Source organism: Lepus europaeus, chromosome 3 (genome assembly GCF_033115175.1).
Source record: "Lepus europaeus isolate LE1 chromosome 3, mLepTim1.pri, whole genome shotgun sequence".
In the NCBI taxonomy this organism is placed as follows: Eukaryota; Metazoa; Chordata; class Mammalia; order Lagomorpha; family Leporidae; genus Lepus; species Lepus europaeus.
The window spans coordinates 185,147-327,611 of NC_084829.1; the positions used below are offsets into that span (position 1 = coordinate 185,147).

The following is a 142,465-nucleotide window of genomic DNA, read 5'->3' on the forward strand; positions in this document are numbered from 1 at the left end:
GGTTACTCAAATTCCTAATAGCCTAATTTGATTCATATTTCAGCCAAAGGCAACCCAGTTGACCAGCTGCACAAAAAGAAATGTGACAGCCCAGACCTAACTACTAGTTCTTCCCTCAGAAACTTCTACCTGTCTTGTTTTCAGGCTACTGAGACTTTCAGCTCTTTCCACAACCTTTCTGTTAAGAACTGGACAAAAATGGAATCACTAGGATATAGACAGAACATGAGTACACTTTGTTGAGGCTCTTTGTATATAACTGACAGCATTAAGACACACTTCCTGGCTCTATCTCTGGGTAAGATGCAATAAACATATGCCATGTTGGCTCCTCCACCAGAGGCACCTATGAGATCTGAAAAGAACTGTGGCCCAGCTATCTGAGGACAGTACACAGATCAGCAACACCCATAATTTAAATGCCACCCAAAGAGCAACCAGTTTACTCTTCTTGGGTCCCCTTCAGCATCTCCAGGCCTGAATTAACACAGCCCAAAATACAAAAGTGAGGGAAATAAAACCTAGCTGTCAACTAAGACTTTTCAGAAAACCTATGAGTTTCCACATCAGTTACTTAAAATTTACTTTCTGTGGAAATCAATGACAGAAAACTGACTTATAGGCCGGCGCCGTGGCTCACAAGGCTTATCCTCTGCCTGCAGCACTGGCACCCTGGGTTCTAGTCCCGGTTGGGGCGCCAGATTCTGTCCTGGTTGCTCCTCTTCCAGTCCAGCTCTCTGCTGTATCCTGGGAAGGCAGTGGAGGATGCCCCAAGTGCTTGGGCCTTGCACCCACATGGGAGACCAGGAGGAGGCACCTGGCTCCTGGCTTTGGATCGGGACCGGCCACAGCAGCCATCTGGGGAGTGAACCATAGGAAGGAAGACCTTTCTCTCTGTCTCTCCCTCTCTAACTCTGCCTGTCAAAAAATAAATAAATAAAACTGACTTACAAATATGGAAAAGAAAGAACAAAATATCTCTACAGGAAATATAAAAGACATGGTACAAAAACAAAGTCAGAGGGGATATGGGAGCTGCAGAAAGCCAAATCTTTCAACAGATACTTTGAAAGCAATAAGAATAAGAACAGATGTACCACACAAGATCCACACCATCACCAAACACCAGCTACATGGCTCTCATATTGAATGTTGAAACTAAACAGCAATCATATCAGTAAATATGAATGAGTTTAACTAAATACAAGACACTCAAAGCAAGGTGTTTAGAAATGGATGGGTCAGAGGCTGGCACTGTGGCACAGTGGGCTAGGCTTCTGCCTGCAGCGCTGGCATCCCACGTGGCCACTAGTTCATGTCCCAGCTGCTCCTCTTCCAATCCGACTCTCTGCTATGGCCTGGGAAAGCAGTGGAAGATGGCCCAAGTATTTGGGCCCCTGTACCCATGTGGGAGGCTCAGAGGAAGCTCCTGGCTCCCAGGTTTGGATAGGCCCAGCTCCAGCCATTGCAGCCATTAGGGGAGTGAACCATCAGATGGAGGACCTATCTCTATCTCTCTTCCTCTGTCTATGATAGCTCCTCCACTCAAATGAATAAATAAAATCTTGTTTGGAAAAAAAGAAATGGATGGGTAAAGGAAAACCAAGCAAACAATGGAAGTACAGCACAGCTATCAAGATACTAAAATTCAAGCCAAAAAGCATTACATCTGATAGAGAACATTTTCTAAATTATAATAGAATTACCAAGTTACACAGCAGCCCCACTTACAAAGTGAAAGCTATTATAGATACAGACTAGAAATAGGAAAACATCACAAAGCACTCAGTAAACACAAAGTAGACCACAAATAATAAGGCAGAAGTCCAAAATAACCTAATTAATAAGTAGCACTTATGGATATAAATTGAAGCTTACACCCTGACGATAAGGAACACACACAAATCATTAAAATAAAAAAAAAAAAAACCCGTCACACATTAAGTCATAAAGAAAGTACCAGTTAAGTTCCATAAAGTGACGCATTACAAGAAACAGTCTGTAGTAAAACAAGAACTTAATTAAAATATGAAATGGCAAAAGACCCTCTCACAGGTTGAAAAAAAAAACTATTAACTCTTTAGTGAAAGGAGAAATGAAAAATTAAAAACATATATATTGATCATTTAAAATACACGTTAGAATCCATGGAATAAAACTGAAGTAGTGGTCAAGAGTATTCATAAACTTTATCATGTTTTGATTAATAAATATAGAAGAATTAAAATGAACAAGCTAAATGTTTAGATAAACAGAAATAAAAAGGCTATAAAGAAAAAGGAGAAATCAATGAACTAGACAACAGTAAAATAAAAAACTTAATTAGAAATCAAAATTCTATTTATCTTGAAAAACTCAAACAGAAAATCACTAGCTAATTTAATAAAAACAAAATAACAAAGGACAAGTAAAAATACCACTGAACCAGAAGCACAAGACCACTATGCAGATCTCTACACTAACAAATGTGATCACCTATGAAATAGATGGCTCCCTTAAGAAACATAAATTATCAAACTTGACCCACTACAGCAAAAATTTTTAAAACATGGATTTGCATGGAAAAGGTCATCAAGGAACTAACCTCAAAAAAGTTCTAGGCCCAGACTGTTTCTCAAGGGAGTTCTAATATACCTGCAAAAATCAAATAAAATCAAAAAGCTTCATAAATGTTTTCCAGAGCACTTTAGAAAAATTTCCTAATTCTTTTTGTGAAACAGGGATAACATCGATAACCTGATAAAAGAGCTTAAAAATTTACAGCCTAGTATCACTAATCAATGTGAGAAGAATTAACAAAACTGCATATCACATTAACATAGTAACACATCACGATTAAGTGGGATTTGGTCAAGAAATGTGGCATTAGGAAGCCCTTCAATATTAGGAAATCCATTAGTACAATTCTGAATTTTAACAGATCTATGAAGGAAAAAATTATCTGCATGGATACTGTAAAGAATTCACAACAGAAATTAATACCCTTTCCTGTTGAAAACATTCAAGAAAGTACAAACTAATGGCTACCTACTTCCTCCTGCCATGATAAAAAACACAATCCTTAGTCCCAAAGCCAGCACCCTGAGAAAAAAAAATAAGAGTCATTTCTGGGGCCAGTGCTGTGGCTTAGCAGGTAAAGCTGCTACCTGCAGTGCCAGTATCCTATATGGGCTCCAGTTCGAATCCTAGCTGCTCCACTTCAATCCAGCCCTCTGCTATGGCCTGGAAAAGCAATGGAAGATGGCCCAACTCCTTGGGCCTCAGCACCCACGAGGGAGACCCAGAAGAAGCTCTGGGCTCCTGGCTTCAGACTGGCGAAGACCAGCCAGTACAGCCATTTGGGGAGTGAACCAGTAGATGGAAGACCTCTCTCTCTGCCTCTGCCTCTCTGTAACTCTGCCTTTTAAATAAATAAATAAATAAATAATAATTTAAAAAAAAGAGGGGCTGGTGCTGTGCCTTAGTGGGTAAAGCCACTGCCTGCAATGCAGGCACCCCATTTGGGTGCTGGTTCAAGTTCCGGCTGCTCCACTTCCAATCCAGCTCTCTGCTATGGCATGGGAAAGCAGTAGAAGATGGCCCAAATCCTTGGGCCCCTCACCCTCTTGGGAGACCTGGGAGAAGCTCCTGGCTCCTCGCTTCAGATCAATACAGCTCTGGCTGTTGCGGCCAATTGGAGAGTGAATCAGCGGATGGAAGACCTCTCTCTCTCTGCCTCTCCTTCTCTCTCTGTGTAACTCTGACTTTCGAGTAAATAAATAAATAATTCTTGGGGGGGGGGGGGGAGTCATTTCTACTAAGATCAGGAACAAGCCAAGGATGGTCACTGTATCTTCTCTTGTTAAACACTGACCTGGAAGTCAATGCAATTAGAAGAGAAATAAATTAGTAATATAATGCTTTAAAAAAAGAATAAAAGCAATCTCTATTTGGAGATGATAGTACAACTAGAAAACTTCAGAATTAGCCAGTGCTAAAAATGACCCAAGTAAACAAAAGAACACAAGTAATGCAGGAGATACAATTCAAACATAGAAATCACCAGTTTACATGTGTAAGAGCAAATTGGCTCATTCAATAACATAGAACATCTCTTGTATAACAGCAACAAAACAATGAAGAAGATAACTTTCACATTCTAAAAGTAAAAATACTTAAACAAATAGAAGGACATCATGAAAATGTCAGTTCTTTAAGATTTATGGGGGCTGGTGCTGTGGCATAGCACGTAAAGCCAAGCCACCACCTGCAGTGCCAGCATCCCATATGGACTCCAGTTCGAGTCCTGGCTGCTCCGCTTCCAAACCAGCTCTCTGCTACAGCCTAGGAAAGCAGTAGAAGACAGCCCAAGTCTTTGGGCCCCTGTACCCACAAAGGAGATCTGGAAGAAGCTCCTGGCTTTGGATCAGTGCAGCTTCAGCTGTTGTGGCCAACTGGGGAGTAAACCAGTGGATGGAAGACCTCTCTCTCTCTCTCTCTGCCTCTCCTTCTCTGTGTAACTCACTTTCAAATAAATAAATCTTTAAAAAAAAAAAAAATCTATCAATTTAATGAAATCTCAACAAAAAGTAAAAGTTTTTTTATGGAAATAGACTATGGATAATTCTGGCCTGTTTTTTTTTGTTTGTTTGCTTGTTTAATAAAGTTTTACAGATACAGGGTCAGTTATTCTTTAAAGCATTTTCCACAGCTGCTTTCATTCTGGAAATCAGTTCAACAGAGACCATGTCCTCCATGCCTAAAATTTATGTTCTGGTCATTTACAGAAAAACCATCAATGCCTGATCTACACAGTTGCTACTACTGGAAAAGCCAACACACAAGAATAGCTAGGAAGCAACAAAACCATGAGTGATAACTACCTCTACAAGACATTACAATAAATTATAGTTTCTAAAAATAACAAGGTTCTGACACAAATAAAAACTAGAGTAGAACAGAAAATCCAGGAACAGACACAAGCACATACAGAAATGTAGTATAAAGATGACATCCCAAATCATCAAAGCAAAGATGAACTTTTTTTTGAAAGATTTATTTATCTATTTGAAAGTCAGAGTTACACAGAGTAAGAAGGAGAAGCAGAGAGAGAGGTCTTTCATTCACTGGTTCACTCCCCAGACAGCCACAAGGGCCAGAGCTTCCAATCCGAAGCCAGGAGCCCGGAGCCTCTTCCAGGTCTCCCATGCAGGTGCAGGGGCCCAAGAACTTGGGCCATTTTCTACTGCTTTCCCAGGCCATAGCAGAGAGCTGGATCGAAGTGGAGCAGCCGGGACTCCAACCAGCACCCATATGGGATGCCGGCACTGCAGGCAGCAGCTTTACCTGCTAGGCCACAGTGCAGACCCTGCAAAGATAACCTTTTTAAAATAAATAATTGTAGAACATCAGGGTAGCCATATGAAACAGCACAATTGATCCACATTCCACATCATACACTAAAATCCAATCCAAATTGGTCAGAGATCTAAATGCACACACTAAAATTATACAGTACCAGAAGAAAACCTGGTTGAATTCTACTCAGTGTACAGAAAAATTTTCTACCTAAAACGTAATCAATCATCTGACTAAAAACATTTTGAATGTTAAAAAAAAAAATCAAACTCAAAAGTCAATGGAGGGCCAGCACTGTGGCATAGTGGGTTAAGCTGCCACCTGCAGTGCCACCATCCCATATGGGCGTCAGTTCAAGACCCGGCTGCTCCACTTCTGATCCAGCTTTCTGCTGTGGCCTGGGAAAGCAGGAGACGGCCCAAGTACCTGGGCCCCTGCACTCGTTGGGGAGACCCAGAAGAAGGTCCTGGCTCCTGGCTTTGGGTTGGCTCAGCTCTGGCTGTCGTGGCCAATTGGGGAGTGAACCAGAGGATGGAAGACCTCCCTCCCCACCTCTCCTTCTCTCTATGTGTAACTCTTTCAAATAAATAAATCAATCTTAAAAAAAAAAAGAAAAATAAGTCAATGGATAGGGCCGGCCAGCACTGTGGTGCTAGGTCTCCACCTGAGGTGCCAGCATCCATATGGGCAATGGTTCAAGTCCCGGCTGCTTCTCTTCTGATCCAGCTCTCTGCTATGGCCTGAGAAAACAACGAAGGATGGACCACGTACTTGGGCCCCTGCACCCATGTGGGAGACCAGAAAGAAACTCCTGGCTCCTGGCTTCCAACTGGCCTAGAGTGAACCAGCAGATGAGGGATCTTTCTGTCTCTTCCTCTATCTGTAACTCTGCCTCTCAAATATATAAATTCTAAAAAAAAAAAAAAAAATTGATGGATAAATTGAGAGAAAATTATTTCTAACAATATTTGAAATACAGGGATAATATACCTAATATATAAACGTTTCTTAAAATTGAGGAGCAGCAAAAATCTAATATAAAAAAAACAGGCAAAATGTAACTCACACAAAAAAGATAAAAAAGAGCTTTAAACTTAGGAAACTTAAGAGACAACTTCGCCGGCGCCGTGGCTTAACAGGCTAATCCTCCGCCTTGAGGCGCCGGCACACAGGGTTCTAGTCCCGGTTCGGGCGCCGGATTCTATCCTGGTTGCCCCTCTTCCAGGCCAGCTCTCTGCTGTGGCCTGGGAAGGCAGTGGAGGATGGCCCAAGTGCTTGGGCCCTGCACCCGCATGGGAGACCTGGCTCCTGCTTCGGATTGGCGTGGCACCAGCCTTGGTGGCCATTTGGGGGGTGAACCATAGGAAGGAAGACCTTGCTCTCTGTCACTCTCTCACTGTCTAACTCTGCCTGTCAAAATAAATAAATAAATAAAAAGATTGACGCTGTCTTTTTTTTTTTTTTTTTTTTTTTGACAGGCAGGGTGGATAGTGAGAGAGAGAGACAGAAGGGTCTTCCTTTTTGCCGTTGGTTCACCCTCCAGTGGCCACTGTGGCCGGCGCATCTCGCTGATCCGAAGCCAGGAGCCAGATGCTTCTCCTGGTCTCCCATGCAGGTGCAGGGCCCAAGGACTTGGGCCATCCTCCACTGCCTTCCCGGGCCACAGCAGAGGGCTGGACCGGAAGGGGAGCAACCGGGACAGAATCCGGCGCCCCAACTGGGACTAGAACCCGGGGTGCCGGCGCCACAGGCGGAGGATTAGCCTAGTGAGCTGCGGCGCCAGCCAAAACAGCTTCAATCTTATCATTAGAGGAATTCAAATTACAAGTACATGAAGGGGGCCGCCTACAATGCCAGCATCCTGTATGGGCACTGGTTTCAGTCCACTTCTGATCTGGCTCTCTGCTATGGCCTGGGAAAGCAGAAGAGGATGGCCCAAGTCCTTGGGCCCCTGCACCACTGTGGGAAGACCCAGAAGAAGCTCCTGGCTTCAGATCAGCGCAGTTCTGGCAGTTGCAGCCAACTGGGAAGTGAACCAGCAGATGGAAGACCTCTCTCTCTGCCTCTCCTTCTCTCTGTGTAACTCTGACTTTCAAATAAATAAGTAAATCTTAAAAAAAAAAAAAAAAAAAAAAAAAGCACATAATAGAGGAACTTCCTCAACTTGCTAAACAGTGTCTACAAGAAATAGCTGACAGTAAGAAAGTAGATTTTAAGCTAAAATCAGGAGTGAGGCAAAAATGTCCTCTCGCTACTCCCTTTCAACATCATACTGGAGTTTCTAGATAACGCAATAAGTAAATAAAAGGTAGACAGACTGGAAAAGAAAAAACAAAAGTGTGTTTATTCTAAGATCATATAGGAGCCAACGCTGTGGCATAGCGGGTAAAGCTGCCGCCTGCAGTGCTGGCATCCCATCTTGGTGCTGGTTCAAGACCCAGCTGCTCCACTTCCGATCCAGCTCTCTATTGTGGCCTAAGAAAGCAGCAGAAGATGGCCTAAGTGCTTGGGCCCCTACACCTATGTGGGAGACCCCAAAGAAGCTCCTGACTCCTGGCTTCAGATCGGCACAGCTCCACTGTGGCCAACTGGGAAATGAGCCAGCGGATGGAAGACCTCTCTCTCTCCCTGCCTCTCCTTCTCTCTCTGTGTAACTCTTTCAAGTAAATAAATCTTTAAAAAAACATAAGACATGTCTACACAAAAAATCTCAAAGAATCAACAAAAAAAACCTCTAGAAACAATTATAATAAAGTAGCAAGATACTAGCTTAATATACAAAATCAATCACTTTCTTCTATACCAACAATGAACAAGTAAAATTTCAAATTTAAAACACAATGCCAGGCCAGGTTTAAGTCTAAGAGTGTGTATGTCAGTGGAGACTCCCTGGTCCTTTATCAAGAGAACCTGGGTCTGAGTTTCATCTCCAGCTCCTGATTCCAGTTTTCTGCTAATGCAGATCCTGCGAGGCAGCAGTGACAGCCCAAGTAATTGGGTTCCTATTACCCATGTGGGAGACATGGATAGACTTCCTAGCTCCTCACTCCCTAGATCCCAGCTCCAGTCACTGCTCCAATTTGGGGAGTGAATCCACAGATGATTTTCTCTTTTCCTCTCTGACTTCCAAATAAATAAAATTTAAAATAAAATAAAGTGAGTGATGCTGGATTGGATTATGGATGACAATTTTTTTCCTTATTTTGCTATAAAGAACATTGGTGGGTAAATTCGCTAAATTTGAATAAGATCTGGAGATTACATAATAGAACTGTATGAAAGTTAAACTCCTGGGGCCAGCGCTGTTGCACAGTAGGTTAATCCTCTGCTTGCAGCGCCAGCATCCCATATGGGTGCTGGTTCTAGTCCCGTTGCTCCTCTTCCAATCCAGCTCTCTGCTATGGCCTAGAAGATGGCCCAAGTCCTTGGGCCCCTGCACCCGTGTGGGAGACCGGAGGAAGCTCCTGGTTCCTGGCTTTGGATCGGCGCAGCTCCGGCTGTTGCAGCTATTTGGGGAGTGAACAAAGGGAAGGAAGACCTTTCTCTCTGTCTCTCCTTCTCACTGTCTGTAACCGTAACTTTCAAATAATAAAGAAAATCTTAAAAAAAAAAAAAAAAGTTAAACTCCTAACTCTGTTAACTGCAATGGTAATTTAAGAGTATACTTGTCTTAGAGAAATAAAGAGATTTAGGACAAGCTTAGATTGAGGCATTAAGAAAAATGTACCGGAACTATTCTCCCAAGGACAGCATGCAGTTAGAAGCACAGTACATGCACAGGAGAGAAATTAATTCACTATGTTTCCGCTACAGAAGAGGTATTATATCTACAGTTTAACCTCACTTGAGTTCAAACAAATATATATGTATGTGTGTTCATAGAGATACACATAGAACCATAAATCATGGTAAAATACTAACATTTAGGAGCTGGCGCTGTGTAGTAGTAGGCTAAGCCTCCACCTGTGGCACCAGCATCCCTGTCCCAGCTGCTCCTCTTCCAATCCAGATCTCTGCTTATGGCCTGCAAAAGCAGTGAAGACTGACCCAAGTGCTTGGGCCCCTGCACCCACATGGGAGACCCAGAAGCAGCTTGTGGCTCCCAGCTTCAGGTCAGCCCACCCCGGCTTGGGGAGTGAACCAGTAGATGGAAGACCTTTCTCTGTCTCTTCCTCAATGTCTGTAACTCTACCTCTCAAATAAATAAAGTCTTTTTAAAAAAAAAAAAAAAAAAACTAATATTTAGCATTTGGGAGCATTCTTTGTACTACTCTGCAATTTTTTTCTAAGTCTGAAATTATTTCAAAATTAAAAGTATCTTATTTTGGTTTTTGAAAAACAGGATGACTAGGCCGGCGCCGTGGCTCAACAGGCTAATCCTCTGCCTTGCGGCGCCAGCACACTGCGTTCTAGTCCAGGTCGGGGCGCCGGATTCTGTCCTGGTTGCCCCTCTTCCAGACCAGCTCTCTGCTGTGGCCCAGGAGTGCAGTGGAGGATGGCCCAAGTGCTTGGGCCCTGCACCCCATGGGAGACCAGGAGAAGCACCTGGCTCCTGCCTTCAGATCAGCGCGGTGTGCGGCGGCCACTGGAGGGTGATCCAATGGCAAAGGAAGACCTTTCTCTCTCTCTCTCTCTCACTGTCCACTCTGCCTGTCAGAAAAAAAAAAAAAAAAACAGGATGACTAAAGGTTGGTATATTTTGGCAGCTGAAACTGAAAGTTTAAGCTCTGAAATAAAAATCTGGTTCAAATTCTCACTCAGCTGCTTTGTAACTATGAGAACTTGGGTAAATTATTTCCTTCAGTTTCAATTTCCCTTTTGATAAAATAGGCAAGATACTTACATAACTTATGTAGTTGCTACAAGAACTGAGACACTATCCACTAAGGACCAAGTTCAATTCCTGGGTCTGAATAGATGCTCAATAAATAACAAGCTCTATTATCATCTTAATTTCACCTTTACATGAACAAATCTACTGACATTTATTGAGCCCACCCTCTGTGCCTAACTCTTAACACAAAGCCTTGTTCAAAATCCATTTAGAATAATTAACTAATTCAGTTAATTAATGATCAAGATCATGTAAAAAGTTGAAAAACTGGAGAAATGTTACAAAGAATTCCAATTCAGAATAACAACTAGTAAAGACATGCAAACACACTCAGACATACTAACCAACAGCTTATGTAACAGTGAATTTACAGGAATTTTGTCTTCAAAAGAGGACTAGCATAAAAAGACATCAGAGCTTGGTTACAGCCCACCAACTCAATCATGTTGTTACCTAGTTATCAGCCCAAGTTATTATATTTGTACTAATAAAGTATGGGGCACCAGGAAGGAAAAAAACACCTGAGAAAATAAGGGCATCATTTTCCTGTTCATAGCTAAGTCTTTTAGACACCAGAACAAATAAAATATAGTCTGGTTGTCAAACCTCAAAGCAGACCAAGACACTTCCCTAGTTTAAAATATTATCATCATTTCCTCTCAGAAAGATTTATTTATTTATTTCGAAAGACTTACAAGAGAGGGAGAGACAGAGAAAGAGACCTCTTCCATCATCTGGTTCACTTCCCAGATGTCTGCAATAGCTGGGGCTAGGCCAGATGGCAGCCAGGAGCTTCACTGGGGTATCCCACACGGGTTATCACCGGAGCTTCAATGAGGTATCCCACAGGGGCCCAAACACTTGGACCATCTTTTGCTGCTTTCCACAGGCCACAAGCAGGGAGCTGGATAGGAACTGGAGCAGCCAAGACACGAACTGGTGCCCATATGGGATACCTGTGAAGCAGGCAGCTACACCACAATGCCGGCTCCAAAACCCAAAGTTTTTAATACCTGCCATAACATGGCACTTCTGCCCATCTTCAGCATCACAGGCACCTAGTCCTTCCAGAATGCACTTTCTCTACACAGCTTGTTCCTTTAATTCAATTCTCTAGCTAAAAATTACTTCCTCAAAAGGAAGCACATAAGACTCACATGAACACAGTCCATTCCTCCTTAACCTTAACTTAATTCCTCCTTAACTCCGTATTTCTATCACACTTAATCACCATCCAACTTTGTCCTATATATTTTGTGTTTATTCATTTGTTTCTCTCTCTACAAGAATACAGCTTCAGGCCGGCGTGTGGCTCAATAGGCTAATCCTCCGCCTAGTGGCGCTGGCACACCAGGTTCTAGTCCCGGTCGGGGAGCCGGATTCTGTCCCGGTTGCCCCTCTTCCAGGCCAGCTCTCTGCTGTGGCCAGGGAGTGCAGTGGAGGATGGCCCAAGTACTTGGGCCCTGCACCCCATGGGAGACCAGGATGAGCACCTGGCTCCTGCCATCGGAACAGCGCGGTGCGCCGGCCGCGGCGGCCATTGGAGGGTGAACCAACAGCAAAAGGAAGACCCTTCTCTCTGTCTCTCTCTCTCACTGCCCACTCTGCCTGTCAAAAATAAAAAAAATAAAATAAAATAAAAAATAAAAAAAGAATACAGCTTCTTTACAGTTAGAATTTAGTCTTTGGTTTACTGCAACATCCCTAGTACCTAGAATACATTTGCTGAATGAATGAAAAATACAAATACTAGAAGAAGAGAGGAAAAAAAAGTTATCATTATCCTTGCAGCCCAAGTAGCAAGACAACAGACTAGGCCAGCAGCCCTGACTGGTTCACCTGGCAAAACCAAATATATATTTCAAGTCTTAGCTCCAGCGAACCCCCATATAGGACTCTGCTCTTACTTCATTCTAGTAAGAGTCAGGGTCCCAGGTCAGAGAGCAGAAAACAAGCAGGCAGGCAACAAAAGTCCAAGGAAACAGGCTAAGTTACAATTTTAGAGCTCAAGGTCATCGTTACAATTCAAAGATATATGGGACCATCAAAGTCTGGAGATACTGTAAATAGATTATGCTTACTATATAGGCTCTAGGTTTGGGATTATCTTAGTTTTTCATTTGTCACATGAGATTAGCTCATTTAATTCTCCAAGAATCCTGTAAAATAGATACTACTACCAATGTTTGCACCTTACAAACAGAAAACCTCACACTCAGGGTAGTTATGCAATCACCCAAGAACTCACAGCTGGTAAATAGTAGAACTCGGCTTAAATGTCCATCCTCTGATTCCACAGCATGCCTACGTACTGCGTATTTTGCTTCCTTCCTGCTGCAGATCAATTAAGAAGTAATTAAATGCCTACAGTGAACACGCATGCATACACAATGGAAAGGATAAGAAAATACACTTAAATTAGTAGGTCAGGGATCGGTTTTATTCCACTGCTAGCTCAGGAGCGAGGAAACTGCCGTGTATCCTCTCCCATTCCTCTTCTTTCTTCTCTCCCCCAAAACCCACCTTTAGGTAGAGCCTAGTATGCCACTTACCACGCCCGGAGAGACTCGAGACTGTCTTCCTTTCGGCTCCAAAGGTCTCTAGTCCAGACCTATTCACAACAATCAATTCTTCCCTCTCCTAGAGGAAAAATCAACAACGTAGATGACAGCTTTGACAAACTTATAATACCTTCGGGGTGGCCTTCTAAATGTCGGTCATTTACTCTGCTGTCTGGTCAGCATTGTTCAACAGCACCTTGGCTCCCCTCACCTTTGGTTACACGGCTTCTCTCCCAGGAAGTACCTGTCGCTGGAAGCCATCAGTTCCACCCTGACCAGCTCCAGACGAAAAATCAGAAAACCCCTCCTCACAACTTCACAACAAAGCCTCGAACCGTGCTTCTGGAAGCTGTCTGCGGTCTGCTAACCATCTTTGTTTTACCTCAACTTCTCAAGGGCCCATTCTTACAGCACTGCAGCCCTCAAGGTGCAAAGTTCTATGTAATTCTGGTGTCCAAAAGAAAACGCCTGCGGAACGATTAAACAAGCCAAGCTCTTCCGCATGGAGAGTCCGCCACCACGAAGACGGCGGGGAGGCGCGGTCTCCCCAATACACAAGCGCCTATTACCGGGGGGAGTGCCCGGCCGCGTTCACCCCCAGCAGCTGCAGGGAAGCCCTCCTGCAACCTCTTCCGTCCTCCGTCCGCTGCCGGGAAGCGCCCCGGCTCGCTGAGGTGCACCAAGGTGGCTACCGGGGCTCCAGGGTCCCGTCCGGAGCCCCCGGCCCCCGCGCCCGGACTCCGGCTCCACGCTCACCTCACACGTCGGCACCGCCCCCTCGGCCTGGGACGCACTTCCGGCTACTCTCCGAACTCTCGGGTCCGGGTCTCACCGCCTCAGTGAGTGAGCCCAGGGCCCAGCTTCGGGAGGAAAGCGAGCTGAAAGGTCCACGAGAGCGCGGAACAAGCCGGCTGCGTCGTTCAGCTGCCGGGTGAGCTGCACCTCCCCGGCAACCCGAGGGCGAGCCAGGCCAGCGCGCACGCCCGTCAGCCCAGCTGGGGAGCGGCCGGCCTGGCCCCGCCCCGCAGCCACGTGACCGCTGGCTCGGGCCTCCAGGACGCTCCACCCCGGACTCCAAGCCAATAGGGGCTGAGCTTCCAGAAAGGGGCGGGACAGCGGCGCGTCTGGGCTGTACCACGCAGTGGAAGGCCGCGTGAGGTGAGCCTTCATCTGTCGGGGGGAAAGAACGCCTACAGCTCTGCAGTTTATGCTACAACTTTTGACATCTGTTCTCTTCCCCGGAGCTGTTGGAAGGGAACTCGAGTCTGGAGTGGTGCTAAAAGATAAAGTAGTGCCTGAAAGGCGCCGGCCCTGAAGAAAACCCCCCGCACGACCTGGAAGCGATGGGCGGTCCCGACGCGAGGCGGAAGCGCTGGGTTTCCGGAAGCCGCGGCGGTGATGACCTGTGGAGGGTGCCCTCGTGTGGACGGAGGGAAACGTTGGCTTTCCCCAGCTCGTTCTGCGGTGTTTGGGAAAGGCTCGGCTGTTCCAGGGACAAAACTTTTCTTTTAAGCTTGAAAATATCTAATGGGAAGGACGAACGCTAAGAATTCCTTAAACTCCACTAAAGAACACAGGACTCATAAAGGACTTGTTGCACCGTTCCTCTCCTCCCTTTCCTGCTCCTCCACTCCCCCCCCCCCAAACCCCCATTTCCTCCCTTGGTGCCTAACCAGACCCGTCTCAACTCCTTGTAATGCAAATGGCAAAGCAGATAAACTGCACAGGACAGCTATGAAACAGATAAGAGGAAAGTCGCCGCAGACTTCAAAGACCTCCGTACTCTTCTGCCGGCCCCCCCCCCCCCCCCCCGGCCTCCCCATCCCGTAGTGGCAAGTGCTCTTCTAACGGGATAAAAACCTGAGTTCCAAACGGGCCTGGTGCGCACTCCATTCGCAAGAACACAACCTCTTTGCTCCCAGTAAAGCAGCCTGCCTGTCTTTCCTTTCTGGGGGTAAAAGGCCAGAGCCCAAAGCTGCTGCAGACCTAACAACTCATACAGGGAGCAGGGTCTAGAGCTTCAAGGTGGAACAAAGTTGAGTATACTGTTAAAGGGAAAATGTTAACAGAAAAAGAGAGTGAGGTTTCAGGAAAGGGACATTTGATGTATAGAGGCCTCTCAGGGGACAGGAGAGACTGACGTCTGCAATTATGGAGAAGAATTAGCCTGCAGCAGAATAGATCTGTAATGCTTTGGTCTTATTCAGAAAATGTACTTGTAGAATTTGGAGGGAGAACCGTCAGGTAGTCGTTGGTGCAATCCACTTTAAGCTTCCAAACTCTTCTGTTAGTCATTCACCAGAACCTGATCCAGAGAAATTACATCCGCACAAAATGTCTTCTGATCCAAAGATAACAGCCAATAGTGTGTTTTTAAAAAGTAAAGCAGCATGTTAGTGGAGCCAGGAGCCAGGAGCCCCCTCTGGGTCTCCCACATGGGTGCAGGGGCCCAAGTGCATCAGCCATCCTCCACTGCTTTCCCAGGCCACAGCAGGGAGCTGGATCGGAAGTGGAGCCGCTCGGACTTGAACCGGTGCCCATATGGGATGTCAGTGCTGTAGGCCAGGGATTTAACCCGGTGTGCCACAGTGTCAGCCCCTGTAACATATTGGACACATAGCAACAAATGAAGACATTCTTATGTCATATGGTGTTTCTGTGGTGTAGTGGTTATCATGCTTGCCTAACATGCAAGAGGTCCCCAGTTTGAAACCCAGCAGGAACAGAGATTTTTTTCCCCCCTTTCCCCTTCCCAGGAACTGGTAGTTCTGCTCCTGCCAACACCGAGATTTATTCCAGTCCTTCTGATGGCCGCACCAAACCTGAACCTTCAGATTCCAGCAGCTCCACACTTTTCTAGTGTCTTTTCTCTCTTTTGCCGTTTCCCCCTCCCCTCTCTCTGGCCTTGGCTGTTTCAGAGTAGACATTCCTCGAGTGGAGTTCTGAATGTTCCTGAACACCCTTAACTTTCCCTGAGCTCCAGGGTGCTCCAAAGACCTACCAACAATGTGCAGACCTGGCTCACCCACTGCCAGGTGAAATCAGGTGGTAGAGCACTTGCTTAGCATGCGAGAGGTGGTGGGATTGATGCCCACATTCTCCAGACTTCACTGCTGGTGCCTTGAATTTTATGAAATGAAGAAAAATACACGTTTGAATCCTTCACTATTTAATAACATGGAGCCTCGTACACGTCCACTCTAAGGGGTGCACTATGAATAATTCTTTTCTCTTGGTTCAGAAGAACTGTGATTCCATAAGAGAGGGGCACACTCACTGTTCTATTGTCTGTTTCTTCCTGTACTGCAGCCCAAAATGCAGCAGTCCTGAAAAGTGCAGAGCACAGCAGTGGGATGAGAGCTCCAGCTCTCTGGTGAGCGAGCAGGAAAGTGGAGCACTAGGTGACCTAAGACCGCTGGAGCAAACCCAGAAGGCAGATGGCCTTGTGACCTCCTTGGACAGACCTCTGCCTGGGAATATGTGCCTCTAATCTGACACAACATACTATGGATTTTGAGAACTGAGCCAAGTGATAAACCACCTTGGCCACAGGCTTGCAAATGTTCCAGAAAACTCCCTGTGTGTATTATTTCACACACAAGGTGGCTCAGGCTCAATCTCTGACCAATCCTTCCTGGCATCAGTTATACACAAGGAAGGTGACCTTAAATGCACTGTGGAGAGTCAGCACCATCAGTACTAGCTGTGCTGGCCTTTTCATCTTGGAATTTGTGGTGCCTCCTGGGCAGTTGGTGGGCCAACCTCTGATTCCTTTTCTCTTTACAGAGGGATTCAGATTTTTTACGGTGATAACAAAACTTCTCTTCCACTTGGGATTGCATTTATACAGTACTTTAACCTGGAAAAGCAAGGAAAACTGAGAGCAGACAGGAGACAAAAGTTATACAAGAGAATTTGGGGGTTTTAGGTCTCTGAGTAGCACAGCTGTGCACTGGGGACCACAAAGAGCCAGAGAGTTAGATAAAGGAAGGTTGTGATAATCAGGAATGTTTATAGAGAAAGCCTGGACAGAAAAGTAGAATAAGAAAAGGAAACATTGGAAGGGCTTCCCAGGGAAGCGTTCATAGCCATCTTGCGCACCTGGGAAGGGGTCTGCACCCCATCACAGCACCTACAGTGACAGTACAGACTAACATCTTTAGAAACACCTACAAAATTATGAAACAAAAGTCAGGGTTTAATTTCCACACATGGAACCATACATAGTAATTTCCTCCTACAGAGTCAGTTGAAACCAGGTTAAAATGTGGAGGAAGAACTCCAGCTGATAGTCCTAGAAACTGACATATTCTATCTTCATCAAGGACCTGTACCAAAGCAGTGAGGGAAGACAAGGATGATGATTTGGCCATGATGAGTGGTGGGACTTTCTTGAATTTTGCCTTTGCCAACTGTCCTTTCTCTCCTTCCATTTGAAATAAAGTGTCTCAGATACCAAGAATCCCATGGATGAAGCTTTTGGAGGCCATGGGAATGGAGTGTTTTTTCATAAACCCAGTATGTGGTTAATCCAGGGGTGTGCAGACCTGAAATGTGTTGGGAGATTTCTCACTCCTTCTTTGCTGTGACAGAACTGAGCTGAGTTTCCAGCTATGTGGATACCCGTCCTCAGCCGCTGGTCTCCTGCCTCAGATTTTTCTATCTTTTCCCAGGTTTAACAGTGTGCCTACCTTTTGGCACCCAGTTCCAAATCACTGAAATACTGACAATGAAGACACTGCAGATAATTAAAAATGCCTTATTCTTTGTGGGAATAGTAAGTAGCATCCTCATCCTGAGAACTGTGCATTTTCCACCCAAGTTGCTAAGTAGGGAGTATCTATAAGAACAAGAGTCAAACAGAAGTGGCGATGAAGCTGGTGCCCATTAGGGGCCCCTCTTACTGTTAAGGGCTGTGAGGCAGCCCATAAACAAGTCATAGACAAGTCAAGGTCAGTCTTGGCTTGTGGAATTCCTGGGATGAAAAAAAAAGTCACCTATTCCCATGCTCTAGGAGAATGATCAAACAAGAACACTCTGCTAAAATTAACTATGTTGTAACTGTGTTGAGGAAAGCCTGATAAGTTGCTTGTGTATGTTGTTAACTTCTGAGTTGCCTTGAGCTGCAGCTGGTTATGCATAAATATCTCTGAGACACTGGAATAAATGAGCCTTGATCAGCCTTGTTGTCTTGGCTCCATTCTCTGCGCCCTTGTCCCTCTTTTCATTCCCACTCCCTCCTTCAGGTTTCATTCGACAGGTGCAGCTGGCCCGCACAGGTGGCACCCAAACAGGGACCTGAATAAGAGGGACAGAAGTGAGGAACCCTGCCAGAAAGGCTGCAGCAACAACAGAATAATGAGAGGAAGACGGTAAGTACCCAATACCGCTTGCCTCCGGGTAGGTGTGAAAGGGGCAATTCTGGGACAAGCACAAGGTAAGCAGGCCATAAAGGCTATAAACAAGGCTGGCGCCATGGCTTAACAGGCTAATCCTCTGCCTTGCGGCACCGGCACACCGCCTTCTAGTCCCGGTTGGGGCGCCGGATTCTATCCCGGTTGCCCCTCTTCCAGGTCAGCTCTCTGCTGTGGCCTAGGAAGGCAGTGGAGGATGGCCCAAGTGCTTGGGCCCTGCATCCGCATGGGAGACCAGGAGAAGCACTGGCTCCTGGCTTCGGATCAGCGAGATGCGCCGGCCACAGTGGCCATTGGAGGGTGAACCAGTGGCGAAAAGGAAGATCTTTCTCTCTGTCTCTCTCTCTCTCACTATCCACTCTGCCTGTCAAGAAAAAGAAAAAAAAAAAAGGGCTATAAACACTCCATTACAGACGCAGAGAATAGGGTTAAAAAAGGTGAGCCATAGAACAGTTCATTGATGCCATAGGAATAGTCAGTCCTTGGTTCACAGAAGGAGTCATGGATGAGCAACATTGGGATTTGCTTGGACAAGAGTTAAATGCACATTTAAAGAAACAAAGCAAGCTGTGACAAAGGCTGGAAAAACTTTATTGCAGATGTAGAGGATAGGGTTAAAGAAACAAACCCATAGAGCAATTTATCAGTGCTGTTGAAAAAATTAGTCCTTGGTTTGTTGAAGAGGGTGTTGTGGATAAGAAACACTGGGAGTAAAAAATATAAATCAGTTTACACTGCCCCACCCGCCTTTGAATATTTCATTTGAAGTAAATGTTATCTGTTATAAAGTTAATGTTACTATGTGAAATGAGGAATTGTGGTGACAAAGTGTTCGGACTATCCATTCTATTTTTGTATTATGTGCTAACTCTACCCTATTATTGATAGGAATGCTTGGACAGATTATGCTTGGTTTGCTTTACAAAAAAATGTAAATCAAAATATGCCGCAAATAGTTAAGATTCCACAAACCTGCAAAAATGTAATAATCACAGACAATAAGAGGCTAATTCCCTCAGATATGTTTCAATTTATCCTTAAAACACATTGAATATTATTGTGTTTGATTGCTGGATGTATATTTGCATGAAAAATTTGTATTGTATTTTTATGATGTGTTAATTATGTCTACCTCTCAATGCAACCCCAGGGCCAAATGTAAGGACAAATTTTTGGGATAGAGAGGCTTGTACCTAGGTTCAGCTCTGGTAACCAAGAAACTTGTCTGCCGAATGACCTTCTCCTGCTCCTTGGGAGCCTGGCCAGTTCTGGGGAGGGGGATAAAGGAATGTTTCTGATAAACAGGTGGGCATGCTCTCTGGCCAAGATCCAGGACGGGACGCACTGCTTGCCTAAAATCTTAGCAATGAGCCACCCTTGTCCTTGGGGGCTTTAAGGGGGAGCCGGAGCAAGCCTCTGCTGCTGCTGTTTCATCCCGGGGGAACACACAGTCAAGATGAACGTTAAATGTGCCCGTGATGATTACTAATGATGTTTGATTCTCAGTATGGATCCTTTTCTGGTGCTGTGTGAAGATTGCCTAGTGATGCCCACAGTACTATAAATTCTACCAAACATAAGTATAACGTGGACATGGATCAATTGGTTACTGTGACTGAGGTGTTCTGTGACAGTCCCTTTGATGAGGGATTAACAAAATGGATTCACTTAAAAACAAGACATTCAGGACCTGCCGCTCTACATGGTATGTCATTACAAAAATCAACAAGGAGGGTTATGCCCAATAAACGAGGGTGCTATAAATGTGGGCAGCAGGAACATGTACAAAAATTGTCCGAAAGTCAAAAATCAAAATAAGGCTCCTCCTGAGATTTGCCCCCGGTGCTAAAGGGGAAGGCATTGGGCCAATGAATGTCACTCCAAAACTGATAAAAAAAAAAAAAAAAGGTACAGAATTTGGGGAAACTAAAAGTAGGGCCAGCCTCAGGCTCTCCCTACAGGGATCAGTGGACCCTCTTCCTATATATCATTAAAGCAATGGAGCCATGTTTATTGCAACATTGTGTTAATCTATGCTCCTTTACCATCTTTCCTCTCAATAATTTTAGTGTGCACTACAATGCTTGCAGCGTATTTCTTGCGGATTAAACTAAAAGTAACTAAGTCTGTGCACAGCAGACAGCTGAAAAATAATTCGCTGTCACAAATTGGTGTAGTCGGCAGGATCCGCAAGTATACAAAGCAATGCCTTTCTTTAAAAAGAAAACTAAAGTTGCATGTGTAACCTATGATGTTCCTGGCTGGAAAGACCTTCAGTTTGCCTCTTTGACGAAGGAATGGGCTCTCTGCTCAGGATTGAGTGAGAATTGGGATGGCAAGTTACGGAGTCCACAGCCTCCACAAGTTATTGAGGTTTGCAATCAGTGCCGGTAGAAAAGGGGATGAACTATAGGCTTTGGGGAGCTGAGGATGGATTTTGTTATCTGCATACTGAAGCATGTGTAAGCAATTAGGAAAAGCAGTACAGGATAAATGTAAATTGGGAAAAAAAAATGCTGCCCTTTGGAGTCAAACTGCTAGGTAGTGGTAAAAAAATTATATCAAGCTCCTGTACTGCTGCCAGGGCCAACTAAGGTTATTCAGTGTTAACAATATAGAATTCCAGGTGGACATGAGGAAATATCTAAAACAGTAAAAAATTATGTTAATGCTGGAGTGATGATTCCCATAATCACTAAAAGGAATTATCTAATTTGGCATGTTAAGAAACCAGATGAAACCTGGAAAATGACTGTGGATTACAGGAAATTGAACAAAATTACTTTCCCATTGACTGCTGCAGTCCCAGATACCATCATTTTGATGTAAAAGGTCACAAGTATAAAAGTGTGTTCTTGATAAGGAAAGTTAAAAGGAAAAGAGATTTTTAAATAAAGGAAGGACATGGTTTGTAAAAATTGCTTATCTTAATGGCTAGTTTACTCTATACTGGAATGGAAAAAAAAGAGAAAAGAAAGGTTTGAGTAAGTTACAGAAGGTGTGAGAAAGTTACAAAATGTCATGGGAAGAAGACATTTTTGCTTACAATACTATTAGTCTATTTTCTTTGACATAAAATAAAAATCTGATCCTCTGTTAAAGCAATGAGTTAAAGTAATCTATTATGTTCTCTTGATGTCTCTGTTAAATTTACTGTTTAAAAGCTGTTTAAAAACAGCTGTGAAAAGAACAATGGTGAAATGGAGGGATCCTATCACCAATCAATGGAATGGACCTGATCTGGTACTGGAATGGGAATTGGGCTCCTAAAGGATTTTTTTTTTTATGCAGCCAATATACCTTTACATAATTAGCCTCTGATAACTTCTGCAATTGCTCCCTGGGCCGTGTGGCCCTGATGCTAACATCTGTATTTACAGCGGCGGACAGAGCACGTCAGTGGCATGCTTTACCTGAAGACTGTAATGGCAACGTCATCCTGATAGGAGAGGACACTGCCCTGGCCATGGCTGTATCAGTAGTAAGTGTTCCTGGACTGGCTTTTGGAAATAACCATAGACTGCGAAGGCTTGCATGTTTAGTGACCAAAACAATTCATCTTACTGCTACTGGACTGTCCAATATAGCCAAAGAATTGGATCAAGTTCACTCAGGAGTGCTTTTAAACCATGCAGCTAACAATTACTTGCTGTTAAAAGATCATATAAGCTGTAAATCTGTACCAGGGGGATGTTGTTTTAACATTACTAACAATGTATCATATATAGAGTCTGTTATTGATAAACTTAAGAGTGAAATGCAACATATGTTTATTACTAACCCACTATTCACTTGAAGGGTTTCAATGGATTCATTGGTTATTAATGTTGGCTGGACGGCTACTGCTTTTCCTACTTAGTATGGGATATTTAGCGTGTGTTCTGCAATTTGTGCTAATTTCACTACAGTCTGTATGGACTGAGATTCATCATTTAAAGCTTTGTACCAAACCTCTTTCATAATGAAAATAATTGATATTTGGCTGTATATTTCATCTCTCGCCTAATGTCAAGTTGGAATGGTACTCAATGATGGGTAAGACGCTCAGCATCCTGTAGCAACCTAAGACAGGGCTCTAGGCCAAACTGCCAGAGTTACCGATGATGACTGAGGGCAACCTAAGACAGAGGCCATTCTCAATAAAATAAAAAAGGGGGAGATGTAGGCAGCCCATAAACAAGTCATAGACAAGTCAAGGTCAGTCTTGGCTTGTGGAATTCCTGGGATGAAAAAAAAGTCACCTATTCCCATGCTCTAGGAGAATGATCAAACAAGAACACTCTGCTAAAATTAACTATGTTGTAACTGTGTTGAGGAAAGCCTGATAAGTTGCTTGTGTATGTTGTTAACTTCTGAGTTGCCTTGAGCTGCAGCTGGTTATGCATAAATATCTCTGAGACACTGGAATAAATGAGCCTTGATCAGCCTTGTTGTCTTGGCTCCATTCTCTGCGCCCTTGTCCCTCTTTTCATTCCCACTCCCTCCTTCGGGTTCTGTTTGACTAGTGCAGCAGGCCCGCACAGGGCTGCAACACCAACAAATCAAAGCTTCTGTCCTGCTGCAATGCAGTGTCACACTGAGATAACAGATATGCCGAGAGAATTGCGTGCTAGGTTTGTAAGGAGACAGGTCGCTAACGACTGGGGGCTAAGGTAGACCATTGGGAACAACACAGAACTGAGTCAAGACTGGTTAGTTTTTCCCTAGAAGAAAACATGGGTAAATTTTCATAAAATTGTGACAGAAAATATGATTAGAAGAATGATAAGGAAACCAAACAAGAAATGTTACAAATATGGATAAATATTCTCATAAAATCATGTAATACCTTAAACAACATGCGACATATAATATAAATGAGTGCATAGATCCAGATGCTTTGGCCCCACCCAGCCAAGCATAGGATCTTGAGTCCCTGTCCTCCCCAGGCAGGCTCAGAAGAGCAGCAGTGAGAATAGCTACAGCCAGATTCTCTCCATTCTAAGGCTGTGTTTATGAGATCTTAGAAACTTAAAATCACTCAAGAAAAAGAGAAAATATAGAACTAGCCAAAAATGTATCATAGAATAAAGAAATCAAGGTTCAGTGGAGATGTACATTTAAAAAATATATTACAAATCTGTCTCTTGCTTTGTGGATGGTTTTTCATACACTTATAATTGATGTGATAACTGGGTACCATGAATTCTTCATACTCCATTAAACTTCTATTTCTTTTTTTAATCTATTTTTTATTTATTTGAAAGGCAGAGTTACAGAGAGGCAGAGGCAAAGAGAGAGAGGTCTTCCATCTGCTGGCTCACTCCCCAGATGGCTGCAATGGCCAGAGCTGTGCTGGTCTGAAGCCAGGAGCCAGGAACTTCTTCTGGGTCTCCTACATGGGTGCAGGGGCCCAAGGACTTGAGCATCTTCTACTGCTTTCCTAGGCCACAACAGAGAGCTGGATCGGAAGTGGAGCAGCCAGGACTCAAACTGGCACCCATATGGGGATGCCGGCAGTGCAGACAGTGGCATTACCAGCTACACCACAGCACCAGCCCCTCTGTCTTCTATTTCTAAATACCTGAAATCCAGGCTGCCCCCAAATACCATCTGTATCTTTAAATAATGATCAATCTCAATATATGGGGCTCTTACAAGCTTCTGGACACCAGGCTGGGCTTGGAGTCAGGAGGTCTAGGGCAATGTCTTCTTTACACATCCTTGTGAGCTCCTGTAGCAAACAACTGATTTATATTTGGTATCTGTAAAGATCCAATGAAATACATGGAATGCTCACATAGATGTTATTATGAAAATCATTCATGTCTGTGATTGTCTTCCTTCCCACACTTTGTAGTTTTAGAAATTGGATGTCTTGTGTGTGGAAGGTATTCTCATCTGTATCTTCACTATCCCCGTATAAGGCTACAATCATGGGAGGCTCTTTAGCTATGATAATAATCACATATATTGTAATTCATTAATCTATTTATTATTTGTTTGAAAGAAAAGAGACAAATAGAGAGCTCCTACTTGCTGGCTCACTCTCTAAGTACCTGCATTAGAAAGTACCTGCTGATAGGGGACTGGCAGATTCAGCCGATACCTGGGCACCTACATCCCATATGATCCCCAAGTCAGGTCCCTGCTGCTCCACTTCCCATCCAGCTCCCTGCTAATGTGCCAGGGAAAACAACGGAAGATGGCATATTACTTGGGCCTCTGCCATCCACATGGGAGACCTGGATGGAGTTCCTGGCTCCTGGATTTGGTCTGGCCCAAACACAGTTGTTGCAGCCATTTGGGGAGTGAACTGGTGTGTGGAAGCACTCTCTCTCTCTCTCTCTCTCTCTCTCTCTCTCTCCCCCCTCTCTCTGTCACTCTGTCTTCCAAATAAATACATGAATCTTTTTAAAAAGGAGCTGATAGAACTTAGTAAAACTGGCTCCTCGGTAGTGTTTAATCCATTACTCAATGTGTGTTCATCTTCTCACACCCACTAAGCAGACACTTGAGAAATCCGTTGTGTTTGTTAGGGAATTCCTGACACCTACATTTCCTCTGTGCCTGTACAGGAGCTCCGCAAACAGACGCTGTGTGGTTGTGACCCAGTCGCACACTGGAGTTCGCAGGGAGCCCACACAGCACACACAGGGGCTCTGAGAACTGAGCAGGAGCCAAGTGAGTGAGGGACTGTGTCCCCAGCCCCAGGCAGGCCTGGCTGAGCCCAGTGGTCAGGGAGGTCCAGGCGGCAGCAGAGGCTGCTGGGCTGTGCAGCTCAGGAGTGGGTAAGGAAACCCTGGGTCTGCCATCAGATCAGCTCCACTGGGCCCTCCTCCCACCTCCACTAACCTGGCACAGCTGCTCCTGCGGCTGGGACAGTGTCACCTGAATGTGAGGTCACTGTGTGTCCATGCAGGGCAGCACATTCCTTTGCAGCAAGGCCTGGGCTGGGCTCTAAGGAAGGGGGTGGGTGGGGATGAGAGCAGTGCCCCCGGGCAAGTCTGGCTGCAGGGGGTGCCCGGTGTGGGCCTGGCTGCTGCCTTCTCCCTGCTGTCTGCTGGACAGATGAGAAAGAGGCCATCTCTGAAAGGCTGCAGGGCCCCAGAGCTGATGGGCGATCCTGAGAGCAAGGCCACACAGCACTCAGTGAGCTCTGGACCATAACTGCAGAACTCGAGCATCCAGCACAGTGGCATTATGACGCTTTGGCAGTGAACATTTAAAAGAGCTAGACACACAGAGAAGGGCAGGCAGCTATGGTCTGTAATCCTGATTCTCTGCATGCAGCCAGCACTGGGCAAAGAAACAGCGGCAGCACCCAGGAGCCCCTTTTCTTCTACACAGGATGGCCCCTGATTCTAGCACTCAGTGGCCTTTTCCACAATGTAGAGTACTTTTAAATGTTCAGAAAGTATATTTGTAAAATATACTTTTATAGAAATATACTTTATATTAGAAATATACTTTATATTAGAAAAAAGCTATTCTAAGGAGTAGCGACCTGTAAACACAGCTGCAGAATCTGTGGACCTTTCTTCCACATTACTTTCCAGGTTGGTGCAGATAAAAGAGACAATGCCAGTCCCAAAACAACTTGTCAGCACAACACTACTTGAACTTTGCCTTCCCAGAGCACAGATTGGCAGATATAAGTGCTTGTGGTAGATGGTTAAAAATTATAATCAAATTATGAAAAACCTCTTTTTCCTAATTCACACACTGATGGATATTAACTGACTTTATATCAGTGCAGCTCAAAAATACACAAAAAACAAAGTCGAATGAGAAAAACAGAAATGCAAGTTTATCTTCATATACATCTTTAAGACCTTTCTACTCATGATTGACATTGGATAACACTAAAATGTGTTAGCAGATTGGGAACTTTGGTGAAAGTTGTACAATTAATCAACTTGAATTCTGTTCTTGACACTTTTTTTTTTCAGAAATAAAAACAAATGGCAAGCTTAAAAAAAGTTGAGAGAGTCACCATTTCTAACTCTGATACTGCTTCCCAGTTGGTCCTGAGCTTCAGTGGTGAGTGGAGGGGGTGGGATGAGAACATAATCACATCCAAGGAACCTTGATGCCACTGTGATCTCCTCACTGGGATGCCTTTTGCTCCCATAATTAGGATCACATTGGGCTCAACAAATGAGGGCCCAGCAGGGAGAGGGCAGAGTCGGCCCCAGGGCTCCACAGCATGCACAAGGAGCCTTTTCCCTTGGCAGAGCCAAACTCCTGACACTGACATGTTGACAGCAGTGAGAGTGTCCCTGAGCACTGGGACTCAGGGAAGGATAAAGAGGCCTGGCTGTGCTGCTCTCCACAGCTCCCGCCAGAGCCCCTGCACACTGCTCAGGTGAGTGATGCTGAGTGCCGGGGGGCTGCCCCAGGCAGGGCTGGTCAGGGGCAGGTGGGGAGAGGGAGGGTCTCAGCTTCCCTGTCCCCTGTGGAAGAGGAAGGTGTGAGGACCCAGGGAGAGGATGGGGATCCCTTCCCAATGCACCCAGCAGCCTCTGCTTGTCTGGCCCTGGATGAGCCACTGTGCAGCAGCACCACTGATGCTCTGAGCCCAGGGCTGCTGGGTTTCCAGGTGTGAGGGAGGCTCGGGGGCATCAGGCAGCAGTGGGCTTTCAGCCTGCAGTGGGGAGCTCTTCCCTGCAGGTTCCCTGCTTTGTGCACTTTCCCTCAAGCACTGGGATTTTTTTCCCTTAAGTATGTATCTTCCTTATGGTATCCTTAAGTCTTTTTAGGATGGGACATTTTTGGCTTATTTATTATGGTTTTTTTTTTCTGAATTTTTCCCTTCCTTGGGCTTTCAACATTGCAGAGTATGTAATTATAGAGACTTCAGAAATGCCACAACCAATGTGAAGACACACAATGACACTGAAAATTGCATCTAGAAAATCAGTCTCTTCTTCTTGCAGGGCACTGACATAAGCTTTACATACATGTACTCATTTAGTCCTCATAGTGGATCCAGTTGGTACAAAGCATCATCCCATTTAGAGATGAGAACATTGGTTCTTAATAAGGCCAGGTAGTATTTCCAAGGTCTTACATATGATTGTTCTTGGGAGAAATGAAGAGTAAGGACAGAGTAAGCAGGGAAAAAAGGAAGGAAGGAAGAAAGAAAACAGAAAGAAAAACTTGCATGTTATCCCACCCGGAGGAAGAGCGGGTTATGTGCCTTAGCCCAGCCAGTCCTGCCTCAGCTATCCTCTCCCTCTGTGTTACATACCTGCAGTGAGTTTGGGGAGATGGTAAGCTACTCCTTATGGTGAAATACAATTCTTTTTTTTTTTTTTTTTGGAAATTCGCCATTTACATATATGTGATTTGTTCGTACACTTTGTGTTTTTATTAACACATATCAATTGTACAGATTTGTGGGGTCCAGCATGACATTTCAATACCTGAATACAATGTGTAATGATCAGAGCATGCTAATTATGATGTCCAAATACTTCATGCATTTATCATATCTTTGTGTTAGGAGCATTCAAAATGCTCTCTACTGCCTATTCTGAAAAAGAAGATCAACTGCTGTCATAGATATCTTGCTGTGCTGTAGAACATTAGAAGTTACTCCTCTTCTTCCCCATTAACCTTTCTCTCTCCATCCTTGCAACCCTCGACAGCCTTCCCAGCTTCTGGTAACATCTCTTCTATTGTCTATTTGTTTGAGATGAACTTTTTGACTTCCACATATAAGTGAGAACATGTGGTGTTTGTCTTTCTCAATAATCATTTGAGGGCTGGTAATGAGGATGTGAGAGGCACCAGCACTGCCCAGTTGGGTTGGTTTTTGAGTGAAAGCGATGAACGGGGAAGGTCCTTAGGATCATGCCTAAGGATCATGATGGAGTGACATTATTCATAGTCAGTGGTTTTCTAGGGGACAAGTCCTCGTGTACATAAATGAAATATAGAAAGTTCTTGTGGAAAGGCAGATAGATACAATAACACAGAATTTACGTTTAAAGTGATATTATCACTATCTCTGTGTTAACAGAAGCAAGACGAATGCAAAAAAGAGACCAAGGAAGAGATGAGAGGCCTGCTAGGAAAGAAGAGAGAACTATGGGCTTTTACTTATTTTAGACACTGTTGACTTCACTAAACCCACAGACCTGAAATTGATAACCTCTCTTTCTTCATATACCTCAAAAGGTTTTCCTTAGCTCCATCCACGAAGGCAGAAGATGACTTGGAATGACCTTATCAAGAGAATAATCTTCCTTTCTCTCATTTGGCCTGGAATTGTGGGGAACTTCCTTGTGCTTGCGAGATATGTACATATGTTTGTCATGGGTCCTGAGAAAAAACTCACAGATGTTATCCTCATCCATGTGGCTTTTTCAAATTTAGCCATTATTTGCACCACAGGGGTCAGAGTCATAACCATAGTCATTTATTTCAGTAACTTCCTAAGTGACATTGGTTGCAAAGCTGTGATTTACCTGAACAGGGTGGCTCGAAGCCTCTCCATCTGTACCACCTGCCTCCTCAGTGTAGTCCAGGCCATCACCGTTGGTCCCAGGACCACCTGCTGGAGAAAGCTCAAACCACACACTGCCTGGCAGCTTCTTCCCTACCTCCTCCTCTTCTGGGTCCTTAGTCTTCTCATAAGCTCTAACCTGCTCCGCTACATCACAGCAGTCAACAGCGTGAATGGGTCTGGAGTTAGAATGTATGCTGAATATTGCTACATGCTGCCAGCTGGGCGAATAGTCAGGTGGCTTTTCCTCTCCCTCATGGCCCTTCGGGACCTCACCTTTCAGAGTGTCATGGGCTGGAGCAGTGGGCACATGGCTCTCCGTCTGTACAAACATCACAAGCGTGTCCTCTACCTCCAGAGCTCCAGGACTACAAAACATCCCAGCCCAGAGATCAGAGCTACTCAGAGCACTCTCGTTCTCATGACGTATTTCCTCCTCTCATATTGGACAGATTTTATTTTCTCCTTCTACACAGGGTCCACCCTGACCAGGGATTCCACAATATTAAATATTAAAATACTTCTAGAACTCAGTTATGCCTGTCTCAGTCCTTTTGTTCTGATTAGCAGAGATGTTCACTTTGTTGAATGCTGGAGAGCTCACTGAGGAATGCAGGTAACTTCTGTACTGATTCCTCCAGGTACAAAGATATATTTCTAGGGATTGCCTTTCCTGACATACATCAAAACATTAAATTCATCAGGGCTTATGCAAATAGACTTTATTTTAAGAAGAAATCTGGTAGCAGGCAATCTAAGCTGGTTCAGTGCTTCCAGGAGCCTAGAAAGAGAGATCTTGCCAACTTCCCATTCTGCCATACCTGCCAGGTGACTTTTCTTTTATGGCTTGCACAGTTATTGTTGTACTTTAATCAGCATCCTGATCATAAAGGAAAAAATAAAGTAACAGAGAAAAAGCGTGTATTCACACACACACACACACTTTAGGGAAACAAAACCTTTTTTAGAAATCCTCAGCAAATATTTGAATATAATGGTAAAACTATACTACTTGACAACCTCTAAATGTAAGCTTGATTGAAGAACATTGTTTTCTACTGGCACGTGTTCTTTTACTAGTCAGGCTGCCGCCTCTCTGCATGGAGAAGTACGTGACTCATGACCCTGGCTCTCACGAGATCAGTCATTTTGGAAGGAGAGGAACTCAGAAAAACATGTGAAAACTGTGATCCAGGGATACATGAATCTGTCTTCAGAAGCTCCTATTTATCTAAGACATATCTTCAATCAATTTAAGGTGTTGTAATAGTGATTGACCCAAAGTGACAATGGATTATTTGTCATTAATAACTAATGAAGATTATTAGGCATGAATTATCAGAAAATGAAATTTCAATAAAAGCCAGGATGGAAATATGCATAGATAGGAAGATATGAAATGGAGAGGGGAATGTTGTGTGTGGTGAGAAATTACAGAAAAGGACTGGCAGACTTGAAATTCCAGGACTGAGCAGGACATTGTGATGGTCACAGTGAGACTTCTTGTGTGAAAACTGGAGCACAAAGAGTGGAGCTTGGGTATCTGGTGCTGTGCTCTCTGGATACTGAAAGAATCTTGGTGTCAAATGGAAAGCATGGTTTAGGCCAGCAACTCAGGTTCCAGCTTTCCTTTGTCAATGTACTGTAAGAGTAATAAACCTCATTACACTTTACTTTAAAAAAACTTTTTATATTAACAACAATACTAATGCATATTTATGGGCTTCAGTGAGACATTTGAATGCATATGTACAATATGTTATCATCAAATCTAGGTCCTCTTCTTTGACATTACTCGATGATTATAGCCCTCGAGCTCCTTTCTTCTGTTTGCCAGAAAATATGTCATAAGTTATTATGAACTGTACTCACTCCACTATGCTGTGTAACACTAGAAATTTATTCCTTCAAGGTAACTCTGATTTGGCCTCAGTTACTCATATTCCCTCTATGTCCATATAGATCTTCAGTCTCTAGTAATTACTATTCCGTGTTCAGACTGAGTTTTTTTACCTTCTACATCTGATGTAAAATGCTGTAGTTGTCTTCCTGTGTCTGATTTATTTCACTTAACTTAATGTCCTCCAGTTCCATTGATTTTGCTACCAATGACAGAATTTCATTTTTATGGCAGGATAATATTCCATTGTGTATACATACTACATTTTATTCACCTATCTATCAGATAATAGACACCTTGGTTGATTCTGTATCTTGGCCATTTTGAAAAGTGCTGCCATTAACATGGTGGAGCAGGCATCTCTGTGATACAATGATTTCATGTCTTTTGGATGTACAGCCAGTAGAGGGATTGCTGGATCAAATGGCAGTTCTATTTCTAGTTTTTATAAGAATCTCCATGCCATTTTACATAGGGGCTGCACTAATTTACATTCTCACCCACAGTGAATGAGTTCCCCACTGTATAACTTTTGATCTCAAGGACAATCATTTCCTTGAGGTATGGGTAGTTTATTCTATGCTGATATGATGCCACTTCTAATGACACTACCTTCAACTGCCATAGATTTGAGCAGAGACAAATAATCCTTGATCGTAAGCATATCTTGAACTTGAACTTGTGGCTGAAATCAACCACAAGAGAAGATTTCATCTTTGTGAATCAAAATAATGATGCAGGAAATGTTTGTAACTCTACATATCCTTTTGGGTGGCTAAGACAACTCAGAGTTCAACCTCGGAAAATTCCAAGATAATTTATACCTGTGCCCTATTAATTTCACAATAGTAAAATATTTCTTAAGTTTCTTTATTGCTAAGCTTTCCATAGTATTGCTTTTATTCTATATAAAATTAGATATCTAACAGTTGAAGAAGAAAGGCTAAAAACATATGTATTCCTCCTTTTCCCATATAATCTACATTAATATTATTTCAATGAAATTAAAAAGTGATCAACAGAGAAATACAAAAATAATTAGCAATATATTGGGTATAATGGTTTCAAAAAATTCTTGGAAGACAGAAAGCAAATGCCTCCAACAGAATGTAACAGAGAAGACAGCATAGGCTCACATGTGAGAACAGGAGGGGATTGAAAGGAAGAAAGCAACAGTCACAGCTACAAACATAGGGGCTCAGGAGTTGCAGTGGGAATAATGGTAGAGGCCCAGATGTGCAACTGTGAGTCAGTAAGTAGGGAGTTCCCCACTTATTCTTCAGATTGGTAGGAATTCTGTGTTAGCTGCTTATCTCAGGAACCTATGGAAAAAAATAACAAGCTTTTAGAACTAGTCATTCCTTGCAATCTTGTGAAACAAATATTCTAACACCCCCTATATTGAAGCAACCTAATTCTCAATAAATATTTAAGTTTCTTTTAAATTAGTTTTTTATTTGGGCTGACATGGTGGCATAGCAGGTAAAGCTTCCACCTGCAACGCCTGCATCCCATAGGGGCCGGTTTGAGCCCCGGCTGCTCCACTTCAGATCCAGCTCCCAGTTAATGCACCTGGGAAAGCAGCACAGGATGGTCCAAGTGCTTGGGCCCCTGCACCCATGTGGGAGACCCCAATGAATTTCCTGGCTCTTGGTTTCAGAGCAGCACAGTTTCGGCCATTGTGGCCACTTGGGGAGTGAATCAGCAAACAGAAGATCTCTGTGTGTGTTTGTGTGTGTGGGTGTGCATGTGTCTGTCTGTCTGTCTCTCCCTCTCTGTAACTCTGCTTTCAAATAAATAAATAAATATTTTAAAAATATCTTTGGCTTAGTATCAAGGTAATAATCCTTAAGATCCATAAAGGAGGTAAAATCAGAAAGTCTGGAAGAAAATAAGGGCAAAATACAAGTGTTACCTTTCTCTACCAAAAACTATGATCCTAGAGTTTTTGCTTTAACAACTATATCATATTCAGTTGAGTGAAGATCAACACAGGGAACAGTAAAAACTAGGAAATGTTATAGGGGATTCCCACAGAAATCTGAAACCTCAAAGCGATATAATTGTAGAATAAGTATGAGTGAGAAAAATAACCCTTTATTACAAAATAGGGTCTAAGAAAAATGGCTGGAGTTGTAAGATGAGTGCAAAGTCTAAAAAGAGGTAATTAAGAAAACAGGATTGAGCCAAGGTACCTGAGCGAATACATTTCAAAAGAATTTACACATACTATATATTGTTCTAACACTAAGGTCAATGATAATCTCATGAAATTTACACAAGAGAAATGAAGAAAAGATCCTAAAATGAGACATATCATGCATATTAGATCACACCAGAAATTGGAAAATAGCTATATCTGTGTGTCATCCTTGTGGTGCAGTGGGTTAAGCCATTGCTTGTGATGACTGTACCCCTTACCCAAGTACCAATTCAAATCATGACTGCTCCACTTCCAATCCAGCTTCCTGCCCATGTGCATGGAAAAGCAGCGGAATTTGGGTCAGGTCCTTGGGCCACTGCCACCCATGTGATACTAGGATGGAGTTCCTGGCTCCTGGCTTCATACTTGTCCAGCCCCAGCCATTTGGGGAGTGAACTGGTGGATAGAAGATCTCTCTCTCTCTCTCTCTCTCTCTCTCTCTCTCCTCTTCTTGCCCTCTGTCATTCTGCCTTTCAAATAAATAAATGAATGTTTTTAAAAAAGAAAATGGTTGCACTTGAATATTAATTAAAATGATATTGATAGGTATTTTCACTTCTGGATGGTTTCAGGATGTTTAAGAAATTTATGCTAGAAACCATAAAACACTAATAATGGCAGCAGGTGTATGGTTTAGTGATTAAGATGCTATATTATAAATAGGTGAAATGTATTTTCTCTCCATCTAAGGAATGCCATGGAAGACCCTAGCACCCTCCCACCCACCCACCCCCAACCAGGGAAAGAAGAGATGACATGGATGAGGTAAGGCACTGGGACTGAAGTGGGGTTTCCCAGTGACAGCAGAGAGAAGGGTAGAGATTCAGCAGAGGGAAAGTGTCTGCACAGTTTTGGTCCTCGGTGCTGCCCAAGCTGTCTGAGTAAACAGCACGAGGCCATCACACCCGAGAACCATCACTGATGCCGCTTCTGGTGCACTGGGGCTGCCACAGGCACTATGTGAATTAGAGCCCCCGCCATTAGGTTGCTGAACAGATTTCACGTCTCTTTGTCTTCCTTCCCTATCACTTTCTAGCCAAAGATCCTGTGACCTACTTGTGCACATCTCTGAAGGCCTCTTTGGGAAACTGGATCTGAAAACTAAACTTGGAAGCTCTGCCTGGTCCAACCAGAAATTCAAGAGAGAAAGACTCTTGTCTGTCATCCTAATGAAGGCTGTGCTCAGGCTGGAGACCAGCGAGCGTTTGTTTCCCTCTTCTCCCAGCTCTGCTCCCAGTTCTCTGCCCAGCTCCACTGGAATTTCTGCACACAAGCTCAATGAAAGAATGAGAAGGATCCAGGGGCCACACCTATTAGTATCGCAGGCGTCGGGGGAAAGCTTGTAAAAATGAACAAATGCGGTCCGAGGGGGAGATAACCAGAGACAAGTGGGCAGAGAGACCGCAGGTGATGAAAATGCAAGGAGCTGAGGCTGAAATACTGAGCAGCATTTCTCGGGAAACAGTTTGCTAGGGATGCTGGAACTCTCTCAAGAAAAAGCTGGCAGAATACAAGCCCGACCGAATTTGCATTACAGAAAGACAGCTGGCAGATTTCTACTGTCTAGCTACTCCCTGCTGCCACCACGGTGGCAAAGAATTAAAAGCTCCCAAATGCGTCTGGGACAGTCGAGGACGGTAACGAAACCGGGGGCTGGAAAACGATGCTCCAGGTGAGGCTCGAACTCACGGCCTCGGCATCCCCCGCAATAAGTACCGCACGCTACCGATTGCACCACTGGAGCGCCCAGGTCCCCTCATGCCACTCTTCACTCGGTCTACACCGCAGCTCAGGGCGCCGTGCCTCGCATTCTGCTGTCCCAGAGCCCTGGCACCACCCGAGTCCCAGGCCGAGTCTCCCAGGTGCGCTCAGTGTCCCGGGCCGGGTGTCCCCAGGCGCGCGGGAAGCCGGCCTAGCTGGGGCTTCGGTCCCCACAGGAGCCACCGGCTGGAGGGGCCAAGCGCGCTCCCAGGACCGGAACGAAATCGGACGCGTCCTGGTTGGGGACCGGGCAGAGCGCGGAAGCAGCCTCGGGGGAGCCCCTTCAGTGGGAGTTACCAAAGCCGCTCTTCCGTCCCACCCGGCAACGCGCTGAAATCTCTCAAGCGATAACAGTTTTTAAAAAAGAAATTAGAATACAGAATGCAATAACACCTGTAGCCCTCCTGCTGTGGTTCCATCCCTGAATTTCCTGGCCCTCCTAGGTGCAAGCTTATTCCCTTTGACCAGGTCCTCACCTTTGCCCTGGGTCTCAGGCCCCTCTTAACCAGCTTCCTACTCTTGGCTTCCACATGTGCAACTGGTTTTAGAATCCACACGGTGAAACGAAACACTATTTTCCTTTCTGTAGCTGGTGTGTTTCACTATGCATATGTACATGCAGATTCATCTATGAGGGCAGCCGCTTCTCCCGCGAAGCTGTCAAGGAGATCCGGACCTGCTCCCTCCCTGGGACCTGAGGGAGGGACTCACCTGGGGAAAACACCATAAACCGGCCAGATTGCGTCTTCGTGGTTCTGCGCGTCTTTTAGATGAAAGTGGGCTTATTAGCATTTGTTTTCCAGAAACGTGACGTTATAAGGGGCTGTGTAGAAGTAAGCGCGCGTTTTCACCCGAGTGGGTGTTGTTCTTGCAGGTGGGAGATGTGGATGACAGTGAGAGATTATGCAGAATCAGCAGGATTTTCTATCCCAGTCTCCTTTTGTGTTTTCAAAGTAAAAACTGTATATAAAAGAGTGCTGAAAAAGTACACGGAAAGTAAAATTAAAACATCAGTTAATTTTGGTGCAAAAATTTTTAAAACAATACATAGTCTTCATATCTACACAATGAAGTGGTTCCCTTAGTCAAACTAATAAAGTGCCCATCTCATATGGTTAGCATTTTGCACATGGGGTGCAGCTCTGGGATCTCAGGAAGTTACTGCACAGGACGCTGTACTAACCGCAGTCGCCCTGCTCTGTGTGGTTCCATCTCTGGGTTCTCCTCCCAGGAACTGCAACTTGGTGCTCCTAGGCCAGCTCCTCACCATTTCCCTGTGTCTCTGCCCCTCACCCACCTTTCCACTCTCAGCTCCTGAACATGCAGCTGGCTTTAGAATCCACAGACCTGTGAAATCATGCACTGTTTTTTTCTCTGTGTCTGGTGGGTTTCACTTTGCATAAAAGCAGCCACGTAATTTGTGTTGTTGTAAATGGCAGAATCTTCTTTTTAAGAATGGATCATATTTCAAGGATGGTACTAGAAGAGCAGGTTTGTAACGGTTTGTGGAAAAAGGAATGGAAAGACAGAATGTGTCTCCCAGGACATTTTTGAAGCCCTGGCCCTGTCCATATTTGCTTTCTATGTCCTCAGAGGACAGACACTTCGTTCCATGTCCTCCTTTCAGTGATGTTGCAAGCAACAGTCCTCTGATTAGAAACCATAATCATTAAAATGTGTCCCCTCATTTTCCCATGGCAGTTTGCCAGAATCTTTTTCTTTAGCAGTTTGATTGTGATGAGCCTGGTATAATTTCTTTGAGTTTATGCTGTTTGGTGGATGGAAATTTTTGAATCTGTAGGATGCTGTCTTTTGCCAAATCTGGGAAGCTTTTAGCCATTAACGATGCAAATAGATTTTCACCTCACCTTCTGCTCTTCTGATACAAAGAAGACATATAATGTATTTGAAATGCAGAGTTAGCTCTGAGAGCTGTCTTCCATCCAGCGTAGTCTCCCACATCTGTGGCAGGGGCCCAGGCACCATCTTTCCTAGATTTCCTATTTTCAGGGAAATGGAGAAGCATGGACTAGAACCAGACTCTTACATGGGATGCCTTCATTGCAGGTGGCAACCTAACATACTGAACCACACCCCTGGTCCGGGTTTTATCCAATTTTTATCAAGTGGGTGTGATTATCTTCTCATCATTGGTATCTATGCATTGCCATTCCCACAGGAACTAGGATTTCCTAGTTCTCCATATGCTGAATAATGTGGGATGTAGCTGGGCCACTCTGAGCGTCCAGCACTGTTTCCTCTGTGTCTCTTATCCAGGGTTGCTACTATTGTTTTTGCAGGCAGTGCACAGGTGTGTGTGACTTGCAAGTGTCACCAGCTCTGTGTTGTGATTCAATGCCCACTCCACTTCCAAAGCTTTGCAATGCTTTGGAGAGATTTCTGGAGTGTGTGGGAGCCAGTGGTCAGGTCTCAGAGTCCCTAGTGTGTTGTGTAGCATGAGAGACACATGTCACAGGGCAGAAGTCTGCCCAGGAGTCCCCAAGGGAGTCCACCTTCTGGGTGTTTGCAAGCCACAGCAGGACCCGTGGACCTAGTGCTCCACTTGCTCACGTCCTGTTCAGGAAGCTGGGACTGCCATCCAGTGTGCACGGTTTTTGCAGTCCTGTGCCAAATGTGGGGCCAGTTACTGAAGCAACCGAGGAGCAAAAGGACAGTTGAGTATCTTAGGCTTTTGTGATCCCAGTTCCTTTGAAGCGTTGTGGGAAAAGCCCCAAATACACACCGCATAGCATTGTCCTGTGAGGTGACCAGGAGTCCTGTCTTGTGTCCAGAGGAGTCTTGTCGCAGGTATTTTCTCGACTTCTTCAAAAGCAAGGTGTGGAGAATGTGGGCATCGATCCCACCACCTCTCGCATGCTAAGCGAGCGCTCTACCACCTGAGCTAATTCCCCGACTGCCACCACCCACTCTGGTTGGTTTCCCTGAGCCCTGGCTGCTGCCCATCTGCGCCTCGGGCTGCTCCCGGGCCGGCTGGAGCGCAGAGCGGTCACACCCTTTCACCACGACCCGACCGGGACTGCACCCAGGGCGCGTCTACCCGCAGTGGCCAGTCCGGGCGAGGCCAGCGCCGTCTCCGTCCTGCAGGGGACACGGCCCGCCGAGGGCGTGGGCGCCGAGACACGCGGCGCCGCCGGAATCCCACGGCGCAGCCCTCGTTCGGGAGAAGACGCGCGGAGCAGCCACTCTCGGGGCTGCCCTGAAGCTCGCGGTGGCCAGGGCCGGGGGCCACCTCCCGGGGTGAAAGAAGAAAAGGCAAAAGCCGCTGCCCCCGCCCGGTTTCGAACCGGGGAGCTCTCGCGTGGGACGCGAGCGTGACGACCACCGCTACAGCGCGGAAACAGCGCCAGGAGGACGTCTGTCTGCCCCGGTGGCTGTGGTGACCCCTTGGAAACGCGCTCTGTAGTGGACGGCGCTGTGTAGGAATGCGCGTGACGGGGTCCTCCAGGCGGTTCGCACTCGCTGCCACGTCCTGTCTGTGGAGAACTACAGCCTGCTCGCCGCGGTCCTCACACGACGTCACCGTCCACGCCAGCCGCCGTGCTGGGCAACAGGTCTCCTCGCTCCCGGACCCGCATCCGCGTGCGTGACCTGCACCTCCTGGGATCTTCACCCCCACCCCACCCGGGGCTGCTCCCGGCTGCGGGACCCTGGGCGCTTCTCTCTGCTTCTGGGAGTGGGACTTTTCAGATCGCACCCCTGAGGGCAATCACCACAGCTGGGATGGGTCATTATGTGTGTGGTCTAATTCCTTCCTGGGAGCTGGGCAGGACTGCCTGCTAGCCCTGCACTGAGCCTGCGGCATAGCCCCTGGAAGTCCCCCTGCTGCCATTTAAAGCCGCCTCTGTTCTTGTGATCTAGAGGATTCTAGAAGGCTTGAGCTGCAAAAGCTCCCAGAACTGAGTGGTTTAGGAGTCAGTCCCTCAGGCGGTAAGCGTAGAAGTTGAGAGGGAAGGGGGTAGAAGTGTGGCCCTTGCCCTCACTCCTCAGATGGAAGCTGGCAGGTGGAGATTCCCTACCAATTGAGAGCCTCGTCTTCGGAGATTCCAGGGATCCAGTTGGAAGCCTCAAGGTCAAAGACTGTTTCACCACCCTCTTTTTACTGGGTTCTGACTGCCTGTTTGGATCTTCCCTCAACCTTCCCCTCCCTTATCCTGCTATGGAAAACACACACTGTCCCCCTGTCCTGTTCTAGAAACTCCTTCCTTCCAGATCTGCACTCTAATTCTTCCTTCTGGCAAGTAGATTCACTTTCCAGTGAAGGCCCTTGAGCCTCGGTTACCTAGGGCTCATTCCCCACATCTAAGCAGTTTAGTTGAGGTGATCACTCAGACATTCAAGCAATGAATGCAGAAACATTGATTAAAAGGATTAGCACATGGCATTATCTGGACTTTGAGAATAAAAGAGCTAACTTTAAAACAGTTCCATTTTCATGTAATCTCATACAGCATTCAACTTTATAAACCTTAGCCTTCCATCCTCCACAACTTTCTTCCAACCTACTGATTCCTTTAATTCACAACCTAAGCTGTCAATGCCTAAACATCTTTTAAAGTAACACAGAAAATTTTAAAAGCAAAGGTACTGGGTCTGGCACTGTGTCGTAGCAGGTAAAGCTGCCGCCTGCAGTGCTGGCATCCTATATGGCCACTGGTTTGAGTTCTGGCTGCTCCACTTCCAATCCAGCTCTCTGCTATGGCCTGGGAAAGCAGTAGAAGATGCTCCAAGTCCTTAGGTCCCTTCACCCCTGTGGGAGACGCGGAAGAAAGTCCTGGTTCCTGAATTCAGATTGCCTAAGTACCGGTCATTGTAGCCATGTGAGGTGTGAACCAACAGATGGAAGACCTCTCTCTCTCTCTAACTCTACTTCTCAAATGAAAAAAAAAAAAAGTATTAATATTTCCCATTTTCCACCAGTCATCACCATGTCCCAGGTTTCCATGTGCGCAAACCCCATGGGAGGTTTCTTGCATAGCCTAGGACTTGCTTTGTTTCTGGAGGATTCCTTCACCATGGGAGAGAGAAGGGGATGGAACCTCGGATGGAAACTCTACCCTAGCATCCTATCTGGGGTTTGTCCCAGTCACAGAGATTTGACCTCTGAAAATACTAAACCTCCAAGGCAGTACTTACAGTCCTACCTTGGCTCATGCACAAGGTTGCCTGACTTGAGCGTTTTTGGGGAGATGCACAGAATAGGCCAACCGAAATCAGGTGTTCTGAGTGGGTGCTGAGAAGCCACTTCTCTGCCATGTCAGTGGTTTATGGGCACAGGAGGCAGCCATACTCAACACCAGGAGTGCTTCTGAAAAGGCAACATAATCTAAGTATTGCTAATCTCTCCATTATTTCCATCTCTCTGTTATTCTCTTTCACTTCCATTGCATTGTACTTGATATAAACAGCACTCTTTTTCCCACTGATTTTTTACAACTCAAATCTGCACCAAGTATGGACTCTGCTAAATTAAGTGAAATATCAGACCTCCTTAGGGTACTGCAAAAGAAGATGTCCAAAGCCTAAGGGAGATTGGAATGGACAAGACAATTTAGATTAATAGATCTGCCCTAGCACAATAAGGAGTTCCACAGGAAGTGCCTTTCACCAGGGCTGCACCAAATACATTCAGAGGACAGTCCCAGGATCCTAGAACAACTCCCACCTCTATTACCAAGTACTCACAGACAGGAAGTAGATTGGTCTGACTCAGGAAATCTTTGGGATCATGGATGGCATCCTTAGAACTGAAGTAGAAGCATCAGGGTGATCACCCAAGCCTTTTATCTACTATGAAGATTTTTGTATTTCCTTGAGAAGTGGTGCTGATATGGGAATGCATTGTCAACACTGGCCCCAGAGCCTTAACTTGGGACAGAAGTTCAGCTGCCCCCTCTGAGGCTCGAGCTCAGGACCTTCAGATTATGAGACTGACACGCTGCCTACTGCACTAAGGAGGCAGGCGTTGAGTGCATGCTGGTCAGTACAGATAGAAAGCATGGTCTTCTGACTTCAATTCTGCCTTGAATTGCTAGACCACATGATCACAACTCCTCACTTAACTCTCACTTGAACCATTTCAGAAACTCAGAGCCCCTTCAGCAAAGGGAAAGCCAGGCTCCCTGGGGACTCTGCCACAAACCTTCACTGATGAGCTTCTCAGTCTTCCTCATGGGTAACGGGATCACTTACATTGTTGGGGGGGGGGGCTGTGCACTGGCAAAGAGATGCAAACGGACACTGACCTGATTTGACCCCGATGCCTGGGGACCCAAAGAGTCTCTGAGCACTACCAGTCAGACTCAGCTCAATAGCGTCAGGGGATCCATGCCTCAGGGGTGAGGTTTATTGCAAGTTCACTGTCACTTGATAATCTTTGCTCCCTTGTAGGTAATGCGCTATTTTTCTCAGACTGCTTTGGGAGCTTCATTGTCTTAATTTTCAGGAACTTGATTATGATTGACCTGGATATGGACCTTCATAGGCAACCTGCTTAGGGTCCTCTGAGCTTCTAGCAGCTGATCCATCTCTTTCACCAAGTGGGAGAGGTTTCCAGCCACTGGGACTTCAAATCTTGTGGAAGATTTCACAGGAAAAATCGATGCAGACTTCATCTTCCTATGTCCATGGTGTTGCTGAGAAGCAGTGTAAGTATGCTAGAGGTGAGAGGTAGCTGGTGTGCTTCCCGCTGAGCAGGGCGTTCTGCAGATCAAGATTTCCAGTTCCAGGGCCGGCCCTGGGGTAAAGCCGCCACCTAGGATGCTGGCACCCATACGGGTGCTGGTTTGTGTCTGGCTGCTCCAAGTCTGATTCAGCTGACAGGGGAAAGCAGCAAAACATGGCCCAAGTGTTTGGGCTTCTGCTACCCACTTGGGAGACCCAGACAAAGCTGCTAGCTCCTGGCTCCTGGCTTCCACCTGGCCCAGCTCCAGCTGTTGCTTCCATTTGGGAAGTGAACCAGCAGACGGAAGCTCTCTCTGTTTCTGTCTCTCCCTCTTTCTCTGTAATGCTTTCAAATAAATAAGTTTTTCAAGCAGTATGTTTGCAGTTCCTCTCCCATGCCTCCTACTCTTTAGATGTGTTTAGTTATTATTTTATGCTTGAGAGTCTAAATTCAATCAAGTTTTAGCAATCCAACATCAATAAAGGAATTACACAATTATGCTGATATGGGCCACCTACATTCTAGTCACACCAAGTGTAACCACATTTTGCCACTAAGCTATTCACAGCTGCATATTCATCTCCACACTCCCTGTCTATTCTTGTTGCTCAGTAAACTCTTCATGGCTCAGTTTGAATACACCACTGTTAATTTCATTCCCAGACACTTAATCCCTTCCTCTGAGTCAAACCTCAGTGACTACTTCAGGGGGTGCTGATTTGTCTTGTTCTCCAAGTCAGGTACATGGGAGAGGCTGCCATGGGAAAGTTGTGATATTTAGACCAACCTCTTTACCGTCTCTCAAATTTAGCAACATTATATCTTCTGTTGTACCTCCTCTTTGGTTCACTATACACACATTATAGAAGTGGTTTTTATTAATGTATCATTCCTGGTTAGGCTCTTATTTCCAGTTTTCATATCTTTAATTCCTACGCCTTTGTGCTTCAGAGCTATCACTTGCTCTGTGCTCTCACTCCCTATATTCGATATCTTTGAGTTCTCACACTCTGGCACACTGCATAGGTTTTGAAGACAGGATTGCAGTCGTCAATTGGGTGAAAGCCTGCCTCCAGGGAGAAGCCTACACTTGAGGCAGCAGGCAGTGCTCTCCAGGAACAAGAACAGTGCCCTGCGGGGCCCTGGGAGAGGTGTGAGCGGCCACTGAGTGACTCAGGGAAGGCCTACAGCACAGCACCATGTCCTACACTGTACAGAGCTACAATCCTTACTTTTCCAACTTTTGCTTGAAAAGCATCAGTTGCTGTAACTCTTTCAAATAAATAAATAAATAAAACCATCAGTTGTTAGCAAGATCCATAAAGGATTCCAGGTGCATGACCAATACATTCTTCTAACACCAAAATAAAACTTCCTTTAATTACATAAAAATGAAATTAATTGATTAATTAAAGTAAAACTCCTGTCTCCATCCCTCGGACACACAACCGCCTTCCCTCCTCCTTCGCCAGAGTTCGCCTCACTTTCCCCTGGAACTGCCCTCTTGGGCGGTGGCCGAAGCAGCGCTGGGAGGGCTCCCACCCCGTGGCAGCCGCCCCCACGTCTGCCACTCGGAGGCTCGGGAACCCGGCCCGGCGGGGGATCCGCCTGGACGTCAGGGCCCTTGCAGGAGTGTGGCAAACACCGAGAAAGGAGCTACGTGGCGTGAAATCGGGGTAACAGCCGGCAAGATGTCCTCGGACGTCTGCCAAATCAATGCCCTGAGTGCAAGCTCAGGCCTGGTTACAAAACGGGAGAGAGAGGGAGGAGGGGGAGGCGCCCAGCCAGGAGCCCCGGACCCGGAGAAGTGGGCGCGGAGCTCCAGCGGGCAAAGGCCACAGAACCAGAGGGAGCGCACCCTGCAGCCGCCTGTGAGCCCTTTGCCAGCCTTAAAAGCAGGGCGCCGACGAGGGTGGGATTCGAACCCACGCGTGCAGAGCACAATGGATTAGCAGTCCATCGCCTTAACCACTCGGCCACCTCGTCCCCACGCGGGGCCGCTCCGCGTGGGCTTGCCTTTCACAGGGCCCGCGCCGCGGCGCCCAGCGTGTCCGGGCCGGAGGTCGCCGCGGTCCAGGGTGGCGACGCGGGGCGCTGACGGCGGAACCCGGAGGAAGCAGGAGCAGGCGGGAGGCTGCAGACGTGGGCGGCTCTTTGCTTTGGAAGAGACGGAGAAGGCGGGAGGCTGGGTCGAGGCGGCTCGTGGCTCCCCTCCACCTGCCTCGGCCTGTTAACCCAGCGCCCCCGGTCCTTGTGGAGACGGATTCGGCCTGGACCTGGAGTCCCCTTGGAAGGCGCCCATCACCTACCACGCCGCAGCCTGGGTAGGGTCCAGGGCCCTTGTGGCTCCTCCTTCCCAGGTGCGCTTGCGGAAGCCCCTCTTCCAGGCCCAGGTGTCTCCCCGTGTGCCTAGAGGTGCCTACAGTTTTATCCACCACGTGGCTCTCCCACTCAAGGGGCGCGGCTCACGAAGCACAGCTCTGGGAGCAGAGTTGTTCTGTAAAGATTGGTCCTTTCCACATGTATTTCTGAGGTCAGCCATCTGGTAATGTCGCACGCACTCATGGATTTTTTTGTGCTATATTATAATCCAGTGATACAGACGTCCTTTTAGTTTCAATGTTTCCATCGTGTATGTTAGGGCTACTGTTGGAAATGGAGGGAACGTGCACAATGAATTCATAAGCTTAGATTTGTGAAGGCATCAACACGCCCACAGGTGGTTAGTTGTGTCATAAATTGCTCGTGAATGTTAATAATCGACAAAAGAATTAAAAGATTGGCAGAAATAATTTTTAAATTAATCTGTTGACAATCAGGTGTTGGTTTTGTGCATGAAAGAGTTTCTTTTTACCCTGAAAAGTACAAAAGAATAGAAACATTTATATTAGCATAGCTATATATTATTTACCAAGATGTCTTTTCCCCTTTCTGACAAACTGAAATAGCACTGCTTAGAATAATGTGAGCTGATCAAAACAGCTGCGGAATGGCAGGCATGTTTATCCATTTTTAGTAACCTCTCCCTGTATATCACAGAGGTAAATCTTCATATTAGCTGCTATGTAGTTTAGAAGTCCTTTAAAGCCCTATAGCTTAATAGCCTTGTCCTCAATATGTTATATTAATGATTAATGGGTTCATGTTAAGGGCTAAAGGATCCAGTGTTGAGACTTCATCAAGTTATGGTGCCTGGAGGTGGGCCCAGTGGGAGTTCTTTAAGTCATGGAGGGCATGCCCTTGGAGGGGAGTTCTCAGAAGGTTGGTTATATAAGCCAAGCCACCTTGGGCCTGGAGTGTGTGTTCTCTCTCTCTCTCTCTCCTTCCAGGCTGGCCATGTGATCTTCCCTCTGCTTATCTTCCCTCATCGAATTCATCAGACAACAGACCAGTGGGGCACCAGAACCATGTATTCATTTATTTGAAAAGCAGAGTTACAGAAGGAGAGGACAAGGCAGCAAGAGAATTCTTCCTCCTCCTGGTCCACTCCCTAAATGGCTGCCTCACCTGGTGCCTGGCCAAGCAGAGGCGAGGAGCTGGAACTCTACCTGGCTCTCCCCCAGGGGTGGCAGAGGCCAAAGCACTTGGGCCATCTGCTACTGCTTTTTCAGGTGCATTAGTAGGGATCTGGATCAGAAACCAGCCCTATAAGGTGCATCTCAACCCCCTGAGCCACAATGCTGGCCTCTATTTGCTTATTAATAAGAACATTTTGATGAAAATAACTGGAGAATATGTCCAAACAGAGAGTTAGTGAGATTCTTTGGTGAATAAGGAATCTTTGGGCAGAAAAGAGCTTACCGAATTTCAGATTTTGGCCTGCGGTGTGGCTCAACAGGCTAATCCTTTGCCTTGCCATGCCTGGACACCAGGTTCTAGTCCCAGGCGGGGTGCCAGATTCTTTTTCAGTTGCTCCTCTTCCAGGCCAGCTCTCTGCTGTGGCCAGGGAGTGCAGTGGAGGATGGCCCAAGTCCTTGGGCCCTGCACCCCATGGGAGACCAGGAGAAGCACCTGGCTCCTGCCATTGGATCAGCGCGGTGCGCAGGCCACAGCGCATTGGCCATGGCGGCCATTGGGAGGTGAACCAACGGCAAAAGGAAGACCTGTCTCTCTGTCTCTCTCACTGTCCACTCTGCCTGTCAAAAAAAAAAAAAAAAGAGCTTACCGAATTTAAGAGTAATAAAACCTACAAGCTAATTTTATTCTCTTTTTATAGTATCTATAAACAATTTGCAGAAGGATTTATATAAGCTTTATAAAAATGACATCTATGGACATTAAGCCCATTTTTAAAAATACCTTAATGCATTATATTCCTTTTGAGGATGTTTTAACTGCATAAATTTTATTTTTGACATTTCAAATGTTTCATTTTCTTTGATATGGAATCAGAGAGAAACAGATGATAAAGAGAGATCTTTCTGGATATCCAACTCTATATCCTGTAGATCCAACTCTATATCGTCAAATGTTTATGTTAGCATCTTTTAAATACACTGGCAGAAAAAAATTACTTTGGATTTAGCAATGAATGAAGGAAAAATCACATAACCCTCTCAATTGACACAGAAAAAACATTTAACAAAGCTCAGTGCTCTTCATTACAAATACAGCAAGGAAACCAGGGAGTAGGAGGAAATTACCTCAGCATATGGAAGGCCGCAATTGCACACCTCGGGCTCACATCATCCTCCGGGGTAAAACACTAAAGCTTTGCTTCTAATAAGAAGAACAAGACAAGATTGCCTACTTCAGGGGCCTGCGCTGTGGTGTAGTAGGTTAAGCCTAAGCCTGAGGTGCTGGCATCCCATATGGGCACTAGTTTCTGTCCCAGCTGCTCCTCTCCCGATCCAGCTCTTTGTTAATGGCCTGGGAAAGCAGAGGAAGGGGGCCCAAGTGCTTGGGCCCCTGTACACACATGAGAGACTCATAACAAACTACTGGCTCCTGGCCTCAGCCTGGCCCAACCATGTCCATTGCAGCCATTTGGGGGAGTGAACTAATAAATCTGAAAATAAAATAGTATAAAAAAGAATAAAATACTAGGAATAACCTCAACATAAAAGCAAAAGAATTGTACACTAAAAACTACAAATCATTGCTAAAAGAAATTAAAACAATAAATGGAAAGACATCCCATCCTCATGGGTTGGTAGACTTAATATTTAAATCAGTCAATACTATGTAAAGCCAACTGCAGATTTAATATAAACTCTATGAAAAAATCCCAACAATATATTTGGCACAAATAGAAATATCCAATCAAACATTCATAGTGAATCTAAAGTTACTCTGAATAGCTGGTTTGAGTCCCAGCTGCTCACTTCTGACCTAGCCTTCTGCAAATTTGCTTGGGAAAGCAGCAAAGGAAGCCTCAAGTCCTTGGACCCCTGCCACACACATTGAGACCTGGATGGAGTTCCTGGCTCCTGGCTTCTGCCTGGCCCAGCCCTGTCATGTGGCCATTTGGGAAGTTAATCAGAGGATGAAAGATTTCTCTGTCTCTGTCTCTGTCTCTGATTTTCCCCATGCTGTATTATTCTTTACAATAAATAAATAAATACATATTTTTTAAAGTTTGAAAAAAAGTTGAGAAAGGGTCCACTGCTGACTCTACAATACTCCTTCCAAGTTGGTCCTGAGCATTGGTGGTGAGTGGAAGGGGTGGGATGAAAACATAATCAGGTCCCAGGAACCCAGGGCCCTCTGTGCCTGCTCCTCACCCAGCTGCCTTCTACTCATCAGGGCAGGTTCACCACAATTAGGACCAGGAGGATTCTGGGCTCTGCAAATGAGGGCCCAGCAGGGAGAGGGCAGAGCCTGCCCCAGGGTCCACAGCGTGCACAGGAGCCTTTTCCCCTGGCAGAGCCAAACTCCTGACACTGACATGTTGACAGCAGTGAGAGTGTCCCTGAGCACTGGGACTCAGGGAAGGATAAAGAGGCCTGGCTGTGTTGCTCTCCACAGCTCCCGCCAGAGCCCCTGCACACTGCTCAGGTGAGTGATGCTGAGTGCCAGGGGGGCTGCCCCAGGCAGGGCTGGTCAGGGGCAGGTGGGGAGAGGGAGGGTCTCAGCTTCCCTGTCCTCTGTGGAAGAGGAAGGTGTGAGGACCCAGGGAGAGGATGGGGATCCCTTGCCAATGCACCTAGCAGCGTCTGCTTGTCTGGCCCTGGAGGGGGCCGCTGTGCAGCAGCACCACTGATGCTCTGAGCCCAGGGCTGCTGGGTTTCCCAGGTGTGAGGGAGGCTCGGGGGCATCAGGCAGCAGTGGGCTTTCAGCCTGCAGTGGGGAGCTCTTCCCTCAGGCTCCCTGCATTTGTGCACTTTCCCTCCCGGCACTGGGATTTTTGTTGTTGCTTTAACTCAAGTGTGTCTGCTCTCTGCTGTGCTTCAGTCTTTTCAGGATGGCATATCCTTGGCTTCTTTATTATGATTGTACTTTTTCTGATTTTCCCCTTCCTTAAACCAACAATAACACACAGTACCTAATAATAGAGATGTGAAGAAAGTCACAACCAAGGTGAGGACCCAGAGTGACCCTGACAACGGTGTCTCCTCTTCTTCAGGGCACTGACTAGGCACTGCATTCATGTGCTCTTTATTTTTCACAGGACACCTGGCTGGTATAAAGCACCAGTCAGTTTGCAGATGGCAAGTTAGGGTCTGAGGGAGGCCAGGTAGTGTGTCCAAGGTCATATGTAGGAATGCTCTTTGGGAAATGGAGAGTAAGGACAGGGTAAGGAGGAGGGGGAAAAAAAAAAAATGTTCCATCTGAACCACCCAGAGGAAGAATGGAACATGTACCTAAGCTTTGGCAGTCCTGCCTCAGGCTAGTGGCTGGGCCTGTCTGTTCCATCCCTCTGCCTTAGTTACTGGATAGGGAGCTTGGAGTATGTGAGCTGCTTTGTTTGGTCAAGTGTCATTCTTTTGAGAAGCTACCGTTCACGTATATATTTCTCAAGTGTATATTTTATTTTTATAGGCAGACAGTAATTGCACAGATTCATGGGTACAGCATGACGTTTCAACACTTGAACACAATGGGTTCTGATCAGAGTATGATGACTGCCATATGCAGACATCTACAGCTTCATCCTTTCTTTGTTTGGGGAACATTCAGTATCCTTCCACTTGCAGTTCTGAAACGTACTTTGAATTGCTGTCAATCACAGATACATTGCTGTTCAATAAAACACTAAAAGTTACCCCTGGTATTCACCTACACCCTCTACCCACTAACCCTTCTCTCTCCACCCGTTAAGCCCCCATACACCCTTCCCGGCCTCTGGGAACTGCTTTTCTATTCTCTTCTGGTTTGAGATGTACATGTTAGCTTCCTCATATGGCTGAGAACATGCGTTGTTTTTCTTTGTGCCTGGCTTATTTCCCAATACTCATTTGAGGGGTGGTAGCAAGGATGGGAGATGGGCAGCAGCACAGCCCAGCTGGGTCAGCTGTTGAGTGTGAGCCATGAAAAGAAGTTCCTCAGGATCATGGCTTAGAGCTGACAGAGGACCTTGCACTTGTGCAGTGGTTGGGGGAAAAGTGCTCATGTTCATCTGGACATGAGGGACACATGGAAGGCTCTTATGGAAATGCAGGTGATGCACTAACATAAAACTTGCATTAAATTGTAGTTATTACCATCTCTGTGTCAACAGAAGCAAGACAGAAAGAAGGAAGAGCAAGAAAAGAGAAGCCTGCTAGGAAAGAGGAGGGAATATGGACATGTACTTAGTTCAGTTAGTGTTCCTTTCACCAACGCAGAGAAAATGTGCAGACCTGATCTTGGTCAACTTGACTTATTTGTGTTCCTTGAAAGTTTTTCCTAGTTCTGTTCCTGAACTTAGAAGATGACTTGGAGTGACATCATCCAGAGAATAATCTTGCTTTCTCTCACTGGACCTGGAGTTGTGGGGAACTTCCTTGTGCTTGTGAGATATGTATGTACATTAGTCATGGGTCCTGAGAAAAAACCCATAAACCTGATCCTCATCCACTTGGCTGTTTCAAACATACTCATTATTTGCACCACAGGGGTCAGAGTCATAACCATAGTCATTTATTTCAGTAACTTCCTAAGTGACATTGGTTGCAAAGCTGTGATGTACCTGAACAGGGTGGCTCGGAGCCTCTCCATCTGCACCACCTGCCTCCTCAGTGTAGTCCAGGCCATCACTGTCAGTCCCAGGACCACCTGCTGGAGAAAGCTCAAACCACACAGTGCCTGGCAGCTTCTTCCCTACCTCCTCCTCTTCTGGGTCCTTAGTCTTCTCATAAGCTCTAACCTGCTCCACTACATCACAGCAGTCAACAGCGTGAACGGGTCTGGAGTCAGAATGTATGCTGAATATTGCTACATGCTGCCAGCTGGGCGAATAGTCAGGTGGCTTTTCCTTTCCCTCATGGCCCTTCGGGACCTCACCTTTCAGAGTGTCATGGGCTGGAGCAGTGGGCACATGGCTCTCCGTCTGTACAAACATCACAAGCGCATCCTCTACCTCCAGAGCTCCAGGACTGCAAAACATCCCAGCCCAGAGGTCAGAGCTACTCAGAGCACTCTGGTTCTCATGACCTGTTTCCTCTTCTCTTATTGGACAGATTTCATTTTCTCTTTCTACATAGGGTCCACCTTGACAGGGATTTTCACTATATCAAATATTAAAATACTTCTAGAAGTCGGTTATGCCAGTCTCAGTCCCTTTGTGCTGATCAGCAGGGATGCTCATGTTGGCACATGCTGGAGAGCTCACTGAGAAATGCAGGGAACTGCTTCTCTACTGACTCAGCCAGGTTCAAAAACATCATAGGTACTGCCTTTCCCTGCGTTCACAAAACATACATTCATTAACATTTCTGAAAGCAGACAATGTTTGAATAAGAAGTCTGGTACCACGCAATCTAAGCTGGGTCAGTGGAACCAGGAAGCTGAAAAGACCCACACTTCCCAATCGCCCATTCTGCCATCCTTCTCTTCTGGCTTTTATCTTCTTGCTTGCATACTTGTTGCTGTACTTAGCATACTGAGAATGAAAAAAGCAGAGGTAGTAACAGAAAAGGTGACTATGTACACACTCTGTCTCTTTCTGTTTCTGTGTCTGTCTATCTATAAGAAAACAAACTTTATCTGAAATCCCCATAAATTTTGGAATATATTGTAATTTTATTACTTGGCTGCTTCTAAATGTAAGGTTGATTGAGGAATGTTCCTTCCACAAGATAACCTAGTCAGGCTGTGGCTCTCTGCACCGAAAAGTGTGTGACTCATGGCCCTGGCCCCATGAGGTCAGTCACTTTGGAAGGAGGAGAGTGAGAGAAGAGTTGAAGGCTATTCCCAATGTGATCCTGGGATACGCGAACCTGTCTGCAGAAGCTTCTCTTGATCTGAGTGTTATATCTTTAATAAATGGAAGGCACTGGCAGAGCGATTGATCCATAATGAAATGATTGATTATTGGGTCCTTCATAACTGACTAACTCTTAGACATGAGGGTCAGAATGAGCGGCTTAGAGTAAAGGAAAGGCCAGGCTGCCTGTAGACAGGAGGCTATGAGCTGGAGAGTGAGGGGAGAAATGACAACAGTTTAGCCCAGTCTGGAGGAGCACATGGTGATGGTCCCAGTGAGACTTCTTGTGTCCACTTGGAGCATGTGGCATAGAACTGGGGTATCTGCTGTTGTGGTCTCTGAACACTCCAAGAAACTTGGGATCAAATGGAAAGTACAGTTTCGGCCAGCAACTCAGGGCTCATAGATCACCTGCCTGCTATCTTTTATCAATACACTCTAACAGTAATGGAGCACACTGTACTCTACCATTTTTCAAAAATTTTTGATGGCAAATAATGTAGAATAATTAACAGTAACATGTATGGGTTACTGTGCAACAGTTCAATGCATGTATACATCATATACTAATCAAATCAAGGTACCTAACATTTCCCCTTCTTGGACATTACTTTAGGCTTGGGGGCCTGGAGCTCCTTTCTTTCATTTTCCCATAAAATATACTCTAGGTTATTTTGAGCTGTAGTCACCCCTCCATGCTGTGTGATACTACAATCTTATTCCTTTGATGTAACTCTTACCTGTTAACTCTCATCTGTTGCCCATACTCTCTCTAAGCCGCCATATCCCTTTCTGTTTCTAGTAATTTCTATTCTGTATTCAAGTTAAATTTTCAGCTTCCACATATAAGGAATAAGCAAGTGGTATTTGTCTATCTGAGTCTGCCTTATTTTTCTTAATGTCCTTTATAACCATTCATTTTGCTGACAATGACAGGTTTTTTATTCTACTCTAAGGCAGGATAATGCACCATTGTGCATGTATACCACATTTTCTTCACCCATCCAGGAGGTGATGAACACCTTAGTTGACTCAGTATCTTGGCTCTTGTCAGTACTGCTGCAATAGACACATGGTGGAGCAGGATTTTGTGTCTCTTTGGCTATATACCCAGTGGTTGGATTGCCTCATCAAAGAGCGGTTCTACTTCTAGCTTGTAAAAGAATCTCCATACTTTTTCCATAGTCAGTGTACAAATTTACAGTTTTACTGGACTCTGCCAGTGTGTAACTTTTGATCTCATGCACAGTCATTTCCTTGGGGAAGGGTGGTTTGTTCTTTGATGATAGCAAACCACCTTGCCTGCAGTGACACTGTCTCTGGTCTGCATAGACTGGAGCAAAGGTAGGTTGCTGGCACATCTTGAATTGGTGGCAGAAAACAACCACAAGAAAAGACATAAACACAGACCAGTTCCTCTTCATGGACCAAAATAATGATGACAGGAAAGAAAAGAGACAGAGTATCATTTCCTTTGGATGAGCAGCTCTTCCCCATTTTAAAAGAACTCTAAGTTCAGCCTGGGAAATCTCAAGACGACTTATACCTGTGCCCTATTGATTACACAAAATAAAATACTCTGTAAGTTTCTTTAGTTCTGTTTATTAGAGAATTGCTTTTATTTTGTAGAACACTAGATAGCTGACAGTTGAAGAAGAGCTTTCTGCCAGTTCAAACCTGGGACTCTGGTCCCAAGGGCTCAAGTCATTGGGTTCCTACTCACCTATATGGGAGACCTGGTTTCAATTTCTGGGTCCTGACTCAAGCCTTGGGTGTTTTGGCATTTGGGAAGTGAATCAGCAAATAGAAACTCTCTCTTGCCCTCTCATTTTTTTCACTCTCTTCTGTTGAATAAAACAGTTTAAAAATATTTTTAATAAAATATCAACAAGTACCAATATCAAAGGAACATGGGACAGATATAACAAATAGGAAACAAATAACAAATAATAAAACAGTAGTCTTGAATGTCAAATGGACTCTGAACTGAGAAGCAGGAAAGTAGAATTAAAACTTCAGACTCAGAAAGACAAATACACTATCCTAGTCTTACGCTAAAAACTTAAATGAAACCCGCAAGTTAATGAGGGTCAGTGTGTAGGAGGGCGCAGGTGGTCCAAATGAAAGGAGGTGAGGTTGAAATACTGACCAGCACTTCCAATGCGAGTGTTTCTAAACACTTCGGAATTCTTCAAGAAAGAGCTTGCAATAAAACAGCTATAGACACGATGGGATTTGCATCTTTCTGGATATAATGTAAGTAATGCTGCGGATTTGCACCTTTCTACTGGGTAGAGTCAGGGACAAAGCCGAGACAGAGAGGGAAGCTACTCCTTGCAGCACCACGAATTCGGACGGGTTGGGTAGCAAAGGATTAAGGCTACCTGAGAACTGCCAAGGAATGGTCCAGAAGCTGGAGGTTGGAAAACGACGCTCCAGGTGAAGGTCGCACTCACAACCGCGGCATCGCGCCCACACCCATGCTTTATAGGAACCGCTCGCCACCGGAGTGCCCAGTCCTTTTCACCTTTCTCTTTCTACCGCCTCCACGGAGACACAGGTCGCCGTGACTCGCATTCCGCTGTCCCAGAGCCCTGGCACCACCAGAGTCCCCGGCCGAGTCTCATTGTCCCGGGCCGGGTGTCCCCGGGCGCGCGGGAAGCCGGCCTAGCTTGGGCTTAGGTCCCCTAAGGAGCCACCGGCTGGAGGCGCTGAGCGCGCTCGAAGGTCCGGAACGAAATCGGACGCGTCCTGGTTGGGGAGCGGGCAGAACTCAGCCACTGCCTCGGGTGTCGAGCCCGGGGGAACAAGAGTGCTCTTGGGTCCAGGGAGCCCCTTCAGTGGGAGTTACCAAAATCGCGCTTCCGTCCCGCCCGGGAACGCGCTGGGAACGCCGGGCCCCACGGCGCAGGGACAGGAGAGCGCAGCGCTTCTCCTGCGCAGCCGTCGGGGCCGGGGAACCGGGACCCGCTCCCTCCCTGCGTCCCCGCCCACGGGAGGTTAGGGTGGGGCGCACTTGGGTAAAACACAGGAAACAGGCCGGGTGCGTTTCCGCGGTTCTGCACGTCGTTACGGTAGGTGAACGTGGTTTTTCTTTTTTTTTTTTTTTTTCCCACTGAAACGTGAGAATCTTAAGAGCGCTCTAGAAGTAAATACCCGCGTTTCCTCGGAGTGTGGGGGTCATTCCTGAGGGTGGGCGATATGGTGGAGAGAAATTAAGCATAATAAATGGGGCTTTTATACGTCTGTTTTCGTTTTTGAAAAAAATAAATAAAAACTATATAAAAGAGTACTTCATAAATTTTATGAAAACTGGAGGTAAAGAGGTTTATTTTGGTGCAAAATTTTGGAAACCGATGCATAATCCCGCAAATTAATAAAATGTATTGCCATTCCCACAGGAACTAGGATTTCCTAGTTCTCCATATGCTGAATAATGTGGGATGTAGCTGGGCCACTCTGAGCGTCCAGCACTGTTTCCTCTGTGTCTCTTATCCAGGGTTGCTACTATTATTTTTGCAGGCAGTGCATCAGATCTGTGTGACTTGCAAGTGTCACCAGCTCTGTGTTGTGATTCAATGCCTACTCCACTTCCAAACCTTTGCAATGCTTTGGAGAGATTTCTGGAGTGTGTGGGAGCCAGTGGTCAGGTCTCAGAGTCCCTAGTGTGTTGTGTAGCGTGAGAGAAATTTTTACATGGCACAGGTCTGCCCAGGAGTCCCCAAGGTAGTCCTGCTTCTGGGTGTTTGCACAGCCACAGCAGGACCCGTGGACCTAGTGCTCCACTTGCTCACGTCCTGTTCAGGAAGCTGGGACTGCCATCCAGTGTGCACGGTTTTTGCAGTCCTGTGCCAAATGTGGGGCCAGTTACTGAAGCAACCGAGGAGCAAAAGGACAGTTGAGTATCTTAGGCTTTTGTGACCCCAGTTCCTCTGAAGCAATGTGAGAAAAGCCCCAAATACACACCGCACAGCATTGTCCTGTGAGGTGACCAGCAGTCCTGTCTTGTGTCCAGAGGAGTCTTGTCGCTGGTATTTTCTCGACTTCTTCAAAAGCAAGGTGTGGAGAATGTGGGCATCGATCCCACCACCTCTCGCATGCTAAGCGAGCGCTCTACCACCTGAGCTAATTCCCCAACTGCCACCACCCACTCTGGTTGGTTTCCCTGAGTCCTGGCGGCTGCACATCTGGGCCTCGGGCTGCTCCCGGGCCGGCCGGAGCGCAGAGCGGTCAGACCCTCTCACCACGACCCAACCCGGAATGCACCCAGGGCGCGTCTACCCGCAGTGGCCAGTCCGGGCGAGGCCAGCGCCGTCTCCGTCCTGCAGGGGACACGGCCCGCCGAGGGCGTGGGCGCCGAGACACGCGGCGCCGCCGGAATCCCACGGCGCAGCCCTCGTTCGGGAGAAGACGCGCGGAGCAGCCACTCTCGGGGCTGCACTGAAGCTCGCGGTGGCCAGGGCCGGGGGCCACCTCCCGGGGTGAAAGAAGAAAAGGCAAAAGCCGCTGCCCCCGCCCGGTTTCGAACCGGGGAGCTCTCGCGTGGGACGCGAGCGTGACGACCACCGCTACAGCGCGGAAACAGCGCCAGGAGGACGTCTGTCTGCCCCGTGGCTGTGGTGACCCCTTGGAAACGCGCTCTGTAGTGGACGGTGCTGTGTAGGAATGCGCGTGACGGGGTCCTCCAGGCGGTGCGCACTCGCTGCCACGTCCTGTCTGTGGAGAACTGCAGCCTGCTCGCCGCGGTCCTCACACGACGTCACCGTCCACGCCAGCCGCCGTGCTGGGCAACAGGTCTCCTCGCTCCCGGACCCGCATCCGCGTGCGTGACCTGCACCTCCTGGGATCTTCACCCCCGCCACAGGAGGCTCTGGGCACAGCTGTCCATCAGTGTCGGACTGGGACCCTGCGGCGCGGGAGGGGCCGTCGGAGAAGCTGGTTTGTGCCGCTCTCCGCAGCCGCTCCGAGTCCGGGGCTGCCCCGCAGCGTCGGCGTGGGAGCAACTCAGGACTCCGAGTCCCCGGACACCTGCGTCGCTGCTGTGGTTTTCCAGAGGACGGGTCGCCTCGCTGTCGCTCGACGTCCCAGCAGCGAGGAAGTGAGGAGTGGGGGCGACTTCAGCAGCTCTGGGGGCTGCGGGGTCACCGGTTTGCTCAGGGCAGACAGGGAGCGCGCAGGTGTTCATCCTGACACGCAGTGCAGCCCGGGAAGGAAGGTGAGGCGGCAGGTGCATCTCCCAGAGCGGGTTTTCCAGAGGCCTAGGTTGCTCCAGGGAGTCCCGGGGCGCAGAGGGGTCCCCGACAGTTCACACGCTGTCTTCAGTGACCCCACCAGGGGCCCCATCTCGCTCAGGGATTGCTGTATTCTAAAATATTACTTAGAAATGTTTTCCAACAAAAGCTGCAAGAATATTATAGTGCCAAGAAAATCCGTTTCCCATACTGTTAATATTTTACTCCATTTTCTATATATTTGGTAGTCTATTTATGTATTTATAAATGGGAATATTAGTATTTGTGTTACTCCCGATTTATCCTGGTTGCTTGTTCTGTCTAAACTCTATCCGTTGGAAGTAAGCCCCCTAATGGTGGTCCCATTAGGGGAGTGGGAATTAAGATACTGCTTTTGGAGGGGAGAGCAGCTACACACAATTTTTTGTAGTGCTTTCTACATTTAGTTCTTTATTCAGCCATCTATTTATATCAGCATGTGCTCATAAAGTTTTTTGGACCAGCATTATTTTTTAACATTTCTTATTTAACTTGGAGATTCCATTTTTTATTCTTCTCCTTGCTCCTTGCACTTGACTTTTTTTTTTTTTTTAGGTTTATTTATTAAAAAGGCAGATTTTCAGAGGGAGAGAGACAGAGAAAGAGATCCTCCATCTGCTGGTTTGCTGGTTCACTCCCCAAAGGGCTGCTAGCCCTAGCCAAAGCCAGGAGCCAGGAGCCAGGAGCTTTTCTGGGCCTTCCATGTAGATGCAAGGGCCCAAGCACTTGGGCCATCTTCCACTGCTCTCCCAGGCTCATCAGCAGGGATGCTGGATGGGAGGCAGAGCAGCAGTTTGGAACCAGCACCCATAGGGATGCCACAGCCACAGGCAGCATCTTAACCTGCTAAGCCAGAGCGCTGGCCCCTAGACTTTAGTTAAATCCAATGATACCTGATTATTTTTGGTTAGAGCATTTCCATTGTGTATATTTGGAACTGTTGGAATGGGAATGAAAATGCATCATCAAGGGTCCAGTGCCAGTGGCGCAGTAGGTTAATCCTCCACCTTCGGTGCCACCATCCCCTGTGCCCTAGTCCCGGCTGCTCCTCTTCCCAAGGCCTTGGGTCCCTGCACTGGCATGGGAGCCCAGAAAAAGCACCTGGCTCCAGGCTTCAGACCCACACAGGACCTTTCCTTGCAGCCATTTGAGGAGTGAACCAACTGATATCTCTTCCTCTGTCTCTCCCTCTCACTGTCTGTGACTCTACCTCTCAAATAAATAAATAAAATCTTAAAAAAAACCAAAATGCATCACCAAGTTTTAAGGACAGAGATTGTGAATGCATTTACTCTTCTCCAAGGTGGTTAGTTTATTTCATAAATGGTTCGTGAGTGTTAATAATCCACAAAGGATTTAAGAATGTTTATTTTTCTGCTTTAGAATGATCAACACATCTGCAGAATGCCGTGTATCTGTTTTTACTAACCTCTCCCTAAGATCATAAATAAGTAAATCTTTGTGTTAAGTGCTGTAAGATTTGAATAAGAGTTTGGGTGTCCTCCAAAGTCCCATGAGTTAGTAGCCTTGTCTTCAAAATGTTACATAATTGAATAATGGATTAAAGATTGAGAATTGATCCAATTATGGTGCCTGGGAGGTGGGCCTAGTGTCTTCTTTAGATCATTGGGGGCATGCCCTTGGAAGGTAGTTCTCTCCAGAAGGTTGGCTATATTAGCCAGCCTCAGTTGGGCCTAGCACTCTCTGTCTCTCCCTCTCTCACTCTCTCCTGCTCTCTTGCTCTCTATCTCTCTTTCTCACTCCTCCACCCTTTTCTCATTGGTCATGTGATCCTCCCTCTGCTTGCCTCCCTCCATCCATTCCATCATCAGACATCAGAACAGAGAGGCCACTGAAACTTGGAGTGTAAGCTTCAAAACTGTGAACCAAACTAAATCTTCCTCCTTCCTAAATAGCTTCTCTCAGGTAGCAAGAACCCCACCCACACAGCCATGGAAGACCTTGAAATGCAAAGAAAGCATCTTACACCCTTCTTTGTTTTGAGTTTGGGCAGACAAAACCAAAAGATGCTGGCTCAGGAACAAAATAGAAAGCTTCAGCATCTACAGGTAAGATATTTGTGGGCTGTATTTTTAAAAACACACTGATACAAAATAATGGTAGTTAGGAATTTCATTATCACTTTAATTTTTTAAAGATCTATTTATTTATTTGAGTTAGAGAGCAGGCAAGCAAAAAGAGAAAATCTTCCACCCTCTGGTTCACTCCCCAAATAGCCACAGCAGCTGGAGCTGGGCCACACAAAGCCAGGAGCCAAGAACTCCACCCAGGTCTTCCACGTGGGAGGTACAGCCATCTTCCACAGCTTTCGAGGTCTGTTAGCAGGGAGCTTTCCAGCTAGGACTCAAACCAGCCTCACATGAATGCTGGTGTTGAGGCTGCATCTTAGCCCCCCACGCTGCAATGCCAGCCTCCGTTATCTTTTTACTAAGAAGGTTTTTATAGCAATAATTTGAGACTATGTTGAAACAGAGAATTGAGGAAATTCTTTGCTGATTAAAAGAATCTTTGTGTAGTGGAATGAGAAGGCCATGCCAAGGTGGTCACTGGCAAGTGAGTGTCAGTTAGTCAGGAATGGCTTTGAAACCACCTGGCGACAGGCTGTGATTGGATGGCTCTGGAAACTGCCTGGCGACAGGCTGTGATTGGTTGGGGTATAGACCGCCCCTTGACCAGATTGGCTGGTCTTGGCTATATAAGCTGTTGTATCAACTGTAATAAACGAGTCTGCAGGCTGCTCACCTCAAGCCTGCTCTCACCGGACTCCCGGGGTCTGTGTGTTGACTCCGCGCCTCTTGCCCCCACCACGCTGCTCTTCTCAGAAACGAACCCACTGCGACATTGTAGAGAAATCAACGGCAACATCTTTGGGCAGAAAATAACTTACCTAGCTTGAGAGAAATAAAACCTACATGCGAATTTTGCTCTCTTTTTAATATTGTCTGTATAAGATTTACAGAAGGATTTATTAACTTCCTAAAAATGAAGTCTCACAACCTTGAGTCAGTTTTTCAAGTGCCTTAACATATTATATTCCTTTTTAGAATGCTTTCTCTGTATATATTTTATTTTTAAATTTTTAAATTTTCATTTTATTTGAAAGGCAGAGAGATAGGGAGAAAGAGCTGGATGAGCACAGAGAGATCCTTCATCGCTGGTTCATTCAAATGCCCTCAGCACCCAGGGCTGGGCCAGGCAGAAGCCTGGAGCCCAGAACTCCATGCAGTCTCAACTAGAATTTATTTACCAATTGCATATCCTCAAATGTTTGTTTTAGCATCTTTTTAATACCCTGGCAGAAGAAAAGATTACTTTGTATTTAACAGTGAATAAAGGAAAAACCACATAACCCTCTCAATGGGTGCAGATAAAGCATTTGACAGAAGTCAATGCCCTTTCACGACAAAAGCATCAAAGAACTCAGGAATAGGAGGACTCTATCTCACATTGGAAGGCTACAGGTGCAAACCTCAGGTCACATAATCCTGCATGGTAAGACTAAAGATTTTCCTCTGAGATCAAGAAAAAGATTGCCTACATTAACCACTTCTGTTCAACATGATACTGGATTTTTAGCCAGAAATTTAGCCAAGAAGAATTTAAAAAAGGCATCCAAATTGGATCAGAGAAAGCAAATGTATGTCTAATGTCTTGTATGGGGAAAAACATAAAGGTTCCACAAAAATACCAGCTAGAACTAATAAGCAAAATTACAAGAAACAAAATCAACACCAGAAGTAAATTCTTTCTTTGTTTTTGTTTAAATATTAATTGAATGATTTATTTGAAAGACAGAGTTCCACACAGAGAGCAGGAAAGACAGAGAGAGAGGTCTACTATCTGCTGCTGGTTCACTCTTCAGTTAGCCACAATGGCCAGAGCTGTACTGATCTGAAGGCAGGAGACAGGATCTTCTTCCAGGTCTCCCATGTGAGTGCAGAGACCCAAGGACTTGGGCCATCTTCCACTGCTTTCCCAGGCCATAGAAGAGGGGTATGGAGCAGAAGGGGAGCAGCCAGGACCCGAACCCATGCCCATTTGGAATGCCAGCACTGCAGATGGCAGTTTTACCTGCTACGCCACAGCGAAGCCCTGAGTTATGTTTCTAAACACTAACAATGAACAATCTGAAAGGGAAATTAAGCAAAATAATTCCTGGGGCCGGCGCTGTGCCATAGGAGGTTAAAGCCCCACCTGGCTGCTGCCTTCTTGCTGTCTGCTGGACAGATGAGAAAGAGGCCATCTCTGAAAGGCTCCAGGGCCCCAGAGCTGATGTGGGATCCTGAGAGCAAGGCCATACAGCACTCAGTGAGGTCCAGATCAAAATTGTAGAATTTGAGCTCCCCAAAGAAATGGTATTATGACAAATACAGACAGAGAGAAGTGTAGAACTCGAGAGGGAACTCCTTACTAGGCTCCAAGTTTTGACTCTGCATGCAGCCAGCACCCAGGGGTTCTTTGCCCTCCCTGGACAGACACTCCAAGGCAGCCCCTGATTCCAGCACTCAATGGCCTTGTCGCATCAATGTAGAGTAGTTTTTAAATGTCCAGAAAGTGTATTTTTAAGGTGCCTTGAAGACAATGTATAGTCTACAAGATAGTATGTAAGAATGTAAGAGAATATATGGAATAAGTCTATAAGATGAAGCTATGTTAAGGGGTGCCAGGTGCACACACAACCATGAAATCTGGGGACCTCTCTTCCCTGTCACTTCCCAGACTGCCACAGATGAGACGCACAACACTGACCCCAAGACAATCTGTAGCACCATGGTACTATCTGTGCCTTCAGAGAGCACAGATTGGAGATACAAGTACTTGTTTGTACTGTTAAACATTAAAATGAAATCATGGAAAAGCCTCTTTCTCCTAATTCACACACTGATGGGCAACTGAAATTGGGAATCAGTTAGGAAAACCTCCAAGGCAACACAGAAATGCACAAAAAGCTCAACTCAGATGAGAGCAACAGAAAGGTAAATCTGTCTGTGCATCGCTAGGACTTTTCTACTCATGACTGAATCGATACTGCTAAGATTTCTCAGAAAAGTCAACAGGTTGTGAAACTGAGTGCTACTTGTGTGATTAATCAACCTGAACGCTGTTCTTTGTACATTTTTCTCAGAAATTAATAAATAATGGCAAGCTTAAAAAATAGTCGAAAAAGTGACCACAGCTGACTCTCTGATGCTGCTCCCAGTTGGTCCTGAGCTTTGCTGGTGAGAGGAGGGGGTGAGAGGAGAACATAATCAGGTCCCAGGAACCCAGAGCCCTCTGTGCCTGCTCCTCACCCAGCTGTCTTCTGCTCATCAGGGCAGGTTCACCACAATTAGAACCAAGAGGATTCTGGGCTCAGCAAATGAGGGCCCAGCAGGCAGAGGGCAGAGCCGGCCCCAGGGTCCACAGCGTGCACAAGGAGCCTTTTCCCCTGGCAGAGCCAAACTCCTGACACTGACATGTTGACAGCAGTGAGAGTGTCCCTGAGCACTGGGACTCAGGGAAGGATAAAGAGGCCTGGCTGTGCTGCTCTCCACAGCTCCCGCCAGAGCCCCTGCACACTGCTCAGGTGAGTGATGCTGAGTGCCAGGGGGGCTGCCCCAGGCAGGGCTGGTCAGGGGCAGGTGGGGAGAGGGAGGGTCTTAGCTTCCCTGTCCCCTGTGGAAGAGGAAGGTGTGAGGACCCAGGGAGAGGATGGGGATCCCTTGCCAATGCACCCAGCAGCGTCTGCTTGTCTGGCCCTGGATGAGCCGCTGTGCAGCAGCACCACTGATGCTCTGAGCCCAGGGCTGCTGGGTTTCCAGGTGTGAGGGAGGCTCAGGGGCATCAGGCAGCAGTGGGCTTTCAGCCTGCAGTGGGGAGCTCTTCCCTGCAGGTTCCCTGCATTTGTGCACTTTCCCTCCAGGCACTGGGATTTTTGTTGTTGCTTTAACTCAAGTGTGTCTGCTCTCTGCTGTGCTTCAGTCTTTTCAGGATGGCATATCCTTGGCTTCTTTATTATGATTGTACTTTTTCTGAATTTCCCCTTCCTTAAACCAACAATAACACACAGTACCTAATAATAGAGATGTGAAGAAAGTCACAACCAAGGACCCAGAGTGACCCTGACAATGGTGTCTCCTCTTCTTCAGGGCACTGACTAGGCACTGCATTCATGTGCTCCTTAATCCTCACAGGACACCTGGCTGGTACAAATCACCAATTGGTGTATAGATGGCAAGGTTGGGTCTGAGGGAGAACAGGTAGTATTTCCAAGGTCACACGTAGGAATGCAGTGGGGAGCTCTTACCCCCAGGCTCCCTGCCTTTGTGCACTCTCCCTCCTGGCACTGGGATTATGTTATTCCTCTTCTGCTGTCCTCCAGTGTTTTCAGGATGGGACCTTCTTGGCTTCTTTATTAGAAGTTTATGATTTTCTGAATTTATGACCACAATATAATGCAGTACCTAATTACAGAAAATTTAAAATGTAACAACTGATGTGAGTACACACAGTGATGCTGACAACTGCATTTAGAAAATCAGTCTTTGCTCGTCCTGGGCACTGATGTAAGCACTGCATCCATGTGCTCCTTCAGTCCTCACAGTGGACCTGGTTGGTATAAAGCACCATCCTGTTTATAAATGACAAGCTTGGGTTTGAGGGAGCCCGGTTGCTTTTCAGCTGTCTTACAGAGGAATGTTCTCTGGATCCTTCTGTGTTAGTTATTGAGCAATGAACTTGGAGGTGAGAAGCTACACCCTTTGCTCAAGTGCAATTCTTTTGAGAAGCTACCACTCACTCTATATACATATATATATATATATATATATATGATTCTTAAATATTTTTAAAATTTTTTAATTGCCACATAGTAATTATACAGATGGATAGAGTACAACATGCCATTTTTGTGCCCTCATACAGTTTGTAATGATCACAGCATGGTAACTGCCATATCCAAATGTCTCACAATTTATCATTTCTTTGCGTTGGGAACATTCAAAATCCTCTCTAATGGCTATTCTGAAACACACAATTATTGTTAATCATGCATGTCCTACTGTGCTATAGAACATTCGAAGTTACTCCTCCTATTCAGCTGCACCCTTCTACCCATTAGCTTTCCTCTTTCCATGCCCTGAACCTCTCTACATCCTCCCAAGCCAGTGGTGACTACTTTTCTATTGACAGCTTGTTTGAGCTGAAATTTTAACTTCCACACAGAAGTGAGAACATGCGGTGTTTGTCTTTCTGTGCCTGGCCGATTCCCAATACTCATTTGAGGGCTGGTAAAAAGGGTGTGAGTGGGGCACCAGCACAGCCAACTCCGTAGGTTGATGAGTGAGAGCAGTGACAAGAAAGGTCCTCTGGATGGTGGCTCAGAATTGACAAAGGGGCGTTGTCACTTACTCAGCATTTTCTGGGGAAAGTGTCCTCACATAAATTCGGACATGAAGGATGCATAGAAGGATCCTATAGAAAGGCAGGAAGATGCAGCAACACAGAATTCGTGTTTAAATCGTATTGATCACCATCTCTGTGTCAACAGAAGCAAGACAAAAAGAAGAGACCAATTAAGAGATGAGAGGCCTGCTAAGAAAGAATAACTGTGGACAGGTACTTATTTTAGACAGGGTTCTTTTCATTAAGCACAGAGAATCCACAAACCTGAAATTATCACTTAGATTTCTTTGTGTTCCCCAAAAGGTTTCCCTTGTTCTCTTCATGAAGTCAGAAGATGAGTTGGAGTGATGTCATCCAGAGAATAATCTTCCTCTCCCTCACTGGACCTGGAGTTGTGGGGAACTTCCTTGTACTTGTGAGATATGTATGTACATTAGTCATGGGGTCTGAGAAAAAACCCACAGACCTTATCCTCATCCACTTGGCTGTTTCAAACATACTCATTATTTGCACCACAGGGGTCAGAGACATAGCCACCATCCTTTATTTAAGTCACTTCCTAGGTGACTTTGTTTGTAAAGCTGTGGTTTACCTGAACAGGGTGGCTCGGAGCCTCTCCATCTGCACCACTTGCCTCCTCAGCATAGTCCAGGCCGTCACCATCAGTCCCAGGACCACCTGCTGGAGAAAGCTCAAACCACACAGTGCCTGGCAGCTTCTTCCCTACCTCCTCCTCTTCTGGGTCCTTAGTCTTCTGATAAGCTCTAACCTGCTCCACTACATCACAGCAGTCAACAGCGTGAACGGGTCTGGAGTTAGAATGCATTTTGGGTATTGCTACATGCTGCCAGCTGGGCAAACAGTCAGGTGGCTTTTCCTCTCCCTCATGGCCCTTCGGGACCTCACCTTTCAGAGTGTCATGGGCTGGAGCAGTGGGCACATGGCTCTCCGTCTGTACAAACATCACAAGCGCATCCTCTACCTCCAGAGCTCCAGGACTGCAAAACATCCCAGCCCTGAGGTCAGAGCTACTCAGAGCACTCTCATTTTCATGATCTGTTTCCTCTTCTTTTATTGGACAGACTTCATTTTCTCCTTCTGCCTGGGTTCCATCTTGACAGATGATTCCACAATATTCAATATTAAAATATTTATAGAACTAGGTTACGCCTGTCTCAGCCCGTTTGTTCTGATCAGCAGGGATGTTCACAAAGCTAAATGCTGGCGTGCTCACTGAGGCATGCAGGGAACTGCTTCTGTACTGATTCCTCCAGGTACAAAGATATATCATGGGTATTGCTTTTCAATGGAATGGACAAAGTCTATTTAAGTTAATTTAGTCACCATAATACAGAACAAAAAAAATGATTTCATACATTTTGTCCTTTGAAGTTTAACTTAACTGCTAAATACAGGTAAACTGGACAACCATTTCACCACTGTTGGTCTTGGGTCTTTTGCATATGAAATATAAAATTCTTAGGATAGGAATATAGAATTGTGAAGAAGGCTACCAAGATTCTGTTTTTTGTATTATGATCTCCAGAAATTTCCTTTTAGCATGCAGTGGTAAAAAGGTTTGGATCTGATTTTACCTTTCCCAGTAAACACATAAAGTAACAAGAAATGTGAAATTTTTTTAATTATATATTTTTATCTAACTTAATAAAAAAAAGGAATTGCTTTTCCCTGCCAGTACCAATCATTAAATTCATCGAGGCCTAAACATGTACACTTTGGTACGAGGCAATCTAAGCTGGTTCACTTGTTCCAGGTTCACTTCCTACAAAGAGAGATTCTCCTCTGCCTACAATTCTGCTTCCCAATCACATAGCTTTTCTGTTTGTGCAGTTGGTGCTGTGCTTTAGTCAGCATTCTGCTCACAGGGGAAAAAGGAATGGAACAGAGAAAGAGACTACATCTATTTACATATATGCACTTTAGGGAAACAAAAACTTTTAAAAATCCCCAGCAAATATTGAATGTATTGGTAAAATTATACCATGTGGCCACCTCTAAACGTAAGGTTGATTGAGGAATGTTGTTTCCTACCGGCACATGCTCCTTTCCATAAGATAACCTGGTCAGGCTGTGGCTATCTGCACTGAGAAGTACCAGACTCATGACCCTGTTCCCCATGAGATTAGTCAGTTTGGAAGGAGGGAGAAGGAGAGAAGAAAAGAACGGAAGTCTGCCCTCTTCAGCAGAGTGGAAGAGAGGAGACAGCACAGGCTCCTGTGTGAGAACAGGAGGCGCTGATAGGAAGGAAGGAAGCAGTGGTCACAGCTGAAACCTGTGATCCTGGAATACATGAGCCATCTCCAGAACTTTCCCTTTATCTGAGTTATATCTTTAATGAATTTAAGTGGTTGGCAGAGTGATTCACCCATAACGACAACGGATCAATTCTTTATTCATTAACAAGTGACTCAGATTATTAGGCATGCAGGATCAGAAAAAGTGGCTGAAAGTGAAGACCTGGCTGGAACTCTGTGTAGACAGAAAGTACGAGACAGAGAGGGAAATGTGTGAGATGAGGAACGACAAGTGAAGGGGTAACAGAGACTTGCAATTCCAGGGTTGGGAGCACATTGTGATGGGCACAGTGAGACTTCTTGTGTGAAAACTGGAGCACAAAGAGCAGAGCTGCAGAAGCTGGTGCAGTGTTCTCTGGACGCTGGTGTCAAATGGAGAGCACCATTCAGGCCAACAACTCCGAGCTCACAGAATACTCGCCCAGTGTTATTTAGTCAATGTCCTATAACAGTAATAAAATACACAATCCATTACTTTTTTTATAAAAAGCCTTTGGTTAAAAATAAGACACAATAATTCATATTTATTAGCTACAGTGCAATATTTCACCTACAATATGTACTGATCAAGTCTAGGTAATTAAGATCTCCGCTTCTCTCACATTGCTTTCTGATTGGAGCCTTGTAGCTTTTTTCTTCAATCTACTTGTAAAATACTTATGTTATTGTGAACTGTAGTCACCTCACCAGACTGTGTAATGCTAGAAGTTTTCTGCTTCAATGCAACTCTGACTTGTTATCTTTACCAATACTCTCTGTGCTCCATAATCCTTCCAGCCTCTAGTAGTTTCTATTCTGTGTTCCAATTGAGTTTTTGGGTTCCAAATAGGAGATAAAACATGTCTGTATCTGGCTTATTTTACTTAGCATGATGTCTTCCAAGTCCATCCATTTTGATGCCAACGATAGGATTTCATTCTTTTTATGGCAGAATACTCAACATTCTCTTTACCCATCCATCTGATGATGGACACCATGGTTGATTCCATATTTTGACTGTTGTGATCAGTACTGTAATAATCATAGTGGACTAGGTATCTCTTTGATGCACTAATTTGATTCTTTTGGCTATATACCCAGTAAGAGCATTGCTGGATCACTTGTCAGTTCTACTCTAGTTTTTAAAGGAATCTCCATTTTGCCTTCCATAGTGTCTGTGCAAATTTACATTCCCACCTATGGTGGATAAGAGGGTAACTTTTGATCTCATGGACAGTGATTTCCTTGAGTAGAGGATAATTTGTTCTATGCAGATGTGATGTTGCTTCTCATGACACTACCTTCAGCCTGCATAGATTCCAGCAAAGACAGATAAGCCTTGGTCACAAGCACACCTTGAACTTGTGGCAGGAAACAACCACAAAAAAGACAGAAACATAGGCCATTTCATCTTCATGGATCAAAAAATGATGAGGGGAAAGAAAATAAGTCAAACTTTCACCTTGTTTGTAACTCTTCACATTCGTTCAGGTGGAAAATTCCAAGATAATTTATACCTGTGCCCTATTCATTCCACAAAAAGGTGTCTTAAGTTTCTTTATTGCTAAATTTGCTATAGCATTGCTTTTATTATATAAAATTAGGTGCCTGAAAGTTGAAGAAGAAAGACTAAAAACATTCATCTGACCCGATAATCTACATTACTGTTATTTCAGTGAAATTAAACAACAATCAACAGAGAAAGATGAAGACAATGGTGTAAGGATACATTGGGCAAAAGGCTTCATGAAGTTCTTGAAAGACAGAGCAGATGCCTCCAACAGAGTGGAACAAAGGAGACAGCCCAGGCTCTGTGTGAAAACAATAGGCACTGACAGGAAGACAGCAGTGGTCACAGCTACAAACCTGGGGCTCAGGAGTGCTGAGAGGCCCAGGTGAGCAACTGTGAGTCAGTAGGGAATTCCCCACTTATTCTCCAGGTTGGGAGGGAACCTGTGTTAGCTGCTTATTTCAGGAGCCTATGGAAAAAAATAACAATCCTTCAGTCCTTGTAGTGAAATGGGTGATATACGTTTTATTACCCTCAAGACTGAAGTAAGTAAAATCTTTGATTCTAATGAAGGAAAATCTCTTCTAAGGTTAGAACTGATATTCTTTGCAATTTTGTGAAACAAATATTCTAGCATTGAAGCAACTTATGATGCATAATAATTTAAATATCTTTTAACATTCTGCTTTATATAAAAGGAATAATCTTTAAGAGCCACAAAGGAGTTAAAATCAGAAATTCTTGAAGAAGGAAGCGAGTGAAAAATGCAAGTGTTGCACTGGTCTACCAGAAACTATGATCCTGGAGTTTCTGCGACTACATGGTATGCAGTTGAATAAAGAATAACGCAGGGAACACTAAAAAGTGGGGAATGTCATAAGGGACTCCCATACAAATCTGAAAGCTCAAAGGAATATAATTATAAAATGAGTATGAATGAGAAAAATAACCCTTTGTGTAGAAAGGCACATGAGGGAAGCTTTCTTTTTCTGACTTGTTTGCTAGTTGAAGTAGAAAAAAAACTTTCCTAAATTGTTGTATGCCTAAACTGGCTGTTGTGAACCAACTGTGGTCTCCCAATATTTGTATGGTGAAGTCCTAATGTCCACAACCTCATTTAGAGATGGAGTCTTTGAAGAGCTAAGTAAGATTAGTTAAGGACATTAGGGGAGACCCTACTCCAACAGAATGAATGTCCTTACAAATAGAGAATACTGGGACCCAAGCACACACACGTGGAAGACCATGCGAAGACAAAATGAGAAGGCAAGCCTCTATAAGGCAAAGAGAGAGGCCACAAAAGAGTTAAATTCTGACAACATCTCAATCCCAGAGCTGTGAGCCTACATCTGTTGCAGCCTCCAAAGCTCTGAGACCACGTCTTGTTTAAGCCTTGCCTGGGGTACTTGGTTAGTGCAGTCCTAGCAAACTATCACCCTGGGCTTAATAGGATTCTTCATTTCTTTTCTGCAATTTTGCTTTATTTTCATTTTATTGTATGCTCTATAATATCTTAAGCAAATGAAATCTTTTTTGAAGCATGAGTCAACCTAAGTGCTCAGTAGAGAATGTCCAAAGATATAGTGCAATGAAAAATAGGAAGCTCATGTTAAAAATATCCAATATATTCTAGGAAATAAAGTACCAAGAGTAAAGAAATTTCAGCAGAAACAAATCTATGAGCATTCACATGTTTTTATATTGGAAGTAAAATAGAAAATATCTATGTTAAATTTGCTCAAATACATGAAGTTTAAAGATATGGTTAGGGAACACTTAGTATTTAACTTTTGATAATTTATCTGATTGTCAATAAACATAATCCTAGTTGGAGCCAGCACTGTGGCATAGCAGGTAAAACCACCGCCTGCAGTGCCAGAATCCCATATGGGTGCTGGTTCGAGTCCCAGCGGCTCCACTTCTGATCCAGCTCTCTGCTATGGCCTGGGAAAGCAGTGGAAGATGGCCCAAGTCTTTGGGCCCCTGCACCCACGTGGGAGACCCAGAAGAAGCTCCTGGCTCCTGGCTCCTGGCTTTAATTGGCACAGCTTGGCCATTGCGGCCAATTGGGGAGTGAACCAGCAGATGAAGACCTCTCTCTCTCTGCCTCTCCTTCTCTCTGTGTAAAACTCTGACTTTGAAATAAATAAATAAATATTAAAAAAAAAAAAAAAGAACCTAGAAGCTTAGAACAAAAACTTATTCTTCACTTATCCTGCATCAGCCACAGCTTGGCTGAGCTTTTTCTCCAGATTTCTCCACTCTGGGGTACATGTTGAAGAAAGATCTTAGAACACTTTGCTTCTCATATTTATAGAGAGACTAAAAACCTGAGATGGCTTTGATACATCTACTTACCAGTAATTCTTGTCGTGTCTGCTTGTATTACATTGAGTAGAGCAAATGCTATGACTCATGCTGTCAATGCTGCTGTCAAAGAGGAATAGAATTGCATTCCTCTGACAAAGAGGTCAGTGCCACGCACATGGTGACTGGCAAAACACATGTGGTCCTGTCACAGGAAGGGGTAGTGAATCCCCGGGGAAATGGTAAAATTAACACTGGTGGATTGTTAGGTAGGAAGTCAGATATGGGCTTATGTGTGTGTGACAAAGACCTAAGGAGACATCTATGTCCCGCATATGCTTCTCAAAGTCATCCCAATAACCTTCCAGGTGCAGCCCAGTATCTGAGCTTCAAAGGCCCTGCCCCTTCTGCTGGATAACCATCCTTCCTCTAAGGCTCCTCTAAGGCAGGGCAGCCCCAGCCAGGCTTCCCCCTGTCTGATAACCTCGGGGGAGTGGGGGGTGGGGGGGACGGGGCTCAGAAAGGAATTTTTTGCATTTACATCCCAAAAGTCCTTTGTTCCAGGAGGAGAAGCAGCAGGAAGATAAGGCACAACCCCTTCAAAACCCCCAGCCTCAACTGGACAGTGCACTCAGCCTTCTGCCTCTCTGCTGAGCCACCCGCCTGGCCTGCCCAGGTGTACTCTCTCCACTCAACCATGTAACTCTGCTTTGGTCCAGTCGGAGCAACTGGAGAGGTGCCCATCCATTCTTATGGATGTCCCCACCCCAATAAACCTTGCTATTGTGCTTTCCACTTACTGTCTCAGGCCTGAATTCTTTCTTGTGCAAAGACAAGGACCCTGCCATTCTATGGTAATAGATTTGGAATCTTCCAAAGAGAAATTTTGGGGTTAAATTGAGTCCATGCCTAAATAGATAATTAGAGGACAGATTAGAGACAACAGAGCAGAGAATCAGGAAACACAGAGTTAGACCTGAGGAAACTACCTAAATTACCATCAACAATGCCAGATGGTTGAGAATTATGAAATAAGATCTAAGAAAAATCCCTAGACAGAAGTGTATGATGCATTTAATCAAAGTCACAGAGAGATAAAGAAAGGGCCAAGGTGTGCAAGCATGAGGAACAAGTCAACTTGCTGGATCAAGACTAGAATCTTCCTAACAGTCTGGCCTGGTTGCCTGTTCTCTCCACCCCCATTGTGGCACTGTGAAGTCAAGGCTCAGTCCCTTCTGCTACTCCCCGCTCTCCACCATCTCCTCTTTCCTCCATGTACATCCAGGGCAAGGCTTCTCCTGGGGATGTAGCCCTAGTTACATCAACAACAGCGGTGAGTGGAAAATGAGGGGAGTTCAGGTCAGACAGGAACACGTGTGCAAGGCAGTGAGGTCCCATCAGGCTCCTTTCCCATTGTGAAATCTCAGAAGGCCTTGGAGAGGAGCACTGTAAACAGGTGAGAAGTTGTACTTTCTCTTGGCCAAGGCAGGGCATGGCAGACCTCTGCACCCACCCTGCGGAGGGAAAGAAGAGATGACACGGATGAGGTAAGGCACTGGGACTGAAGTGGGGTTTCCCAGTGACAGCAGAGAGAAGGGTAGAGATTCAGGAGAGGGGAAGTGTCTGCACAGTTTTGGTCCTCGGTGCTGCCCAAGCTGTCTGAGTAAACAGCACGAGGCCATCGCACCCGAGAACCATCACTGATGCCGCTTCTGCTGCACTGGGGCTGCCACAGGCACTATGTGAATTAGAGCCCCCGCCATTAGGTTGCTGAACAGATTTCACGTCTCTTTGTCTTCCTTCCCTATCACCTTCTAGCCAAAGATCCTGTGACCTACTTGTGCACATCTCTGAAGGCCTCTTTGGGAAACTGGATCTGAAAACTAAACTTGGAAGCTCTGCCTGGTCCAACCAGAAATTCAAGAGAGAAAGACTCTTGTCTGTCATCCTAATGAAGGCTGTGCTCAGGCTGGAGACCAGCGAGCGTTTGTTTCCCTCTTCTCCCAGCTCTGCTCCCAGTTCTCTGCCCAGCTCCACTGGAATTTCTGCACACAAGCTCAGTGAAAGAACGAGAAGGATCCAGGGGCCACACCTATTAGTATCGCAGGCGTCGGGGGAAAGCTTGTAAAAATGAACAAATGCGGTCCGAGGGGGAGATAACCAGAGATAAGTGGGCAGAGAGACCGCAGGTGATGAAAATGCAAGGAGCTGAGGCTGAAATACTGAGCAGCATTTCTCGGGAAACAGTTTGCTAGGGATGCTGGAACTCTCTCAAGAAAAAGCTTGCAGAATACAAGCCCGACCGAATTTGCATTACAGAAAGACAGCTGGCAGATTTCTACTGTCTAGCTACTCCCTGCTGCACCGCGGATTCCGTTGGGAGTTGGATGGCAAAGAATTAAAGGCTCCCAAACGTGTTAAAGACAGTGGAGGACGGTCACGAATCGGGGGCCAGAAAACGACACTCCAGGTTAGGCTCGAGCTCGCAACGTCGGCAACCACTGCACAAGCACTGCCCTAAATGTCGCGCGCTACCCTTTGCGCCACCGGAGCGCCCAGGTCCCCTCACGTCACTCTTCACTCGGTCTACACCGCAGCCCAGGGCGCCGTGCCTTGCCTTCCGCTGTCCCAGAGCCCTGGCAGCACCCGAGTCCCAGGCCGAGTCTCCCCAGGTGCGCTCAGTGTCCCGGGCCGGGTGTCCCCAGACGCGCGGGAAGCCGGCCTAGCTGGGGCTTCGGTCCCCACAGGAGCCACCGGCTGGAGGCGCCGAGCGCGCTCCCAGGACCGGAACGAAATCGGACGCGTCCTGGTTGGGGAGCGGGCAGAGCGCGGCCACTGCCTCGGGGGTCCGAACCCGGGGGAACGGGAGTCCCCGGGGACCAGGGAGCCCCTTCAGTGGGAGTTACCAAAGCCGGGCTTCCGTCCCGCCCGGGAACGCGCTGGGAACGCCGGGCGCCCGCCGCAGGGATGGGAGAGCGGGGCCGCTCCTGCTGCGCAGCCGTCGGGGGCCGGGGGACCGGGACCCGCTCCCTCCCTGCGCCCCCGGCCCTGGGACCTGAGGGTGGGCGCACCTGGGGAAAGCACAGGAACCGGCCGCGGGCGTCTCCGCGGTTCTGCGCGTCTCCTCCGTAGGTGAAAGTGGGTCTTTTCGGAAGCGTGTGACGTCATAAGGGCGCTCTCGGAGCGCGCGCGTTTTCTCGCAGAGTGGGAGAATGGGGGCGTTCTTGTGGGTGGGCGCTGTGGACGACAGTGAGACGTGATGCCGCACAGCGGGCCTTCCTCTGCTGGCTTTTTCAATTAAATAAACAAGCGGTATGTCCGAGAGTACTTCCGAAAGCTTGTGGGAAATGGAATTAAAACAGGCCAGGCAGGCGACTCAGCATAGAGGCAGAAGACTGAGCGCGCCATCTGGTGAGGGCGGGGGTGGGGTGGGGTGGGGGTTAGGGGATGGATTTTGCCTCCCCACCTCTGCTCCTCTTGGAACAAAGGACTTCTTGGATGTAATAGAAAAACTCCTATCTGAGTTTTCCCCCTGAAGTTATCAGACCAGAGGAAGCCTGGCTGGGGCTGTCCTGGGTTAGAGGAAGGGTGAGCAAGACCCCCTGGAGGATCAGGATCCAGAGCAGGGTATTTGAAGTGCAGATACTGGGCTGCATCTGGAAGGTTGTCAGGCAGAAGGGGCGGGACCCCCACCAGGCAGGTTAGCGGGTAGAGGGGCAGGGCGGGATGCAAACACTGGGCTGCCCCTGAGACGTTATTGGGGTGACTTTGAGATGCATATGCTGGACCTAGATGTCAACTCTTTAGGCCTTTATGTCACACACACATAAGCTCATATCTGACTTCCTCCTAACAAGACGTGCTACAGGAACAGGGCACAAAAGAACCACTGAGTGTGCCCGGCTGTTCTGTGACCACGGTTCCTCTGAAGCAACTGGGGAAAGTACAAAACATGCACCATTGGAAGTCTGTCGCTTGCCACGTCTTTTTCCCCCCACGTGGGTTGCTATCCAGCGGTGCTTTCAAATGGATATGTTCTCAATCTCTTCAAATCCAGGTACAATCATAAAAGTTGAAGAATTGGGCACCCAGCCTACCACCACTTGCGTGCTAACCGAGTACTCCACCACTTGAGCTCATTCCCCCAATTCCACCAACAGAAAGCTTGCGCTGTGACTGTCACCCACCTCTGCGGGACTGTGATGCAAACTACAGGGGGAACCAGGGAGCAGAAGCACCATTCACTGTGCCCTACTCGATGACGCCCTGCAAGTGCTGTGTTCTGCCAGCAGGCCGCCAACCAGAAAAGCAAATGGGTGTGCTCTCAACTTCCTCAGACTCCAGGTCTGAGCACAGAGTGTGGAGAATGTGGGCATCGATCCCACCACCTCTCGCATGCTAAGCGAGCGCTCTACCACCTGAGCTAATTCCCCAGCGGCCAGCAGTCTTCCTGTTTATTTCATTGGGCGGCGGACCATCCGCGTCTGCACGACTTCGCCTAGAGCTCGGGGAAAAACAAGGGCATTCGCGGACAACCTGGACCGGACCGAGGGGGCGTCCACTCCAACACCGCCAGGGCGGGAGCGAGGACGACTCACCTCGAAAAGGAAGGGAAAAGTGTGGGGCGGCCGGACCTCAAGGGTCAGACTTTCTAACGGGGAGCCGGCGCTAACAGAGGTCAGCTAGGTCCTGGCGCTGACGGGAGCGCGGCGGTCAGTGCCCACGCTGTTCCCGCCCGGTTTTGAACCGGGGACCTCTCCCGTGGTAGGCGAGCGTGATGACCGCTACACCACACGGTAGGGATTTCTAGTCAATTGTATGAACTGGATATTTTAAAAATCTGTTCTCAATTGAGCACTACAAGTTGGATATTTTTGGTGCATGTAGGCTTCTGGCTTGACAGGCCTTTTCTCTCAGCTTTTCTTCTGACCTCCACATTTTCTGATGGGAAATTAAAATGTGCTCACTTTTCTCGGGATGTTTCCACGTTTTTTCTTTTTCTTTAGCAGGTCGGTTGTGGTGAGTTGTGGCAGCAGCGGCGAGAGTGAGGAGGCTCAGGAGGGCCCCGTGGACCCCGAGGGTCCTGAGGAGGACGGGCACGGGCACGGGCACGGGCAGGTCCCTGGCCCGGAGCAAGGCCCCGCAGGGCTGAGGGCTCTGAAGGCAGCCCCCGGCCGGGCTCCTGGCCTGGCCCAGGCAGCCTCAGGCTCCTGCTTGCCCCGGAAGACGATCAGCCCCTAGGCGCGGACGGTTGGCACGATCCCCGCTCCCAGCAGGATGTGTCTCCTGCAGGAGCCCAAGGCCCACGGCCGGGCCGAATCGCCCGTGACAGGCCTCGGGATCGGCCCTGTCCACAAGAAGAAACTCAAGGATTGTGCCTTCGCCCAGCAGCAGCTGACCGGCTGGACCCTGGGCTTTCAGGCGCTGCTCCCGTCAGCGTGGGAGCACCTCGGAAGGGAAGGGGCTGGGCCGACGGGCAGGAGCCCAGGGGCTCGCGTTCCACCCGTTCCGGCGGCGGAGGGTGCAGGTGCACAGGCGCAAGGGGCCAGCGAGGACTGCGGCCCCGGGAGGCGCCGCCGGTCGCTGCTGCTGGCTGTCCCCGGCCCACCCCCGGCCCTGCAGATCAGAGTGTAGCGCGTTTGGTGGTCGGTAAACCTGGAGGACGTTCGTAATGTCGCAAATGGAAGCCCTGTTTCGTTTTCCAAGAATCTCAGAAGTCGTGAATGTCGTTAGTCCGACAGCAGTTTCAGCAAACGACAAAAATGGTGTAAAGTGGAAAAGCAGACCCTCCGGTACTGTGGGAGGTGTTCGCAGTCCAGCTGGGAAACCGCCCGCCCGAGCTAGGGAGCCAGTGTGACGGTCAAAGCGCCCTAAAGAATTCTGGCGGTGCGTCGTCCGGAGAAAAGCAGGCCTGGGCGCTAAGGCCACGCAGAAGGGCCAGGCGGCTGGAGCCGGCTGTGAGCGGGGTCGGGAATGTGGTGAGGACACTGCGCCCCCTACAGGCCCAGGACAGAACTTTGCCTGCTCCGGGTTCACTGTCAGCGCTAACAATTCGATCTGTTTACGCTATAAACCAGTATCACAGCTTTGTCTTTGTTCTCTTCTTGCTTTCTGTTCCTTTGCTGAGACTTCCAGGCGTTCTTTCCGTGTCAGGAGAGTGTGTCTTTTCATGTTGGAGCAGCATCACATCTGCGTGATGGTTTCTGTCTGGTCTCCTAACACCTGTGTCTTCTCATCTTCCATGTGATGGGTTGTTGATTCTCACACAAGTTAGCATTTCCTAGTTCTCCCTATGCTGAATAAAGTGGGATGTATCCTGGCCGGTTTTACCGTCTTGACACTGTTTGCTCTTTAAAGCTTTGGCCCAAGTGGAGACTGTTTTTTTCAGGCATAACCTACAACCCCCACCCCCACCCCCAAAGTGTACATGAGCAGAAGCTGATTTCAGAGTGGAGCTAGGACTCCGACTCAGGTACTCGGGAACTGAACACTTTGATACGGGATGCAGGTGTCGCAAACAGTGTTTTAACCACTGCAACAAATGCCTACCCTTGGGCTCTCTAGTTGGTTCCATTTGTCCAGACGTCTGTTTTCATGCCAATACCATGCTGTTTTGATGTCTATAGCTAAGTAATGTATTTTGAAGTGAATCTGTATCTCAGCTTCAGTGGTTGGACACTTCAACAACATTCATTCTTCCAATCCATGAACACAGAATATCTTTCCATTTATTTGTGTCTTCTTCAATTTCTTTCATCAGTGTTTTATGTTTTTCAGTATGCGGGACTGTCATCTTCGTTAATCCTAAGTATTCTAATATTTTTAGTGCTTGTTCATGTAACAATTTTCTGGACTTATTTTCAGATACTTTTTTGGTGTAAAGAAACAAAACTATTTTTTGCACGTTGATTTTGTAACCTCAAAGGTTTTTCTAAATCCATTTATTAGTTCTCATAGTTTTTGGATTAATTCTTTGGGATTTTCTACATATAATAATACCATGTAATCTGCACAGTCTTACTTGCTTTTTTCTAATTTGCATGCCTTTATTTGTTTTTCTCATCTCATTGTTCACAGCACTTCTACTACTTTTTGAAAAGAAGTGGAGAGGATGGGAATTGTTGTCTCATACTAAATCAGATAAAATCTTTCACCATTTCCCAGTATGGTATTAACCATGGGATTCTCATGAATGGCCTTTATTGGGTAGTGAATTTCTTCTATACCTATTTTGTTGCAAGTTTTTTTTTTTAAATGGTGAATAGATGTTATACTTGATCAAATTCTTTTTCTGCACCTATGGGCACGTGGTTTCTAACTTTCATTTCTGTTCTTGTAACAAATTACTCTGACTTGGATATGTTGAGTCAAACATGTATCCCTGAGATAAATCCTACCTACTCACAGTGTGTAACCCTCTTGGTGCTGTAGTTGGGTTATTTTTATTTTTGTGTATATGTTTATTTGTTAGTTTTTTTCTTGTGATATCTTTTCTTGGTTTTGGTGTCAGGGTGATGCTTGTCTCATAAAACGAGTTTCAAAGTATCACTCTCGTGTGGCTTTGGAAGCCTGAAACCTTTTCCTTGGCTCAGTTCCTTATTCGTCTTCAAATTATTTCCTGACTAAGGCAAAAAGCTTCTCACGTGAGAAATCAGTGTGACAGAGGTGTCGATGTTAGCACAGTTCAAGCAGTAAGTCATGTGGCATTTCCACATGACAGTGTTCCTATCTCATGTACATAACAGCCCAGAGCCTGCCCTGTGCCAGGCACTTGCAGGCGGACCCAGCTCTGTGTCACCTCGCAGCACAAAACCTACCAGACACTGCTGATACCATCCAGCTGATTTTTAGGTCATTGTTGCCCTGAGACAAAAACTGCATCAGGGGCTTTGCACCTGCATCCTAGTGCAAGACATCGCAATAAGCTGTGCCCCCACGAGGACGGCCGGTTCCTCTGGGCAGCCGTTGTTTGTCTGGTGTTCTGGTCCAGTGTCTCCTGAGTGGGTGACGCTTTCATTCCCTATCATGGATGTGTAATAATGGGTACCAGTAATTTGATAAAGAAGCTCTAGGAATTCAGCTTAGTGGGAATTTCAGGACAAGGGAAAGCTACCAACATGTTGAACTGTTGAGTGTATTTTGGTTAACTGTGGGAAGGGCTGGGACAGCACAGGGTGCCAGAAGGAAGGCACTCATACATTTTCAGCATTTTTCACTACTTTATAGTACAGCCGTCATGACTAAATTCAGCCACAATTTGGTACCTAAGGCCTCAAACTGAAATTTATTTTTATAAATGAATTTTAAAAGAAAAATATATCTAGTTCCTTTAAAACTACCAAAATAATTAACCTGCTGACAGCAACATTTTTGGATGCCTTTTGCAACTAGTTTTCCTTAGAAGTGACTCAAATGAGTAGGTTGGGTTTTTGATGAAGGTAGCTTGGAGGGCAGCTTTGTGTATTGAAATTTCTCCGTTTCTTGGGCCCATCCCATGTGCTTTATCATTGTGCTGTGCTTGGAATGGCCAACCAATTCAAGTTGCCATTGATGTTGGGGAAATCAGATGGTCCACACACACAATTTCTTGAAAGGTACAAAACACAAATGCAATCAACACTGTGACAGCACCATTTAACGAAAGGCATGGCTGTCACATTTCATAATACTTCAAAATATAGGAACATTTCTGGACTAAGTTAACAATAATACCTCAGAACTGCTCCAGTAGTAATTTTTAATGGATTGAAATTTTAAAATTAGTAAATGGCTTTAAATTACATAATGAAATAAACTTTAACAGTTGACTAGAGTAATGCATGTTAACAGTCCCGTCTGTATTTGCATGTGAACGTGGGCCACCAGGGAACCCTTCCTGACAATGTAAGCTCAATTAAGTTTCTATTATTTTTAAAGGCTCTTGTTAAAGGGCCTTAAAAGTTACACCAGGGGAATATCATTTATAAAATTTTCCATGAGACCACCTGAACTCGATACTGCAGTTAGGTGGAAGCCATCTCCTCTGATGGCCAGAGGCTTGACCTTCCTCAGTGGTCAAGAGGTCCACTTCCAGGAGAGGAAGTGGTAGTCTGTGGCACGTAAACCTGCACCTGGGGCAGTGTGCGCTTTAAATAGAAGAAGCTGAGCCACCTGAATGAGAATTTTGTTCACATTCACACAGCAATATCTAGTCACTGCCTTCACCTCTTCGGGTTTATGATACGGTATAGGATGACTTGGGCATTGTGATTACCTCTTCCCAGAGCATCGCAATGTGAATGCCAACAGCATGAACAAGGCTTGCCAGGGGCTTTAAGGAAATCAAGTGCAGGTGTGTCCATGTGAAACCCTTTGCAGAAAGTAGCTAAGAAAAGGCCCAGGCACGGTTAATGTTGTAGAAGTTAAATTAGCATTATTTTGGGTGCCAAAACAAATGTTTGGTTTTAACCCTCTCTCAACCATGACGTGTGCCTGCTCCTCTGCACTCTTGAGTTAGCTGATTTCCCATGGAGTCATCAAGTGAATCACTAGAAAAAGAAAACAACAACAACAACAACAACAAAGTATCACTCTCTACTATAATTTGGAAGATTTTCAGAAAGATTAGCATTAATTTTTTTTAGTGGAATTGAGCTGTGTAACCAGCTGGTGATGGGCTTTCATGAGGAAGTGTTTGATTCCATCAATCTCATTTGCTCTTGATCTGGTCAGGCCATTTCTTTTTATTCAGTCTTGGGAGGTTGAAGATTTCTAGGAATTTATGTCTTCTGCATTATCCAATTAGTTAAAACAATTCTTTATAATAAACGCTTATCCTCTTTTCCATTTCTGTGGCTTCCAGTGTCATGCCTCCACTTTTAAAATTTTGTTTATGATTCTTCTCTTTTTTCTTAGTTATTGAGCTACGCATCTTAAATTTTGTTTGTATTCCATAAAACAAACTGTTCTGTTGATTTTTCTAGTTTCTATTTGATTATCTTCTTTTTTCTAAAGATTTATTTATTTGTTTGAAAGGCAGAATTACAAAGAGGCAGAGGCAGAGGCAGAGGCAGAGAGAGAGAGAAGTCTTCCAACCGCTGGTTCACTCCCTAAATGGCTGCAGCGGCCAAGCTGGGTCGATCTGAAGTCAGGAGCCAGGAATTCTTCCTGGTTTCCCAATTGGGTGCAGGGGCCCAAGCACTTGGGCCATCCTCCACTGATTTCCCAGGCCATAGGAGAGAACTGGATCAGAAGTAGAGCAGCCAGGACTCGAACCAGCAATCGTATGGGATACCAACACTTGCAGGAGGCGGCTTTACCTACTATGCCACAGCACTAGCAGTTTGATTAATTTCTCATATTGTTTTCCTCTGCTAATTTAGGCTTTGGTTTGCTCCTTTTGGTTCCTTGAAATGTTGTTATGCTTGGGGTCTGTTTTTAATGTAGACATTTATTGCTATAAATTTCCCTCTTAATACTGTTTTTGCTGCATCTCATAAGTTTTGATAAGTTGTGTTTTTATTTTTTATGAAGATATTTTAAGGACTCCTTTTATTATTTTTGATCCAGTGTCCAAGATCGTGTTAGTCACTCCCAGGTATTTGTGAATTTTCCCATTTTCTTGTTATTACTGATTTCTAGTTTCAATCCATTGTGTTTGGGAAAGATAGTTGACGTGATTTCTACCCTCTTGAGCTTTTTCAGGCTTGTTTGTGACCTAGTGTGATCTGCCCTTGAGAATGTTCTGTGTGTGCTTAAGGAGATTGTGTTTCTGCTATCAGGTGAAAAGTGTGCTCTTAGGTCCGTTTGGTGCATAGTGTTAAGCTCCTTGTTCCTTTATTATTTTTCTACCTAGACATTATTGGACGTGGGGTACTGAAATCTATTATTGTATCGCAACAGATTGGTCAGCCTGATGGTGCTAAGTACTTAAACTATCTCCATTCTTCTTCAATCATTTCCTTTTGCTCTTCTGGTTGAATGTGCAGAAACACACACCTGTAGCACATACGTGTAGTGACACACTGACATGCACAAATGCAGACACAGACATGTGCAGATATATGTGTACTCACACGCACATACAGCCTGGCACACACGCATGTACACACATGCCTCACTCCGGGTGAACAGGTATTTCCTTCACAAGGGAAGTCTACACCCAAGTAGGCTCCTTCCACTCACTCCTCATCCACTTCCCTCAGTGAATATGTGTAGATTCTGATGACTTCATCCAGTGTGATCTTATCTCTCACATGCTTTATGGCTGTTACCTGTAGGATTTTTTTTTAGTTTGGGCTGTCCTCACGGAGAACACGCGCCTGTAGTGTGTAAAGCAGGGGAAAGTGCTGACCCTGTGTGTCAGGAATGGTGGGATCCAGGCACACATTCTCCAGGTTTCCTACTCAGACCTCACTCGGTTCTCAGGTGATGAGCCCTCTAAGCTCTTGGAGACTGAGTGGCCATCAGACGTTTGGACGCCACAGTCACAGGGACGCCTCCCTGCTTTGTGACCTGTGGGCATCCACTCCTTGACCCTAAAGGTACAGATCCAGCAGCCTGCTCTGTATCGCCCCCTACCGTCACCCCGGGGAACTCCCAATTATCTGTCACCTCCATCTCCACTTGCAGCCTGGTCCTGAATGCAGGGCAGAGCCACCAGGGAAAGTCCTGGCTTTCTGGTCAGGAGACTGAAACCTAGAATGACCAAGAAAGCCCATGGAGATGAACGACCAAGGCAGTCACCGGAAAGCAAACCCACAGGCCTGTCTTAGCACTGCTGGGTGCACCGTGAGCTACAGTCAGAGGCTCTGGTCATAAACAACTCACCATGAACTCAGAGACCTGAACCAAGCCAGGGCCACCAGCTAGGCCAGACTGGCCCCTGGACACACACACTCCACAAATCTCCAAATAGAACTGTAGTCTTTGAAAACAGAGCTGGCTTTGAAACCACAACATGCAGAGCTTAAACTTGGAAGTTGAACACAAGGCAGTCGAGTGCCTGTGAAAACCAACTGTGCACTGTTATTCAAAGATTTACAGGACACACAGAGTCATCATGTTGAACTAAAATATCCAGTTAATAATAATCCAAGATTATTTAACATACGAAGAAATGGTAAAATTGTAATTATCACAGAGGTGTAGGAGCGGCGGCCAGGGTGGGGGTGAGGGGCCGACGCTGTGGCCTAAAGGGTAAGCCTCTGCCTGTGGTGCTGGCTCCACTTCTGATCCAGCTCTCTGCTGTGGCCTGGGAAAGCAGTGGAAGATGGCCCAAGTGCTTGAACCCCTGCACCTGTGTGGGAGACCCATAGGAGGTTCCTGGTTCCTGGCTTCAGATCGGCCCAACTCTGGCCCTTGTGGCCATTTGGGAAGTGAACCAGAGATGGAAGATCTCTCTCTGTCTCTCCCTCTCTCTTTCTGCAAATCTGCCTCTCAAAAAATTTTTATTTTTATTTTCATGGGGGGAGGATAATCTATAGACACCAATATGTAAACTAAAGATGTATTTATTTGAGAGGCAGAGTTATGGAGAGAGAGACAGAGACTCTTCCTGCTGGTTCACTCCCCAAATGGCTACAGTGACTGGGGAGACTCATTAGTTACTGCAATCTTATACACACACAGACACAGACACAAATCTTTACTTACTTATTTATTTGTGTAAGAGGAGAGAGAGAGACTGACAGAGAGCATTCACCAGCTGATCCACTCCCCAAGTGCTTGCATTAGGAAGTGCTAATGGTACTTAATCAAAGTGGCCCCTCGGTAGTGTTTAATCCATTACTCAATGTGTGTTCATCTTCTCACACCCACTAAGCAGACACTTGAGAAATCCGTTGTGTTTGCTAGGGAATTCCTGACACCTACATTTCCTCTGTGCCTGTACAGGAGCTCCGCAAACAGACGCTGTGTGGTTGTGACCCAGTCACACACTGGAGTTCGCAGGGAGCCCACACAGCACACGCAGGGGCTCTGAGAACTGAGCAGCAGCCGTGTGAGTGAGGGACTGTGTCCCCAGCCCCAGGCAGGCCTGGCTGAGCCCAGTGGTCAGGGAGGTCCAGGCGGCAGCAGAGGCCGCCGGGCTGTGCAGCTCAGGAGTGGGTAAGGAAACCCTGGGTCTGCCATCAGATCAGCTCCACTGGGCCCTCCTCCCACCTCCACTAACCTGGCACAGCTGCTCCTGCGGCTGGGACACTGTCACCTGAACGTGAGGTCACTGTGTGTCCATGCAGGGCAGCACATTCCTTTGCAGCAAGGCCTGGGCTGGGCTCTAAGGAAGGGGGTGGGTGGGTGGGGATGAGAGCAGTGCCCCCAGGCAAGTCTGGCTGCAGGGGGTGCCCGGTGTGGGCCTGGCTGCTGCCTTCTCCCTGCTGTCTGCTGGAGAGATGAGAAAGAGGCCATCTCTGAAAGGCTGCAGGGCCCCAGAGCTGATGGGCGATCCTGAGAGCAAGGCCACACGGCACTCAGTGAGCTCTGGACCGTAACTGCAGAACTCGAGCATCCAGCACAGTGGCATTATGACGCTTTGGCAGTGAACATTTGAAAGAGCTAGACACACAGAGAAGGGCAGGATGATAAGGGAGCTCCTCAGTGGGCTCTAAGTCCTGATTCTCTGCATGCAGGAAGCAGCACCAGTACCCAGGGGTCCCTCTTTTCTGGACATGACACCCCAAGGCAGCCCTGGACTCCAGCACTCAGTGACCTTGTGTGAGAAATGTAGAGTACTTTTTTAATGTTCAGAAGAGGGGCCAGCACTCTGATGTAGAGGGTGAAGCTGGCCATATGGGCTTCAGTTCAAGTCTTAGCTAATGGCCTGGGAAAGTAGCTGAAGAGGGCACACAAATGCTTGGGCCCCTGCACCCCATGAGAAATCTGGAAATAGCTCCTGGCTCCTGGCTTTGGATAGTCCCAGCTGTGGCTGGTGAGGCCATTTGGGGCGTGAACCAGCAGGTGGCAGATATCTCTCTCTGTCTCTGTCTCTGTCTCTCTCTGGAACTGTGCCTTCAAAATAAATAAGTGAATCATTAAAAAAAAAAATGTCCGGAAAACATACTTTTATGCTGCTTTTAAGACAGCATGTTAGACAAGGCTATTTTAAGGAGTAGCCATGTGAACACAAGATGTGGACCTCTCTTCCCTATCATTCCGCAGGCTGGCCCAGATGAGAGAGACAACGCTGTCCCCAAGACACCACGTCTACACCACGGTATATGAACGTTACCTTCCCAGAACACAGATTGGCAGATACAGGTTGTAAGACCGCCACAAAACACACCAAACACTGTTACTCCAGTGCAAAGGGAAAGGGTTTACTGGGGAAACCCGACAGATCAGAGGGAACTGGTGAAGAGGGAAGAGGGAGAAGGAGAGCTTAAGAGCGAGATCAAGAGAGACAGTGAGAGAGAGAGAGATTAAGGGACAGAGAGAGAGCGCGAGAGAGACAGAGAGAGGGAGAGAGATGAGGAGACAGAGAAAGAGAGCCACGAGTTTAGGAACAGGTCTTCTTAAAGCTTTGCTGGAGGGTGGGGGAAGCAGGGAAGTAGGAGCAGTGAAGCCCATTAGGATGGGGGTGGAGCTGACACCAGTGGTTGGGCCATGTGGCCACCTGGCTTCCAGCAATGGCATCAGAGGGCTAGAGCCTAGGATGGTGTGCGGGATGTAGATCATGCCATGGATAAGGCTGTGCCATTTTACTAACACAGGTCCTTGTGTAAAAGTGTTAAATTAATTATGGGGGCCAGCGCTGTGGTGCAGTAGGTGCTTGCAGTGCCAGCATCCCATATAGGCACCAGTTCTAGTCCCAGCTGCTCCTCTTCAGATACAGCTCTCTGTTATGGCCTGGTTATGCAGCAGAAGATGGCTCAAGTCCTTGGGCCACTGCACCCTGTTGGGAGACCCAGAAGAAGATCCTGGCTCCTGACTTTGGATCAGTGCAGCTCCTGCTGTTGCGGCCATCTGGGGAGTGAACCAGCGGATGGAAGACCTTTTTCTCTGTCTCTCTCACTGTCTTAACTCTAATTCTCAAATACATAAAATCTTTTTTAAAAATTGCTAAATTATAGTAAACTATGAGGAAAAAAATCTCTTTTTTGTAATTCACACACTGATGGGTAACTGACATTTGGGAATCATTTGGGAAAAAATCCCCGAGGCAGCCCCAAAATATACAAAACACTCAACTCAAATGAGAACAACAGAAATGCAAATGTATCTTTCTGTGCATCTTTATGATCTCTACTCTCCACTGAGTACAATTAAAATACATCAGCAGAAACGTCAATAGACTGTGAAATTGGACATAAACTGTGCAACTAGCCAACCTGAATGCTGTTCCTGATAAAGTTATTCATAAATTAAAAAACATTACAAGCTTAAAAAAAATTGACAAAGTGTCCACTGCTGACTCTACAATACTCCTTCCAAGTTGGTCCTGAGCATTGGTGGTGAGTGGAGGGGGTGGGATGAGAACATAATCACCTCCCAGGAACCCAGGGCCCTCTGTGCCTGCTCCTCACCCAGCTGCCTTCTGCTCATCAGGGCAGGTTCACCACAATTAGGACCAGGAGGATTCTGGGCTCTGCAAATGAGGGCCCAGCAGGCAGAGGGCAGAGCCGGTCCCAGGGCTCCACAGCGTGCATAGGAGCCTTTTCCCCTGGCAGAGCCAAACTCCTGACACTGACATGTTGACAGCAGTGAGAGTGTCCCTGAGCACTGGGACTCAGGGAAGGATAAAGAGGCCTGGCTGTGCTGCTCTCCACAGCTCCCACCAGACCCCTGCACACTGCTCAGGTGAGTGATGCTGAGTGCCAGGGGGGCTGCCCCAGGCAGGGCTGGTCAGGGGCAGGTAGGGAGAGGGAAGGTCTCAGCTCCCTGGCCCCTGTGGAAGAGGAAGGTGTGAGGACCCAGGGAGAGGATGGGGATCCCTTCCCAATGCACCCAGCAGCGTCTGCTTGTCTGGTCCTGGATGAGCCGCTGTGCAGCAGCACCACTGATGCTCTGAGCCCAGGGCTGCTGGGTTTCCCAGGCGTGAGGGAGGCTTGGGGGCATCAGGCAGCAGTGGGCTTTCAGCCTGCAGTGGGGAGCTTTCCCCGCAGGCTCCCTGCCTTTGTGCACTCTCCCTCCCAGCACTGGGATTTTTTCTTTTTTTTAACTTAAATGTGTCTCTTCTTTTTAGTGTCCTTTACTGTTTTTAGGATAAGATATTGTTGGCTTCTTTTTTATTATTTCATTTTTTCTGAATTTCCCTTCCTTAGACTCACAACATAGCACAGTACCTAATTATAGGGAATTGAAAAAGTGTGACAACCAATGTGAGGACAATGACACTGACAACTGTTCTAAACAATCTGTCTTTTCTTGCTGCACTGCAGACATCCACTCATGTGGTCCTCACTGTGGGTCCAGCTGGGACAAAGCACTAACTTGTCCATTGATGAGAAGGTAGGGTCTGAGGGAGAACAGGTTGTATGTCCAAGGCCATACATAGGAACATTCTCTGAAGAAACACAGAGCAAGGACAATGCAAGCAGGAGGAAAAAAAAAAAAAAGTTTCTCACTGACCCCACCCAGAGGAACAGTTGAATACATGTCTTAGCACTGCCAGTCCTGCCTGGGGTGAGGCTTGGCCCTTCTGTCTCCTCCCTCTGTATTAACACGCTTATCTCTTCTTTGTGTTGGGAACCCTCAAAATCCTCTCAGCCTGGTACACAGAAACATGCAATTGATTGTTGCCAGTCATAGACATCTTGCTGTGCTATAGACATTAGAAGTAATTCTTCCTACAAAGCTGCACCCTTCTACACATTAACTTCCCTCCCTCCATACCTGTACCTCCCACTGCCCCCAAACACACCTTTTGCAGCCTCTGGTAACTGCTTTTCTGCTGTCTACACACTTGAGATGGCATTTTCATTTCCACACGTAAGTAAGAGTATGCAGGGCTGGACTTTTGTGCCTGGCTTATTGCCCAGCTCTTACTGAGGGCTGGTAACAAAGATGGAGAAGATACACCGGCACAGTCCAGTGGGGCAGGTTGCTGAGTGTGAGCCATGGAAAAGAAGGACTTCAGGGTTACAGCTTGGATCGACAGAGGTCATTGTCCCTTGTTCAGCAGCTGTCTAGGAAAAAAGTCCTCACACCCTTTTGGACACAAGGGACACAGAGTAGGCTTATTTGGGAAGGCTGGTGATGCACGAATACAGAATTTACATTTCAATTTTAGTTGTCATCATCTCTGTGTGACAAAAAGAAGGAAGCAAGCAAGGAAGAGATGCAAGTCGTGCTCAAAAGAGAAACGAACTATGAACTGTGACCCTGCTATTCACTCTAAACACAAAGGAAACCCACAGACCTGAACTTGGTCACTGTTATGTCTTTGTGTTCCTCAAGGTTTCCCTCATTCCGTTCATGAAGTTGGGAGATGACTGGGAGTGACGTCATCCATAGAACGATCTTCATTTCTCTCACTGGACCTGGAGTTGTGGGGAACTTCCTTGTGCTTGTGAGATATGTACATACTTCAGTCATGGGTCCTGAGAAAAAACCCATAAACCTGATCCTCATCCACTTGGCTGTTTCAAACATACTCATTATTTGCACCACAGGGGTCAGAGACATAACCACCATCATTTATTTAAGTCACTTCCTAGGTGATGTTGGTTGCAAAGCTGTGATTTACCTGAACAGGGTGGCTCGGAGCCTCTCCATCTGCACCACCTGCCTCCTCAGTGTAGTCCAGGCCGTCACCATCAGTCCCAGGACCACCTGCTGGAGAAAGCTCAAACCACACAGTGCCTGGCAGCTTCTTCCCTACCTCCTCCTCTTCTGGGTCTTTAGTCTTCTCATAAGCTCTAACCTGCTCCACTACATCACAGCAGTCAACAGCGTGAACGGGTCTGGAGTTAGAACGTATGTTAGGTATTGCTACATGCTGCCAGCTGGGCGAATAGTCAGGTGGCTTTTCCTCTCCCTCATGGCCCTTCGGGACCTCACCTTTCAGAGTGGCATGGGCTGGAGCAGTGGGCACATGGCTCTCCATCTGTACAAACATCACAAGCGCGTCCTCTACCTCCAGAGCTCCAGGACTGCAAAACATCCCAGCCCTGAGGTCAGAGCTACTCAGAGCACTCTGGTTCTCATGACCTGTTTCCTCTTCTCCTATTGGACAGACTTCATTTTCTCTTTCTACTTAGGGTCCTCCTTGACTGGGGATTCTACCATGTTACATATTAAAATATTTATAGAACTAGGTTACGCCTGTCTCAGTCCCTTTGTGCTGACCAGCAGGGATGTTCACTTTGCTGAATGCTGGAGAGCTCGCTGAGGAGGGCAGGGAGCTGCTTCTGTACCGACTCTGCCAGGTACTGAGGATGTCTCTAGGGATTGCTTTTCTCCGTATGGATCACAATAGTAAATTCATCAAGGCTTGCAAAAATACACTTTCATTTAATAAGAAGTCTGTACCAGGCAATCTAAGCCTGTTGAGGGGTTCTAGGAAGTGGGCAATACAGATTCTCCCCAGCCTCCCATTCTGCCATCGTTGCCATGTAGCTTGTGTCTTCTTGTTTGCACAGTTGGTGTTGTACTTTAGTCAGCATTCTGATCATGCGAAAAAGTGGACAGTAACAGACAAAAACAGACTACATGTATTCTCTCTCTCTCTCACACACACACAGACACACACTCTCTCTCTCTCTCTCTCTTTTTCTCACACACACACTCTCTCTCTCTCTCTCTCTCTCTCTCTCTTCAGGAAAACAAACCTTTTTTTTTTAGAAACTTCCAGTAAATATTTGGATATATTGTTAAACTACTAAATAGCCTCCTCTAAATGTAAGGTTGACTGAGGAATGTTGTTTTCTACCGGCACATGTTCCTTCCACAAGATAACCCAGTCAGGCTGCGGCTCTCTGCATGAAGTATGAGACTCGTGACCCTGGCCCTCTTGGGATTGGTCACTTTGGAAAGAGGGAGATGTGCGGTGAAGACTGTTCCTTCTTGGTCCTGGAGTACATGAACCTGTCTTCAGGAGCTCCTCTTTATTTCAGATATCTTGTTAGCAAACACAGGCTGTTGTCACCAACGTAGTAATTATACACTTGCTTATAACTGCACCTACCCATGTGGTTTATCCCTTGTCTCAGCTCTCAAAGTGTGCTGTGTAGGACCAGAGGCACATATTCACAGAGCAGAGGTCTGCTAAGGAGTTCACAAGGGTAGGTTCCTTCCGGGTGGGCTCCCACAGTCTCAGCAGGACTGATGGCCTCTCTGAGCTCCATTTTCCCATTCCCTGACCAAGAAGCTGGGGCTATCAACTGGTGGCTGTGGCCTGCCCTGTCCAGGACTGTGATGCATTTTGGGCCATGCTACAGGAAAAATCATGTCACAAAAGACCCAGTGAGTGTGCCTCACCCATCTGTGACCACAGTTCTGTGACCTCTGAACCAAGGGGGCAACAAAGTACAAAATAAGAGGATGTGTGGGGGCCATACCGGCCCTGTCTTGCTCTGCCTGAAGACAGAAATAAATAAATAAAATAGGGTTGGGCATTGTGCCACAGCTTGTTAAGATACCACTTGGGCTGCCTGCGTCCCATTCATTAGTACTGGTTCTTGCTCCACACTTCTGATTCAGTTTTCTGTTAATGTGTCTGGGAGGTAGCAGATAATGACCTGAGTCCCTGTGTTCCTGACACTCAGATGGAGTTTTGGCTCCTGACTTTGGCCTGGCCCAGCCCTGTCTGTTATGGGCATTTTGGGAGTGAAGTAATGGATTGAAAACCTTCTTTCGCTCTCTTGCTCTCTTTTTCTCTCTCCCTGTCACTCCACCTTTCATAAAAATACATAAATAAATAAATACTTTTTAAAAAAGAATACAAGTAAAATATAAAAGCCCTTATCTGTAAGACACTTTGCCTAAGAAATTTAAGGTGCTATGTTTGGATTTTACTCTAAGTACTGTCCCTGCCCTCCCCTGTAAATGGGGTGGGGGAGATGAGATCGGTAATGTGTTGATGACCGCAAGGGAAGCACATGGGGGTTCATCTCCTATCTGTATCAACGCTTATACATTTGAACAATTTTCCTCAGAAGCTTATAAATTTGACATCTCAGCCACCCAGAAGACTAAAAGCAAATGTCTCTTTCTTTTAAAAAAAAAAAAGTTTATTTTCATCTACATGAAAGGCAGGGCTTTGGCTGGGCCAGGCAGAAGCCAGCAGCCAGGAACTCCATGGGGTCTCCCACAGCGGTGGCAGGGGCCCATCATCTCCTGCCTCCCAGAATGCATCAGCAGGAAACTGCATTGCAAACAGAGGAACCAAGGCCGGAACCAGCACTCTGATAGCACATGCAGGCATGCTAAGTTGCAGCTTCACGCACTGGGTCACATAACAGCAGCCCCAGATTTCTTCACATGGGAATACTGTGCTCACATGATTGAAACCGCTGTCCACCCTCTATTACATTGTGATGTGACTGCTGAAGGGGTTGCATGGTATGAGGCTTCCGGATCTCTCAGACAGAAATGCTATAAAGGGTCTACTCTTTTATTTACTCACACTCATTATTGTATTAATCACATAAGTGATCAAAGAACATTGTCTATGCATAATTTCAATTAAAAAAATAGCCCTACCCTACAGGCCTGCTGTAAAATTATATAGGGAAAATAAATGTAAAAATGAGCCTTGGGGTTGGCATTGTGGCACAGTAGGTAAAACTGCCACCTTCAGTGCCAGCTTCTCACATGAGGGCTGGGTCATGAGCTGGCTGCTCTGCTTCTGACCCAGCTCCCTGTTAGTGGTCTGGGAAAAACAACGGAAGATGGCCCAAGTGCTTGGGCCCCTGCTACCTCTGTGGGAACCGGGAAGAAGCTCCTGGCTCCTGGCTTCAGCCATTGCAGTCATCTGGGGAGTGAACCAGCAGATCAAGGATCTCTCTCTCTTCCTCTCCCTCTCTCTGTAAATCTGACTTTCAAATTAGTAAATATTGTAAAATGAATCTTTATATAAATGATTCTTTAAACCACCATCATCATTATTGTTAGGAATTGGGTCCTTTGTCTCCTTTTTAAGTAGCATACCAACATTTCATAATGAGCATAACTCTGGTGATCCTTATCATCTCAGGAGGTAACCTGAGACACTAACTAGAATGAGACTGGACATTTAAAAGCATCTCTTGGGACAGTATGAGAACTTACACACAGAGTAGCATGTATTCTTGTTCCAGTGTTAAAAGCAGTAGCACACAGGCTGGGATACCAGTGACAGGTTTGAAACTACACTTCAATTTATTGCACAGGTACAGAATACGTAAAAGTCTACTTCACTATGGGTGACCAATAATACAAATGTATTTCAGATTCTAATTTTCTGAAGTCATGCAACTACTACATTTAAGGAACTTTAAAGACATTCATTAGGAGGTATACTTTATTTCAGGAGCAAACGATGCCCTAAGTTTTCTGAGGCAATACATAGGAAGAACTTAAAAAGAGAACTTGCATAGATCAAGCAACCTCAAGACTGGTTACCTACCCAAAGGAAATGAAATCCACCAGTGAAGAGATCCCTGTCCTCCCATCTTCATGGCAGCTTTATTCCCAACAGCAGAGACAGGGACACTAACTTATTGCCCACGAGCTAGTGAACGGAGAAGAAAGTGTGGTATAGACACACAATGCATGCCAGTTAGCCTTTCAGAGAGGTGGCATTCTGTCATTGCACCGGCATGGATGAACCTGGGGGCATGATGTTAAGTGCAATCAAGCCGGCACAAAAACACAAAGGCCACGTGATTTCTCTCCCACGTGGGATCGAAAAAGCCCCACTCCCAGGAGCAGAAACTAGACTTGGGAGCAGATGGGGGTGAGGATGGGGTTAAAGATCTGAGGAGATGTTGGGCAAAGGACAGAAAATTCTGATCACAGAGGAGGAAGTTGAAGAGATGTGTACAGTAGCATGACTAGAAATTCTTGGAAACTGCTGAGAAAATAGACTGTATGTGTTCCTCCCACACATAAAGCATGTGAGGTCATGAGTGTGTGACCTAGTGTTTTTTTTTTTTCAGCCGTTTTACAACATGTACATGTATAGGAAGGCACCATGTGCATTACATATAGAGTTTTGTCAATTTAAAGTAATATTTTTTAAAAAATTTATTTTAATTCACATAGGCACAGAGAGTATCTCCATCCGTTGGTTCACTTCGCAGATGGCCATAATGCCCAGGGCTGGGCCAGGCAGAAGCCCAGGAGCCAGACACTTCACCCAGGTATCCCATATGGGTGGCAGGAGCCCAAGCACTTGGGCCATCATCCACAGCCTTTTCAGGCACATTAACAAGGATCTGGATCAGAAGCAGAGTAGCCGAGACAAGAACCATTGCCCATAGGGATGTGGGCATTGTGGTGTAGGGGGTTAGGCCACAGCCACATACCAGCCCCTAAAATAGAATATTTTTAATATTAAACACATACCCACAAATGAAGATAAGTCTGCACTGTGTGTCATTTCCATGGTGCACTTATCATCACGCTTGCCTCTAGGAAGGTGTCCCTAGTTCAAATGCAGGTGGCTGCAACGTGTTCTTTTGTCCCCTCCCTGGGCACTGACAGCCCGGTCCCGTTAACATCCAGATTTAGCCAGGCTCTTTTAAGTGGCTGCTCCCCAGCTTCTCTCACCCAAAGTCTGCATGGTCAAATTCCATTGAATTCCGGAAGCCCACTATTATCCAGGGTCCATTCTCCCCATTTGCTGTTTCCCCCTCTGTTGGTAGAGTTCTCCTCCAGATTGGCCTGGCCACTTAGGGGTAGATGCTCTCTGGTTTGAGTCCTGGATGCTCATGAACACCCTGGACCTTTTCTGAGCTCTAGGCTGACCCTAAGAGCCAGCAAGGAGGTTCAGACGTGGTTCACCCACTGCCCAGTGAAACAAAGAGGAGAACCTGGCAGCAGGGGGGAGTTAGCTCAGATGGTAGAGCACTCGCTTAGCATGCGAGAGGTGGTGGGATCGATGCCCACACTCTCCATCCTTCATGCTTTATTGCTTATCTCTCCAGTTATGATCTTTGGGCCAGACAAGGAGAGGCCTATGATTTCTCCTTGGTTGAGAGAAGCTGGCATAACAAAAGGCTAGGACATACTCAGTTATTCTGCTCCCAGCTGCTTGCTGTAGGAGGGCCCAAAAGGCAGGCTCTGCCACTGCATGGAACCCAGCTTTCTTGAAAGGGAGTGGGAAAGCAAAGCACAAGTGACCACTTGTTCTTTTGAGAGCCTGAGAGAAAACCCAGAAGGTGGGCTCTGACATGAACTCCTTGGACAGACCTCTGCCTGGGAATATGTGCCTCTGATCCTGTACAATACACTTTGAAAACTTGACCAAATGATAAACCACCCAGGCCATGAACTCTGAATAGCATTCAATTTTCAAAGCAAAAGCTTTGAAAGTTGAAATCACGACAGAAAGCTGGTGAGTACTTGCAAGTCACACACATCTGAGCACTGCCTGCAAAAGCAATATGAGCCACACTGGACTGAAGATTGAACAGGGTCGTGACAGTAGGAGTGGCCAGAATACATCCCACCTTATTCAGCATAGGAGGAACTAGGAAAGCTTAACCTCTGTGAGAAGTAGCAATCCATAGACACTGATGATGAGAAACACAGGTGATGGGATGCTGGGTAAATGACATCAAGACGTTGAATGAGGGACATGCTCTCCTGAACGGAAAGAAAGCCTGGAAGTCTCACAAAGGAATGGAAGATCAAAAGAAGACCGACCTTTAATTTTGGTTTAGTGGGCAAACCAGATCAAATAAAGCCAAGCAACCAAAAAAAAAAAAAAAAAAAAAACAAACAAACAAACAAAAAAACTTGATGGGCTCAGTGCCAGACCAGAAAGGACAAGGGAAGAGCCCCTGACTTGAGTAGGAAACTGACCAATCACAGCAACAGAAAGGAAATTCGTTTTTACAAGTGAACATAATCTTAGAGCTCAGTGGGAAAAAAACAATAAAAGATCAACCTTTACATGTTTGGAGAGCCAGAGAGAGGAAAAGAAGGATGAAAAAATATTTCAAGACTTAATGGCTAAAAATTTCCCATATTTGGCAAAAGACATTATCCTACAAACTCAAGAATTTAAACCAACTTCAAGTAGGATAAACTCAAAGAAATTATACACAGCACATCACAACCAGACTGCTAGAGAAAAAGGGAAAAAAATGTTGAGAACAGGCAGAGAAAAATGAGAACAACAATTTTAATGATGATGTTTTCCCATCAGAAAATATGGAGGCCAGAAGAAATGCAATAACCTTTTTTCAATGCTAAGAGAAAAGATCAAGCCAGAATTGTATGTGTGACAAAAAGCATACAATTTGTATTCAGTCTATTTTTAAACAATTCTGAACCCACATCCCAAATGAAGAGAATCTTGCTCTGTGTGTGGTTCCTGTGGTACAGTGGTCATCACACTCGCCTAACATGTGAGAGGTCCTCGGTTTGAAACCGGGTGGGAACAGAGTGTTTTCTCCCCATCTCCCGGGAACCAGCAGCCCCACTTGGGTCAACACCCAGTTTTAGCCCAGCTTTTTAAATTCAGCTGGCTCCTCCCCGCACACAGTCCGGACCTTGAGGCGCCAGCGGCCTACACTTTCCCAGCGACCGCTGGTCGGCTCGCTAGCTTTCTGTTTCCCTGTCTCTCCAGGAGAGAAGGTGCCAGCTCAAGGCAGTGCAGGTTGTTCACGAATGGCTTTGTCCTTCTCAGTGTTCTAGGCCGCCCCAAGGCAGGGTGAAGTCACTCAGACACTGATCACCCACTGCTCATGGAAACAAGGAAGAAGCATGGCTACTGGGGGATTAGCTCAGGTGGCAGAGCGCTTGCTTAGCATGTGAGAGGTGGTGGGATCGATGCCCACATTCTCCATGATATGCTGTTTTACATACCAGTTTGGAGAAGTCGTGAAAATACCCATTTGATCGCTTCTCTGCATAGCAAGCTGCAGGCAGGACTGTGTTGGTCTCCCACGCCTGCACTACACAGTGCAAAGCTTTGTGCTTTCTTTTTTGGTTCAGGAGAACTGTGGTCACAAAAGAACAGGGCACACTCAGGTAGCTGGCCGATTCACACTTCCCTGCCAAGGTGGCATACAGCCCCAGCTTCCTGGTCAGGGAGTGGGAAAGCAGACTACCCCATGATCCTACACAACACACTGCAGACTTTGAGAGCTGAGCCAAGTGCTAGGCCACCTAGGCCACCGGCTTGCACACATTCCAGATATAACTGCACAGCGTTGCAAAGGCCTTGGAAGTGGAGTTGACATGGAAAACATACCAGAAAGCAGGTGGGAACTTACCAATCTCACATATCTGGTGCACTGCTGTAAAAAACCATAGCAGTAACACCGGACAAAGGATTTAGAGAGCAAACAGTGTGCAGACCTCGAGGTGGCCTAGTTAGATCCCACACTACTCAGCATAAGAAATCTAATTCCTGTAGAAACGACAATCCATAGACATCGATGATAACACACAGATATTGGGATATTTGACAAATACCATCAAGTAGCTGTGATGATGTTGAAGAAGCAGGGACACACTCTCCTGAAGTGGAGAGAAAGACAGGGAGTATCAGCAAAGGAATGGAAGATATAAAGAAGACCAAGCAATGACTTTGGTTTAAACTAAAACTAAACCAGATTGAATAAAACCAAGCAAACTGCCTGAATAGAAAAGACAGAGGGAAGATCCAGTGAACTTCAAAGAAAAAAAATGAACAGAACCTCAGGGATCGATAGAGAAATAAAAGATTTAACATTCACATCTTCTTAGTACCAGACGAAGAGAAGAAAGGGGTGAAAATCATTTGAACAGTTAATGACTAAAAATTTCCAGATTTCTGAAAAGAAATCATCCTACAGATTTGAGAATTTAAACCAACCTTAGGCAGGAAAAATTCAAAATAAATTTACATGAGACATCACAATCCAACTTCTAAAGAAAAATAAAGAATCTTGAAAACAGCCAGAGAAAAATGAGGGAGGCAGCAATTTTAATGATGATGTTTTTCCTCTGGCATAGAGGCCAGAAAAAAAAGGAATAACGCTTTGAATGCTGCAAGAAAAAAAAAAAAGTCAAGCCAGAATTGTATGTTTAGCAAAAACACACAATTTCTTCCTGGCTGATTTAAAATTGTATTACTTTCAAATATTGACTACATGTCTACAAATGAAGAGGAAACTACATATTCAGGCATCCTGGAGTGTACTGGTCATCACGCTCGCCTCACACTCGAGAGGTCCTGGGTTCAAAACTGGGCAGGAACAACCGAATCTTTTGCCCCCTCCTGGCAACTGACAGCACCGCCCCTGTCTACAGAGAGAGCTCTCCGGTGGCCACTGCCCATTTTCTTCTCCTGCACAATCTCACAACGTTCACTCTCTCTGCTTCCCTTCCCCGAGGCTGAGTGCTCCTCACTCTTCCACAGGCTGTTGTGCAGACGCTCTCTCAGTGTGTCCTGCTTGTCTGGATCCCATGTGACATTCCCTATACTCCAGGGCGCTCTGGGAGTGGGCAATTTGCCAACACTGCTGCCAACTGTCCAGTGAAACAGACGTGGCATCCGTAGTTGGGGAATTAGCTCAGGTGGTAGAGCGCTCGCTTAGCATGCGAGAGGTGGTGGGATCAATGCCCACATTCTCCAGGCTTTATGTTTACATCGAGAGTTGAAAAAAATTAAGAAAACATTAAATTGAAAGCTTCACTGGTTAGCGACCTGCTGGCAGAAAAAGATGTGATGGATGATGGCCTCAAACATGTTCTCAATATAGTGCAAATGTACTTTTTCCCAGTTGGTTCAAAGGAATTGTAATCAAAATGAGCAGGGCACACTCAGTTGTTTTGTGCCTTGTGTCTTCCTGTAGCATGGCCAAAAGTGCAGCACAGTACTGGAAAGAGCAGGACAGAGCCACCGGATGACAACCCCGGCCTTTTGATCAGGGAGCAAGAAAACAGATCCCTAAGTGACCATTGGTTCTGCTGAGAGTGGGGAGCACACACAAAAGCTGGATCCCTTTGTGAACTGCCCTGTGAACAGGCACCTCTGATCTTACACAACACGCTATAGGCTTTGAGAGCTGAGCCGAGTGATAAACCACTTAGGCCACTGGCTGGCACACGTTCCAGAGAACTCTAAACAGTATTGCAAAGACTTTTGAAATGGAGCTGACACTGAAACCACACCAGAAGGCTGGTGGGTACTTGCAAGTCACACACTAACATTGGAAAAAAATTTAAAGGGGAAACAAGATCAAGACAAAGTGGCTAGGAGACATCCCACATAACTCAACACAGGGAGAACTAGGAAATCCTAATTTCTGTAAGAAATGTCATTCTATAGACACTTATTACGTAAAGACACAGGGGTTGGGATATTTGACAGATACCATCAACAAGTGTGATGACGCTCCACAAAGCAAGGACACACTCTCCTGAAATGGGTAGAGGAATAGAAGATAAAAAGGAGACCAGGCTGCAATTCTGGTTTACTCTGTAAGCCAGATCAAACAACAACAACCAACAACAACAACCAAAAACCAGATAGGCGGAGTGCCAGAAACTGAACAAACAGAAAATTTACCAATCACACCGACAGAAAAATAAACCTGTTGTTGAATACAAACAGAACCTCAGTGACCAACAGGGAAATGATAACAGATCTTACATTCACATGATTTTAGTACCAGAAGAAGAGCCGAAAAGGAGGTAAAATTGTTTGGAGAGTTGATGGCTAAAAACTTGCCTTGTTTAGCAAAAGACATCATCCTACGTTCTTAAATATACCACAAGCAGGATAAGCTCAAAGAAATTTACATACAGCAGAACACAATCAACCTGCTAAAGAAAAAGAAAGGATGTTGAAAACAACCCATGAAAGATTATTCATGATTATCTTTTTCATCAGAAGGCCCCTTACTGACAACAAGGTACAGAAACAATCAAAGTGCCCGTCGTCTGATGACTGAACAAAGCAAATATGGTATGGACCAGGGGCTTCAAAATGGCAAAGAAAAGACATACTATCTTTACATTTTTATTTTTTCACAAACTTTTGAAACCTTCTGGTATATGATCCTTCTTTTTAAAAAAAAAACAATTTCATCATTATTTTCTCAATAATATATTGACAAGGTTCAAAAGTCAAAATAATATCTATAGAAATATACTGAGAAGTTTCAGTGCTACCCAACTCCCAACCACATTCTCCCCAACAGGGAATGATTATATTAGCTTTTAAAAATGTATTGAATTTTAGTTTTTAATTCATTTTTAGCAGATTCAATGTGATTTGCAGACAATTCTAAGAAAATAGTGATATTCCCTTCCTTCCTCCCCCTCCTTTTTATTCTTTTTTAAAATTGTATATGTTATGCCAGTTTCATATATTTCATATATACAGATTTGGAACAAAGTGGCACTCCCCCCACACACACACTACAACCCCTCCTCCCCCTCCCTCTCACTTTCCCACTCTTAATTTTTATGAAGATCTATTTTCAGTATACTTAGTGTATAATCGTTCTTAAAATATCATCCATCATTAGAAAAAGAACAGCCTGACATTTGCAACATAAATGAACCTGGGTGTTTTCAGTCAGCGTGAAACCCACAGACACAGAAAGAAGAACCGTGTGTGATTTCCTGGCCTGTGGATTCCAAAGCCAGCTGCATACACGGAAGCCGGGCCGAGACGCAGGGAACCAGGGGCACACCAGGTTGTAGTCCTGGAGAAGTCAACCAGAGGTGCAACCGCGGCAGGACTGCAGGTGATACTGCCTCGTGTGTTGCTCATTTTCTGAGAGATTTCAAGTGTCTTCACCACACGCCCAGAATACTAACGACATAAAATGGATGTGTTAATTAGTTTGAAGGAATCGCTTCATTGTGTAGATACGAAAAGCCTATGCCTTGATTTCAAATTTTTGCACCAAAATAAACTGATGTTTTAATTCCATTTTCCACAAACTTTTTTTTTGTTAGAGAGAGAGAGAAAGATCTTCTATCCACTGGTTCACTCCCCAAATGGCCACAACAGCCAGGGCTGGGCCAGGCTGAAGCCAGGAGCCACAGGCTTCTTCCGGGTCCCCCAGGTGGGTGCAGGGGCCCAAGCACTTGGACCGTCTTCTGCTTTCCCAGGCCACAGCAGAGAGCTGGATTGGAAGAGGAGCAGCCGGGACTCGAACTGGAGACCACAGTGGCGGCTTTACTCGCTACGCCACAGCGCCGGCTCCAACAAGCTTCCTGAAGTACTCTCGGACACACAGCTTGTTTATTTAATTGAAAAAGCCAGCAGAGGAAGGCCCGCTCTGCGGCATCACGTCTCACTGTCGTCCACAGCGCCCACCCACAAGAACGCCCCCATTCTCCCACTCTTCGAGAAAACGCGCGCGCTCCGAGAGCGCCCTTATGACGTCACACGCTTCCGAAAAGACCCACTTTCACCTACGGAGGAGACGCGCAGAACCGCGGAGACGCCCGCGGCCGGTTCCTGTGCTTTCCCCAGGTGCGCCCACCCTCAGGTCCCAGGGCCGGGGGCGCAGGGAGGGAGCGGGTCCCGGTCCCCCGGCCCCCGACGGCTGCGCAGCAGGAGCGGCCCCGCTCTCCCATCCCTGCGGCGGGCGCCCGGCGTTCCCAGCGCGTTCCCGGGCGGGACGGAAGCCCGGCTTTGGTAACTCCCACTGAAGGGGCTCCCTGGTCCCCGGGGACTCCCGTTCCCCCGGGCTCAGGACCCCCGAGGCAGTGGCCGCGCTCTGCCCGCTCCCCAACCAGGACGCGTCCGATTTCGTTCCGGTCCTGGGAGCGCGCTCGGCGCCTCCAGCCGGTGGCTCCTGTGGGGACCGAAGCCCCAGCTAGGCCGGCTTCCCGCGCGTCTGGGGACACCCGGCCCGGGACACTGAGCGCACCTGGGGAGACTCGGCCTGGGACTCGGGTGGTGCCAGGGCTCTGGGACAGCGGAATGCGAGGCACGGCGCCCTGGGCTGCGGTGTAGACTGAGTGAAGAGTGGTATGAGGGGACCTGGGTGCTCCAGTGGCGCAATCGGTAGCGCGTGGTACTTATAGGGCAGTGCTCGTGCGGGGGATGCCGAGGTTGTGAGTTCGAGCCTCACCTGGAGTATCGTTTTCCAACCCCCGGTTTGAAATTCAGTTGCCTTTATTTCATCATACAATTGCAGTCGGAATCCGTGGTGCTGCTGGGAGTAGCTTCTCTCTTCCTTGGCTTTGGACTTGGGGTTTGCCCGGTAGGAGGACATTCCTGTCTTTCCGGAATGCAAATCAGCTCGTGCTTAAGAGTTTAATTGCAAGCTTTTTCTTGAGAGATTTCCAAAATCCCTAGCAAACTGTTTTTGAGAAGTGCTAGTCAGTTTTTCAGCATCACCTCCTTGCATTCTGACCACCTGTGGTCTCTCTGCCCACTGATCACTGGTTATTTCCCCCTCGTCCCGCATTTGTTCATTTTCACAAGCTTTCCCCCAACGCTTGCGATGCCATTTTGAGGCATCTGGATCTTTTTCATAGTTTAAGTGAGATGACGTGGAGATGGACAGAGAACTCGGAGCAGAACCACAAGAAAGAGAGACTCCCACCTATTTGCTCTAGCCTCAGAACAGCTCTCAGAATAAAAGACAAAGGAGGCTTTCTCTTTTACTTTTCTGATTGGATCAAGGCAAGTCCAAGTTATTTCTCAGATCCAGTGTCCCAAGGAGGCTGCCAGGGACACAGAGAAATGTACCACAGGATCTCTGGTTCCCATGTAAAAGCAAAGGAAGGAAAGGAGCCGTAATTTCTTTTCCACAAAATAATTGTGTGGGCTCCAACTGAAACAGAGTTTGCTGAAGCCCCTGTGCACCCAAAGCAGTATCCGTGATCATTGCTGTATGTGTTGGCCCTGCTCAATTTTACTCAGACAGCTTGGGCAGCACCGAGGACCAAAACTGTGCAGACACTTTCCCTCTCCTGAATCTCTACCCTTCTCTCTGCTGTCACTGGGAACCCCACTTCAGTCCCAGTGCCTTACCTCATCCGTGTCATCTCTTCTTTCCCTCCGCAGGGTGGGTGCAGAGGTCTGCCATGCCCTGCCTTGGCCAAGAGAAAGTACAACTTCTCACCTGTTTACAGTGCTTCTCTCCAAGGCCTTCTGAGATTTCACAATGGGAAAGGCGCCTGATGAGACCTCACTGCCTTGCACACGTGTTGCTGTCTGACCTGAACTCCCCTCATTTTCCACTCACCGCTGTTGTTGATGTAACTGTTAGGAAGTCAGTTATGAGCTTATGTGTGAGTGACATAAAGGCCTAAAGAGAAGACGTCTATGTCCAGCATATGCATCTGCTGACAATGTTTCAGGGGCAGCCCGGCCTTCACATTCTGCCCTGCCCCTTCTACCTGATAACCTGCTGAAGGACTTCTGAAAATTTACCTGCTAAAAAACTAGGAAGTTTCAAGAAAGGTCAGTTAGTTTCTGGGAAACTGCAACTTAGCAGATAACAGGGAATAGCAGTTTGGAAACCCCCCTTGTGCAATGGTTAAGATAAGTAAAACTGATGTGTACTGAGATAAGCAGGAATGCTGTATACTAAGATAAGTGAAATTACTGTAAACAAAAACCCCCTTCCCCTTTGTATTCACTTGCTTAAGATAACTTTGTGGTTTTTGCCTTTAAATACTGCCTGTAACCCTTATCCAGGACCTCACTCTCTCAGGAGGGAGGGGTCCATTTTGTGCAAAACGTAAATAAAGCCGCCTCTTGCATTTGCATCGTCTGGTCTGAGGATTTTTGAGTCTGGGGTCGTGATCTAAAGGACCCAGCGGGGATTAGGGTCCTTCACTGCCAGGTGGAGATCCCCACCCCTTCTGCCTGACAAATCTTCCACAATCTCCCAGATGCCGCCCAGTATCTGCATTTCAAACACCCTGCTCCACATCCCCATCCTCTAGGGGGTCCTGCTCACCCTTCCTTTGAACCCAGGATGGCGCCAGCTAGGCTTCCTCCTGTCTGATACCTTCAAGGGAAAACTCAGATTGGAGCTTCTTAATTTTACAGCCATAAAATCCTTTGTTTCAGGAGGAGATGTGTGAAGACAAAGACCTGTAAGACCCCTTAAGCAGGCGTCCCACAAATTGACCGGACCCCAGAAACACAGACTCCACTCCAACCGATGCAATAGCAAGAGGAAGTTTATTTCATTTGCAAATGGGCCGTCTCAGCAGCACCCTCTAGTGTAGTGCAGAGAGAGCGGCCCCAAACATCAGTTTTACAGGGTATTTAAAGCTTAAAACCACAACATTAGCATATCTAGTCGTGTTACAATTCCATTGGATATGTTAATGGTTACTGGGTAAGGGGCTAGGGAAGGGGGTAGTATGGGCGGTTTCTTAAGCAAGCAGGGCAGGGGATACAGAAGCTGAAAAAAACGTGGTTACAGTGTTTCAATAAGACAATGGGGTGGGGGCATGCAGAAAATACCTTGCATACTTTTGCCGTCTGCGGCGACCCACAGATAAGGGGCGGTTGGGTGCTTCCCATGCCTTTATCTGGCACCGTTATCTCAAACCGCAGCTGCCTGCCCTTGACTTATGGTTTCGGCCCAATTTCCAGGAAATGTTTTACTAGAGTTCCCTAAGATAGTGCTGGGGTAGTTAAAATGGCGTGACCATTGTCAGGGTTGTTCACTTCCTAGTTTTTTAGCAGGTAAATTTTCAGAAGTCCTTCAGACCCATCTCCTTAACAACCCCCCCCTCCCCCAGCCTCAACTGGACTGCGCGCTCAGCCCTCTGCCTCTCTGCTGAGCTGCCCACCTGCCTGGCCAGGTGTAATCTCTCCACTCAACCATGTAACCTTGCTCCTTCCTCCTCCCCCCCCAAGTCCGAGCAACTGCACTCTCTCTCAGGTCCTGTCTGGAGAGGTGCCCATCCGTTCTTACAGAGGTCCCTACCCTAATAAATTTTGCTACTTCTACTTTCCACTACTCAGTCTCACGCCTGAATTCTTTCTTGCGCGAAGACAAGAATCCTCCAATTTCTCCGGTAACATAACTAGGGCTAAATCCCCAGGAGAAGCCTTGCCCTGGATGTCCATGGAGGAAAGAGGAGATTGAGGAGAGCGGGGAGCTCTCAGGTGCACTGAGCTTTGACTTTACAATGCAGCAATGGGGGTGGGGGGTGGGGAAGTGACACCTGGCCCAGACTTTTAGGAAGGATGCAGTCCAGAAGCAACCAGCCTATTTGTTGCTCATCCGGGTGTTTTTGCCTCCTCAGGTCTAGCTTCATGTTTCCTAATTCTCCCTTCTGAGGTTTCGAGTCTGTCATCTAATGTATCTATGGAAGGGCATACTCAGTTTGTTCCCCAGAATTTCTTTTTGAAAGGTTCCAGACCCACCAGTGTTAATTTTACTGTTTTTTTCCAGTGATTCCCTGCCCCTCCCTGTGAAAGGACTATATATTTTTTATCACTTGCCATGTGACTTTATGTGATGAGAATGTAATTCTGTGCCTTTTTGCTAACAGAATTGACAGCAGCATGAGGCATGGGATTTGCATTACTCAGTTTAATGCAAGCAAAAAACAATGCTCATTACATGTAAATAGATGTTTCAAAGCCATCTCAGGTTTCTGGTTGATCTGGGCACTCTACAAACACAAGAGAAAAAGTGTCCTGGATGTTTCTTCAGCAAGTGTCCCAGAGTGGAGACATCTGGAGAGAAAAGGCACAGCCAAGCTGTAGCTGCTGCAGTATTCATGAGGAATAAGTTTTGTTTCAAGTTACCAGGTTATTTTTATAACCACCAGAAAACCCTACCAAAAGTTAACTAGTAACAGTCCCCTAACCATCTTTTTAAACCTTTAAAATTAATAGATATTTTATATTCTACAAGTAGTAATTGTGAATGATTATAGATTTGTTTCTGATGAAAAATTTTTTCCTATTTTTTATTCTTGGCTCTTTATTTCCTTGCATATATTGGATTTTTGAACATGAGCTTCTCATTTTCCATTGCACTATATCTGTGGGAATTCTCTAACACCTAAGTTGATGTCTCAAGCTTCAAAAAGGATTTTGTTTGCTTAAGACATTGCAGAACACAGAACAAAATGCAAATAAATGAAACTGCAAATGAAAAATCCTGTGAAGGCCAGTGGGTTAATCTGCCTGGACTACCATAAGCAAGCATCACAGACCAGGGTTTAAACAGCAGACTTTTTCTCCAGACTGAGCATCAGATGTCAGAGTTGGCTTATTTTGTGGCACCTGTGTGACTTATAGAGGGTTTTCTTCTCTTTCCTGAGTCTTCATTCCACTGAACACCATGCTGTCGTCAAGACGGAGACTCTGGGAGTACAGCTTCTGGTGAGGAGTGCAACATTTGGATTTTGCCCTCATTTTCTAGAGCTCTTTCTGTTACTGGAAAAATTGCAGGGTTCTTGTCTTCACACAAGAAAGAATTCAGGCGTGAGACAGAGAGTAGTGGGAGGTAAAATAGCAAGGTTTATTAGGGAAGGAACATCTGTAAGGATGGATGGGCACCTCTCCCGACAGAGCCTGAGAGACTGGGGAGGAGGAAGGAGAGAGGTTACATGTTGAGTGGAGAGATTACACCTGACCAAGCCAAGCGGGCAGTTCAGCAAAGATGCAGAGCTGAGTGCACAGTCCAGTTGAGGCTGGGGGTTTTTAAGGAGATGGGCCTTGCTTCCCCACCTCTGCTCTTGGAACAAAGGGCTTTTTGGATGTAAATAGAAAAACTTCTCTTGAAGGTCTGAAACAAAGGACTTTATGGATGCAAATGTTATCAGACAGGAGGAAGGGAGCAGGGTGTTTGAGATGCAGATACTAGGCTGCACCTGGGAGATTGTGGAAGATTGTCAGGCAGAAGGGGGCAGGGCAGGATGCAAGGGCCAGGCTGTCCCTGAAACATTATCGGGATGACTTCGAGATGCAGATGCATATGCTGGACATAGATGTCTTCTCTTTAGGCCTGTTACACACACATAAGCTCATAACTGACTTCCTACCTAACATTCCCCCCTCAAGAGGTAATACCCAAAATTCTTCTTTGGGATTATGGATGGAGTTCCGTTTTCTGTAACTTCTTTAAAGCTGGCATGTGGGCGTTGAGGAGGATTTGGGTATTTTCCTCTTGCTATCTGTCTTATGGTGTGCAACAGTGGCCTTGGAAAGACTGTCCTGCTCGGTCCAGAGGGCTGCTCAGGTCATCCAATGGAATGGGCTGGAAGCCTTGTCTGATGACCCCTTGGAGTTTGACAGCCTTTAGTCTGTTAGAGACAAAAGGAACAAGGGCATTAAAAACATAAGGTCCAAAGAGAAGCAGCAAGATTACAGAAGTTATTGGGCCAAGGAGAGGAAATAGGCAGGATTTCCATGACCAGATGCCAGGCCAGAAATCCCAGCCCTGCTTGGGCTGGTCCTGGAGCTATTTGGAATTGTCCAGGAAAAGTACAAATTTGGGTTTGTACCTGTCCAGTCTGATTGACCCAAAGACAACATTTTTCCTGGAACATGGCACAGATACCTCTCGGAGCAGCAGTTAGCAAGTCCAATATTTTTTTCTTTTATAACCTTTTGTGACTTCCACACACCCTCTTTAACTTACTTTAAACATTTTACCATTTTCATTTTAGTCTAGAAAGTTATTCTTACAAACCATGTCCTTTTCTTATTTAAAAAGCTCTTTCCTTTTTAACCCTTCTTACCAACAACACTCTTTTCTTCTAAACCTTTCTTACCAAGCACACATTTTTATACTTGATGTTTTCCATAGAGCCTGGTTGGCTCTTCTTACCTTATCAGAAGACTGAGGTCTCCATGCTGAGTGAAGATGCCTTACAAATCCCTTGTGTGATCTAGAGCTCTGGTTAAGGCAATCAGTTCTGCTAGTTGAGCAAAAGTTCCTGGGGGCAGAGCATGCTTCAATAACGTGCCATGCTGTAACTGTTGCATACCCTGAGAAGCAGGTCCTGTCTGACAAAACTGTTTCTGTCTTTGAACCAAACCTCATCTGCATTAGTCAGGGGGCTTTTAGGTCCCTTCTGCTGGCATAGATCAAGACTATAGACTTGATCTATAGTCTCAGTACAGGAGTGGAGGGGACCACTTTCCCCTGGAACTGGCATTAAAGTAACTGGGTTTAGAGTAGAGCAATGCCTTATTTTTACCTGAGGGTTTTCTAGAGGAGGACCTGATATTTTAGTATTTTACTATCTGTGAGCCAGTGAGAGCCCTTTTGCTCTAATAGAGAATTTATTTGATGTGAGGTATAAAGGGCGATATTTTGCCCCAGTGTAATTCTAGATACCTCCTCTGTCAGCAAGGCAGCTGCTGACATTGTCTTTAGGCAGTGAGGCCATTCTTGTGCAACCATGTCTAAGGTTTTAGAAAAGTAGCCCACAGGTTGCTTAACAGGTCCCAGATCCTGAGTTAACCCTCCTAAGGTGACTCCCTGCCTCCCAGTGATGTACAGCTGGGAAGGTTTCTCTGGGCTTGGCAGTCCTAGCACAGGGGTTTTAGCCATAGCATCCTTTAGCTGAGCGAAGGCTGTGGTTTGCTCTTTCCCCCAAAGGAGGGGGCTCTGCTTTGGCTGCCTATCAAGAGCCTGGTTTAGGAACTGTGCTATTTTCCTGTATCTAGGAACCTGTAACCTGATAGAGAAAAGCTGGGACTGCCTGAAGTTTGCAGAAGTAGGAATTTGCTGCATGGCCCATATCCTCTCTGGGGCTGGTTTTCTCTCCCCAGGGGAGAGGATAAGGGTTAAATAATTAATACTCTAATGGACTAGCAATGCTTTGTTTTCCTCCAGATACCTAGTAGCTAGTTTTGCTAGGAAATTAAGCCAATGTACAAGACTAGAGTCTCAGACTGGGAAAGGAGACAGACTACAAATCATTTACATTTAATCATCTACATTATGGATTATTGTGCACCCCCCTCAAGAGATAGTCCCTTTAAGTCCTCAGTGAGGACCTGTCCAAATAGGTGCAGGACTATCTGAGTAACTGTTACTGAAAGCCCTGTTTTTAGGAACAGGCAGGGAGGGCTTTCTCTAAGCTTAATACTATTGGATAGACGTTTAAGGCCTGGCTGGGTGAGGCCCAGACCTATCCAGGGGGTGCTGGAAGAGAATTGCAAGAGATGCAAATCTCTTTTAAGGGAGGCACCCTGTTGACTTGCATTACCTGGCTGGACTAGGAGGAGAGCTTTAATAGGAGGCTGGTAGGAATAGGCAACTTGCGTTTCACTGACCCTAGGCCATCCCCTCAATAGCAGTGGCTGGAGCTAGAAGCTGGGTAGAGGCTGGGCAGAGGTAAAGGCTTTTTAGCTCAGGCCCACAAGGTCTGCGGTTCTGAACCAGGAGTCCTTCAACACCCAGGGCAGTTCCGTGTCCAGTGACCATGCTCTTGGCAGAGCTGACAGAAGGCAGTTTCTGTCGCGGCAGCTTCTTGCCCAATGCCCTGGCTCCTTATATCAGCAACAGGTGCTGTTTGGGGTGCACTGGCCTTGCTGGGTCTCCTTGATGGCAGATCACCATGCAGAACAGCCATTGATTGGCCTGTTGCCTATCTTTATATCGCTCCTGCTGCTAGCTTGCTCCTCGTTCTCCTGGTCTCTAATAAAGTAGACCAAGGAGGCAGCCTCTATGTCAGTCAAGGGGGTGCTTAACCCAACCCTGATTTCTTTAATATCAGGGTGAGCTAAAAAAAGCTATGGTCATGGGCAAATTCTCATGCTTAGTATTTTCCTGTGAGTTAAAACTGTGCCCATGAGGAGAACTATGACCTTTTAGGTAAGATCAACTGTGGTGACCTTGCATACTTTGAGACCATCAGTGCAATTTCCTAGCTAGCCCTCAGTTTGGTTTAAAAGGGGAGTTCTGCCCATTTACCTCGTACACCGAAAAATCGATCTGGCTGTCACATTATTTCATAGTTTAACCTCTTATTCTGGCAATGCTGTTTGGCCAGGCATTATTACAGGAAAGGTCAACCATTTCTTACATAAAGTCTGGGGATCAAACTGTATATCACAGTGGAGAGTCCTGCAGAACTGTAGTAACTTCCCTGATTTACATCCTAGGCTCTAGCCCTTGCTGCCATTGCTGGAAACCAGGTGGCCACATGGCCCAACCGCTGTTGTCAAGCTGTTGTCAAGCCCCACCCCCATCCTAATGGGATTCGCTGCTCCTGCTTCCCTGCCCACCATCCGGCAAAGTTTTAAAAGGATTTGTTCCTGAACACGTGGCTCTTGTCTCCTCTGGTCTCTCTTCTCTCTGCTCTCCTCTCCTCACTAGCTCCTCTCCTCTGTCTCTCTCTTCCTCCCTTCGCTGCCCCACCCCTTGGGTCTGCTGCGTTTCCCCCAATAAACCCTTTCCCGTACTCCGGTGTTTGATGTGTTTTGTGACGGCCTAACAGAAATACATAGCACTATCTAATTCTGCCTGTCAAAAAATATTAATTTTTATTCAGAATTAGGTTGTTTCAGTGTAAGCAGTGCTAAAATATTTCATAAAATTGTAAGGAATATCTGTTCTAACCTTGTAAGATGTTTTCATTTAATTTAACCTAAGTTTTTAATTACTGCGGTTTGCAGGGTGCTGCAGAGTACATAACCCATCTCACTGCCAGCATAGAAATCTTAATCATTTTTTTCATAGAATCCTGAAATAAGTGGCTAACACAGATTCCTTACCAATCTCAGCTGAGAACTCTGAACCCACTTGGGCCTCTGCCATCGCTACTGTGCAACTCTGGAGCCCCAGGTTTGTGGCTGTGACCACTGCTTACTTCCCATCTGTTGTTCTCACAAGGGAGCCTGTGCTGTCTCCTCTGCTCCACTCCGTTGGAGACATCTGGTTTCTGTCTCAAGAACTTCATGAAATCTTTTACCCATTGTGTTGTTAAGCCTTTATCATTATCACTCTCTGTTGACAGCTTTTTACTTTTACTAGATTAATTTTAATGTGGATTATGGGGTGCTAAAAAGGACTAATTATGTTTTTAGTCTCCTCCAACTGTTATCTAATTTTGTATAGAGTAAAAGGAATTCTGCAGAAAAGTAAAAAAGAAACTTGCTTGTTATCTTACAAATATTTTTTTGTGGAACAAATAAGGCACTTGTATAAAATACCTTGAAATTTCCCACAGTTGAAGTTTAAGTGTTTTGTTTTGTTTTTGGACAGGCAGAGTTAGACAGTGAGAGAGAGAAAGGTCTTCTTTACATTGGTTCACCCCCCAAATGGCTGCTATGGCTGGCGTACTGCACCGATCCGAAGCCAGGAGCCAGGTGCTTCCTCCTGGTCTCCCATGGGGGTGCAGGGCCCAAGGACCTGGGCTGTCCTCCACTGCCATCCCGGGCCACAGCAAAGAGCTGGACTGGAAGAGGAGCAACCTGGACAGAACCGGCCCCCAACTGGGACTAGAACTCAGGGTGCCAGCACCGCAGGCAGAGGATTAGCCGTGGTGCTGGCCGAAGTTTAAGTTCTTTTAACACAGGGAAAAATGTCACTCTGTAGAGTGACAAAGTGAGACTTTGGCTTCTTCACTTTCCTGTCATCATTATTTTGATTCTTGAAGATGAAATGGCCTGCATTTACATCTTTTGTGGTTGTCTTCTGCCACAGGTTCAAGTATGCTTTGCAGGGGCCAGTGTTGTCATGTAGCCTGTAACACCTGCATCCTATATGTGTGCCAGCTCGGTCCCAGCTATTTCACTTCTTATCCGGCTCCCTGCTAACAGCCTGTTTGGAAACAGCCTCCTATCATCATGAGCAAACTAGCCTTTCTTTGAGGCAGTTATCATCCATGAGATTATAAGTTACACAACAGGGAACCATTACTACTGTTGGTGAGAATGTAAACTTGTATAGCCTCTATGGAAAACAGTATGGAGATACCCTTAAAAACTAGAAATATGATCCAGCAACCTCACTACTGGGTGTATATCCAAAAAGACATGAAATCTTCAAGTCAACGAGATACATGCTCCATCGTGTTTATTGCAGCACTGTTCACAATAGTCAAGATAGGCAATCAACCAAGATATCCACCATAAACTGGATGGTGAAGAAAATGTTGTGTTACAGACACAGTGGAATATTATTCTTCCATAAAAAGAAGAAATCCTGTTATTGGAAGCAAAACAGAAAGACAAATAAAACATATTCTCCCTCATATGTGGAAGGTTAAAAAAAAAATCTCAACTTGAACACAGAATAGTAATTACTCTGGGCTAGAAGGGGTATGGTGGCACCAAGAGAGAGAGCATGGGTAACAGATACCAAGACAGAGTTACATCGAAGGAATAAATTCCTAGTGTGGCACAGCATAGTGGACTGACCACAGTTCACAATAAACTCTAACGTATTTTAGGAGCAAATAGACAGGTGATCAAGGCTCCAGTCAAAAAGTAATGTTGAAGAAGGGGAAATGTCGATTACCTCGATTTGATCAGGGCATATTTTATACATGTGTTGAAATATTGCATTGCAGCCCGTAAGTATGTATTATTGTTAATTATTATTTTTTATTTATTTGAAAGGCAGAGTTACAGAGAGAGAAAGAGAAACAGAGACAGAGAGAATCTTCCATCCACTGGTTCACTTCCCAAATGGCAGCAACTGTCAGGGCTGGGCCAGGCCGAAGCCAGGAGCCAGAAGCCTCTTTGGGATCTCCCATGTGGGTGCAGAGGCCCAAGGATCTGGGCCATCCTCTGCTGCTTCCCTAAGCCATTAGCAGGTAGCTGGATCAGAAGAGAAACAGCCAGGACTTGAACCTCCACCCACATGGGATGCCAGCACTTCAGGTGGTGGTTTTACTCACTACACCACAGTGCTGGCCTATTAATTATTTTTAATATTTTCTTTAAAAAGCACTATGATGTTGTCGATGTGTTTATGTGTTATAGCACATCAGCTAAAGAAAGCTAGGTAGGTGTTGTAGGAGCCCTGAGTTTCTGGGCTAACCTGTGCTTTCCATTTGACACTGAGATTTTTCAGTATCCAGAGAGCAGAGCACCAGATACCCCAGCTCTACCTTTGTGCTCCACTTTTAACACAAGAAGTCTCACTGTGATGTCACAATGTGCTGCTCAAGCCTGGAACCCTCAGTCTCTGCTCATCTTCACTTGTCCTTTCTCACCTCACCCAACACCCCACTCTCCACTCGTATTTTCCTGTCTACACTACTTTCAGCCTGGCTTTACTTTAAGCTTCATTTCCTGATCCTGTGTGTCTAATAATCTGAGTCAGTTATTAATAACTAAATAACTAATTCATCTTTATTGTGAATCAGTTGCTGACAGCAACTTAGATTGCTTAAAGGCACATCAGAGATAAACAGGTGCTTCTGAAGACAGGTTCATGTATTCCAGGACCACAGGCTTCACCTGTTTTTCTTCTCACTCTTCCTCTTTCCAAAGAGACTAATCTCATGGGGGCCAGGGTCATGAGTCACACACTTCATGCAGAGAGCTGCAGCCCGACTGGGTTATCTTGTGGAAGGAACATGTGCTGGTAGAAAACAACATTCCCCAATCAACCTTACAGTTAAAGAAGCCAAGCAATATAATTTTACCAGTACATTCAGATATTTGCTGGGAATTCCTAAAATAGTTTCATTTCCTAAAGAGACAGACAGGCAGAGAGATATAGAGATACAGAGAATATAAGTACAATCTCTATTTCCCTGTTACTTTCCCCTTTTCTTCATGCTCAGAATGCAGACTAAACTATAGCACCAACTGTGCAAGCAAGAAGATAAAATCCCCATGGCAGAAGTGAGAGAATGGGAGTCTGGGAGTCTGTCTTCCTAGGTTCCTGGCACCCCTGAACTACGTTAGATGGCCTGGTATCAGATTTCTTCTTAAAAGTCTATTTGTATAAGCCCTGATGAATTTAATGTTTTTGATACATGTAGACAAAGGCAAGCCCTAGAGATTCACCTTCTTACCTGGCAGAGTCGGTACAGAAGCAGCTCCCTGCCCTCCTCAGCGAGCTCTCCAGCATTCAGCAAAGTGAACATCCCTGCTGGTCAGCACAAAGGGACTGAGACAGGCGTAACCCAGTTCTAGAAGTATTTTGATATTGGATATTGTGGAATCCCCAGTCAATGTGGACCCTATGTAGAAGGAGAAAATGAAGTCTGTCCAATAGGAGAAGAGGAAACAGGTCATGAGAACAAGAGTGCTCTGAGTAGCTCTGATCTCTGGGCTGGGATGTTTTGCAGTCCTGGAGCTCTGGAGGTAGAGGACACGCTTGTGATGTTTGTACAGACGGAGAGCCATGTGCCCACTGCTCCAGCCCATGGCACTCTGAAAGGTGAGGTCCCGAAGGGCCATGAGGGAGAGGAAAAGCCACCTGACTATTCGCCCAGCTGGCAGCATGTAGCAATACCTAATGTACGTTCTAACTTCATACGTCCTAACTCCAGACCCGTTCATGCTATCAACTGTTGAAATGTAATAGAGCAGGTTAGAACTTATAAGAACACTGAAGACCCAGAAGAGGAGGAGGTAGGGAAGAAGCTGCCAGGCAGTGTGTGGTTTGAGCTTCCTCCACCAAGTGGTCCTGGGACTGATGGTGACGGCCTGGACTACACTGAGGAGGCAGGTGGTGCAGATGGAGAGGCTCCGAGCCACCCTGTTCAGGTAAATCACAGCTTTGCAACCAATGTCACCTAGGAAGTTACTGAAATAAATGACAGTGGTTATGTCTCTGACCCCTGTGGTGCAAATAATGAGTATGTTTGAAACAGCCAAGTGGATGAGGATAAGGTCTATAGATTTTTTCTCAGACCCCATGACTAATGTACATACATATCTCACAAGTACAAGGACATTCCCCACAACTCCAGGTCCAGTGAGGGAGAGGAAGATCATTCTCTGGATGACGTCACTCCACGTCATCTTCTAAGTTCATGAACCGAACGAGGGAAACTTTTTGAGGAACACAAAGAAGTAAAGATGACCAAGTCCAGCTGCGTGAACAGCCTGTGTTTAGTGAAAACGCAGTGTCTATGTAGCTCACATCCATGGCTCCCCTCTTTCTCGAGGCCTCTCAGCCCCTCCTTGCTCCCTTTCTTCTTTCTGACGTGCTTCTGTTGATGCAGAGATGGTGATACCTACACATTAGATGTAAATTCCATGTCAGTGCATCACCCGCCTGTCCACAGGGGCTTCTATGTGTCCCTCAGGTCCAATGGACATGATGACCTTTTCCCCAGACACCCACTGAACAAGTGCAAGGTCCTCCAACAATCCTACACCATGATCCTGAGGACCTTCTTTTCACTGGGCACTCGACTGACCCAGCTGGGCTGTGCGCTGCCTTCCTAACATCCTTGTTACCAGACCTCACATGAGTATCGGGAAGTAAGCCAGGCACAGAAAGACAATCACTGCGTGTTGTCACTCACATCTGGCAGCTAAAAAGTTCATATATAAAGAGAATTGGAAATGAAAAAAAAAAAAAAACAACCTGGTGTTAAAATGGAAATGGCATAGAAAATTAATTAATTTGAAAAAAAAAATTATGTAGGATCTCTGTCTTTAATGTGCTGTACATTGCTATTTAATGCTATAATTAGTAATCCAATGGTAGTTTTTTCAAAAAAAAAAAAAAAAAAAAGTTCATCCCAAACAAGTAGAAAATAGACCAGTGGCTACCAGAGGCTTGGAAGGGTGTGCCTCTGGGTGTGTGTGGGCGTGGGGCTGCAGGCATGGAGGGAGGAAGGTTAGTGGGTTGAAGGGTGCAGCTGGATGGGATGAATACCTTCTATTGTTCAGTAGCGCAGGAAGAGAACTGTGATAGACGACAAGTAATTCTGTGCTTCAGCAGAGAGGATTTTGAATGTTCCCACCATTCAACAAAGAAATGAGACGTGTGAAGTTTTGGATACAGCAATTACTGTGCTCTGATCATTTCACAAATTAAATTCAGGTAAGGAAATGCCACACTGTACCCCCAAAATCCATGCAATTACTATGTAATCAAATCATATTATAAATTTAAAAAATACACTTAAAATCAAGCATATGTAAAAATCAAATACATAATCATAATAACAATATAGATGAATGGTAGCTTCTTAAAACAATTGCAGTTACCAAGAGGGAGTAGCTTCCCACAGTGCTCTGCGGCTTCCTCTCTGCCCCCAAGCTCACTGTACAGTAATTAACACAGAGAGAGGGGACAGAAAGGCCCAGCCCAGTGAAGCTAGGTTTTCCACTCTTCTTCTGAGTGGCATAAGATGGAAGTGCTTTTGTTGTTGTTGTATCCTATTTATTGTATACTTACTCTCCATTGCTCCAGAGAACATTCTTATGTATTACCTTGGAAATATTCCTTGACCTCACTCTATAAACGCAATGGTGCTTTGTACCAACCGGGTCCACATTGAGGCTGAGCAAGAAGAAAGGATGGATTTTCTAAACAAACTAGTTAGTGTCCTCACATAGGTTGTGATTTTTTAAAATTCTCTCTAATTAGGTAGTGTGCTATAGTGAGGGTCCAAGGAAAGGAAAATTCACACACAATAAAATCATAGTAAAAGATCCCATCTTGAAAAGACTGAAGGACATAACAAATAAGAAAAACACTTAGGTAAAAGAACAATAAACAAAATGCAAGCACACAGAGAGAGAGAGAGGCAAAAGACACTGCCTGGAGGGAGAGTGCACAAAAGCAGGGAGCCTGCGGGGAAAGCTCCCCACTGCAGGCTGAAAGCCCACTGCTGCCTGATGCCCCCAAGCCTCCCTCACGCCTGGGAAACCCAGCAGCCCTGGGCTCAGAGCATCAGTGGTGCTGCTGCACAGCGGCTCATCCAGGGCCAGACAAGCAGACACTGCTGGGTGCATTGGCAAGGGATCCCCATCCTCTCCCTGGGACCTCACACCTTCCTCTTCCACAGGGGACAGGGGAGCTGAGACCCTCCCTCTCCCCACCTGCCCCTGACCAGCCCTGCCTGGGGCAGCCCCCCTGGCACTCAGCATCACTCACCTGAGCAGTGTGCAGGGGCTCTAGCGGGAGCTGTGGAGAGCAGCACAGCCAGGCTTCTTTATCCTTCCCTGAGTCCCAGTGCTCAGGGACACTCTCACTGCTGTCAACATGTCAGTGTCAGGAGTTTGGCTCTGCCAGGGGAAAAGGCTGCTGTGCACGCTGTGGAGCCCTGGGGCCGGCTCTGCCCTCTGCCTGCTGGGCCCTCATTTGCTGAGCCCAGAATCCTCCTGGTGCTAATAGTGGTGAACCTGCCCTGATGAGCAGAAGGCAGCTGAGTGAGGAGCAGGTGCAGAGGGCTCTGGGTTCCTGGGAGGTGATTATGTTCTTGTCCCACCCCCTCCACTCACCACCAATGCTCAGGACCAACTTGGAAGCAGCATCAGAGTGTCAGCAGTGGTCACTTTTTCAACTTTTGTGTTTCAAATTTTTAAAAATATTTATATATTTATTTATTTATTTGAAAGTCAGAATGACAGACAGATTGGGAGAGTCAGAGACAGAGAGATCTTTCATCCTCTGATTAACTTCCCAAATGGCCACAATGACAGGGCTGGGCCAGGCAGAAGCCAGGAGCCAGGAACTCCATCCAGGTCTCAATGTGTGTGGCAGGGGTCCAAGGACTTGAGGCTTCCTTTGCTGCTTTCCCAATCAAATTTGCAGAAGGCTAGGTCAGAAGTGAGCAGCTGGGACTCAAACCAGCTATTCAGAGTAACTTTAGATTCGCTATGAATGTTTGATTGGATATTTCTATTTGTGCAAAAAATATTGTTGGAATTTTTTTCATAGGGTTTACATTAAAACTACAGTTGGCTTTACATAGTATTGACTGATTTAAATATTAAGTCTACCAACCCATGAGGATGGGATGTCTTTCCATTTATTGTTTTAATTTCTTTTAGCAATGATTTGTAGTTTTTAGTGTACAATTCTTTTGCTTTTATGTTGAGGTTATTCCTAGTATTCTATTCTTTTTTATACTATATTCAGATTTATTAGTTCACTCCCCCAAATGGCTGCAATGGACATGGTTGGGCCAGGCTGAGGCCAGGTGCCAGGAGTTTGTTATGAGACTCCCATGTGGGTAGAGGGGCCCAAGCTCTTGGGCCCCCTTCCTCTGCTTTCCCAGGCCATTAACAAAGAGCTGGATCGGGAGAGGAGCAGCTGGGACAGAAACTAGTGCCCATATGGGATGCCAGCACCTCAGGCTTAGGCTTAACCTACTACGCCACAGTGCAGGCCCCTGAAGTAGGCAATCCTGTCTTGTTCTTCTTATTAGAAGCAAAGCTTTAGTGTCTTACCCCGGAGGATGATGTGAGCCCGAGGTGTGCAATTGCGGCCTTCCATATGCTGAGGTCATTTCCTCCTACTCCCTGGTTTCCTTGCTGTATTTGTAATGAAGGGCACTGAGCTTTGTTAAATGTTTTTTCTGTGTCAATTGAGAGGGTTATGTGATTTTTCCTTCATTCGTTGCTAAATCCAAAGTAATTTTTTTCTGCCAGTGTATATAAAATATACTAAAATAAACATTTGAGCATATAGAGTTGGGTCTAAGGATATACAGAAGGATTTTCCTGTATCCATCTGTTTCTCTCTGTTTCTCTGCATTTCAAAGAAAATGAAACATTTTTAAATGTCAAAAGTAAAATTTATGCAGAGAAAACATCCTCAAAAGGAATATAATGCATTAAGGTATTTTTAAAAATGGGCTTAATGTCCATCGATGTCACTTTTATAAAGCTTATATAAAATCCTTCTGCAAATTGTTTATAGATAATTGTGACAGCAAATTATTTCTTAGCTGTCTGCTGTGCATAGACTTAGTTACTTTTAGTTCGATCTGCAAGAAATACTCTGCAAGCCTTGTAGTATAAAGAAACAAGTAGTTTATTTAAGTAGCAAATTTTAAGAAGCAGAGCAGAGAGAGAGAGAAAGAATGGGGGGGGGGTCCCTAAGAGTAGGGACTCAACCCGGGAATTTACCACTAGGCAATCTTCACACAGCACCGGAAAAGCATCTATACTGAGAACCAAACATCATCAGTAATCATCACGGGCAACAAACAGCACCAGAAAAGGATCCCTACTGAGAACCAAACATCATCAGTGGTCATCACGGGCACGTTCAACGTTCAGCATGACTGCGTGTTCCCCCGGGATGGAACAGCAGCACTAGAGGCTTGCTCTGGCTCCCTCTTAAAGCCCCCAAGGACAAAGGGGGCTCATTGCCAAGATTTTAGGCAAGCAGTGTGTCCCGTCTCGGATCTTGGCCAGAGAGCCGAGACATGAAGCATGACCACCTGTTTATCAGAAACATTCCTTTATCCTCCTCCCTGGGGACTGGCCAGGATCCCAAGGAGCAGGAGAAGGTCATCTGGCAAACAAGTTACTTGTTTACCAGAGCCAAACCTAGGTACAAGCCTCTTCATCCTAAAAATTTGCTCTTACAATAATATAAAAAGAGAATAAGATTAGCTTGTAGCTTTTATTTCTCTTAAATTCGGTAAGCTCTTTTCTGCCCAAAGATTCCTTATTCACCAAAGAATCTCACTAACTTTCTGTTTGAACATATTCTCCAATAATTTTCATCAAAATGTTCTTATTAAAAAGCAAATAGAGGCCAGCATTGTGGCTCAGGGGGTTGAGATGCACCTGTGATGTCAGCATCTCTTATAGGGCTGGTTTCTGATCAAGATCCCTACTAAAGCACCTGAAAAAGCAGTAGCAGATGGCCCAAGTGCTTTGGCCTCTGCCACCCCTGGGGGAGAGCCAGGTAGAGTTCCAGCTCCTCGCCTCTGCTTGGCCAGGCACCAGGTGAGGCAGCCATTTAGGGAGTGGACCAGGAGGAGGAAGAATTCTCTTGCTGCCTTGTCCTCTCCTTCTGTAACTCTGTTTTTCAAATAAATGAATACATGGTTCTGGTGCCCCACTGATCTGTTGTCTGATGAATGCAATGAGGGAAGATAAGCAGAGGGAAGATCACATGGCCAGCCTGGAAGGAGAGAGAGAGAGAGAGAGACAGAGAGAGAGAGAGAGAGAACACACACTCCAGGCCCAAGGTGGCTTGGCTTATATAACCAACCTTCTGAGAACTCCCCTCCAAGGGCATGCCCTCCATGACTTAAAGAATTCCCACTGGGCCCACCTCCAGGCACCATAACTTGATGAAGTCTCAACACTGGATCCTTTAGCCCTTAACATGAACCCATTAATCATTAATATAACATATTGAGGACAAGGCTATTAAGCTATAGGGCTTTAAAGGACTTCTAAACTACATAGCAGCTAATATGAAGATTTACCTCTGTGATATACAGGGAGAGGTTACTAAAAATGGATAAACATGCCTGCCATTCCGCAGCTGTTTTGATCAGCTCACATTATTCTAAGCAGTGCTATTTCAGTTTGTCAGAAAGGGGAAAAGACATCTTGGTAAATAATATATAGCTATGCTAATATAAATGTTTCTATTCTTTTGTACTTTTCAGAGTAAAAAGAAACTCTTTCATGCACAAAACCAACACCTGATTGTCAACAGATTAATTTAAAAATTATTTCTGCCAATCTTTTAATTCTTTTGTCGATTATTAACATTCACGAGCAATTTATGACACAACTAACCACCTGTGGGCGTGTTGATGCCTTCACAAATCTAAGCTTATGAATTCATTGTGCACGTTCCCTCCATTTCCAACAGTAGCCCTAACATACACGATGGAAACATTGAAACTAAAAGGACGTCTGTATCACTGGGTTATAATATAGCACAAAAAAATCCATGAGTGCGTGCGACATTACCAGATGGCTGACCTCAGAAATACATGTGGAAAGGACCAATCTTTACAGAACAACTCTGCTCCCAGAGCTGTGCTTCGTGAGCCGCGCCCCTTGAGTGGGAGAGCCACGTGGTGGATAAAACTGTAGGCACCTCTAGGCACACGGGGAGACACCTGGGCCTGGAAGAGGGGCTTCCGCAAGCGCACCTGGGAAGGAGGAGCCACAAGGGCCCTGGACCCTACCCAGGCTGCGGCGTGGTAGGTGATGGGCGCCTTCCAAGGGGACTCCAGGTCCAGGCCGAATCCGTCTCCACAAGGACCGGGGGCGCTGGGTTAACAGGCAGAGGCAGGTGGAGGGGAGCCACGAGCCGCCTCGACCCAGCCTCCCGCCTTCTCCGTCTCTTCCAAAGCAAAGAGCCGCCCACGTCTGCAGCCTCTGGCCTGCTCCTGCTTCCTCCGGGTTCCGCCGTCAGCGCCCCGCGTCGCCACCCTGGACCGCGGCGACCTCCGGCCCGGACACGCTGGGCGCCGCGGCGCGGGCCCTGTGAAAGGCAAGCCCACGCGGAGCGGCCCCGCGTGGGGACGAGGTGGCCGAGTGGTTAAGGCGATGGACTGCTAATCCATTGTGCTCTGCACGCGTGGGTTCGAATCCCACCCTCGTCGGCGCCCTGCTTTTAGGGCTGGCAAAGGGCTCACAGGCGGCTGCAGGGTGCGCTCCCTCTGGTTCTGTGGCCTTTGCCCGCTGGAGCTCCGCGCCCACTTCTCCGGGTCCGGGGCTCCTGGCTGGGCGCCTCCCCCTCCTCCCTCTCTCTCCCGTTTTGTAACCAGGCCTGAGCTTGCACCCAGGGCATTGATTTGGCAGACGTCCGAGGACATCTTGCCGGCTGTTACCCCGATTTCACGCCACGTAGCTCCTTTCTCGGTGTTTGCCACACTCCTGCAAGGGCCCTGACGTCCAGGCGGATCCCCCGCCGGGCCGGGTTCCCGAGCCTCCGAGTGACAGACGTGGGGGCGGCTGCCACGGGGTGGGAGCCCTCCCAGCGCTGCTTCGGCCACCGCCCAAGAGGGCAGTTCCAGGGGAAAGTGAGGCGAACTCTGGCGAAGGAGGAGGGAAGGCGGTTGTGTGTCCGAGGGATGGAGACAGGAGTTTTACTTTAATTAATCAATTAATTTCATTTTTATGTAATTAAAGGAAGTTTTATTTTGGTGTTAGAAGAATGTATTGGTCATGCACCTGGAATCCTTTATGGATCTTGCTAACAACTGATGGTTTTATTTATTTATTTATTTGAAAGAGTTACAGCAACTGATGCTTTTCAAACAAAAGTTGGAAAAGTAAGGATTGTAGCTCTGTACAGTGTAGGACATGGTGCTGTGCTGTAGGCCTTCCCTGAGTCACTCAGTGGCCGCTCACACCTCTCCCAGGGCCCCGCAGGGCACTGTTCTTGTTCCTGGAGAGCACTGCCTGCTGCCTCAAGTGTAGGCTTCTCCCTGGAGGCTTTCACCCAATTGACGACTGCAATCCTGTCTTCAAAACCTATGCAGTTTGCCAGAGTGTGAGAACTCAAAGATATGGAATATAGGGAGTGAGAGCACAGAGTAAGTGACAGCTCTGAAGCACAAAGGCGTGGGAATTAAAGATATGAAAACTGGAAATAAGAGCCTAACCAGGAATGATACATTAATAAAAACCACTTCTATAATGTGTGTATAGTGAACCAAAGAGGAGGTACAACAGAAGATATAATGTTGCTAAATTTGAGAGATGGTAAAGAGGTTGGTCTAAATATCACAACTTTCCCATGGCAGCCTCTCCCATGTACCTGACTTGGAGAACAAGACAAATCAGCACCCCCTGAAGTAGTCACTGAGGTTTGACTCAGAGGAAGGGATTAAGTGTCTGGGAATGAAATTAACAGTGGTGTATTCAAACTGAGCCATGAAGAGTTTACTGAGCAACAAGAATAGACAGGGAGTGTGGAGATGAATATGCAGCTGTGAATAGCTTAGTGGCAAAATGTGGTTACACTTGGTGTGACTAGAATGTAGGTGGCCCATATCAGCATAATTGAGTAATTCCTTTATTGATGTTGGAATGCTAAAACTTGATTGAATTTAGACTCTCAAGCATAAAATAATAACTAAACCCATCTAAAGGAGTAGGAGGCATGGGAGAGGAACTGGAAGCATACTGCTTGAAAGACTTATTTATTTGAAAGCATTACAGAGAAAGAGGGAGAGACAGAAACAGAGAGAGCTTCCGTCTGCTGGTTCACTTCCCAAATGGAAGCAAGAGCTGGAGCTGGGCCAGGTGGAAGCCAGGAGCCAGGAGCTAGCAGCTTTGTCTGGGTCTCCCAAGTGGGTAGCAGAAGCCCAAACACTTGGGCCATGTTTTGCTGCTTTCCCCTGTCAGCTGAATCAGACTTGGAGCAGCCAGACACAAACCAGCACCCGTATGGGTGCCAGCATCCTAGGTGGCGGCTTTACCCCAGGGCCGGCCCTGGAACTGGAAATCTTGATCTGCAGAACACCCTGCTCAGCAGGAAGCACACCAGCTACCTCTCACCTCTAGCATACTTACACTGCTTCTCAGCAACACCATGGACATAGGAAGATGAAGTCTGCATCGATTTTTCCTGTGAAATCTTCCCCAAGATTTGAAGTCCCAGTGGCTGGAAACCTCTCCCACTTGGTGAAAGAGATGGATCAGCTGCTAGAAGCTCAGAGGACCCTAAGCAGGTTGCCTATGAAGGTCCATATCCAGGTCAATCATAATCAAGTTCCTGAAAATTAAGACAATGAAGCTCCCAAAGCAGTCTGAGAAAAATAGCGCATTACCTACAAGGGAGCAAAGATTATCAAGTGACAGTGAACTTGCAATAAACCTCACCCTGAGACATGGATCCCCTGACGCTATTGAGCTGAGTCTGACTGGTAGTGCTCAGAGACTCTTTGGGTCCCCAGGCATCGGGGTCAAATCAGGTCAGTGTCCGTTTGCATCTCTTTGCCAGTGCACGGTCATTCCCCCCTCCCCCTGCCCCAACCATGTAAGTGATCCTGTTACCCATGAGGAAGACTGAGAAACTCATCAGTGAAGGTTTGTGGCAGAGTCCCCAGGGAGCCTGGCTTTCCCTTTGCTGAAGGGGCTCTGAGTTTCTGAAATGGTTCAAGTGAGAGTTAAGTGAGGAGTTGTGATCATGTGGTCTAGCAATTCAAGGTAGAATTGAAGTCAGACGACCATGCTTTCTGTGTATACTAGTCAAACACTAGCGAGGACTTGCCTCCTTAGCGCAGTAGGCAGCGCATCAGTCTCATAATCTGAAGGTCCTGAGTTCGAGCCTCAGAGGGGGCAGCTGAGCTTTTGTCCCAAGTTAAGGCTCTGGGGCCAGTGTTGACAATGCATTCCCATATCAGCACCACCTCTCAAGTAGATAAAAGGCTTGGGTGACCTCCTCCATGCTTCCACTTCAGTTCTAAGGATGTCATGATCCCAAAGATTTCCTGAGTCAGACCAATCTACTTCCTGTCTGTGAGTACTTGGTAATGGAGGTGGGAGTTGTTCTAGGATCCTGGGACTGTCCTCTGAGTGTATTTGGTGCAGCCATGGTGAAAGGCACTTCCTGTGGAACTCCCTCTTGTGCAAGGGCAGATCTATTAATCTAAATTATCTCTGCCATTCCAATCTCCCTTGGGCTTTGGACACCTTCCTTTGTGGTACCCTAAGGAGGTCTGATATTTCACTAAATTTAGAAGAGTCCATACTTGGTGCAGTTTTGATTCCTTAACCAACCCACAAACTTTCAGAGCCATTCCCAGTCCCTCAAATAAAAATGAAATTCAGAATCTCTGCTTAGTGGCTTCACCAATGAATTTTGCCTGATCTAATTTTATGTTCCTTCTTGTGTGGACCATTCTCACTCTGATCTCCACCTCAAACCCCAAACAATCCAGAAACTGTTTCTGAAGTAAAGATTAAATATGTTCTAATACACGTGGCTTCGCTGCTACACCTATCTTGCTCTGAAATAGATTCATGACTTTTTTTTTCTTTTTTTCTTTTGAAAGTCAGAGTTACATAGGGAGAGGAGAAGCAGAGAGAGAGAGAGAGAGAGAGAGAGAGAGGTCTTCCATCCGATGGTTCACTCCCCACATGGCCGCAACGGCCAGAGCTGTGCCGATCCGAAGCCAGGAGCCAGGAGTTTCCTCTAGGTCTCCCATGCGGGTGCAGGGGACCAAGGACTTGGGCCATCCTCTTCTGCAATCCCAGACCATAGCAGAGAGCTGGATCGGAAGTGGTGCAGCCTGGACTTGAACCGGTGCCCATATAGGATGCAGGCGCTTCAGGCCAGGGTGTTAACTCTCTGCACCACAGCGCCAGCCCGATTCCTGACTTTTATGACTTTGTGTAGCATCCTTTGCTACCACAATCACATTGGCCATCATGGGGTCATCAGTTTCAGAAACACCTAGTAGAAAATCTGACCCCTCCTGGATGGACCTTGCCAAAGCAAAAACATCAGGCCGAATCTAATCTAGCCCATCGGTCTAGTTGTGCATTTATGGAAAATAATGGGGAGAATACATTTTTTCCCCAACAATCTTTTATTTAAGGAATACACATTTCATGCATTTTATAAGTACAACTTTAGGAACATAGTGATTCTTCCCACTATACCCTCCCTCCCACCTCTCTTCCTCCTCCCCCTCCTAACTCCATTCTTATTTTTTCTAGTATCTATATTCAATTATCTTTATACACATATGATTATACTAAGTAAAGAGTTCAACAAATAGCATGAAATTAAAAAAAAAACAAACTGTTCTTCAACTGTTGAGACGAGGGCTGTTCAAAGTCATTGCATCTCAAAGTGTCGATTCCCTTCTATAGTTTACCTTTTTGGTGCTCTATTTGTATTAGGGAGAATGTATGGTATTTTTCCTTTTGGGACTGACAACAACATGTTTTATGGCACCACAGGAATGGGTACAATTCTAATGTCAAGAAGTCTACTGCACAAATGTCCCAGTTCTTTAATCGATGAAATGAAATTTAAAAGGCAGTACAAACATTATAGATAACAACGGATTTCAGAGACACTCCCAAAGAACACATGTTGGATGCTACTAAGGTCTTCTTTCCTTAATTTTATCCAATCTGATAATCTAGGCCAACTGAAGTAGAAGTTAATCCTTTTATCATGATGTGTAGGTAAATGAACATTTAATTCCCAAACAAGTTGTAGAAAATAAGTGAGAAAAAAAATAATGCTGTTTATATCAAGTACAATGAAATGGAAGTGAAGGAATAAGAGCTAGAGGAAAATCATGGAGAGATTAGTAACACTAAGACTATCTTGCATTTTCACACGTGTTCTCACCTACTGTCCCCATAAGCCACCGATGTGGCAGAGAAGTGGCAGTGACGGCATCTCAGCACCCACACATCACACCCGATTTCAGGTGCCTTATTCTGTCCGGGTGTGGTCTCCCCAAAGGCAGCCACAGAGAAGCTCCAGAGTGTTACTTGGAAGACAGTGAAAGAGACACAGGGAAAACACAACCGACAACACAGCAGTCAGGTAACCTTGTGCATCAGCCAAGGTGGGACTGTTAAGTACTGCCTTGGAGGTTCTGTGTTTTTGGAAGTCCGATCTGTATGACTGGGACATACCCCAGACAGGACCCTCCCCCTCCCCCACAGTGAAGGAATCCACCAGAAATAAATCGAGTCCTAGTCTCCTCTAAGCAGGCTGATTGGTGACGTTCATCTACATGAGGCCAGTCTGTGAAGAATGTGCAAAAGGCAGTACAGAGTCAAAGAATGTGAACCACCAACTTATCTGAAAAAAAGTCCTGAAAACTGTTCCATTAGTAACCACTACAAAAAGCACATTAAGCACCTAAGAATAAACTCAATTAAGAAGATGAAAGATCTGTACCCTCAAAGTATAAAATATTGATAAAAGACATTGAAAACACAAATAATGGAGATAGCCAGTGTTCATGGATGGGAACAATTCACACAGTTAAAATGTAGTGGGCGAGGTAGGGTCTAAACCCCTATTCCAGGTCATTTTCTTTTACCTATTGAAGCATTCTAAGTTCAGGCACAAATACACTGCCCAAAGTGATGGAACAAGGACATAAGCCTCAGCCATTCTTGCTCATTGCCCAAAAGATAGATCAACATAGGAATGTATTCCTTGCCTTTGAATCTCAGTTGGGGCTCTCACCCTAACCCTTCACACCCCACCCTGTATTCTTTTCCAGGCTCCCAAGGCCCATCAACTTGCGTACAGGCAGCTGGTCACCCACCTCTACGAATTTATTTTCTCTGAAGAAATGCGGTCTGGCTGTAAATTCGTACACTGCCTCCTCTCTAGTCTGCGCCTCTTTTCCTAACACAAAGTGATCAAGTTTTTTAAATAGAGGAAAAAAACACACACTTGGGCATGGCTCAGGAACAGAGTGGGCCAGGAAGGGACAGGATGGGGAGAGAAGTACAAAAATGGTGCCCTGGAGAGAGCAAGCCCCTCCAAGTTGCTGGCTTCTGGTGAGGTGGAAAGGGGCATGGTTACCTCATACCACCTCCAAGTGAGGGGAGATACATCCTGGGAAAGGGGTTATTTGACTGTCAGGTAGTGGATAGGATTCCATTGGGCAGGGGAGGTGTGGCTTCCAGCTTGTGGACTTAATCTACACCCTGCCTGATCCCATATAAAAAATGTCACTAGTAATCAAAGAAATAAGCAGATTCACTTCACATCTACTATAAATCCATAATAATCAAAATAACATGGTACTGGCATGAAGACAGACAAGTAAAGCAATGGGACTAAATTGGGTGTCTGCTGCAGTGATTAAAGCACTAGTTGAGATGCCTGCACCCCATAATCAGAGTGCCTGAACTCCAGAGTGCCTGGGTTGGAATTCCAGTTCCAACCCAATATCAGCTTCTGCTAATATACAGCCTGGGAGGCACTAAGTTTTGGCTCCATTACTTGGGTCCTTGTTTTTCTGGCTTCTGGCTTTGGCCCAGGGCCAACACTGGCTGTTGGATGAATTTGGGGAGTGAACCAGTGGATGGAAGACCTTTCTCTCCCTCTCTCTTTCAAATAATCAGAAATTGGATGTGAGGGCGATCTGCCTGCGACATCTGTCACCCCATTGATCGCCAGGCTTGATTCAGCTGATCTGGCTGGATAGGCGGATGTCCCCTTCCTCCTTCACCTTCCAGGTCCCTCCTGAAGCTGCGCACTCCGTGGAAGAGGACAACCTTCCCCACTAGAGGAGGACCGGTCTTCGGTCAAGGGTATACGAGTAGCTGCGCTCCCCTGCTAGAACCTCCAAACAACCTCTCAAATAGTTAGAAATTAAAAGCAAAACAATAGAGTCCAGTAAAAAACCCAAACATATTTGAATATAGTCTTTGGGTTTTTGACAAAGGCATCAAGAATATACAATCAAGAAAGGATAATCTCTTCAAGAAATGGTGTTGGGAACCTAGGTACTACATGCAGAAGAATGAAAATTAGAACTGTATCTTCCCAATACAAAACACCAACTAAAAATGTACTGACAACTTAAAGGTAAAACCAGAAAGTCTAAAATTCCTAGAAGAAAGGTAGAGGAGAAGCTCCTAGTTGTGAGTCATAGCCATATCTGTTTGGATGGGACACTAAATCTCAGGCAACAATGGCAAAAAGTAGACAAATAGGACTGCATAAACATAAAAATCTTTTGCAAATCAAAGGAAACGAACAGCATTATGAGAAGGCAACCCAGGGTTATGCAAAAGTATTTACAAACTACATATCTGATTAGAGGTTATGGAAAAAAAAAAAATACATAGGCCGGCACTGCAGCTCAATAGGCTAATCAACCACCTGCAGCACCGGCACACGAGGTTCTAGTCCCTGTTGGGGCACGGGTTCTGTCCAGGTTGCTCCTCTTCCAGTCCAGCTCTCTGCTGTGGCCCCGGAGTGAGTGGAGGATGGCCCAAGTCCTTGGGCCCTGCACCCACATGGGAGACCAGGAGAAGCACCTGGCTCCTGGCTTCAGATCAGTGTGGTGCACCGGCTGCAGCGGCCATTGGGGGGTGAACCAACGGAAGGAAGACCTTCCTCTCTGTCTCTCTCACTGTCCACTCTGCCTATCAAAAATGAAACAAAACAACAACAACAAAAAAAAACATAGTGGAAAGTCACCACAAGACAATTCGCAAAATACACCCAACACCGGAATAAAGAAGGTTTATTGTCGGATGGGGGAAACCCAACAGGATGCCTCCCATGCATGAGAGAATAGCAGCCTGTAAGAACAGGTCTTATAAAGCTTTGCAGAGGTGAGGAAGTGGGAGCAGTGAATCCCCTTAGGGTGGGAGTGACACTTGTGGTTGGGCCATTTGGTCACCTGACTTCTAGTAAGCCAGGCTGGGCTTAGGATTGAAGCTTATTGTACAAAATGGCAATGCAGCCACAGCCTAAAAGAGCACTCCAGATAATATGGTAACATTTTACTAACACATAGGACACCACCCAACGCAACAGAAAATCTGATGAAAACCTGGCCAAGAATCTGAAGGGACATTTTACCAAAGAGGAGGCAAGAAGTACATTTAGAAATGCTCAGCTGGGAAGCACAAATCAACACTACAGTGAAATATGACCTCAAATCTGTTAGAATGACTACCATCCAAAAGTAAAACTTAGCAAGTGCTTGGGGAGGTGTGAATTAACAAGAACCTTGCACTCTGTCGGTGGAAAATGAATTAGTGGAGCCATTAGGGAAAATAGTATCATGCTTCCTCACCAAAGTACAGACAGAATTTGCATGGATCAAGCAATGCCATGACTGGTCACCTACTAAAAGCAAATGAAATCTGTTTACTGAGAGATACTGGACATCCATGAACAAGACAGCTTTATTCAAAATAGTCTAGACATGGACTCAATCCCCCTGTCCATGAGCTAGTAAGTGGAAAAATAAAATGTGGAATACATATACAAAGGCATGCAATTCAGCCTTTAAACTAACAAGAAAGAATGGGGGAGAAAGAGAGAGAGGAAGGAGGGAGAGGGAGGGAGGGAGGAAGGGAGGGAGGGAGGGAGAGAAGGAAGGAAGGAAGGGAGGGAGGGAGGGAGGGAGGGAATCCTATCACTGCAGCAGCATGGAAGAGTCCCGAGGGCGCGATGATGGTGAACTCAGGACCACAGAGAAGACGGCACGTGATTGCCCTCAGGGGTGGGATCTGAAAAGTCCCACTCCCAGAAGCAGAGAGAAGCGCCCAGGGTCCCGCAGCCGGGAGCAGCCCCAGGAGGGTGGGGGTGAAGATCCCAGGAGGTGCAGGTCACGCACGCGGATGCGGGTCCGGGAGCGAGGAGACCTGTTGCCCAGCACGGCGGCTGGCGTGGACGGTGACGTCGTGTGAGGACCGCGGCGAGCAGGCTGTAGTTCTCCGCAGACAGGACGTGGCAGCGAGTGCGCACCGCCTGGAGGACCCCGTCACGCGCATTCTTACACAGCGCCGTCCACTACAGAGCGCGTTTCCAAGGGGTCACCACAGCCACCGGGGCAGACAGACGTCCTTCCGCGCTGTAGCGGTGGTCGTCACGCTCGCGTCCCACGCGAGAGCTCCCCGGTTTGAAACCGGGCGGGGGCAGCGGCTTTTGCTTTTTCTTCTTTCACCCCGGGAGGTGGCCCCCGGCCCTGGCCACCGCGAGCTTCAGGGCAGCCCCGAGAGTGGCTACTCCGCGCGTCTTCTCCCGAACGAGGGCTGCGCCGTGGGATTCCGGCGGCGCCGCGTGTCTCGGCGCCCACGCCCTCGGCGGGCCGTGTCCCCTGCAGGACGGAGACAGCGCTGGCCTCGCCCGGACTGGCCACTGCGGGTAGACGCGCCCTGGGTGCAGTCCCGGTTGGGTCGTGGTGAGAGGGTGTGACCGCTCTGCGCTCCAGCCGGCCCGAGAGCAGCCCGAGGCCCAGATGCGCAGCCGCCAGGGCTCAGGGAAACCAACCAGAGTGGGTGTTGGCAGCTGGGGAATTAGCTCAGGTGGTAGAGCGCTCGCTTAGCATGCGAGAGGTGGTGGGATCGATGCCCACATTCTCCACACCTTGCTTTTGAAGAAGTCGAGAAAAGACCCGCGACAAGACTCCTCTGGACACAAGACAGGACTCCTGGTCACCTAACAGGACAACGCTGTGCGGTGTGTATTTGGGGCTTTTCCCACATTGCTTCAGAGGAACTGGGGTCACAAAAGCCTAAGATACCCAACTTTTCTTTTGCTCCTCGGTTGCTTCAGTAACTGGCCCCACATTTAGCACAGGACTGCAAAAACCGTGCATACTGGATGGCAGTCCCAGCTTCCTGAACAGGACGTGAGCAAGTGGAGCACTAGGTCCACGGGTCCTGCTGTGGCTGTGCAAACACCCAGAAGCAGGACTCCCTTGGGGACTCCTGGGCAGACTTCTGTCCTGTGACATGTGTCTCTCATGCTACACAACACACTAGGGACTCTGAGACCTGACCACTGGCTCCCACACACTCCAGAAATCTCTCCAAAGCATTGCAAAGCTTTGGAAGTGGAGTGGGCATTGAATCACAACACAGAGCTGGTGACACTTGCAAGTCACACACACCTGTGCACTGCCAGCAAAAACAATAGTAGCAACCCTGGGTAAGAGACAAAGAGGAAACAGTGCTGGACGCTCAGAGTGGCCCAGCTACATCCCACATTATTCAGCATATGGAGAACTAGGAAATCCTAATTCCTGTGGGAATGGCAATACAAAGATACCAATGATGAGAAGATGTAGATATTGGATATTTGACAAATATCCTCAAACAATTGTAACAGTGTTTCAAGAAGTAATGACAGACTCTCTTGAAATGGGCAGAAAGCCAGGAAGTCTATAAAAATAAGCCAAAGCTGTAATTTGATTTGTTGCATAAATCAGGACAATTAAAACCAATCAAACAAAACACTCCATGGGCCCAGTGACAGAACAGAGAGGACAGGTGGAGGGTTCAGTGAAGTCTAACAGAAAACAGTGACCAATCACAACAGAACAATAAACAAGGAGACACACCCTCATATTAAAACCTCAATAGAATCAGTACCAGGGGTGTGGCTCTGTATTTTCCATTGCCACCTGGGCTGGTTCTAGTCTATTTCATGAAAATGGGAGAGCTGGTGTCTGGGCCCCTGCCATGGATGTGGGAGACCCCCCACTGAATGGAAGACAGCTCTCAGAGCTAACTCTGCATTTCAAATAATAATATGTCTTCTTTGTATCAGGAGAGAGAAGGGTGAGGTACAAACCTGTTTGAAAAATAGTTAATGGCTAAAAACTTCCCAGATTTGGCAAAAGATAGCATCCTACAGATTCAAAAATTTCATTCTACCAAACAGCATAAACTCAAAGAAATTATAGCAGGCTCATCACAATCAAACTGCTAAAGAAAAAGGTTCTGGCAAATTCTGAGTAAAATCAGGGGAACACAGTGTTAATGATTACAGTTTCTCATAGGAGGACTGTTGCTTGCAACATCACTGAAAGGACGACATGGAACAAAGTATCTGCCATGGAACAAAGTATCTGCCAACCGAGGAACATAGAAAGCAAATATGGACAGGGCCAGAGCTTCAAAAATGTCCTGGGAGACATTCTGTCTTTCCATTCCTTTTTCCACAAACCGTTACAAACCTGCTCTTCTAGTACCATCCTTGAAATATGATCCATTCTTAAAAAGATTCTGCCATTTACAACAACACAAATTACGTGGCTGCTTTTATGCAAAGTGAAACCCACCAGACACAGAGAGAAAAACAGTGCATGATTTCACAGGTCTGTGGATTCTAAAGCCAGCTGCATGTTCAGGAGCTGAGAGTGGAAAGGTGGGTGAGGGGCAGAGACACAGGGAAATGGTGAGGAGCTGGCCTAGGAGTACCAAGTTGCAGTTCCTGGGAGGAGAACCCAGAGATGGAACCACACAGAGCAGGGCGACTGCAGTTAGTACAGCGTCCTGTGCAGTAACTTCCTGAGATCCCAGAGCTGCACCCCATGTGCAAAATGCTAACCACGTGAGATGGGCACTTTGTTAGTCTGCAGGAATCACTTCAATGTGTAGACATGAAATGACCCGGGTTCCCCTCTCCCCAAGAGCTTTGCAGGAGAAGCGGCCGCCCTCTCCTATCCCTGCGACAGGCGCCTGGCGTTCCCAGCGCGTTCCAGGGCGGCACGGATGCCCGGCTTTGGTAATTCCCACTGAAGGGGCTCCCTGGTCCCCGGGGACTCCCGTTTCCCCTGGCTCGTGACCCCAGAGGCAGCGGTCATGCTCTGCCCATTCCTCAACCATGACGCGTCCGATTTCGTTCAGGTCCTGGGAGCGGGCTCTGAGTCTCCAGCCGGTGGCTCCTGTGCGGACCGAAGCCCCAGCTAGGCCGGCTTCCTGCGCGCCTGGGGACACCCGGCCCGGGACACTGAGCGCACCTGGGAGACTGGGCCGGGGACTCGGGTGCTGCCAGGGCTCTGAGACAGCGGAAGGCGAGTCACGGCGCCCTGGACTCCGGTCTAGGCGGTTGATCACACTGATCAACCACTGGGCTCTTCAGTGGTGCAATGGCGCGCGGTACTTACAGAGGAGTGCATGTGCGGGGGATGCCTAGGTTGTGAGTTCGATCCTGACCTGGAATACCGTTTTCCAACACCCCCCACCCCGCCTTCTTGACCCTCCTCGACTGTCTTTAAGGCCTTGGCGGTTCTCATGGCTTGATTCTTGCCACCCAGCTCCAGTCTAATCCGTGGTGCCCCAAGGAGTAGCTTCTCTTTCTCTTTAGCTGGACTCTTCCTTTGGGACTCTACCCTGTAGGAAGGCGCTGCTGGCTACCTAATACAAATCCTGTCATGTCTTTTGTTGTTTTATTGCAAGTTCTAGAGAATTCCAAAATCCTTAGAAACACTTGCATGAGAAGTATTCACTCTCATGTCCTTTCATTGTGACCACCTGTGTCCTTCCTCACATGGACCCTAATCATCTTGATTTTTTCTCTTAACTACCCTTCCTGTTTCTGTACTTTGAGTTCATCTTAATGTTATTGCTCATGTTGAGATTTAAGACTCCAGTTTTTCTATTTGTTTCCTGTTTATTCTGTTTTGTGCTTCTTTGACCATTCATGTGATGCTAGCATGTTTTAAAATATATTTTATTTAAATTATTATTATTATTATTATTATTATTATTTAGTGGAGAAGGGAGAGAGAAAAGGAATGAGGGCTGGAGAGAGAGAATTTCTATTTGCTGATCACTCCCCAAATGCCAAAAACTACCATGGCTTGAGCCAGGACCCAGAAATTGAAACCAGGTCTCCATGTGGGTGGGTAGGAACCTAATTGGCTGAGCCTTCAGGGACCAGAGTCCCAGGTTTGAAGGGGCAGAAAGCTCTTCTTCACTGTCAGCTATCTAGTGTTCTACAAAATAAAAGCAATTCTCTAGAAAACAGAAATAAAGAAACTTACAGAATATTTTATTTTGTGTAATCAATAGGGCACAGGTTTAAGTCATCTTGAGATTTCCCAGGCTGAATTTAGAGTTCTTTTAAAATGGGGAAGAGCCGTTCATCCAAACGAAATGAGACTCTGTCTCTTTTCTTTCCTGTCATCATTATTTTGGTCCATGAAGAGGAATTGGTCTGTGTTCATGTCTTTTTTTGTGGTTGTTTTCCGCCACCAATTCAAGATGTGCCAGCAACCTACCTTTGCTCCAGTCTATGCAGACCAGAGACAGTGTCACTGCAGGCAAGGTGGTTTGCTGTCATCAAAGAACAAATCACCCTTCCCCAAGGAAATGACTGTGCATGAGATCAAAAGTTACACACTGGCAGAGTCCAGTAAAACTGTAAATTTGTACACTGACTATGGAAAAAGTATGGAGATTCTTTTACAAGCTAGAAGTAGAACCGCTCTCTGATCAGGCAATCCAACCACTGGGTATATAGCCAAAGAGACACGAAATCCTGCTCCACCATGTGTCTATTGCAGCAGTATTGACAAGAGCCAAGATACTGAGTCAACTAAGGTGTTCATCTCCACCTGGATGGGTGAAGAAAATGTGGTATACATGCACAATGGTGCATTATCCTGCCTTAGAGTAAAAACCTGTCATTGTCAGCAAAATGAATGGTTATAAAGGACATTAAGAAAAATAAGGCAGACTCAGATAGACAAATACCACTTGCTTATTCCTTATATGTGGGAGCTGAAAACTCAACTTGAACACAGAATATAAATTCTAGAAACAGAAAGGGATATGGGGGTACAGAAGCAGTATGGGCAACAGATGAGAGTTAACAGGTAAGAGTTGCATCAAAGGAATAAGTTTGTAGTATCACACAGCATGGAGGGGTGACTACAGTTCAAAATAACCTAGGGTATATTTTATGGGAAAATGAAAGAAAAGAGCTCCAGGCCCCCAAGCCTAAAGTAATGTCCAAGAAAGGGAAATGTTAGGTAATTTGATTTGATTGTACATGATGTATACATGCATTGAAAAGGTGTACTGTAGCCCATAATTATTATTTTTTTAAAGAGGGCTAAAAATGTTTTAGTTGTTGAAATACACTGGTGAGCACAGCAATTTACATTGCAGTACTGAGTAGATACAGGTAACATTATCAAAATAACGACTTTCCAGATATCCCACGAATCATCAATCCACAGGACTTTGAAAGCTGTCACATTCACACCAAGGTGGAATGGGAGATTTATGGCTATGAAGCAGCCTCTGACTACAGGAAATAGGCAGGTAATCAACATGTGCACATTGCATGCAAATTTAAGTAGCTTTCCTTTGAAATACTTCCATGTAAAATATTGTTCCTAATAAAGGAATTTCTTTGACATGTACACGAAGTTTGAAAATCAAATAGAAAAAAAGAGAGAGAGAGAGAGAGAGAGAGAGACAGGGATTAATAAGAATCAGTTTACCAATTTTACAGCTAAAAAACAATGAGAAGTAGAAATAGTGAAAGAGAACAAATATATTACTTTAAGGAATTCATTTATCGTGATCGTGGCTTATTAGTTTAAGTTTAACACAGAATAATGATTTTGTTATATTAAAAAAAAAACTATCAAAAAAGTATCAGTGAAAAGACCTGAGTTCTATGAGCTGTGCTGAGTGGCTGAGGGGGACATGCTGTGGGCGGAGCACGGTGGCCCCTGGCCCATGCAGCCACCTCTCAGATTCTCGCAGGTGGACCACAGGGAGCTCCATCAGCCGGCGTACGGTCTAACCAATTCCTTGCTGCTACCGCAGCCCTCAGTCTGCACCTGCCATCCTAGCCAGGGACCTAACAGTTGGGGGAGTGGGGGAGCCCAAGGACACAGTCCGCAGTTTCCTTGGAAACATCTGCACACGTCACAATGTCGGGGCCAAATTCTTTCCAAATGGACGAGCAAGCTCTTGATTCTTGGGTCGTGTTAAGTTCTTTTAATTTTTTCGTACAGTTTTTGTCTGGACACCATATTGACAGGTCCAGATGATAGGCCAACGTAGACGCCTGCGTAGTTTCCGTCTTTATCTGCTCCTACAGGGCCTGGGCCGCGCTCGCGCTGGTGGCGGTGGGCTTCCCGCGGCCCATCGCACCGCCCGCCGGGAAGCCGCGCTGCGGAGCTCTGGCCGCAGGTCCTGGGGCGGAGACAGAGACGCAGGGCGGCGCGGGGAGCGGGAGGCCGGCGCGGGGCGCGCAGGGGACGCCCCTCCCGCAGCCAAGGGCGCAGCGAGCTGAGCGGAAACCTCCCAGCGCCCCGCGCCCTGGCCCCGCTCGGGGACCCATACGTGTTACAGTTAATTATTCTAAATTATTTGTCATAGAAAAGTTTTTGAAAACCGGTAGAGTGTGCTTCATTACTGTTAGAGTGTATTGAGGAAAGACAGCAGGCAGGTGATCTCTGAGCCCTGAGTGGCTGGACAAAACCGTACTTTCCATTTGATACCAAGATTCTTGGAGCATTCAGAGCACAACAGCAGATACCCCAGCTCTACGCCACGTGCTCCAAGTGGACACAAGAAGTCTCACTGGGACCATCACCATGTGCTCCTCCAGACTGGGCTAAACTGTTGTCATTTCTCCCCTCACTCTCCAGCTCATAGCCTCCTGTCTACAGGCAGCCTGGCCTTTCCTTTACTCTAAGCCGCTCATTCTGACCCTCATGTCTAAGAGTCAGTCAGTTATGAAGGACCCAATAATCAATCATTTCATTATGGATCAATCGCTCTGCCAGTGCCTTCCATTTATTAAAGATATAACACTCAGATCAAGAGAAGCTTCTGCAGCCAGGTTCATGTATCCCAGGATCACACTGGGAATAGCCTTCAACTCTTATCTTCTCTCACTCTCCCTCCTTCCGAAGTGACCAGGGCCATGAGTCACTTCATGCAGAGAGCTGAAGCCTGATTAGGTTATCTTGTGGAAGGCACGTTCCTCAATCAACCTTACATTTAGAAGCAGCCAAGTAGTAAAATTGTACCAATATATTCCAATACTTATGGGGATTTCAGATAAATTTTTGTTTTCTTAAAGAAAAAGAGATGATTAAAAAGAGAGACAGAGGTAGGCATTGTGACAGTGGATAAAGCTGCTATCTGAGAAGCCAGTGTCCCTTGTGGGTGCTAGTTCTTGTCATGGCTGACCCATTTCTACCCAGCACTCAGCCAATGGCCTGGGTAAAGCAGCAGAGGATAGCCCATGTGCTTGGGTCCCTGCACCCATGTGGGGGACACAGGTGAAGCTCCTGACTCCTGGGTTTGGCCTGACACAGCTTACCCAAAACTGGCTGCAACGTCCACCTTGGAAGTGAACCAGCATATGGAAGATCTCTCTATATCTCTCTCCCTCTCTCTGTAACTCTTTCAAATAAATTAATTAATCAAAGAAAGAGACACAGAGACACAGAGTCAGAGAGTGTAAATACATATAGTCTCTTTATCTCTGCCACCCATTTTTCTTTGTGAAACAATGCTGATTGAAGTATGGCAACAAATGTGCAATCAAGAAGATAAAAGCCATGTGACAGGGTTGGCAGAATTGGAGAATGGGAAGACTATTTCCAGGTTCTGGGATCTGAAAAACCAGCTTAGATTGCCTGTACCAGACTTCGTATTAAAGTCCATTTTTATAAGCCCTTATAAACTTCATGTTTTTGTGCAGGCTCAGAAAGGCAATCCCTGGCGAAGTCATTACGGAATCAGTTGCCTGCATTTCTCTGAGACCACCAGCATTACCAACATGAACATCCCTACTGGCCAGGACAAAGGGACTGAGACAGGCATAACTGAGTCCCAGAAATATTTGAATATTTAATATTGTGGAATCCTTGGTCAAGGTAGACCCTGTGTAGAAGGAGAAAATGAAATCTGTCCAATAGGAGAAGAGGAAACAGGTCATGAGAACCAGAGTGCTCTGAGTAGCTCTGATCTCTGGGCTGGGATGTTTTGCAGTCCTGGAGCTCTGGAGGTAGAGGACGCGCTTGTGATGTTTGTACAGACGGAGAGCCATGTGCCCACTGCTCCAGCCCATGGCACTCTGAAAGGTGAGGTCCCGAAGGGCCATGAGGGAGAGGAAAAGCCACCTGACTATTCGCCCAGCTGGCAGCATGTAGCAATATTCAGCATACATTCTAACTCCAGACCCATTCATGCTGTTGACTGCTGTGATGTAGCGGAGCAGGTTAGAGCTTATGAGAAGACTAAAGACCCAGAAGAGGAGGAGGTAGGGAAGAAGCTGCCAGGCACTGCGTGGTTTGAGCTTTCTCCACCAGGTGTTGCTGGGACTGATGGTGACAGCCTGGACTACACTGAGGAGGCAGGTGGTACAGATGGAGAGGCTCCGAGCCACCCTGTTCAGGTAAACCACAGATTTACAATGTCAGCTAGGAAATGACTTAAATAAAGGATGGTGCCTATGTCTCTGACCCCTGTGGTGCAAATAATGAGGATGTTTGAAACAGCCAAGTGGATGAGGATGAGGTTTATGGGTTTTTTCTCAGGACCCATGACTAAAGTATGTATATATCTCAGAAGCACAAGGAAGTTCCCCACAACTCCAGGTCCAGTGAGAGAAAAGAAGATCATTCTCTGGATGATGTCACTCCACGTCATTTTCTAAGTTCAGGAACAGAACTAGAGAAACCTTTCAAGGAACACAAATAAGTAAAGGTGACCAAGGTCAGGCCTGTGCATTATCTCTGTTTTTACTGAAAAGAACAGAATCTGAAATATGTACGTGTCCATATTTCTCTCCTCTTCCTTTCTCCCTGTCTTCGGTCTTATTATGTTGATGCACAGATGGTAATAACTACAATTTAATGCAAGTTTTATGTTAGTGCCTCACCTGCATTTCCATAAGAGCCTTCCATGTGTCCCTCATGTCCAGATGAACATGAGCACTTTTCCCCCAACCACTGCACAAGTGCAAGGTCCTCTGTCAGCTCTAAGCCATGATCCTGAGGAACTTCTTTTCATAGCTCACACTCAACAGCTGACCCAGCTGGGCTGTGCTGCTGCCCATCTCCCATCCTTGCTACCACCCCTCAAATGAGTATTGGGAAATAAGCCAGGCACAAAGAAAAATACCACATGTTCTCAGCCATATGAGGAAGCTAACATGTACATCTCAAACAAGTAGAGAATAGAAAAGCAGTTCCCAGAGGCCGGGAAGGGTGTACATGGTTAAGAGGGGTGGAGAGAGAAGGGTTAGTGGGTAGAAGGGTGTAGGTGAATAGCAGGGATAACTTTTAGTGTTTTATTGAATAGCAATGTATCTGTGATTGACAGCAATTCAAAGTATGTTTCAGAATTGCAAGTGGAAGGATACTGAATGTTCCCCAAACAAAGAAAGGATGAAGCTGTAGATGTCTGCATATGGCAGTCATCATACTCTGATCAGAACACATTGATTTCAAGTGTTGAAATGTCATGCTGTACCGATGAATCTGGGCAATTACTATCTGCCTATAAAAAATAAAATATATACTTAAGAATCATGTATACGTAAATGGTGTTCCTTAGTTCTTCTGGTGGGATCACATGGAATCTTTTTTTTTTTTTTTCTCCTCCTTACCCTGTCCTTACACTCCATTTCCCAAAGAGCATTCCTATATACGACCTGGGACACACTACCTGGCCTCCCTCGGACCCAACCTTGCCATCTGTACACCAAATGGTGCTTTGTCCCAGCTGGGTGTCCTGTGAGGATTAAGGAGCACAGGAATGCAGTGCCTAAGTCAGTGCCCTGAAGAAGAGAAGACACCGTTGTCAGTGTCACTCTGGGACCTCACCTTGCTTGTGACTTTCTTCACATCTCTATTATTAGGTACTGTGTGTTATTGTTGGTTTAAGGAAGGGGAAACTCAGAAAAAGTACAATCATAATAAAGAAGCCAAGGATATGCCATCCTGAAAAGACTGAAGCACAGCAGAGAGCAGACACACTTGAGTTAAAGCAACAACAAAAATCCCAGTGCCTGGAGGGAGAGTGCACAAATGCAGGGAGCCTGCAGGGAAGAGCTCCCCACTGCAGGCTGAAAGCCCACTGCTGCCTGATGCCCCTGAGCCTCCCTCACACCTGGAAACCCAGCAGCCCTGGGCTCAGAGCATCAGTGGTGCTGCTGCACAGCGGCTCATCCAGGGCCAGACAAGCAGACACTGCTGGGTGCATTGGGAAGGGATCCCCATCCTCTCCCTGGGTCCTCACACCTTCCTCTTCCACAGGGGACAGGGGAGCTGAGACCCTCCCTCTCCCCACCTGCCCCTGACCAGCCCTGCCTGGGGCAGCCCCCCTGGCACTCAGCATCACTCACCTGAGCAGTGTGCAGGGGCTCTGGCGGGAGCTGTGGAGAGCAGCACAGCCAGGCCTCTTTATCCTTACCTGAGTCCCAGTGCTCAGGGACACTCTCACTGCTGTCAACATGTCAGTGTCAGGAGTTTGGCTCTGCCAGGGGAAAAGGCTCCTTGTGCACGCTGTGGACCCTGGGGCCGGCTCTGCCCTCTCCCTGTTGGGCCCTAATTTGCTGAGCCCAGAATCCTCCTGGTGCTAATTGTGGTGAACCCGTCCTGATGAGCAGAAGGCAGCGGGATAGGAGCACACACAGAGGGCTCTGGGTTCCTGGGACCTGATTATGTTCTCGTCCTACCCCCTCCTCTCACCAGCAAAGCTCAGGACCAACTGGGAGCAGCATCAGAGACTCAGCAGTGGTCACTTTTTCAACTATTTTTTAAGCTTGCCATTATTTATTAATTTCTGAGAAAAATGTACAGAGAACAGTGTTCAGGTTGATTAATCACACAAGTAGCACTCAGTTTCACAACCTGTTGACTTTTCTGAGAAATCTTAGCAGTATCGATTCAGTCATGAGTAGAAAAGTCCTAGAGATGCACAGACAGATTTACCTTTCTGTTGCTCTCATCTGAGTTGAGCTTTTTGTGCATTTCTGTGTTGCCTTGGAGGTTTTCCTAACTGATTCCCAATTTCAGTTGCCCATCAGTGTGTGAATTAGGAGAAAGAGGTTTTCCATGATTTCATTTTAATGTTTAACAGTACAAACAAGTACTTGTATCTCCAATCTGTGCTCTCTGAAGGCACAGATAGTACCATGGTGGTACAGATTGTCTTGGGGTCAGTGTTGTGCGTCTCATCTGTGGCAGTCTGGGAAGTGACAGGGAAGAGAGGTCCCCAGATTTCATGGTTGTGTGTGCACCTGGCACCCCTTAACATAGCTTCATCTTATAGACTTATTCCATATATTCTCTTACATTCTTACATACTATCTTGTAGACTATACATTGTCTTCAAGGCACCTTAAAAATACACTTTCTGGACATTTAAAAACTACTCTACATTGATGCGACAAGGCCGTTGAGTGCTGGAATCAGGGGCTGCCTTGGAGTGTCTGTCCAGGGAGGGCAAAAGGCCCCTGGGTGCTGGCTGCATGCAGAGTCAGGACTTGGAGCCCACTGAGGAGTTCCCTCACGAGTTCTACACTTCTCTCTGACTGTATTTGTCATAATACCATTTCTTTGGGGAGCTCAAATTCTGCAATTTTGATCTGGACCTCACTGAGTGCTGTATGGCCTTGCTCTCAGGATCCCACATCAGCTCTGGGGCCCTGGAGCCTTTCAGAGATGGCCTCTTTCTCATCTGTCCAGCAGACAGCAAGAAGGCAGCAGCCAGGTGGGGCTTTAACCTCCTATGGCACAGCGCCGGCCCCAGGAATTATTTTGCTTAATTTCCTTTTCAGATTGTTCATTGTTAGTGTATAGAAAAATGGCTCGGGGTAAAACTACCACCTGCAGTGTTGGAATCCCATATGGGCATGGGCTCGGGTCCGGCTGCTCCACTTCTGCTCCAAACCTTTTTGCTATGGCCTGGGAAAGCAATGGAAGATGGCCCAAGTGCTAGGGTCCCTGAACTCACGTGGGAGACCTGGAAGAAGATCATGGCTCCTTGTTTACAATCAGCACAGCTCTGGCCGCGTGGCCAATTGAAGAGTGAAGCGGATGGAGGACCTCTCTCTCTCTCTGTCTTTCCTGCTCTCTGTGTGTAACTCTGACTTTCAAATAAATAAATAAATATTTAAACAAAGAATCAAAAATAAATAACTCACTTCTGGTGTTGATTTTGTATCGTGTAATTTTGCTTATTAGTTCTAGCTGGTATTTTGTGGAACCTTTATGTTTTTCCCCATACAAGACATTAGACATACATTTGCTTTCTCTGATCCAATTTGGATGCCTTTTTTGAATTCTTCTTGACTAAATGTTCTGGCTAAATATCCAGTATCATGTTGAACAGAAGTGGTTAATGTAGACAATCTTTTTCTTGATGTCAGAGGAAAATCTGTTTTTTTTTTTTTTAAGATTTTATTTATTTATTTGAGAGGTAGAGTTACAGACAGTGAGAGGGAGAGACAGAGAGAAAGGTCTTCCATCTGTTGGATCACTCTCCAAATGGCTGCAACGAATGGACCTGTGCCGATATGAAGCCTGGAGCCAGGTGCTTTTTCCCAGTCTCCCATGTGGGTGCAGGGACCCAAGGCCTTGGGAAGAGGAGCAGCCGGGACTAGGGCACAGGGGATGGTGGCACTGAAGGTGGAGGATTAACCTACTGCGCCACTGGCACTGGCCCCTTGATGATGCATTTTCATTCCCATGCCAACAGTTCCAAATATACACAATGGAAATGCTCAAACCAAAAATAATCAGGTATCATTGGATTTAACTAAAGTCTAGGGGCCAGCGATCTGGCTTAGCGGGTTAAGATGCTGCCCGTGGCTCTGGCATCCCTATGAGCACTGGTTCCAAACTGCTGCTCTGCCTCCCATCCAGCACCCCTGCTGATGAGCCTGGGAGAGCAGTGGAAGATGGCTCAAGTGCTTGGGCCCCTGCTTCTACATAGGAGACCCAGAAAAGCTCCTGGCTCCTGGCTCCCTGCCAACCCTGAGCAAACCGGTGACCCCGCAGCCCCCGGAGATGCTGAAGTCGCCCCCACTCCTCACTTCTTCGCTGCTGGGACATCGAGCGACAGCGAGGCGACCCGTCCTCTGGAAAACCACCGCAGCGACGCAGGCGTCCGGGGACTTAGAGTCCGGGGTTCCTCCCACGCCGACGCCGCGGGGCAGCCCCGGACCCGGAGCGGCTGGGGGAGAAGCGCACGACAGCTTCTCCGACGGCCGCTCCCGCGCCGCAGGGTCCCAGTCCAACACTGATGGACAGATGTGCCCAGAGCCTCCTGTGGCGGGGGTGAAGATCCCAGGAGGTGCAGGTCACGCACGCGGATGCGGGTCCGGGAGCGAGGAGACCTGTTGCCCAGCACGGCGGCTGGCGTGGACGGTGACGTCGTGTGAGGACCGCGGCGAGCAGGCTGTAGTTCTCCGCAGACAGGACGTGGCAGCGAGTGCGCACCGCCTGGAGGACCCCGTCACGCGCATTCCTACACAGCGCCGTCCACTACAGAGCGCGTTTCCAAGGGGTCACCACAGCCACCGGGGCAGACAGACGTCCTCCTGGCGCTGTTTCCGCGCTGTAGCGGTCGTCACGCTCGCGTCCCACGCGAGAGCTCCCCGGTTCGAAACCGGGCGGGGGCAGCGGCTTTTGCCTTTTCTTCTTTCACCCCGGGAGGTGGCCCCCGGCCCTGGCCACCGCGAGCTTCAGGGCAGCCCCGAGAGTGGCTGCTCCGCGCGTCTTCTCCCGAACGAGGGCTGCGCCGTGGGATTCCGGCGGCGCCGCGTGTCTCGGCGCCCACGCCCTCGGCGGGCCGTGTCCCCTGCAGGACGGAGACAGCGCTGGCCTCGCCCGGACTGGCCACTGCGGGTAGACGCGCCCTGGGTGCATTCCGGGTTGGGTCGTGGTGAGAGGGTCTGACCGCTCTGCGCTCCGGCCGGCCCGGGAGCAGCCCGAGGCCCAGATGTGCAGCAGCCAGGACTCAGGGAAACCAACCAGAGTAGGTGGTGGCAGTTGGGGAATTAGCTCAGGTGGTAGAGCGCTCGCTTAGCATGCGAGAGGTGGTGGGATCGATGCCCACATTCTCCACACCTTGCTTTTGAAGAAGTGGAGAAAAGACCCGCGACAAGACTCCTCTGGACACAACCAGACAGGACTGCTGGTCACCTCACACGACAATGCTATGCGGTGTGTATTTGGGGCTTTTCCCACATTGCTTCAGAGGAACTGGGGTCACAAATGCCCAAGATACCCAACTGTCCTTTTGCTCCTTTGGTTGCTTCAGTAACTGGCCCCACATTTAGCACAGGACTGCAAAAACCGTGCACACTGGATGGCAGTCCCAGCTTCCTGAACAGGACGTGAGCAAGTGGAGCACTAGGTCCACGGGTCCTGCTGTGGCTGTGCAAACACCCAGAAGGTGGACTCCTTGGGGACTCCTGGGCAGACTTCTGCCCTGTGACATGTGTCTCTCATGCTACACAACACACTAGGGACTCTGAGACCTGACCACTGGCTCCCACACACTCCAGAAATCTCTCCAAAGCATTGCAAAGCTTTGGAAGTGGAGTGGGCATTGAATCACAACACAGAGCTGGTGACACTTGCAAGTCACACACACCTGTGCACTGCCAGCAAAAACAATAGTAGCAACCCTGGGTAAGAGACCAAGAGAAAACAGTGCTGGACGCTCAGAGTGGCCCAGCTACATCCCACATTATTCAGCATATGGAGAACTAGGAAATCCTAATTCCTGTGGGAATGGCAATACATTTTATTAATTTGCGGAACTATGTATCGGTTTCAAAAATTTTGCACCAAAATAAACCTCTTTACCTCC

The 142,465-nt window shown here is 46.5% G+C and overlaps 6 protein-coding genes, 9 non-coding genes and 1 pseudogene across 15 annotated transcripts in view; 7 read left to right on the forward strand and 9 right to left on the reverse strand.

The window, feature by feature from the left end:
* The first annotated feature begins 28,266 nt into the window (after positions 1-28,266).
* LOC133756705 (putative vomeronasal receptor-like protein 4) lies at positions 28,267-29,245 on the forward strand. Its single transcript, XM_062187292.1, has one exon. The coding sequence runs from the start codon at positions 28,343-28,345 to the stop codon at positions 29,243-29,245; it is 903 nt and encodes a 300-aa protein (XP_062043276.1). The 5' UTR covers positions 28,267-28,342.
* A 5,160-nt stretch (positions 29,246-34,405) lies between these two features.
* TRNAI-UAU (transfer RNA isoleucine (anticodon UAU)) lies at positions 34,406-34,485 on the reverse strand. The gene is given in 2 exon segments: positions 34,406-34,441; positions 34,449-34,485. It is a non-coding gene; the product is annotated as a tRNA-Ile (tRNA).
* Positions 34,486-37,341: 2,856 nt separating this feature from the next.
* TRNAA-AGC (transfer RNA alanine (anticodon AGC)) lies at positions 37,342-37,414 on the reverse strand. The gene has a single exon. It is a non-coding gene; the product is annotated as a tRNA-Ala (tRNA).
* Positions 37,415-40,407: 2,993 nt separating this feature from the next.
* On the reverse strand, positions 40,408-40,480 carry TRNAM-CAU (transfer RNA methionine (anticodon CAU)). The gene has a single exon. It is a non-coding gene; the product is annotated as a tRNA-Met (tRNA).
* A 2,608-nt stretch (positions 40,481-43,088) lies between these two features.
* Positions 43,089-43,170, reverse strand: TRNAS-GCU (transfer RNA serine (anticodon GCU)). Its single transcript has one exon. It is a non-coding gene; the product is annotated as a tRNA-Ser (tRNA).
* A 5,866-nt stretch (positions 43,171-49,036) lies between these two features.
* Positions 49,037-49,939, forward strand: LOC133756379 (putative vomeronasal receptor-like protein 4). The gene has a single exon (XM_062187084.1). It carries the CDS (start codon positions 49,037-49,039, stop codon positions 49,937-49,939), a length of 903 nt encoding a protein of 300 aa, XP_062043068.1.
* A 4,653-nt stretch (positions 49,940-54,592) lies between these two features.
* TRNAA-AGC (transfer RNA alanine (anticodon AGC)) lies at positions 54,593-54,665 on the reverse strand. The gene has a single exon. It is a non-coding gene; the product is annotated as a tRNA-Ala (tRNA).
* An 8,855-nt stretch (positions 54,666-63,520) lies between these two features.
* Positions 63,521-64,441, forward strand: LOC133756706 (putative vomeronasal receptor-like protein 4). Its single transcript, XM_062187293.1, has one exon. The coding sequence runs from the start codon at positions 63,539-63,541 to the stop codon at positions 64,439-64,441; it is 903 nt and encodes a 300-aa protein (XP_062043277.1). The 5' UTR covers positions 63,521-63,538.
* Positions 64,442-73,675: 9,234 nt separating this feature from the next.
* TRNAA-AGC (transfer RNA alanine (anticodon AGC)) lies at positions 73,676-73,748 on the reverse strand. The gene has a single exon. It is a non-coding gene; the product is annotated as a tRNA-Ala (tRNA).
* Positions 73,749-74,592: 844 nt separating this feature from the next.
* Positions 74,593-87,622, forward strand: LOC133756380 (vomeronasal type-1 receptor 4-like). The gene is given in 4 exon segments (XM_062187085.1): positions 74,593-74,945; positions 75,089-75,293; positions 86,638-86,727; positions 86,729-87,622. Coding segments are annotated over 4 exon segments (1,542 nt in total).
* An 11,760-nt stretch (positions 87,623-99,382) lies between these two features.
* TRNAI-UAU (transfer RNA isoleucine (anticodon UAU)) lies at positions 99,383-99,475 on the forward strand. The gene is made up of 2 exons: positions 99,383-99,419; positions 99,440-99,475. It is a non-coding gene; the product is annotated as a tRNA-Ile (tRNA).
* Positions 99,476-111,349: 11,874 nt separating this feature from the next.
* LOC133756381 (putative vomeronasal receptor-like protein 4) lies at positions 111,350-112,316 on the reverse strand. Its single transcript, XM_062187086.1, has one exon. The coding sequence runs from the start codon at positions 112,265-112,267 to the stop codon at positions 111,350-111,352; it is 918 nt and encodes a 305-aa protein (XP_062043070.1). The 5' UTR covers positions 112,268-112,316.
* Positions 112,317-118,712: 6,396 nt separating this feature from the next.
* On the forward strand, positions 118,713-118,794 carry TRNAS-GCU (transfer RNA serine (anticodon GCU)). Its single transcript has one exon. It is a non-coding gene; the product is annotated as a tRNA-Ser (tRNA).
* Positions 118,795-121,410: 2,616 nt separating this feature from the next.
* On the forward strand, positions 121,411-121,483 carry TRNAM-CAU (transfer RNA methionine (anticodon CAU)). The gene has a single exon. It is a non-coding gene; the product is annotated as a tRNA-Met (tRNA).
* A 13,807-nt stretch (positions 121,484-135,290) lies between these two features.
* LOC133756382 (putative vomeronasal receptor-like protein 4) lies at positions 135,291-136,288 on the reverse strand (annotated as a pseudogene).
* Positions 136,289-141,652: 5,364 nt separating this feature from the next.
* LOC133756383 (vomeronasal type-1 receptor 4-like) overlaps positions 141,653-142,465 on the reverse strand; it is a 5,634-nt gene continuing 4,821 nt past the window's right edge. The window contains 1 exon segment of the mRNA XM_062187088.1: positions 141,653-141,721. Within this exon segment, the coding sequence (XP_062043072.1) occupies positions 141,653-141,721 (69 nt within the window).

Bases quoted from the DNA above. Each gene is read 5' to 3' on its own strand.
- LOC133756705 (XM_062187292.1), top strand. From the start codon at position 28,343: ATGACTTGGAATGACCTTATCAAGAGAATAATCTTCCTTTCTCTCATT.
- LOC133756379 (XM_062187084.1), top strand. From the start codon at position 49,037: ATGACTTGGAGTGACATCATCCAGAGAATAATCTTGCTTTCTCTCACT.
- LOC133756706 (XM_062187293.1), top strand. From the start codon at position 63,539: ATGAGTTGGAGTGATGTCATCCAGAGAATAATCTTCCTCTCCCTCACT.
- LOC133756381 (XM_062187086.1), bottom strand. From the start codon at position 112,267: ATGACGTGGAGTGACGTCATCCAGAGAATGATCTTCCTCTCCCTCACT.